The sequence below is a fragment of the Diadema antillarum genome, unplaced genomic scaffold, assembly GCF_040938485.1.
Source record: "Diadema antillarum isolate AM-2024a unplaced genomic scaffold, OU_Dant_1.0 scf00000029, whole genome shotgun sequence".
Lineage (NCBI taxonomy): Eukaryota > Metazoa > Echinodermata > Echinoidea > Diadematoida > Diadematidae > Diadema > Diadema antillarum.
Genome location: NW_027270918.1, coordinates 7,248,099 through 7,392,277, shown reverse-complemented (window position 1 = coordinate 7,392,277; position 144,179 = coordinate 7,248,099). Strand labels below are relative to the sequence as shown.

Here is a 144,179-nt window from a genome sequence, read left to right as displayed (position 1 = left end):
CATTAAACTGACAGAATACTGACAAACATGTTTTGCTGCAACCCCGTCTAATCTCCTCTAAACAAAATTATGTCATTAAACTGCCATGCATACACACCAGGGCAATAAAATGCTCCTGTGAATACTGTTAATCTGTCACGTTACAGGAACTCGCCATTTAAACCCACATTTATGACAAACATGGGAAAGTGTGCAACTGTGACTGGAAATGTGTAACCCTGCAGTCTGAGAAAAAAAGAAGAAGAAAAAAAGAGACCATCAGCAACTGAACAAGTAGTTTTGCTCCAGACCCAGATACTATGCGAGTCCTTTAGAAATGCTGTTTCTTACCTTGTTTGACATTTCTGTATAACATTAACAAAGTAGGCCTATACAGACTGTAGACCTATATTCCTCAAGACTATAAAGCTTCATTGTAAAAAGGACAGTAAGAAAAAAAAAACACCTGATATTCAGTACAGAAGTCAAAAGAGGATCAAACCTTTAAGAGAAAGACTCTGTCCTACTAAGCTTGAACTGAAGTGAGGTTTACATTGTCAGTGGATTCTCGGTAAGTGTACACTGTAGGTCAAAGACCATCAAACTTAGTACACTATAGGCCCATTCACATACAAGAGTTACAGTTTCATTGAATCGCAATGCAAAAATGACTTTTATTTGGCACTTTTCACACACATATGGCAAAAGGAAAGAAAAATACTTCAGCTGCAAGCAAAGCACTGTAAATCTCCAAGCAATGACCAGAATGTGAATGTGGGCATCTTACTGTGGAACACTGAGTGTGGCAAGTTGCATTATGGGATTAATTTTTTTTTTTTTTTTTTTTTAAATGTCATTCACCCCTCTTTTAGACGAGAGAGTTCTCGCATAGATAGGGCCTACATTGTATGACACATTATATGACGTATGAATATAGGATGTTTTCCCCCTTGGATCTGAATGCCTGCATACTGATACATAAGCAGGCATACGTCGTTTCAATAAAGGATGTTTTTCGTAACAATGTATTGAGCACTATTTCGAACCATCTTATGTCCATGACCTTTTTTTTTTTTCCATATCTAAAAGCTCTCATATCCGTACTCACATAAGTACAATGTAGGTGGGACAAATTCACAATGCATGCAGAGGGCCTGACTTCTACTCCAGATGAGTCCAGCACAAAGTATAAACACAAAGCGAAAAGCCCACATAAACTTCGTACTGTGCAATGGAGAGACTCATGTATTCATGAACTTCCCATGAAAGTTCAGCTGACAGCAAGGTCTGAATGCTCGAATATGATTATTGCATTACGAGGCACTGCGTCTGAATGGACCCATATCAATACGTCGTATATCCATACCCATACCTTAACGAATAGAGCCTACAGGCCTATCATAAGTCTGTACGTCTGAAAGCGTTAATACACACACTACGCGAGGCAAATTATATAGCAAGGGTCTTAAAAAGAAAGGTCAAGACAAACTGATTTTGTATCATGACAGTAATTAATTTTTTGGTGACCACGGAAGTTTTTGCATTGCATTGCAAATATCAATTTTTTAAACCTGTAATATCTGGTGGTGTGCAAACGAGCCTTACACTTACAGTACAAAAAATAGAGAAGGATGAGCAAGAAGGAAAGAAAAAATTACTTCTTGAAACTAAAACAACAAGAGGGAAAGATGGATGACAGGGAGATAGCCAGGAGCAAGAATGCAAATTTCCCACGGGATACAATTAGAAGCAATAAATCTGACATCTTAGCTTAGAGGTATGATAAGCCAGATGGCTATTTTTACAGGGCCAGGATAAAAATGAGTGCTCACGGGTTATAAATTTTTAACAGCCATTCTCGTATAAATCAAGCTTCATAGAAAACGGTAGGTCCTATAGCCTCTGTGTGCACCGGAGACAGAAAACAGTAACAAACCAATAGTGAAATTTAACCATTATACTGGGGGCATGGAAAACTTATCAACAGTGAATAAGCTTACAATGTATCAGTGCCATTCATACAGACACAAATTAACAGGATCCAATTTTGTAGATTTGCCTTGCAATCCATATCATGAGATTTTTGCCAGTATGGACATAATGATCTCACTAAAGTAAATAGCGCAGTCAGCATCAAGCTCCAATTTGCAAGAAATCGTGCAATTATCTCAGAATTTTATGGTGACTGCCATGTGAGATATATGTTGACTCATGAGATATTATATTGAGTGTGCAGACCTACAGTGTAGGCTTATGCAGTGAGATGCATTATAGGATTATAAAAATCATATGATTTTGTCATAAGCCATTCAAATAAAATCAAGCGGGACTAATTTCTGCATCATAATGAGTACAGTATTGTAAGAGTTAAAAAATGTTTGGTCCACACACAAATACTAACATCACATTGCAAAAATATTATTAGAAAAACAAACAAACATTATCTGATGTGTATGAAATGAGTCTACTATTTATCGGAAAAGCTGTCCTGATATGAACTCTGACCTATGACCTGATTTCACCTTGCCCTGGTCTGTAACAAGGCTCATACAGCCCTTATTGCAATTATCTCCCTCCCCCAGGGGCCAGTGGGTCAGTCAGCCCAGTCTCAACATTCAATCCCCTTGTCTGTGTTTACATACCCCAAGTCCTGGCCTTGGTCTGGGGGTTCCACCCCTCTGGCTCACCCCAGCTGATTGATAAGGCTGTGTGCACAATTCATACATCAGAGCACAGTCCACAGGACTGCATTATACTACCAAGGAGGCTCTCGAACCTCCTTGATTATACCAACAGGGAGATGGGGGGAAAACCAGGGAGGTACTTGCCTAGTACCTCCCTGGGAAAACTAGCTACTTGATATCCAGACCTTTGCCTTTATAACTTTACAATGCTAGTTGCCAGAAAGCAGTACAAGAGTTTATAAATCTCCTGAGATGCACTCCCTTCCTTGCTTCTTACTGCAGGCAAGCTTTGCCCTTCACTTAGGATGACAAAGTTTATGAGCGTTAGAGCGTTAAATTCTAAGGAATTTGACCAGAGATGCAATTGAAAACACACATCTTGATGCCAGACAACTTCTAAACCTGCATCAATTTAATATTCTCAATGACATCTGGCAGGGGGGTGGGGGGGGGGGGGGGGGGGGGGGAGGGGGACAAAACAACTTCCAGTGACTCCTGCTTCAAGCTCTGAGGGCTGAGCCCAGCTCAGAGCTTGAAGCAGCCCTCAGGGCTCATGTACATTTGTAATCACACTGCTTAATTAAGCCATCTACACTGTGTAGGTTTCATTCCATGGAACAGTATTGAGCAATGATTCTTCTTCTGCAACCCCTACAGCCAGTACAACTTGACTAATGCATGTTGGGCATACCATGTTCATCTGATGAACTATGTGTATGGTGGGAGTTCAAAACAAAAGGGGGAAAAAATCAGACCAATGTTAGAAATAAATGGCAGGTGTAGGAAATAACTGACCCTTCCATAAATTGCCACTCAGGTTACTTGAGGACAGTTGCAAAGGTCCACCAAAGACAGTGATCCCACTGTTCCTGTTTGAGCTTGGGCAACAGCTAGTTGTTTGTCCTTAGCAAATTCTTGAAGAATGAAAGAAACAGTGTCACAGTTTTACCAATACCATAGTCTTGCAAATATCAGAGCGTCTTGCCAGAATTTGCTTAATTCTAAACCACAGAATAACGATATGTGAACACAGACTGCAAATGCAATAAAAAGTAATATAACATTAAATGCACAGCTACAATGAAATTATAGGAAAAGATTGAAAAAAATTAATGTCCACTTGAACACTGATTTATGTTGCAGCAGGAATTCATTAACCACAGCTGATGGTCAAGTGAGGACACGCTGTACATGGAGCTGGTAAACTTTGCACTGAGAATGCCAGTGGCTGGTTCAATTTTGGTAAACAAGAACCGATCAAAATGTCCCTGCAATACATACATTGTACACTATACTGCGTGCCCTCAAACAAGATTCCACACAGCCATCACTGATAACAAATGATCGTGACTGAAATTTCCTGCTCACACCAAAAAATCAACAACAATTAGACCGATAGACAGTACTGTGACAAAGTTCATCTCTAACAAAGCCACATATTGAAAACATACTTTGATTATAAAAAACTAAATAATTCCTTGTACACTATTAACAATTACTAAAATGAATGTTAATAATGATGATGATAATAACTATAATAATATTAATAATAATAATAATAATAATAATAATAATAATAATAACAATAATAATAATAACAATGATAATAATAATAATAATAATAATAACAATAATAATAATAATAACGATAATAATAATAATAATAGCGCTAATACATGTGGGTAATGCAGAGTATGTATTTCATTCTTGAGAGACCAGTATTACAAATATGAACAGGTTGGAGAGTCAAATGATATCAAAATATCAACTCAGCAAATATATGCTCGCTCCACAACTTGGATCTGTCTGAGCATATTCAATGCAAATATTTACAATGACTACCACACTCTACTCAAAGTGAATCGGAAAGAGTTTGAATAGACATCTTGAATATACAATGGATACTCCTGATACCAGGATCAAATCACTATCATTAGTCATACAAGTTATCTGATATCTTATTGGACCCCCCCCCAAAAAAAAAAAAAAAAGAAAGAAAGAAAGAAAGAAAGAATTTAACAAAATGCCCATGAATTTCACACTAGAAATCATTATGAAGGCCATACAGTAAAATCCTATTACAATGATAGACTGTTAATCCAAATCTAGAAATATGCATGTATTTGCAACGACTATAGGAACTACAAATGTTTAGACTAGGCCTACTGTATTTAGGATCCATGCATAACATGAAGAAGCTGCTCCATTACAGAAGACAAAAAGATGAAATAGAAGTAGAGATAAAGAAGAGGAACTTCTCAGGAATACAAAAAAGGAAGTAGAGAGTAAGATTCATCTGCAAAAAGCGATAATGCAGAAACTTAGATAGACGTTGATGTTATCAATTTTTCAAATATGCAAAAATGATGCACTTTGAGCTTTTAAAATGTCAATGTGAAGGAAGCGAAACGAGCCACTCTCTATTAAAGGCAGTTTGAAGGAGACAAGTCAAAAATAGATTTATTTTGTCTGCCTGGCCACATCACTGCAGTTATGTAGCACCAGCTGACGACGTGTGCTGGGGTCTTGAAATGTGGCAACGCAGAGAACAAAACAAGGAGTTTGTTTCACGCTGGCAAGCATAGTGTATTCTTGGCTTCTCAGTCTTCTGCCACAAATGCGTTCTTCAGGACCAACTTTTTGTAATTAATATACAGCACGGCTTCAGAAATGCCCTCGAAACAGAACTGATGCAAGTTCACCGAAGGTAAAAACGTTTCCAATGCGGCAATGCATATATATACTGTATTTTCTCATTCACTGGTAAAAAAAACCAAAAACTTATTGGTTCATTAGAATAGCAGATAATTCTTACACGAAATGGATGCCACAACACTGCAGTAATTAATAGTGGAATAAAGAGAAGTGATCTGAAGTACCTATTGAGTTTACATGGTAAGAACCCTCACAGTGCAGAAGAAAAAGTGATTTTTGTGCTTTGAGTGCCGATAGACACAGAAAACCCCATAGCACTGTACACACTGTCCAAAGTACCTGGTACAGAAAGGATTAAGAATGCAAAGTGCCTTCCTTGTCTCTCACTAGCAAACCTACGAATTTGAATGATATCAAAAGGGGCTTTAAACAAACTCTCATTTGCCAATCTTCATGCATTTAATTGAAAAACTTCCCCAAAAATACTGCATAGATTTAGCGCAACATACTGATCACATATTGTCCAAATCATTTGCTACAGTCTGCAAAATATTACACCTTTGGTGCACTTAAAACAACTTACAGAGGAAAGTTTTCCCAGAAATGAAACTCGCTCTCTTGAAGAGACGCTTTGTATACATTCTAAACACTCCAACCTCCAGGGATGGATTAGAAGTTGGAGCAGGATCTTAGGTTTCGGAATCTCTCTTCTTAGGCTCCCAAAGCCCACAAACCTGATGAAGGAAACTGCAGTGCTGTAATGATGTTCACAGCACACATTCACATGGCATTACATGTACCATGTGTGGCCCTTCTTTGCACTTAGTGACAGCATGGACCATGAACACATGTCCTATGCTTCAAATGTAGGTATGAGAATCATAACAATTCTCTCCAGATGGAATAAACTCCGAATAAAGAATTGGCAAAATTTCTGTAGACAAAATCATATTGTACATAAATCTATGATGCAATGCCAACAATTTATATCCTACATGTACACATTGATATTTTAAGTGTGACTGCAGGTTCGGCCTATACATAATATGATTACCTCTCCACGAAATGAACACTACAGTACACATTTCTCTATCATATAGGGAAAACAGAAATTATATTCAAGACATTATAATGCATTGAGATGAAAAATTAACACTTTCAACAGTAAAATGTACATTTTTTTTTCATTATATTTGCCTCTCCTGCACAACATGAACAATCAGAAAGCTTTGTACAGACACTCTATTTAAAGGACAAGTTCACCTGAAGTCATAAACATAAGGATTGAGAGAATGCAACAATATTAGTAGAACACATCAGTGAAAGTTTGAGGAAAATTGGACAATCGATGCAAAAGTTATGAATTTTTAAAATTTTTGTTTTGGAACCGCTGGATGAGGAGACTACTACAGCTTGTGAGTCATATGCGTACAACAGTTTAAAGAAAATATAAAGAAAATTCAACATATTTTCACTTTTTTCGCATAATAAAAGAGCACCTGACTTGCCTCTTTCTAAAGGCAGGGGTAATAATATTACCCATAACATTTGTCGGTAACGAGTCGAGGGAATGTGTACTTTTTTCATAAGATGAAATTTTGTGAAATTCTCTTTATATTTTCCTTATATTGTTGTACGCATGTGACATCTAAGTTTTTCACACACTGCAGTAGTCTTCTCAACCAGCGGTTACTGTACAAAAACTTCAAAAATTCATAACTTTTGAACGGATTGTCCGATTTTCCTCAAACTTTCAATGATGTGTTCTACTAATATTGCTACATTCTCTCAATCCTTATGTTTATGAAGGTGAACTTGTCCTTTAAAACTTGAACATAGAAATATACATACAGTATGTATAATTGTATGTCTATCTATGACAATGAACCGCATGCTGTGCTCAGTATCTACTGTATGAGTCAACATAAAAATCCCCACTCAATTTCAAATCCATCGTCTCATTTTCATTTTTCTTTTTCTTTTTTCCTTAATGTCAGTGCCTCTTATTGCAAATACCGGAACAGGTACATTGTTGGAGAGGTTAAAAATCTATTGTACTCACTGATCTTTGAAACAGTGAGTCACCATTTTCATGTAAACAGTTCGATATAAATGTGATCAAAGTGTGATTTACATTGGTATACTTAAAATGTGTATACTAGGCCTAATGGCTGTATGCTTGCATGTGGTTGGATACTGAGTACATGTAGGTGCTCATCAAGTATTTCTTAGCTTCTTCATACTTTACAATGTGTATATGCATGTGGGGGGGGGGGATCGTCGCATATATTGCAATATGACTACGACATATTCTTGGAATTTGGTTGTTTGCCATTCCCAACAGATTTGATGAGCACATAGGCCTGTACACTGTACAATGTAGTGTACAAAAATGTACACACTAACTCTGATAATGGTTAGCTGTCCAATCAACATATGACAGACTGCCAAAATGTAATCACGCTGAATTTAACTCTGTCCCAGTTTTCTTGTATTAAAGTAAACTGTATAGTCACCTTATGATGACAGGTTTTCACTTCTTGACTTTTTTGTTTTGTTTGCTGAGGTTGTAATATGAATGACCATATGACAAATGACTAAGACTCTGGATTTATTCTTAGAAGATAATTATGATAGTAAAAAAGCTTCGATAATGACATTTATACAGTGTAGCTACATTCTGTATGTGAGAGAGATCGAGTGCCTATAGATTATAACTCATATGAAAAAAAAAATAATAACATCCCAAACTGGCTGGCTATAGGACCTACAGTGTACATGTATGATTTGGGTTAAGCCATGTTTTCCTAACCTATTTCCCCAAAAGATTTTTTAATCCAAGAAAAGTGTACACAGGATGCACCACATTCCTTTAGGCGACGAGTGAAATGCATTATTTACAAGGTCTCCTTTAAAACTGTGGTGAAATAAAAGGAGAAGGGTGGGCGAAGGAAATAGATCTGGGGGCTTTTACAAAATCCTTCCACGAGCCACATGAACCAAAAGAAACAGAAATGGATACTCCAATCTAAAGTCCAGTTTACGGTGGCACATCAAGAAGCAGATTAATTCAAACAATTACACCCAAATATACATGTCGTATCTTTCAAACTTCTCGTAGTACAGGGCAATTTACAGTAACCTGGGATGTAGTGAGGGTCACTCCCAATACACAATCTAACCCTTACAAGACCACTATCCTTGGAAGTATATGTGGTATAATTACTGGTGGTAAAAATAGAGTTAACAGGCTACATTTGTTGAGAGTATATCGTGTCTCTAAGCCATAAGGCACCCCACCGTGTAGAGTTACATCAACAAGCTGACACACCTACTTGCTAATCATAGGGATTTATACTGTGATCATTTGTCATCAACCAGGGGACTGTGTGGGATTTGATGCACACATAATTCCTCTCTAAAGTAAACTACACAGATGAAATACGACCCCTCTGTAGCACAACACCGACAGAATTGAACATTATCACCAGTATACCTACCCATGCACAGTACAACATCTCTCTATCGGTACAGGCTTCGACATTAAATTCAGCTACATGTGCACACAAGCATTCATAATGTAAATAATCTCACAATACTGTAAAAGTTGATATTTTCACGCGACTAATTCTTTGCACTTGGCCAGGTAAGAAGAGTTTCGTGTGTTTTTAATTCCGCGGGATCAAGACAACAACTAGTTGGAACATATGGCATGCAAAAATATTAATGTGCTTTTATTTTCACATTAATTTCTGGTCGTGCGAAATGCACGAAAATTTCAACACCACGAAATGCATGAAAATTTCAACACTGTGAAAATTCCCACTTTTACAGTATTGTATACTGTAAAAGGCAAATGTATATTTTCACAAGGGCTTACATACTTGTATATAATTTCAACAAATTTCGCAAAACGCTGTTGCACTGCGAATTTAGGAACAGATGAAAATATCGCGAATGGACAGGCATTAGTGCACTTACATACGCTGTATTAAGTGTTGTACATGTGTACACTGTACGATATTCTTGACGTCAAATCATGAAAGCAACCTCTCGCGAAAATGTCTGCAACCTACTCATGATCGCCAAATATATGGATGCAGAAATAAAGGCTTTTCAGTAGTACAAAAAAAAAATGTTTCTTCTTGTTTCACTTTGAAAGAGAAACAATAAACTTATAATAAGACTGGAAATCTTTTCTTATCTAAAATATCTTTCCCTATGCACAACATCATTGTGGTGCAAAAATCTTACAAGACATTAGTGACTAAACCTATGACATGTGTCTATTTTGAGACATTCAGTTACAGGCTGAGTGAGCAGCTGATGGTCTGGTACACAATTTCTTACATGAAAGGCAAAGGGGCCAAAGATTAGATGTAGACAGAGATTTATAACCAAGTCAGAGGCATAAGGTACTGTAGTTTTAGTGACCACTGGTGATTATCATATGCCAACTGTTCTCTTCTCTTGACTCACCTTCAACACCCACCCTCCAATGACAGCATGAGCTATGTGTGTATATTCCTGAATTTAACCTGGATGATGAGGCGGGTATTCCAAAGCCAGAGCAACTCTGTTGTCATCTACGATATCACACACCAAAAACCATGCAAATCTTCCTCCGATGTCGATACAGGCATAAGAAAGCCACACGAAAAGCAGATGAGTGTATCCTGATGTAGTTAATCTCCGGGTTCAGACCTTCTTACAGTATCCTATGACAGCTGTCTTGCCTTGTCGTGTAGTGTCCACACTCCCTGTTCTACGGTTACACACTAGCAAGGCAGGATTCACTGCTCTGTTATAAAGGGAGCTCCCCAAATGACAAATTCTGCATAAGCAAGCATATAGGCGTATTCCTCTCTCTCCCTGTCTCCCTCTGTCTTGCACTAACTGTGTGTGTGTATGCGTGTGCATTGACAGTCCCTTCAATAGGCTTGTATGCTCTTCCACGATTCAGTGCACACTGGCGACTCAACACTCGACACAGACGAGGCGAAGGAAGCGGTGTATTGTCAAAACTGAAAGGAGGCCCTCACTCACTGAGTGTATGAATAGTTTTCTAAAGTGTCAGTCCCCAGCTCTTTGGACTCACTGGACTGTGAGGGGAAAGACAGGGGCGGTAGTTTGTACCCACCTCACTTCACAAAAGCTCCCCTCCGTGATTGGTTGCAGAATCAAGCTTGAATGATGTCGCTGGCTTCCTGTCCTTACATCTTGGACAGGATTCACTCGGTAAATCCTATCCCTCTTTGTGTTTTGGGTTGGTCCGTTTCTCCATCCTGGGGAAAATGATAACAGGATCAGGGTGGGTCATCTTCCTATTGAAACTTTCCCTTTATTATCACCTCTGATTCACCCCCAGTGTTCTCTTCACAATATGCTATCACTTTACACTGGCAGGGGCCCTGTCACTTGCCATTCAACTTGACACTCCACAGCTCATCAGAGAAATTCTTACCCTTTGCATAGTAGTTTTGATTGGTCAAGCAATGGACTATTTTTACACACGTAGGTTGCTATTTGACATCTGACTATCATACAAAATACAAAATATTCAAACACAAATCTATTTCCATTGTTCCCTGGGATCACTTTGGTACAAACACAGAATCTTCCTATGAACAAACAGGACATTTAAAGCTTCAATATCCCAGAAAACAGCTGAAGAAATACTAGATTGCGGGCAAATTCGAGCTGACTGGAGCCAAAACTAATTAATGCAAATCACACTCCATCATTTGCTAATACTTTGCTATCACACAATAGCACAACTACACAGTGGCGATCAACTGGATGCAGTATTTGCACAAACCCTTGAGACCATTTGAATAGGTTGGGATGTAAATGCTTTGAGTATGTGTACATAAAGTTCCTCCAACAGTACCGGTATTCCATCAAAACCACTAACAGTAAACGAATATGGTACACAATGTAGTTTCTAAAAACTGCGCACAAGAGAATATTCAACTGAATATGCTTTTAAGCATCATGATTTATTGTGTACGTTCTCTTCAATTTAATTAAGCCTTTCAAGACCAACATCCAAAAATGCTATCGATCTTGGACACAGACATATTGCTTATGCCACTGTGAGAGTTAAAGCAACACCGTCACTTCCACATGTTAGAAAGAGAGAAAAGTGCGAGAAAATAGAAATTCTTGTGGGCTAGTGCACGTAATGACATTTTATTCATACTTTCATTAAAAGGTCTGACCCTGACATAGTATCAGCTAATATCTTACACTAGATTCCAAATATTAGAATAAAAGAAGTAGGTACACTGTCATGCTTGTCACTAGATCCTCAGGGGAAAATACACCTATAAGATATGATAAATTAGTAAACTAGCCAAATACTTGGTATATATTCTCCCATATCCTGCCATGTGTACAAGACAAATAATGGATTACGTACCACGAATCTTACAGGAAACCATGGAAACCGGCTGAAATCCAGGTCAACTGAGTTGCTACATCCTCACCTCCTTGACATACCTCAGTTCATCACATCTACAATGTAGCTGCAAAGCAATGACAGAAAGCAGAAACATTTTGCAATTTAGTTTCTATGAAATTCACTAATCCTGACAATGAAATGATAAATTCTGGACACAGATGGATGATGCATGTAAGTACAGTAGCTCTCAATATGCACATGGTTCAGTCTTTATACACTGAATTTTCAAATATTTGTTACTCTTCATAGCTCTGCAAATGTGTGTTACAAATGTAATTTAAATGAAATGAAATATGTCAAAGATCATCAAGATATCTGCTGTCACTATTCACGGTCATCAGGAGTACCCGGTATATGAAATAATAGAGTAAATAGTTCATCATATGGCACACACTTTGTACAAGTCTCATTTGGCAGTCGGCAATGACTCAGGAGGATATTCAAATATACCCAGAACACACACTGTGAAACAACAATAACATTACTCATAGCCACAGAGTAAACTGACTGGCTAGACAACTTCATGGTAGATAAATACGACAATCTCAAACTTGAGCTAGACGAGTGGGATATCCCTATCAATTGGTATTTGCACATCAAGTCCACTTAAGACAGTTCAAGGAATACAGTGGGCATGCAAATATTGACGAAAGCATCCATGGGGGGGGGGGGGGGGGGGCTTGGCCTCTCCCTTTTCCTGTGTAATAAATAGCAATATATAGGGTCCAACCACTTGCTGCCCCCCCTTTTTTTTACCTCAGAAGTGGCACCAGGAAAATGTGGTTAAGCTTCTTTTGTTTTGTTTTGTGTGGTTTTTATTATTTTTTTTTTTGCTTGTGCTGAAGCTCCCCTCCCCACCTTTTATACATTAATTTATTTATATATTTATCTTTTATTTCCGTTCATTCATTTTTATTATTTTTTTTTTGCTTGTCAGCTGATTAAACCTGAAGTGGCACCAAAAATCTAAACGGGGCTCCCACTTTTAAAGATGCAAACTTGCCTGCCCTGAAAATGGTCTGGCAATGGAAGCTGTCTAACCAAGAGACATTTGTTTTCATCTTGGTATCATTTGAACCCTTTCTTTAGCTTATGTGCAAGCTTGAATACATTGAAAAACCCTACTGACTGAATGAATACTGCCGATACATATTGTTCATATTCTTGTTTAACATGTGTATGTCAAAAGTGTCCTCTACATTCTTTTCTTTGTCAGTTGCTTTCTTATGACATTATGTGCAACAACAACAATTCTAAAATGAATAACATTCACTCCAGATGACTACATACACACATTTTATGGATATTTAGCATAGTTTGGTCACTATCTGATGATACATGTGCAGGTGGACAACAACTACAGAATGTGTATGATGCATATTGAAGGAAGCAATAATTATTTACCAAACAGATATATCTATCATTTCAGTATCATTCCAATCTACTCCTATACTCATTCAATCTGTCTGCATTAACAAGTTGCCGAGGACAAGTCCTGATGATACTCGGGCAAGTGTCCTGATTATACTCGGGCAAGTGTCTATGGGAGATGCGTGTTGCAGCAAAATCAGCCCGTCTTCTACGGGCTAATGCTACATGTAGGCCCTATAGGTCCTATAGCACTACTACAGGGGTCACCCATATTCTTTTCTGTCATAGTACACATACAATGTACAACAGACATACATGTAAGTGTGTACATGTATATTTAACTGGAGAATTAACATAAACTCTGTGTTATTTTCAGATCCTAGTAAATACCAGTGATCTGTGAACTATCTATTTAGGGCTGAGAACTCTTTGTGAATACACTTCTTCTTTTTTTTTCTCCCTCTCTCTCTCTCTCTTTTCTTTGTTTTTTTGTGATTTTGTTTTTGCTTTGTTTTTTTCAATGGTATGTGTGTAGAACACATTCAAGCAGAAAGATTTCAATCTGAGGGACGTGTTACAGACAAGTCACAAGATGTAGTCCTGAACAACAGGCTTTTGTTGACCTGCAGTAGAGTGTGATGTCAGGCTAATGACAGAATTCCTCCACTGACATTCCAAACCATTCATCCTTTTAAGCAGGGAGTAACATATGTGTGTTTACCAGGGCAGGAGAGAAATTGGTGATTGCCAGTAGATTGCTATATTTGTTGAGAGGAGCAAATGGTCAACTTACACCGAAATATGTGGCTCTAAACAATACAGTGAAACACTGATCCTTGAAAAGGGATTCACCTCAGAAAGATAAAGTTGTCTGAATTGTTCCTTTAATATTAGTGTAATTAAAGGAACAATTCAACAGCTGTCTGGGCAATATTAATTAAACATCAAGAAATCGCCATCCCAGTTTAGCTTCATGGACAAGCTGCCATCGGGATTATATAATATCTTCAAGGTTCAAGTTATGTTCTTTCAGTTTTACCATTTGATAATCTGACATGGATCAAAACGCAAAGTTGGCAGAGTTGATATTGTCATGCAAAAATCACTTTTTTTAAAAGGTTGCTGGCCGGAACCTTATCATTTAGTCTTCAAAGGTGTCTAATGATATAATATCCATGGATATTTTATTTTGTTTTGTTTTGTTTGTTTTTTTTTGTAAATACTGACAGTCAGGAATTTGACTTAAACTGGAGCTGACCTTTGTCAGAATTTGCCTCAATTTTTATCTGTTTATTGCCGTGTTACACTTCTAATGCATACAAAGCCTGATGACCCAACCTCAAATATTTTCTGGGTTAAGAGTTGATATTTTGTAGTTTGACCATGACCCATGAGCCGTCACCATCCAATGCATTCTTTCCTGTATCTATTTAACTGCCCTGTCATACTTCTCAGGAGTACTGCTTGTTTGATGAAAATTGATCCACTATTAATCTGATCATTGTTACTACAGCAGACAAATAAAGTGGGTAGACCGATGGACAGTGACAACATAGTAATGTGCTGAGACAGAAGGATGGTGGCTATTATTAAGTAGAAGATCTCAACAATTAGAATCATAATGCCTATGGCAGCCTTGGCGGCAACTCAAACAAAAACAAAGACACATTTTCAAATGTATCTTAAAGGGATGGTACAATATTGGTGGAGATGAGAATTGAGTTTTTAACTTTTTGCGAGATACCAAGAAAACACTTATGATATAGTACAGAGCATACCATTTTAAAAGGAATTAAAAGTTTATTTGATGAAAATCGGGTTTGGAATGACTGAGACATCCAAAAACAAAGTAAAACAAAGCGATAGTAATAAAGTGTGGGTCCCACACTTTATTGGAGTCGCTCTTTTTTGGATATCTCAGCTATCAAATAAACGTTTAATTCCTCATAGAATACATGATCTTTCATATTTCATAAGAGGTTTCTCATTATCTCACCAAAAAATGTTAGAAACCTGAAATTAGGTCTCAACCAAAACTATATGATCCCTTTAAGAGGTATCAGATCCCTTTAAGAGGTATCAATGACTGCATTCTCAGGTACTACATGTAGATTTGTGGAAAAATGTACTCTTGTGTAGTCTGGCTTCCAGACCATCTGCTTGCACTATTTTTGCTTTAAATACAGAATATTGACGCCCTCTAATGTCAAAAACAGTAGCAGGTTCTGGTTCAGGTGGATAGCCCTGCCTTCGACAAAGGTGCAACTTCATTGAAGGCGGCAACTTCGTCGCCACAGAGGGTGATTTATTGGGAGGGACTACATAGGGCAAAGGGTCTGGAAACCAGACTAACTCTGTGTGGAGCAGGAGGATGGATTTTTACAAGCCATTGAGGACTAACTGATTTTGCTATAACACACACTTCTAATAGACACCTGCCCGAGTACATTCGGGCTGGTCTTCAACTGGTTCAGAGGAGTGCCTGCAATCACAATTTTCATTTGTAATGGGACAAAAATGGAGTGGAAATTCTCAGTTACACCCACATCATAGTCTCTTCTCCACAGTATATTTGATAGAAAAAGTAATTGAGGTTTTGTGCCTTCTGGATTTTGTCAAATTTCTGAAATTTGTAACTTTGATCCACTTTTTTGGGGGGAATTATTCCAGACAGCTATTAAACATATGAAGTTCAGACTACCTTTTTTTTCCCCCTCACTTGCATTTCACCTTGCTTTCATAAATTTGTTTGATTTGGCAAAGATGTTTTTCTTCCAAATCCTTCATGCACAGAAGTGCAGACCAAGTTTGACACTTTGTGAAGACAGAAATTTGGTAGAAATGTTCTTGAATTTCAGCCACTCCTTTTCATCCATGGCATGACATCGTGTGAACATAACACACACATCCCTCCTGCTTCCGAAAAGGGAGTGAGTAAGGAGGAAAATATGCTGCGATCAACAGAGCTGAAATGATTTGTAAAGTATTAGCACCATCCAGTGAGGCAAAGCATATTTGCTATTAAAAGGGTTTTATTTGAACAGACTTGAAAGTGGAAGCACCGAGGTGGAATAAATTCACAGCAATGCCAACAAATTGGTGTACAACTGTTTACAACTCTTATTTGCCTGGTATACCTCAAGAGCAAACTAAAGTTTCATTTTTTGAGTAGAAAAAATATCCTCCTCTTTTATGATACCAAAAACTATTTCCTTCTCCACACCTCTTCTAATATGTTTTGTCTATAATATTTCCGAGTCCATACTTGCTGTTTACAATACGTAGGCCTGCAGAGCACAAAAAAAAAATTGTGACTATAAAGAGTGCTAGGTTCTCAAAACATGTCAGAACTTCACTGGATTGAAATGAGCTTGGCTAGTTTATCTTGCATGGCCACAAGGGAAGTAATTAAATGCATTTATGAGCGAAATCATGCCAAGACCTACACGTATGGCTCATTTACTGTATGTCAGAAGGATAAGGCAATGAGGATATAGAGTCAAACCAAGGACTGTAAGATTAAAGGACAAGTTCACCTTCATAAACATAAGGATTGAGAGAATGCAACAATATTAGTAGAACACATCAGTGAAAGTTTGAGGAAAATTGGACAATCGATGCAAAAGTTATGAATTTTTAAAATTTTTGTGTTGGAACCGCTGGATGAGGAGACTACTACAGCTTGTGAGTCATATGTGTACAACAGTATAAAGAAAATGTAAAGAAAATTCAACATATTTTCACTTTTTTCGCATAATAAAAGAGCACTTGACTTGACTCTTTCTAAAGGCAGGGGGAATAATATTACCCATAACATTTGTCGGTAACGAGTCGGGGGAATGTGTACTTTTTGCAAAAGATGAAATTTTGTGAAATTCTCTTTATATTTTCCTTATATTGTTGTACGCATGTGACATCTAAGTTATTCACACACTGCAGTAGTCTTCTCATCCAGCGGTTACTGCACAAAAACTTCAAAAATTCATAACTTTTGAACGGATTGTCCAATTTTCCTCAAACTTTCAATGATGTGTTGTACTAATATTGCTACATTCTCTCAATCCTTATGTTTATGAAGGTGAACTTGTCCTTTAAGAGTTTGTGATTTTTTCAACTGAGTCATAATAATCTCCTGCATTTCAAGTTAGCCCGTTGAAAACTAGTCCCGAATATACTCAAGCAGGTATCTATGGGAAGTGTGTGTCATTATAGCAAAATCAGCTCATCCTCAATGGGATTAAAAATGCCTTGAAGACATAACATCACAGCAAAATCAGAAAGAGGGTTGTTCAAAGACTAACTTTGCTCTGCACTAAACAATTGACCACTGAAGTTTCACAAGTTACAAATCAGACTTTCATGATTTGAATAGACACACACACACACACACACACACACACACACACGCTATTGTGTGCCATCTGTATCATCTGGCATGACTCTTCATTTCCCAGTTTTCTATTGCAAAAAAAAGAAAGAAAGAAAACGAAAAAAAAAAGGGGGAAAGCCAAGAGAGACAAATTTGCTTCATTAATAGAAATCTTGGATGGCAGATAATCCTACACACTTGAACGTAACAAAGCAAAATCTAAATATGGCAGTCATCACAATACAGGTACAATCATATTATTTCTATTGATTTTATCTCATGTATGGGCTTCATATATTTCTTATGTAAATTCATTCACTAAACTGACTATATCATAAAGTCAATTTGGAGTAAAGGAAAGTCCCTCAATTGCACTCAAAATGTTCTTTTAATGCCTGCGGAAAGCAACCAACTCCCAAGGGAAGCTCTGTAATAAACATTTATGGTGGTCTGAGATCTGGAATGCCAATGCCAGTTCACCGCCTGAAGAAAACAAACAAATTTTATCACCAATCGAATGAATGACACTCAGGGGAAAGATAATAAAAGGCCAGAAGTCAAGGTGATGATATGGCTGGAGGGGGGTGAAGGAAGGGCACTGAAGCCATATAAATACAATATTTGCTTTTTCATCTTTATGAATTCACAAGTTCACAAATCCAGTGATTTGTTGAAAACTCTATGAGCTGGAATTTTAGCTAAATTCAAAGTATACCCCCTCTGCCATTTCAAACATATTTGAATGGCTCTCGGCATATATTTGGTAAGTTCAAGAATATGTGAATTTTTGACCCAATTCAACTTAAGTGCCTCATATGGATTAATAGATATCATTGAAATACAATGTATGTGCTAAGTAGGGATCGGAGCTACCACAGAGTCATTATTTTAATGACTTTTGCACCATCAAATATTATTTCTTCTTTTATTCTCATGTGCCATGAAAAGCTATCACTCTTACTTTATATTTTGAAACAACCAAACTGATGAATGTCTGAGATAATTCATCATGCAAGGCACACTTTTCACAATTCATGTCAAAACGAGAGGTGTATGCCATGGCATACTGTACGGCTTCATGAAGGCAACTTTGTGGGACAATTTATCAAAACAAGCTCCATGTATACAGAAGTGAATTATTTCCTGTCTCAAGGATGGACAGAAAATTTCCTGTCTACCGTCATAAGCCATGTAATGTGCCTGCATTGACTTTTAAACCTGCACACTGCAAGGTCAACTTATGAAAACGTGCTCAAAGTACGGTGTACCACAATTAACCAAGTTTCACAGAATATGTTCAGTTTCTCAGAGAAAATAATTTGCTTCACATTGTTTGTTTGTTTTTGGTATTTCCTTGTTTTGGACTTGATTAAGCAAATTAGGATAGCAAAATTGAACTTCATGAATCAAAATGAAGTTCTGCCCTTATCTTTTATAATCAGCAAACCTAAGATCACATGGCACTGATTTTCATTTTTTGGCCACGGATACTATCAAAAAAGATCTCAAACCTTCAATATTTTATGCACATAACTGAACATAAATTCATTGATGTAAATGTGCATTGACTAGTTCCACTTACTCTGAAGCAAAGGAAAGACTGATTGAAGTAACTGGTCTTATGATTTTCAGTGTACCAAACTTTCTGAATGGAAGCTACATCATAACAATATCAGAATGTAACAATTCCAGCAAACTTGCCCTGATAACTTGTTCTAAATTTGACTGCAACCATCCAATCTTTGTGGCATTGTGTCAACAAGAGTTTGAATTGCACTTCAAATACTTCATCCATACAGCAAGTGAGATAAGACTTTTCAAACTACTTCTAAATTTATTTCTTGGAGCAGGCAGTTATGAGATATGACCTTGAGTTATTTCTGCTGACACTGATCATGACCAGAAAGTTTTTGCATGTCTCTCTATGAATTGCAGAGAAAAACCTGAACAATGCACTTGCTATGAAAACCAAGAGAAGATTTTTCTTGACTTTGGGTATAAACAGCAGAGTTGTAGGATTTGACTTCAACCTGTGCTCCTGATCTGTCTCATAAAGGCCAGATGAGCAAAGAAACATTTATCTTATTGCTTTAATGTACAAAAATCTTGTACACTCATAGTTCTAACTTTTGGCTGCATCCGTTTCATCTAACATCAAATATAAAAGTATACAGCTCCCAATATTTCATAAAAGATTTTTTTTTTCAATAATAGAGCAAGACTAATGCCATGTATACAAGCACTATGAGTTCTTTTTCTCCCAGACTGTATAACTAGTAAAACATCATACCATAACATTGATTACCAGTAGAGTACTTAGAAATGTCTATTGGCATTTATCATTTAACTTTTTGAATCATGCTCACTCTTGCAGGAATGGAAAAAAAACCCACCAGTTTTGGAGTACCCGGTCTGTTTTGTTCTTCTCCTACCAACTTAAATACAAAAATAGTGTAAATAGTGTTCCTTGCTCTAATTCATGTATATAAATTTGCAAGGTCAGAATGTGTATATATTGACCAGCCATTGAATATAAGGTGACACTGCTATTTGGAGGCAGCTACAGATAGTTGTTTTGTCAGAAGGCAGGAGCAGAACATATATATGTACACTATGTGAACTATTTCTTCTTGTTTTAGTGAGCTTGAGGTGTGAAGAACAGCAAAGCAGTATTTCATACAAATACCCAGCAGCATGATCTACCAACTTACCAGAAAACCAATTGGTAATTTTCTTCCACTGTGATTTCAAGTGACTCTGGTGTTGATCACAATTAGTTAACCCCTTGAGGATGGTCTGATTTTGCTACAACACGCTTATCCCATAGACACCTGCCCGAGTATACTCGGGACTCGTCCTCAACGGGTTAAGATATTAACAGCAAGCCACACATAATTGGACCATAGCAGCATCCAAAATTAGACTGCCGGCATGTTTTCACAAGCTAATTTGGCACAAGAGGTTGAACCTTGGTGCTGGGTTTTTTAAACCTACACTGTACAATACCTCCTGCTAAACACTTCCAATGCTTTACACTATCGCTGAACAGTTTAACCTGTTGAAGACGGACTGATTTTGCTACAACATACATTTCACATAGACACTTGCCCGAATATAATTGGGACTCATCCTAAACAGGTCATTTATTCTTCATCTACATAATGTACAATGTATATAGTATGGTATTACCAGACAGCATGGTCATTACGGACACGCACATCTCTGCATAATGACATTAAGTACATGTACCTGCAGAACTTCATAGAATAGCCTCACAGAGCATTGTATGGGCCGAAAATGCGACACAAAAATGTACAGATGTTAAAAAATTCACATTTTCACAAGATTTTATCGCATAAACTGTTTAGAATGTTCATGTTAGACCTTTTAGTTTACCATACAATACGAAATTTGAGCCTCATTGGCCGATTTTCTCTTTGTCGGCCGTATGCTACAAATGTGTACAGTGAATTGTGGGTACCCCATTCAGGATGTGAAAGACATTATTCCATTATGAAAATCATGTCCAGAGTTAATGCAATTTTACACCGCGCTAAAAGATAACTTTTAGTAGAGGAGTACGGTACACTTGAAGTCTATTGTCCAAAAATCGGAGTGAATATCAAATTTTCATAAGTTTGCTAAATTCGTAATTTTCAGGACTCTGGGAATAACTGGTGTTATTTTGGGCCGAAATTTCATCCTCTGAGTACCGAATTTACAGTCCATACCATACAGCATGACATTATCATTCAACAGTACGGGTACCAAACACTTTTGAAGTGGGGCAGACAAATCGCAAATAGCTCAAGCTTACGACAATGAAGAGGTCTTTACCACAAATTGCAGGATTAGAACTCTAGTACTGATACTTTTTTTACAATCCCTATGGTGAATTGTACTGTGTTTCATAAATAGTTGTCTAAATAGGGATTTGTATGGCATAATACACTTATGCTTAGGAAAGTACAAAATATGGTTAGTGAAGGGTTAGGTTAGAATTTATGGTAAAGGTTCAGGGGAGGATCCAGGATTTCCGTAAAGAGGGGGCGCCTTTACATAGTTTGTTTTTATTTCTTTTGTTTCGACAAAAAAAATATATAAAGGGGGGCGATGCGCTCCCCCTGGAGGCTGGATCCGCCATAACTATACACAGCCCAGTCACTGTACGTAGGTTGTATTCGCACAGCGTACTTACAGCGTCTGGTCGGGTTAGATCCGCCACCGAGTTAATAGAATAAAGTAGGGTTAGCCACCTAGTGTACTAGTATTAATACTAGATTAGGGCAAAAAGTCATTGATTTTTTGTTGTCTGATATCTATGGTTGTGCTGAAGTTAGAACTTTAGAAGCCTAAAATAATCTAGCCCCCTATAAAAGTAACCCAGGATTTCCCAGTTCTTCAACGGTTACCGTTTTTATACTCTAAATTTATAGCTTTGATAAACATAACCTAACCAGTTGAGTTAGTTAACTTATTTATACCAGATGTGCAGGGATGCCAAGTTCAAACAATTTTTATGAGTGAGATTTTCATGACTCGGTATCTCGGCACGCGAATGTGCGCGCGAGCGAGGGTGTGGGAGGGTTTTTCCCCCTGTGGCCTCCCACGGTAGGGAGCTTTTTCAATTTTTAGCTCTTAATGGTGCGATCAGGTGCACACTTCAGTGATTATTTTTTACTTATTTTGAAAGACAAAAGGGAAATATACCTTCAATTGCAACTATCACTTTAATCTTTTGAGCTATGCTCATTATTATAGGCCCAAGTTGCAGACTTCGCCCTATGCGTGAGAAAAATGGGTGTCATGCGTGAGATGGCCCCTAAATTCTTGAGTCTCACGCAGAATGCGTGAGACTTGGTAGCTCTGGATGTGGTCCATTCTCAGCTTGTTTGCCCATTTCTTTTTGATACTCCGCCCTTTATAGAGTGTCTACCGTTTGTTGCAGTTTACTGGAGATCGGATGCGAGTTTTGTAAATAGCACTAGCAGTATACCTCTAATGCAGCCGGTGAAGGCTTGAATTTATTGCAGACCTCGGTCGGTTTGTCCAGCTAGCACAAGCAAGGTAGGCCCACAACAGTTTGGTTATCGCGGTGCCTATCCGCCTGACCATCTAGCTCGTGTGCAGCGTCTTTGCTGTGCTGTGTGGCTTTGGATCAAGCAGACTACGAATGCTACAAGAGGGAGCACTCACTCGTATGTGAAAAACATCGACAGTAGTACACAGTACATAAACGTGTACTTAGTCAAGTACTTTGCATGCATGAAGGGCCAGGGGTGATGCGGATAACATAAACACCGAACGCAAGCAAGCAATAAAGACCGAGGGAGTGCAGATAATATAGCACAAGTTTTTAGAGTGCGTCCGCAAGGTTTACTCGCAGAGTCTCAGAAAGTTGTTGTTGTTGTTGAAGAAATGAGGACGTGCACATAAAGTGCGCTAGGACTTCATTATCGAAACTGACAGCAGCTGACGAATTGTCTTTTCACTGAGCTGCTGTTTCACTTCGCCCATGATCCATATTACGTATGTCTTGCTGGAATTACCGGAAATGACCTTTCATGTGATGGAATGGACGTGACTGATGGTGGATGTTTCATCTTAGTTGCTTCTTTAAAGTTACACGTATGAGAAAGTGATAATTATCCGAATGTTATCCATTGATATTTACCGATTACGGGAACAGTGTCATGTGAGTCCCATGTGTTAATTTTGATGTTAGTGTGGTGTCTTCACGCCGTCTGCACGTTGGACCTCTCTACTCTGCGGCCTGATTGGCTAGGCTTTTGGCTTGGTTGGGGAGTTAGTGTGGGCGCTAGTGTACTTTCGCACCTGTTTGTCAAATGATCTCCAAGCATGCACAAACTCACTCTAAATATCCAACACTAACAGCCTTGAATCGAATGAGACCCAAGTCCAGTAACTAGAGTAACTGCGTCTGCGGCAGTAAGCGGCCGTGCAGCCGTTCGCGGCAGGAACAACATACACGGTACCTAATAATAGAGTAACTGCGTTAGTAAGCGGCCGTGCAGCTGTTCGCGGCAGGTACAACATACACGGTAATATACAGCTAAACAAGGCATTGCACTGTCACATGCACACTACACAAATACTAACACACTACCACTAGCAATCAACAAAAACCAACCGATAAAATGGGCACGATCTCTGACGAAAGTGAAATTTTCTCACGTAAATGACAACATATCGCATCCAAAATGAAATTTTCGGTACTTCTTAACATAACAGTTAAGAAACAATGGTCCAAGAAACTGAATTTTTTGTCGTTTTTTCGATGTTTATGGATTTTGAAAACATATCCTCACGTAAAATAGAACTTTCGCGAGCCGATGTGGGCCGCCGTTTTTTTCGGAAAGTGGATGTTGCCATCGAAAAAAAATGAGAAAAACACGAGAAAGACATCAACAATACCGCCAGAATTGCGATCTTGTTTGCAGCCAATGCATGTGCGCACGCTATTTTCACGTGCTTTTGCAATGGGAATTGGCGCTTACGCAATGTTCGCGAGACATGTGAAGGCGTTCAGCTAAAGATCGCGGAGCACGCGCGTATTGCATAGGGATTGTACATCGTGCCGCAAGCAGAAATACTACGTCGCATATCGCCCTTATCGGCGAAAATTGTGCCGGGTTTTGCCCTGGTAAATCATGAAAACTGCGTTGGTCAATGGTAAATTTCTTTCATTAAAACAATTGCGTTAATGAATAATCTTGTCTATGATAAATGGTTGAAAATAATTTGCCTGATTTGTTTACAAGTTGGAAAAACCCTTAACAATGCTTAAACTGCCGCAAACGGGATATTTTACTCTATACCGCTAAACACAGCATTGCACTGTTACATGCACACTACACATATACTAACACACTAGCAATCAACAAAAACCAACCGATAAAATGGGCACGATCTCTGACGAAAGTGAAATTTTCTCGCCTAAATGACAACATATCGCATCCAAAATGAAATTTTCGGTACTTCTTAACATAACATTTTTGTTAGGAAAGTGGATGTTACCATGGAAAAAATTCAGAAAAACACGAGAAAGACATCAACAACACCGCCAGAATTGCGATATTGTTTGTGGCCAATGCATGTGCGCTCGCTATTTTCATGTGCTTTCGCAGTGGGAATGGACGCTTACGCAATGTTCACGAAACATGTGAAGGCGTTCAGCTAAAGATCGTGGAGCATGCGCGTATTGCATAGGGATTGTACATCATGCCGCAAGCAGAAATACTACGTTGCATATCGCCCTTATCGGCGAAAATTGTGCCGGGTTTTGCCCTGGTAAATCATGAAAACTGCGTTGGTCAATGGTAAATTTCTTTTATGAAAACAATTGCGTTAATGAATAATCTTGTCTATGATATATGAAATGGTTGAAAATAATTTGCCTGATTTGTTTACAAGTTGGAAAAACCCTTAAACTGCCGCAAACGGGATATTTTACTCTAGTGCCAGTAGGTAGAAAAGGAATTTTCATCGTTTTGGCTCTACTTGTTGGAATATGTTGATCGCAGCTAGTTCGTTCGCTCTGCGATAACTGCGTTGCACAGGAGCAGACAGCGCAGCACAGTGTACAAAACACGTTCACAGCAGAGCCGAGCGCCATGATTGATCTGAATGTAGCTATACCAGAACAAGGTCTTCTTCTATGGTATCTTTAAAAAGATAAAAAAATATTTCCGCCTTTCTCTCAGCTTGTACCGAGTCGCGGTACCGATTGATTGAGCTAGGATTGGGGTTGTTCGTGTTGTGTGTGTGTGCGTGTGCGCGTGGGCGTGCATATGTGTGAGGGTGTGTGGTTGTAGTTGTTTTCCTTTTTTACATACAAAATTTCCTTTTCATTCGTAATATTAACATTGTGGAATTAATGATATAATGAAATTTGTGTTACCTTGTTTCAAATTTGTATATTGTTATACATGAAAAAGGAAGAAAAATAAAAAATTGACAAAAACAAAAAAGTATGTGTGTGTACATGAAGGAAGCTTGTGAAAAATGTGGTTATAGAAATAACGTTAGGAAAGGAAAAGGGGGGAAAGGAAATGAAAGAAAAGATATTTAAAAAAATGGAAAAATAAAACAAAAGGTTTACAAAATAGTGAGTTCACTATAATGGAAGGAAAGAAAGAAGACAAACTTGCATTATAACCATGATATTGATAAAGGAAGGCAAGGAAGGCCGGAGGAAGCTACAACCGCTAACGCAAGACTTGGCCGAGGAAAAGAGAAAAGCAAATTTTAGCTTTTCAGTGACACCATAGAAAAGCCGCTGTGTTGCTACACTCAGACCAAATGATCGACCCTTCGCATGCGCTCAACGTATTCGTACTGTTCTTGTGTATAGAGGAGCATTTCAAGCGATCGAGATTTTCCAACAATTTTCTGATACTTGTACATACTAAAAGTGTTAAAACTTAACGTCTCTTTGACTTTGGAGACTCAGATGTAAGTATTTTTTAGGTTACTGAATAACAAGGGTGAGTTTGTGCGTGTTTGGAGGTCATTTGACAAACAGCGAAAGTACACAACTGCCGAAGTGTGTACTGTCATGTCATGCATGTGTATTGACCTGCTGTATTTGACATTGTAACTGGCTACATGTAGGCTAGGCTCGACTCAGGACAGGGTCCAGGGATGTCGTGTACGTAATCTACTAATGATGAATTGGAATGTGAGTAATGATGTAGCGACTAGCGTCTAGACACTATCCTGTCATCACTATTTGTTGCCGTTGGCTGCCTTCTTATTTTGCCTCAAGAGTTCACTCCTAATTGCTGATGGATGAAAAAGGGTGTGCCGCGGGTGTGTGTGTCACAACGGGAGTGAAGTGCTGAGTGTCCTATTTATAAAGTGTAAATAAAAATCTTCCCGCTCCAGTCTGATTCTACTACCTCTAGGTTTAAAATACAATATGTGGGTTTAGCCACGCCACTGGCACTGCATTTTGTCAGTCAGTGTTCAAGGAAATGCTTCTGGTATAGTTCTATCATTCGCCTTTAATACAAACATATTTGTTTTAGAAGAAAATGTTCTTTTTGTTTCCCCAAGATCTGTTTTTTATGTTTGTTTGTTTTGCTGCCTATATCCCAACATTATAAAAAGGAGACAACACTTCTGATTCGGGCAGAGTTTTATCTCTATCATATTATATTTTTATTTCTTATTTCTTTATTTTTTCACCTTGTGATAAGTTAAGTAACCTCTGTTCACAAACATTATTGAATTACAAAGAAATTAACCCAGGACAAACATGTTTACCTCATCAGTTAATGGATGTGACATCAATATTAGAATATGTTTTACAGTGGGATCAAAATGAAATGCATTTTACTGTACTTGTGTGAAATTTAACTCATGATGATGATGTACTATCAGCACAGCATAGACTGCTGTGTTGAGTTGGAATAAACTATAAGGAACGTTCAACTGATGAAAGCAAGATTTCATTTAAAGGACAAGTTCACCTTCATAAACATAAGGATTGAGAGAATGTAGCAATATTAGTAGAACACATCATTGAAAGTTTGAGGAAAATCAGACAATCCGTTCCAAAGTTATGAATTTTTGAAATTTTTGTGCAGCAACCGCTGGATGAGAAGACTACTGCAGTGTATGAATAACTTGCGTACAACAATATAAGGAAAATATAAAGAGAATTTCACAAAATTCCATCTTTTGAAAAAAGTACACATTCCCCTGACTCGTTACCGACAAATGTTATGGGCAATATTATTCCCCCTGCCTTTAGAAAGAGTCAAGTCAAGAGCTCTTTTATCATGCGAAAAAAGTGAAAATATGTTGAATTTTCTTTTACATTTTCTTTATACTGTTGTACGCATACAGAGACTCCAACCCCAAGCACCTTCTGATCTGGAGATTCTCCCGCCTGAAACCCCTAGCAAACTGGAGACTCCAAGTTTATGTGTGCGAAGCGCGAAGTTCCTAGGTTATAGGTGCTCTCTGGTGCTATCTAAGGCTTATTTTTGCAACATACGATAGCAATAAGTAAGAAATCCTTTCCAACGGGAGACATTGAGCCAGGGCGGGAGGAATTAAATCTCAAACGGGAGAACGGGAGATTTTGCAAAAATTGGTTTTCGGCGGGAGATCTCCCGTCGAAAACGGGAGAGTTGGAGTCTCTGCGCATATGACTCACAAGCTGTAGTAGTCTCCTCATCCAGCGGTTCCAACACAAAAATTTTAAAAATTCATAACTTTAGCATCGATTGTCCAATTTTCCTCAAACTTTCACTGATGTGTTCTACTAATATTGTTGCATTCTCTCAATCCTTATGTTTATGAAGGTGAACTTGTCCTTTAATTGCCTTACAAACCCACCAATGTAGAACAAACAAAGTCGAAGTAAAATTACTTTCACTCGATTGTACATTTTTTTTTCCAGGAATGACACTGGTAGATGTTGTGGCATATAATAATTACACTACAAACAGTGTTCACAAGATGACATATCTGTAGTAGATGGACATGTACAGTGTACTGTTCTTTTGCACCCTACTGTAGTACGATACCGTACTGACTGATTCTGCAGGAGGCTGCCTAAGAATTTTGTTTCTCTTTAAATGTGCCCCGATATGAAATTATGAAGGCCTCTGTGATTTAGAAAGTGTTTTTCTTTCAATGTTCTACCTCTCGGCAGTGGAACAGATGCCATGCAATACCCAACACCTGGAGATAACTTTCCAGATTATGCGTCCTCCGAATGGGATGACAAATCCACCGACCCTGCTGACACCAGTGGAGAGAGTGGTTTCAGCCTGGCCATGGACGAGTCCAGCTCCAGCGTGACATTCAAGTTCACAGCCGACAGTGGGGATGACGCTGATACCAACGAGAACAATTCAACCCCAAAGAGGTCCAAGCCACCAAGACCCCCACCTCCAAGGAAGCCCAAAGTGGATCCTCCCAGAGAAGAAAAAGTGGGAGACCTTGAGGTAGTCAGAGTGCGCTGGTTTTACCGCGAGGAGAAGAAGTGGCTGCCCTTCATTGGTTATGACTCCTGCCAGCTGGAGTGGAAGTATCGGCAGACTCTGGTCAAGTCCGATGGTGATGAAGAAGAGGAGATTGGGACAGTTGGAGTGAGAGGAGGACTCTATGAGGTGGACGTTATCACAAAGAAGTGCCATGCTATCTATTGGTCAGGTAGGTCTCACATTGACACCCTCTTGTCATTAATTCTCTGTGCTTCCATGATTTGGTGTCCAACATGAAACTGATGTCATGCACTTTAAACTTTCTTGTTACATCTAATGTTTTATTCTTTTCTAGATGAGAGGACTGTGTCGTGTAAGAGAATATTACTGGGAAGAAGAAGAAACTGCTGCATGTGAATATAACCAAAACATGTTTTGACTAATGATGGCTCATAGTAAAAGAGTTCTTTTACATCACTGAAGGTAGGGGTGGGTCTGAATGGCATTCAACCTGTCGGCTGCCACAAATATTTACCTTCAAGACTCTCTTGTGACAAGTATAGTAACTTTGTAACTGTGACTCCATTTTAGGGTGCGAGATGCATGTACCGCTGTGGGGGATCTTGATGTTTTGGTGCTCTCCAAGGAATAGATATTAATGTTGAAGATCAAAGACTGAGATCCAAGGTTATCTGCTTTATAGAGCAAAGGTCATTAGGTAACAATGCTTGTACTTGCAAAACTCTCCTGGTATTCATCTTTGGCCAATCTGGAGTAATAGGAGCATTGTCTACTTTACATGTACAGTATGATACTATAGTTTTGGTTTCTCTCCATTAGTGTGCCTGTGTGTGTCGCCCTCTTGGTGTCCACGAAACTTTCAATAGACACTTGAATTCTGTCATCGAATCCATACCTCCTCTCTGCAATTAACCAATTACACCCAAGCTCGAGTCATGGGTACATTGTGTCTAACCTCCATGTTCCTGGTATCTATAGGGTACATGTCTGCAAATAGTCAAAAAGGTCATGTGAGGTCAGCTTCTACATTTGGATTCCTGCCAAGTTGCCTGCCACATTATAACATGTCCTGACCTTTTTTAGCTCACCTGAGCCGAAGGCTCAAGTGAGCTATTGCGATCGTTCTTCGTCCGGCGTCCGGCGTCCGGTGTCCGTCGTCCTTCGTGCATCATGCGTCGTGCGTAAACTTTTTACATTTTTATCTTCTTCTTGAAAACCTTAGGACCGATTTTCACCAAACTTGGCAGGTAGCATCCCTAGGGGGTTAGGATCTCAATTTGTTAAAATGGGCACCATGCCGCACCCAGGGGGCCCCCAGGGGGCCCAAACCCCCCAAAATAAAGGAATCTTTAAAAATCTTCTTCTCTAGAACCAGAAGTGATAGAGCTAAGTTCACACTATGAGTTAGTACATTAATGACTGTAGTTCCAAGTTTGTTCATGGCAGATCCAGGGATGCCCCCCTTGGGATGGGGGTGGGGAGGTCCAAATGGGGCCTAAATTGTATATTTTCATCTTCTTCTTGAAAACCCCACAATGGATTTTCACCAAACTTGGCAGGTAGCATCCCTAGAGGGTTAGGAGCTCAATTTATTAAAATGGGCACCATGCCCCGCCCAGGGGGCCCCAGGGCCCCCCCCCCCAAATTAAGATATCTTTAAAAATCTGCTTCTCTAGAACCAGAAGTGGTAGAGCTAAGTTAATACTATGAGTTAGTACATTGATGACTGTAGTTTCATGTTTGTTCATGGTGGAATCAGGGGTGCCCCCCCCCCCCCTTGGGACCCAGGGGAGGGGGTTGGGAGGGGTCCTAATAGGGCCTAAATTGTACATTTTCATCTTCTTCTTGAGAACCCCATGACCCATTTCCACCAAACTTGGCAGGTAGCATCCTTAGGGGCATAGGATTTCAATTTGTTGAAATGGGCGCTGTCTCCAACCTGGAGCGCCCCAAGGGACCCAAGCCACCCAAAATTAAGGAATCTTTAAAAATCTTCTCTAGAATCAGAAGTGATTTAGTACATTAATGACTGTAGTTTCAAGTCTGTTCATAACAGATCCAGGGGTGCCCCCCTTGCGGGCAAGGGAGAGGGGTGGGGAGGTCCAAACTGGGGCCTAAATTGTACATTTTCATCTTCTATTTGAAATCCGCAAGATGGATGTTCACAAAACTTGACAGGTAGCATCCCTAGGGGGTTAGGCTCTCAATTTGTTAAAATGGGCACTGTGCTTCACCCAGGGGGGCCCAAGGCACCCCCATCCCCCCAAATTAAGGAATCCTTAAAAAAAAAAGTTTTCTTCTCTAGAACCAGAAGTGATAGAGTTAAAATTGATACTATGAGTGGGGGGGGGGGGGGGGGGGGGGGGGCGAATTTGGACCCTAATTGCACATTTTCATCTTCTACTTGAGAATGCCTGTTCAAATTTTGGTAGAGCTGTGTGTGATTTAGATTAGTGACTGCATGAAAGGTGAACTTGCAATTCTCAGGTGAGCGCTAGACCCTCGGGTCTCTTATTTATCTCATCAATTTACTGAATTAAATATGGTGGTGAAAACTTGCACACTTACTTGTACATTGTATTCTTGTCTTCTCATTTTCATTTTCCACAGATGGCTTTTTAAATTTCTCCACTGCTTCTACTTGTTGTTCCATTCGTCTATTTTACAATTAGAATCTACATTCCACATTGTCCCAAGAGGAGAAGCAGTCTGGCCATTGCTCCATGTGACCCTGCATCACAAAACCAACAATAAGTTGCCAGACATGGATTTTTAGTTAAGGAAAAAATTCTGGAAGAGCAGATTTTAAGCTTTAAAATGATGTATAAATCAATTCAGCTGGACTCTCCTAACCTGTCTAAATATTAGAAAGAAAGCACAAACTCTGAAAAAGTGTGTACTGACAAAGAGGCTCTGAAGTATAGGGTGCACGGGATATAATCTTACCAAGACGTGCTGTGTGCAATGAATGGGACAAAAAACAGGATGTACAACACTGTAGTGATAACAATGGAGGGATTATCAGGTTAAGCTGATATTGAGCATGCTCTTTTAACACAGTCTGTATGGATGGCTAATGCCAACTTTCAAAGCAGTAGCATCATCCTTTCAGAAGTTGTTAGACTTGAAAGTGAAGAGTGTGTAAAGGGTTTTTAACAAAGAAATGACAAGAGGCCTTTAACCCGTTGAGGACGAGTCCCGAGTATACTCGGGCAGGTGTCTATGGGAATGCGTGTTATAGCAAAATCAGTCTGTCCTCAACGGGTTAAGACATGCCTAACCACACTATTCTACAAAAAAGTGTCCTAGAAAAACTGCTGAAGACATGATTTCCCACTCGTTTTATGATCCCAATTGTGAGAATAATCTAGACGAAGAATTGCTCTTTCAGAAAATATGAAAAACTCAGCTTTCACTAGGTTGACCTGTTTTATGTATCATTGTGAGTTCTCACGTAAAACCAGTGTGCGTGAATTTTGGCTGGTTTTGTGATGCATATCATGGTCACATTTGTAATGTGTGAGTTGAGTATAGTGTCAAAACAATATATTCCTGCCCTTCTCCTTACATACATGTATATACAAAATGTATTTGTGTCATAAGATTTTTTAATTTGGTTTCTGCAGAAGACACAGTGGATGTCATGAGGGGAACCTGGTTCTATGCCAGCAGCTCAGAACCCGTGGAGGAATGTATGGCGATGGACATAGAGAAGGAGCACCTGGAGCTGTTCTCTAAAGGCCAAGCACAGGAACCACCTGTCCAGCAGGGTAAAGGGGCACAAAAAGGTACCCCTCATTTGACCCTTTGCCATCACTAATCCTTTAGATTGGTGATCTCATAGTTTCTGTCAATCCTATCTATAGCAATGCTCAATGTACCTCCAGTAGACAAGAAAAGTTTAAAAGCAACTCCCCTAATTCTCAGAAGTAGCGAGACATTTATTCCAAATCATTTGTCACTATATAGAGATGTCATGTTATATAGAGATGTCATGGTATATATATCAGCTATTTCATATTATAGTAGGAGCTGCATATTTTATGCAAAACACTTTCTCGTCATGTTTGTCTTCATTGCTAAAGAAAATGGAGCTTATGTTTCAAACATATTTTGTTTCTTGTTATGGGGGAGATGTATTCCCTTTTTCTTTTGGCTTGTGCATTTGTAAAAATAGTGAATATAGCATTAATTTCCTATCTGCATTCTATGTTCAGCAGAAATGATACAGAAAGCAACATAAGTACGCTGTAGTTCATTTATTCTGTGTTACAAATTGTTGTAGTTCCTTGTTACTCATTAAGGAACATTTAAGTTGAAACCAATAATATATCTGTTCATTGTACATAATATCAAAATGAAAAATGTAAATCTTGATGGATGCCTTTGTCCTGAAAGGAAAAAGCATGTCATTAGTGAGAAACAGATAAGCGCAAGTAAGCGCATTGTACAGATTCATCTCTTTATTCCACATTCCTTTTCAACAGCAATGCATGAGCTTAGCTTCAGGGATTGTCATGTTGACTGGTACTCTTGCGAGGCTGTGTACTTCTACAGCAACTCTACCAGCTCCAGGATTGCGAGGTCCATTGGAAACACGTTTGGATTTTCAAAAGGTAAACTTAGAAACCAACAAGTTTTTAGAATACAATGACTGATAATTTCTTCAAAAATTGTTGCTACCATCCCCCAGAGATTAGCTACAAAGTGAATATAAAGAGAGAGAGGGAGAGAGAGAGAAGGATACATCTTGGTTTTGATGCTCATCGATGTCTCACACGGTATCCTCACACAGCATCCACCAGTGGCTACAAGTTGGTACGGGGCTACCCGACTCCAGCCAGCCTGGATGACAAGCCACCACCCATCTCTCACCTTGTCTTCGTTGTTCATGGAGTTGGGCATGTCATGGACAAGAAGGCAATCATCAAGAATTGCTCAGAGTGAGTCAACTTTAGATAGATCACTTTCCAATACATCAGTCTGTGTCACTTTGAAACAGAATATTGGGCACCCCTTAAGTTATTATGAAAAAATAAAAAAAGTAATCATAAAGAAGTTTTCTTTGTTCTTATGCAATGTGCAGTTTATAACAAGCTACCATAGTGCTGTCATGGTACAAGCATTTATTACCTCCGCCAAGGGAGGAGGTTATGTTTTCTTTACCGTTGGTTTGTGTGTTTTTTCGTTAGTTAGTTAGTTAGTTTGTCCGTGTGCAAAATAACTCAAAAAGTAGTTAACGGATTGGGATGAAACTTGCAGGAAAGGTTGAGAATGACACAAATAACAAACGATTAACTTTTGGTAGTGATCCGAGAATTTTGGGGGAATTTATGAAGGATATTTGATATTTTGGCAGGTAGGGTCAATGAACTTGGGAGTTCAGGCTGCACGTATTTGAGGTTTGCATGCGCGCACTAAAGTGCGTGCTCTAGTTTCTGCTGGGGAGAGGTGCGCCGCGCATCTGAGGGTTTATGATGTAATAAAGGCTTCTATATGGGGAAATCAGGCGATTTTTCAGTGGGTGAAAATCACTTATCTCTATGGAAGAGCAAGTGATTATCAGTGGAAAGTAACTGCTTGGCGGAGGTCTGCGCTCTCGGAGTGTTTTTCTAGTTCTACATGGGAGCAGTTCGTCTGCACTGGGAAGATCCAGAGTTTAGAAGATCTTATTTGATATCGTCAAGTACAATGTATCTATGATAGAGCTGTTCACTGTAAGGGGCTTGTGTATTTCATATATTCACATATTAAATACATCTTTAAAGCAAGTTTTTCTCGATTACCAGAAACTTTATACAGCTTTCCTAAATATGCAGCTAATGATGCATGGAAACTGAACTCACTTGAACTGAAGTATCAAAATGTGTTTTAAAGGAGTAGATAAATTGAATTGCTCATTAGTACCCTCAAGAAAGAAATTTCCATTAGTTTGAATATATAAGTGAGCAGGCCTATTCACCCACTAACTGTTTCTCTTGACCAAGTCTAAGGAAAGGAGCAGCTAAGGCCATCTTGAAACACCTCCCAGACCTGGTCTCCAGCGCCTCCACCCAGCGGGTGGAGTTCCTACCGGTGGAGTGGAGGTCGTCTCTCAAACTCGACAACGGGATGGTCTCAGCCGTCACGCCTCAGAAGCTCAAGGGACTCCGCTACGTCCTCAACAGTACCGGCATGGATGTACTCTACTACACCAGCCCCCTCTACAGATCAGAGGTAAAAAACTCAAATCCCAGGCCTCTCTTTATTAACAGGAGGCCTACTCCTTAGATGCTGGAAATTGCTAGACTTCAATGTTGTTATTATTTTTAAGCTTCCCCTGCCAAAAATGTGTAGGATATTGAATAAGTCATAGCAATTAACTGCACAATCCAGAAAGAGCTGTCATTTTTTTTTATGCCTCCGCCACGAAGTGGTGCCGGAGGCATTATGTTTTCGGGTTGTCCGTCCGTCCGTCCGTCCGTCCGTCCGTCCTTCCGTCCGTCCGTCCGTCCGTCCGTCCGTCCTTCCGTCCGTCCGTAATGAATTTTGTGGACAAGGTAACTATCAAAACCTGTTGAGGTATCCTAATGAAACTTGGCATGTATGTGTATTAGGGGGTGAAGTTGTGCCTATCAACTTTTGGGTGCACATGCTCAAGGTCAAAGGTCAAAAGGTCAAGGTCAAATACATAAAATTTCACTATTTCCACCATATCTATTGAATGCCTGAAGATATTTTCTTGAAACTTAGTGTATACATGTATTACCCAATTAAGATTCTCTGGTGAAAGTTTGGGTCATGAGGTCAAAGGTCAAAGGTCAAAAGGTCAGGGTCAAATACATAAAATTTCACTATTTCCACCATATCTATTGAATACCTGAAGATATTTTCTTGAAACTTAGTGTATACATGTACTACCCAATTAAGATTCTCTGGTGAAAGTTTGAGTCATGTGGTCAAAGGTCAAAGGTCAAAAGGTCAGGGTCAAATACATAAAATTTCACTATTTCCACCATATCTATTGAACGCCTGAAGATATTTTCTTGAAACTTAGTGTATACATGTATTACCCAATTAAGATTCTCTGGTGAAAGTTTGGGTCATGGGGTCAAAGGTCAAAGGTCAAGTAAAAATATTAAAACTTCTTTTTTTTCTCCGTACCTTGGAAAATTGTTCAAGGTATCTTCATGGAACATACATACAATGTACTGACTGGAATTGATTATCTAGAGAATGTAGGGTTCATGGGGTCAAAGGTCAAGTGCAACACTTCAAAATTTTACTATTTCCCTCATATTTATGCAATGCCAGCAGGGTTATTATTTTTTTTTTTTACACTTGGTGTATGCATGTGTAACCTGATAGAAATTCTCTGGAAAGTTTTTTTTTTCTTTTTTTGCTTCAAAGGTCAAAGGGTCAAAGATCAAGTGAAAGTGCTGAACTAACTTTTTCCTCCATATCTCGGTAGTGGCTCAAGTTATCTTGAAACTTAGTACATATTATGCATGTTCTACCTGAAAGTGATTATCTTATGAATTTTAGGGTCAAGGGCCAGATGAAAATGGTAACAATTTACTATTCAATTCAGAAATTCACACCAATTCTCCACACCTGTACCTTGAAAATTACTCAATGCCTAAATGTATGAATGGGTCAAAGTCAAGTTAAAGTCCTTAAATCCCTAGATACATGCTCTCCTATTCATCCAATTAAACCTAGGTCAAGGAAGGTGAACATTCAACACATTTGTGACAAATTTGTTATTTCAATATTTTGCCAATTTTGTGAAAATGTAATTACACATTGTCCACATGTACTATCTAGACGTATTGGGAAAATCATGCATTATGGCGGAGGCATACCAGTCACCAAAGCGACATTTCTAGTTTTCAATTTATATTGTAACCCCCCCCCCAAAAAAAAAAAAAAAAACATTTGTGATGGAAGTATAATAAAGTTCATATATGTATATAATAAGAGTGTATATAATTCAACTGTATATACATGATGAATAATGCTTTATGTTTATGCATGTGTGTGTATTCTAGATCATAAAATGTGTGCAATCTGAGGTGAACGACCTGTATGAAGAATTCCGCCAGCGCAACGAGGGGTTCGAGCCCAACGGCGGGAAAATTTCCGTTTTCTCCCACTCGCTGGGGAGCGTCATCATGTATGACATCATCACTGGCTGGAACCCCATCCACCTCTATGATCAGTACTTGTCCCACGAACAGTGCCACCATCCCGACCTTAACTCGGTGACGCCGGATCACCACGACCTTGCCTCTGAACTCCACAAGGCCAGGATGAGGTAAGCACAGAACTTCCACATGTTCATCAGATTTTCTTTTAATGGAGTAATTTCTCTCTTTTAAACATTATTTGATTTTGAAGAGTGGAAATTTGACAATACAAAATTATCCTGCAGTCTATGATAAGAATTGATATTTTACAGAGTGAAAATGAGGACCCGACCATGATGACTTTGATATATCTTTCCTTCTCCCCTTCCATTGTCATTTTTTTCCCCAGCCTTGATGTGCACTCATGACAACTTTGTAAGACCCCATCATGAAAATCTGTTATTCAGTCTAGATTTTGTTCTCGTGGTCAGTGTCAGTCATGATGACAGTAAGTTTCGCTCTTTTTCATGACTTACTGATATTCTAATTGATCAGAAAGGAGGTATTTCTTGATTGACTTATTTGGATTCTAACTCCATGTATAATATAGTAAATCACTGGCTAATATTAGATCATACACCAGAATCACATGGAATAATTATTCTAGTTATAGAGCCTGTTTATTGTACGTTCTCCTAATAAAAAGGAGAATGGGCGTTGCCATGAAATATATGTTGACTTGTTTCCTTCCGATTAGGGTGTCAGAACTTGAAAAACAACTCTTGGCAACTAACCAGATTGCTGCGGCTCTCCATAGACCAAAGCTCAATTTCAAGGTATGTGACATAATGTAGTCACATGATGACCTATACAGACTTTCACCTTCTTCATGCATTTTGCATTTTAATTCAACTTTGATATATCATGATGATCACTTCTATAAAATGACATAGATACATCTTTCTCATTCTTCTGCCAATGCTGTTTAACGTTTGAGACCTCTGCACAATGTCTGTAAGCTTTGTTTTGTTTTTTGTTCCGTTTTCTTCATATGTCATTTCTTTTAACCAACCTTTGTTCTTGTTACTTGTTTGAGTAGGTCTATTGTTACTGCATAACCAATGCAAGAACTTCCAAGTCAGTGTAATTTTCTGGCTGAGTGATCCTAGTCATGCATTGCAAGCTTCCTGTTTGGCTGCCTCTGTGTTGTAAAAAAGTGGAGATTTGAAGTGAAAGAAATGCAATGCCATCAAATGTCTGCATTTTATTTTGCATAGAGTCAAAAGGGGCCTGGGCTTTTGATCCTAGCAGAATCTTCGTCAGAGGCAAAATGACAAGCAGGCAGGGAAAGCAATCACATATACAGACTTCATGGAACAAGAACAGTCAGGGACAGGCTAGGGACACAGAACAAAGAAAACAAAAGGAGAGGGTGGGAGGTCATGGACAAGGAGCCCAACTGGTAAAGGGAGGGGGATTAGGGCAGGGTGGGCAGACAATAGGCAGAGGAGGGTCAGTAATGATCCTGAGGACCATGGGGGCAACCATTGAAGGAGAAGGATGAATGGGGAGGCAACATCAAATAAGATAATGAACAACAGAGGAATAAAGAAAGGAAAGGAGTGAAATAGCAACAGCAAGGGGGGGGGGGGGGGCTGAGCAAACAGCGAGCCCTAATAAGGTGTACCAAGAAGAGGCAACAAAACGAAAGTGAGAGTCAACCAGCAAATGCAAGTAATCAAACATATCAAAGTATATATACACAAAGATGATAATAATAAAATGATATTGATAAAAGAAATTAATTTTATTTTGCAGTAGGAAAACATTACAGTCACAAAAGGAATGGAGAAAAGCTCCATGTCTATCACAGAGCCCTTGCCAAAGTTCATTTTCAATCTTGGTTGTGCAGGAGTCATGCTTTTTGACAAAATAATTTTTTTTTTAACGGAAATAATTTTGTGTTATTCCTAATTGTGCTAGTCTCAAAGAAACAGTACTTCAGGGCAAACACATCGTCTTCTCATTCAGAACTTTGGACGATGACGAGGCACACCTGAAAATGAAATGATTTATAAGATTTGTGTACAAATGTAAGAATGGCGTCGTATGAGCAATTTAACCTTGGCTGTAGCTCACACTCATTTGATGCAAAATGTTTATAGGATTTTCACACTGTAATATGGACCTAGATTGTGAATTTTATCATTCACAAACAAGATTTACATACCGGTAGTCACATGACACTGTTAACACAAGGATTGGTACATACAACATTAAATGGTTATTAACATTTGACAAGAGTTTACTGTACTTAAAAGACATATGACTGAAATTGAAATTCTACAAGAATTGTCATGTATTTCATAGTATCTTTTATCTGATGCTGTATTTTTTAGATATTCTTGCTCTTGTAAGTATTTGATGACACTGAGCAAAGAATAATCATACTAAGCAGGGCAGACCTTTCCTTTGTCGTAGGTTGAGAATTTCTTCTGCGCTGGTTCACCGCTGGCCGTCTTTTTAGCACTGAGGGGAGTGCGCCCTCAGGGGAATGGATCCATCTCGCATATCATCCCCAAGGCTGTGTGCAATAGGCTGTTTAACATCTACTACCCAACAGACCCTGTGGTGAGTCAAGTTACATGTATATATCACACTTTTGAAGGTTCCAAGGCATTACTGTACATTTACATAGCTTATATACATTGTATGATTGAGATGACTTGCATTTATGCATGTATTTACTTCTGTTGAAGAATTTTTGCTTTTGCAAGTACCGTATTCACTGGCGATTAATAAGGCTGCACTATTTAAAAAACCAATAAAGCAGTAAAGTCGGGGTGAGGCCTATACACCAGCACAAGCAAAATCCCTACTGTAGGTCTATTGTCTTTCCAACTCAAGAGACGCACCTACCTAACCGACACACATAATCATGTACGGGACTATGCAATGTGCCGACTGTTATTGTTATAGGAAACATTTAGAAACACATAGAAATAATTAAGTTTCTTATCAAAGAAAATAACATAGAAAAGTAGAATCTGAGGAAGTTTTGATCAGAACAAAATTCCTCTGATTTTGTTTTTTTCTGTTTTTCATCTCCAATGTCGGGATGCTGCTTATCCAGCAGTGCGGCCTTATCGCTGGCGAATACGGTATGCTAATGAGGGAAGGGGATACGAGGTTTGATGTAACACAACCCTGTTCCCTGATGAACGTCCCAAATCCTGAGCTACAAAATAAGCAGGTTGGTTGTCCAGAGACCACAAAATCATTGCTCTTACTACATCAAAGCAGAAAAACTTGTTTGTTAAGCACACATTTTAAGTCTGGGGGCTCCGATCCTCCCAAGAGAGAAAATCTTTGTTTACTGATGAAATAATAGTCTGGTTTTATGATCCTCTGTGAAGAAATGTGTCATCTTGTCATTGGTTGCCAGGCCTACCGCATTGAGCCCCTCATCCTGCGCCACTACAGCACCATCTGCCCCCTACAGGTGCACAGGATGGAGGGGCGGCAGGTGCCCTACCACACCATGAAGACCACCGCCCTCCCCAAGGCCCTCAAGACCAGCGAGGAGATGAAGGGCTTATCCGAAGGACTGCAGGAGGCGGAGCTGATGGTGGGAGGAGCGGAAGAGAAAACATCCCCCGGGTCGTCCAATGCATCCTCACCACAGCATGTTCCCAAAACACAGTCGCCAGGTGAGGGCCTAGCAGCCTCAGAATGCTCTGATGTCAGAACCTGAATCTTAGAAAATGATGATTTCTTTCAACTTAATTTTAGATAACTGAAATTCTTCTCCTTTCCAAAGATGGTTTGAACAATTGTAGATCTAGCAATAATTTCATCCCATGCTGCAAGGATTAGGGATTGTTTGAAACAATAAGCCAGTTCGGGGTTAGCTCATGGGCACATGGGTACAAATGACCTTTCTTCTTTCTCAGTTGATTAGGCACTCCCTATAGTATCAAGCAACAGAAGGCATAAGCTTGCCCAACGTAACAATTTCTGGAATTTATCAGCCATGTTCAAACAAAGGATGAACTTGCGTAGACCAGGTAACCAGAATGATCCTTCCATTGGCATTTTGGAAAGCATCCATTTCATTATTTTGCACTGAATGTATTGACAATCTCTTTCTATTGATGTTGCCAAATGCCGCTTTTGCTGTCAGGTGGATGTGCTGGCAAACACCACTTATAAGGATCACTTGAATAATCATTATATCACAGATGCATATCTCAGTGAATTTAAAAGCCAACATGCTCTGCTGGTACAGATGACCTTTTTCTGCTCATGCTCAAAGTGGAACCCTGAACTGGCTTATTGCAAACCTTTTGACATCTCCACTCCTCACCACACTGAATGATGCGCTGCCGTCTATTCCGTACCTACATAACATAATGAATTATTGTCTTATGAGGCAAGGACCAACGAGTGCATCTGTATACATGTTACAGGTGGTGGTGGTGTCATGAAGGCATGGTTCTCCAGACCGGTAGAAAAGACTCCGGAGCTGGAGGCCCTGGAAGACATGGAGAGGGCCATCCTGCGGATAGAGAACATGGCCGCCAGCAATGAGAAGGAGGAGGCGGATGAGATGGAGAGTGTGGGTGAGTTTTAGTAGTGAAAACTTGGATTAAAGTTTTAGGTTGGATTCAGGTGAGGGAGTTCATTGCTTAGCTGGGTCTTTTTTAAATTAAATTTTCAAAAAGTGTAAAACATAATGTATGCTTGTCACAAAGTATGTCACTTTCGTTCAATTAACATGGTGAATGCATGTTTTTCTTTCTTAGCACACCACTATTGTAGGATCCAAGTCAGACTACATGTTATTTTACTGTGCATGCATGATCGCTGTCTCAGGGTTCATTATATGCATATCTTTTCTGTATTGACTTTTTATGTTTTTGTGGTGAGAGGTGTACGATATAGGTCAAGTTATGTTGTTTTCATTGCTTCAAGATCAACTATAAACCAGTTATTACAAACCATTTTTGCTCACCAAAGTTTTCAAAAAGCAAAGCATTCTGTCAGGTTTTTCAGTCTGTGGCAATGTGTTTCCAAATCGTGGTTTCTCAATTCTAAACAATATTATCCTCTGGACATGCCATTTTTCAGTTTCTTTTGCTTGAAGATGCTCAGCTTTTGTGATATGAATTTATCGAACTAGTCTTTTAGAATGCCTTAAGGTGTGATGTGGCGTTTTCTGTTTTGATTTCCATTCAGAACTTGAGCATCGCATAGACTATGCTTTACAAGAGAGCACACTGAGCCCAGCTTTCTACAATGCTGTTATTTCCCATGTCTCGTACTGGAAGTCCCCTGATGTAGCCCTCTTTGTGGTCACCCAAAGTTTCCCCGGGTATCCCATTTCAAAGCACATGTCAAAACTCTGAGGCGTTTTTCCTTTGCTTTAAAGGTGGGTTTTACTCAGTGATGAGTGTCAAAACTTCTGTGCTATGGCAAAGTAATACTCCCTCCTCTCCTTTTTTGCATATTTTCTAATTCTCCCAGACATGCCAATATACAGAATGCCTGTGCTATGCTGTAACCCTACCAAGCAAACTAAAACTAATACAAACTGCTTGAAATGTAACATGAACTGTGAACAAAATGCTGATTTTACACTTCATTTGAAAAACAAACTAAGGTATGTAAAGGCAAATGAACAGTCATCATTCCGCTTTCTCAGTTTGATGGGGTATGTTGTATCATTCAATTGAAAACCCCTCATCCAGTCCCTCACTCTTCAGCCACAGTTTGTCTACATCTCCAGGGCCCTGTTGCATAAAAGTTGAGACAAATTTTTAGGGCCCATTGTTAAGTTTTTATGGCTCATAACTTTTGATCCCTTCGTCTGTTTGTGACCAAACTTGGATGGTAAATGTCCCTTGGGGAGTTGAAGGTCACCACAAGGTCAAAGGTCATAGGCGGGTCAATGAACTTCTGGGAGTTAGAAAAATATTAATTTCTTGTACGCGAATGGGCGAGACACAATTTGGCACTTGCCTTGTTTATGCAACAGGGCCCTAAGATGGTCACGGCACCTTCAGCACACACAACTATTTCGTTTTTCCAAAACCACGCCTTAACCCTTTTCCCTGTCATCAATGTTGACAGTTAAAAAGCACTGCCCCCACTCTTATATGATTGGAACAAGTCAATGAGCATAATCCCCACATACAAGAAGATTCAACCAATCAGAACAAAACTGTACAATGCATTTTGGACTTGCAACTATGGCAAAAAGAGAATTATTATCAAAATCATGACTGGCAGAATTTGTTTCCTTCAGTTGCTCTCCTCATTGTTAGAATCACTAGTCACTTGAATCAATATAATTATGAACTTGCTACATTAAAGACACTTAAAGGCATAATTTACCATTTGCAAATGAAACAAAAACCCAGCATTAGTGCCTTAAAATAGTTCTAAAATGTGATTTTGGGATAGAAACAACCACTGTCAAAATTTGAATTGGTAAAATCAATGTTAAGTATTGTTAAATACATGTATACAAAATGTGAACAATAGTTATAATAAAAATGTTTCCAGACTAAACCGTATACAGTTACGGTTTATTGAGAAAAATGCATATATCTCTATTTTTTTTGCTTTATCGCAAAAATTTTATATGATAGGATGTTATGTGGTACAACAGAATGTACACATATGCATTAAATGTCAGATCTTGAATTTTTTTTTTTTTTTAGATCACTGTTCCCAAAGGTGAACAGGACCTTTAAGAAAAACTCTCAGTGTGACAGAGTATTCTTGCATGGAGTGATTAAAGCAAGGATCCTAGGTGGCTCTAGCATAACACGGCACAATTTTCCATCTTTGCCACCTGTACAACTAACACATTATGTTATCTGAAATCTTAGCACCCCCACCATTTGCAAATTGTAATATGACATGAAATTGTGCTTTGTATCATGAATTGTCTAACGTGTCTTCAAAAGTGTATTGAAATTACAATTCATCAATGTTACAAGATTATTGTGTGGTAGGAGAGTGCATGTATTTTTTTGTGTGTTTAGTCTGTGACTTAGCCAAACCATGTATTGTTTTATGAACAGCAAGTCATACTTACAGTGTGAATCAATCAATTCAGCTCTACAGTATTCTTTCCATTTCAGTGGTTGATTACTAAAATGTTGTAACCACTGTGGCATCACATCTGTACTGATCTATTTTTGTCAAGTGAATATGAGAAAATGTACAAAATATTTGCTGTTTAGAATTCAAGGAATCAATTGTATAAGCATATATTTGAAATCATCATTAATCTACATGTACATTGTATAATACACAAGAGCAGATACAATTCAGATGTTATGCACTGTGATTGGTTGTTCAATTTACCCGTTAACTCCAATCCCAATGTTAATTGTACTCCACCAAACAGTGATTGTGTTTGATATTGTTACATGGTTTTTCTGTTGTAACACTTCTTAGTATTTTGAATGATGCTTGAAGGGAATTCCCGATTACCCACTCTGTCTCTCTTTCTCTCTCTTGTGTGTCTGCAGCTTAAAGCAGTAGTAGTAAAGGGAGCATTGTGGAAGATATGTCTTCACGTTAATTGTGAAACCGGTAAATCAAATGAGTATTCAGGATCTGTCTTAATATTCTCCTTCTCTTTCTCTCAAGGGTTTGTCGTGTAACTTTCCATCATTCTTGCTAATGCATTGAATGTTTCTCAAAATTTTTCAAGTTTCTCCACTGATGACGTCACCAAAGACTATTTTTGCCCCCTCCCTCCCCCCCTTCCTTGCAGAGCTGGAGAATCGAGTTGACTTTGAGCTGAGAGAGAGCAACATTGGGAGCTCCTACCTGTCGGCGCTGACATCCCACACGTCGTACTGGGCCTCGGGAGATGTGGCACTCTTCATCCTTTCCCAGCTGTTCCCAGATTATCTCATCACCCAGTGAGGTAGACTCACTGAAAGTTCGTGTGTCCCTTTTGCGACCCCTGAAAAATTGAATTCCTTTCATAAGCGGGTATATTTTAGAGGTAGGTAATTCAGACCTATGGTCAGAATAATAAGACTGGAAACTTCTTTATGATGAAAGGGGAAACAATAATTTATAGATTTCCAGTGAATTTATTTAGACCGTGACAAAATTGCATTGGATATTTTCTGTACAAAATGGAAGTGCATTCTTGAGTGACCTGGGTTAGATTTTTCATTTTTTCTTTTAACAACTCTATTGTTATGCTAAAGATTTCATGCATGATGTGGGGAGACATTATTCTTCAACCATGCGCAATTTTGCAATGTTTGCAAAAGGGATGTACGACCTTTAATGTCCTGAGGAGATATTCAGTGGATACCACCTGATGGTCATGACACACCCTTCACTCCTGGTCTCCTGGTACATGTAGATTACAGGTAGATTAGTCTCCCACTCTGTCTTGTATGTTCTGCCCACTGTCTTGTTAATGTGCAGGTCATACTGATTTCCTTGTCATAGGAGATGTTTCGAATTCAGCTTACTTATATCACTTACAGAATGGTAACAGAAACAGTGGATCGTTTGTTCTGTGGAATGGTAATCCAATATGTTGGATCGTGTATTTAAAAAAGAAAAAAGAAAGCAACATGGAGGAAATAGATGTGGAAGGGATGAAAAGGAGGTCTTTGATTTTGGCAGTCTGAGGATGTGTGTGTACAAATGTAACCAAACCCCAAGCATTTCATTGATTAAATGTGTGTGTGTGTGTGTGTGTGTAGATGTCATTTATATGTACGTATATCACTTTGATGAAGAAATATTTATTGATTTAGAGTCCTGGCAACCGTACTAATTTCAAAGGTCTGTCAGATAAAGCAACTTCGGTGTGAGGTTGCCTTTGTGGTAGTTGTCGATCCAACAGTATTGTAGATTGTAATTTTCAAAGCAGTGTACAAATACACCATCTTCATGATGCACCTTGTTTGGAAAGTTTGGGTTGTGTAGAATTTCCTCTCACCTTTCAGGTAAAGTGTGTTAACAGCCAATTTGTCACAAAATTTCAAGTATAAGTAGTGCAAATTGCATCAGTAATTTTTAGGGAGGTTACTTCCGATATGTCTTTGTAGATGAGAAGTGTTATTGATAACAGCCGTTATTGTAAAATCATTATTTTGACCCCTTCTTTTACTTTGTGAGAATGAGAAAGATATTTCATAATAACTGACTGTTTGTACTGATTCTGTGAAGTTTCAGGATCGGAAAATGTATTTTATGAAATAATATTGGTGGTTGTAATGCCAGGATTTGCTTGCCTTATTTATGTTGTGTACTCACTCTGAGGGAGCTCACAGGTATATAAAGCATGGTAATGTAAATGGTAGGATTTTATGTTGAGGTTGCAGTTCAGGAGGGAGATGAATGCATTGATGACATTGAATGACATGCATCATTCAGTTGAAATAGAAATCTACTCAACATTAATTGAATTTTAAGTAATGTGTACAACTTATGTTTCCCTTGTTTTAAATGAAATACTTTGTAGATGTTCTACTACTTTCTTGAAAAATTTGTCTTGAAACTTTTCAATGAATGTCATCTTTTGTACTGAAAATGAAACATAGTCTTTTGTTTTAAACTGATTTGTTGATGTACTCGTGGATGTTATAATTCCTCTTTATGTATGATCTTTTCAGAAACTCATCAAATTTGCAAAAAATACTTGATATGATACTCATTATGTTTTGTTTTTTGTTTTTTTAGAGGGGGGATCAAAACAAGATAAAATTTGGCGTGTACTGCAAATGTCTAAAATCAAACAAATTTTAATTTATTATGAAGTAGATTTATGTAGCTGTAAAACTGTGTGGTTAGGCTTTAATGGGGGGGGGGGGGGGAGGGGCAAGGGGGAAATACTTCATTAATGATAACGAGACCTTTTTTTTTTTTTTTCTTACAATAACTATCTGCACCACGCATTGAAAGTAAAATACTGTCCAAATTCAAGTGCATTGGTCAACAAACATGCTGTCATGGACTGCGAAAAGAAATAGGAGGAAATTTTGCTGAAAATGTGTTTTTGTGTACAGTTTATTTAGAACTGTAACAGGCACTCTGATTTGGCTTTGTGATGGAAATATGAGGAACAGATTGAAATATTAATGGTTTTTTGTGTGTAATTCTCTTTCTGCAAAGAGTTCAGTTCAATGTATGTGAGATGATAACACTTTGGCAGAAAGAAATATGACTACTTCATAGCTTTTTTGATTGTTTAACGTACATTGTACAAAATATGTGTGATCTTATCAAAGACTTGTAAATGGATACTGTATGAGCCATTTCACATTTGTAATACTTTGTGAATCGGGGATTGTAAGACAATATCTTGAGTACCGTAGTTGATTTCATGATGGTGAACCACTTTGACAGATTGAGAAAAAAAAGTATTATCCTTTTCCAAGAGAAAAAGTTATCGATTTCCCACCTGTTTAGACAATAGGCAAGGCAGTATATGTGTCATAGGAGGCAGTATTTGTGCAAGTTGGTAATTTCACACCCATTAGTTGACTATAGAAAAAAAAGTAAAACACTGTGAAATTTACAATATGCACAATATATGTTTATGCTGAAAATGTGATATTTATATAATGCAACTGAAAAGCTGCAATATGTTGTAAAAAAATACTGTTGTTGTGATTGTATGAGTTTTTCTGATGGAAATGTGTTTTAATCTCTGCATCTTCCTCACAATTATATTTTTGGAATGGCTGTATACACTTTCTTTTTTGTGTGACATAATTGTGCAATCTGCAACTCGACTCCTCGCAGCAAAATTGACATTTGAGACACTCCTAGTGATGTCATTGTTCATAACTGTACTTCTTGTTGAGTGTACAATCTGAAGAGTTTGTTCGCAAAAACCGATAAGACCATACTTGCCAAATGGAGATATTTGCGATTAAAGGTCAAGAAAAATAGAGAGAATAAGAAGAACATTTGTGCTTCTTTTGACCATAACTTCAAAAATGTACCTTTATATGTAGTGACCAATATATCATTCAAAAGGTATTATTTTTGTACTTTATGACATGTACTGACTTCAAAATCTTCAAAAATGGACTTACCGGTTTTTGCGAACAAACTCTTTATCTGTTTTTAGACAACCAAATCACAAGACTTAGAATAATTACTACCTTAACCAGAAAAGATACTTTTAGGGAAGCCAAAAAACGTAGGGCATGGTACATGTGTAGGTCACTGGAATTATATGCATTTGGAAATACTGTAGTTGCAAGTACTTTTGATGTAAGCATCATTGCTTTCTGACATCAGAATGTGTGGTCGTTTGATTTAAATACAGGTGGTTCCGGAAGAGGAGTGTATTTTAGTTTAGGCCGCATCCGACTAGATGAAATTGTGTGAACATTGAACAGTATCACTAGGAATTTGTGTCAAAGAAGGAAAGGAGAGAAATGATACTAAAAACCGCGAGTGCCATTCTATGTCTGAATTCAAATATTTGTGTGTAAACTTTGTGGAATGAGACAATTTGTGTATATATTGGATATGTTGTCTATATTGCAAATGATTTTCTGCAATGCCAGTGACAGGCAGCTGATAAATGTTACAGTTTACTAAAATGAAATACTGTCTGATTGTCAATTGTGATTGCACTAAATTGTTTTCACACACTAGCTGTTACATGAGTATTTATCTCATGTAAGGACATACCAGTATTTTTGTTAGTATCACCAACGAGTACCAAGTACATAAAGAAAAAGCAATGAAGATCTGTATCTCATGATATATATCTGTCAGTGTTACTCGACAAACATCCTCCTCACACTCAGCACCGTAAAGTGAAGTGCTGTAGAAGACATCTTTTTCAAACATCAGTCAAACCTGGTACATGTATAACTTCAAGCAAGTGCCATTTGCAATTTTTTTTTTCAATTGTGCATGGTTTGAAGTTGAAAACTTTTTTTGTCGCGAAGAGAAATAGGTACACTGCACTGCATAGACTGTTATGCTGTTTGCCCAGTGATGTAGGCCTGACATAAACATGAGAAGTTTGGATACTTGGCAGTTTCTCTGTTGAGGAGGACAAATTAAGTGCTCTGACACATGGTATTGCGGAATTTCCTTGGCATTGCTTCTTTTTCTGTCAAATATCAGACACCTATGTGGTGATCAAGATTGGGCAATCGCCAGCATTTCTGTCGTACATGATATCCCCCTGATCAAGACTGTTGAAAACTCTCAAATGCACACTCTGTTTTCCTTTCTCTGTATGTATACATCATAAGCACAGAGGTAACTTGTTTTTGTAAGATGTGGTAATCTCTGTATTGAAAAACCAAGTTGTAAAGAGGTGTGTAGCTCTTGTAAATGTTTACTCTTTGTATGCAAAGCCTATAAATGTGAACAATGACACGTTATGCATGTATTCATACATTCCTTGCAGGCATAGCAGGGTATCAAGACCCCTTGTTCATAATGCCAAAGTCTTGTCAAATTGCACTCCCAAACAAGATGCGCCAGCACAGTATCATTTCACAGACTGTGTGATATACCTTCTGCTAGCTGTACACATCCGTAACACTGACAGAAACAAAGCTCTGCAACTTATTCTGTCTTGGGTATTGCAGTATGCAATGATGATACATTCAAAACGTCTTGCATGTGTGGTTAAATGGCACTAAAAATGGAAACAATAGACAACAGTGAACATTTCAACAAAATTAGAAAAAATGTTGCAAAAAGAGTTGTGTCCAGTGTATTTTCAGCGTGTCCTACTCGCAACACATCTTTTGGAGGAACCAGCTTGATCATGTGACTCTAACATTTATTACACAAGGTATTTGGTACATGTACTTTTCATTTTGTACACGGCAAAAGATGGAAATATGATTTTCCTTTTAGTTATTTTCAAGGGAATTGACTTCCTCTGTTTGTTTGAATGTGTAATGAATTACTGTCCTCAATATTACTCGAGCATTCATTTTATTGTGTGAAATGAGTGAAGAGCCCTTACCAGCTCCTGACAGAGTCACATGATCAAGTCACATGATCAAGGTGACGGATGTGTCCAGTGTTGTCGTGATGGGTAACTTGCAGAATTTGCATTGGTCGGAAAATGTTGTTGCTCAACAATTTCGCCTAAAGGCTCAATAATCTGTGTGCTTTCCAAATTGTTGTCATGTGAAATGTCTTTCTCAATTGAGGTATATCTGTCTAACTGTATTGTTTTGATTGCCAGCTGTTCAATGCTCCAAGATCTATTCAATGTCTTGCCATAGTCAGAAGTCACTGTGTGTAGGTGAAGTTATTGTATCTATCTGACCTGTGTTCGTGCATGTACTATTGTGATTTCAATTGATGAAGATGTTGACTAATACCTGTTGCAGTATGAAGTAACGTTAAATGGCCATGTGTTTACCACAAGCCTACTATATTGCAAATACCTTTAATACAAGTACATGTATATTGCTTTAATCCTGCAGTATGAAGTAGCATAGTGTCCATGTTACAAGTTTTACAAGTTATCTATTTTCATGTTATCATCTATTCAAACTTACCCACCAGCCTTGCTATTATTTAAGATGATTCAATTGCAATGCATCTGTCAGGCTACAAAAATGCTTTTGTAGTTCAAATTTCAAAGAGCAGGTTGGCTCAAAAGGTATTAGCGAGGTATTATTATTTTGATACTTACTGTTACTCCCTAGCTACCACTTTGTACTACTGCTTCTTAGTTAGATACGTAGTCACTTTGCATCTAGTATTGCAAGTACACTGTACATGTATTACTTGAATTCCTCTTCAGTTTTATCATTTGGACTTCTTAATTAAAGATTGTGCCAAGTGAGTGTACTTGAGAACTTTGAACCAGTCTATATACAAACATCTACTCACCATTACATTTCAAACATTGCACACACAAAGAAACAGACACCAGCGGAAAGACATGAATACATGCATTGCCAACATCGTGAATATTCAATATTCGATGTTGCCATTAGCGCGATGGCATACCTCACCTTTCTTTTTCTTCCTCTTTTCTCCCAAGAGAGCTAGCGTTATCAAATTAGTTCCACTGACATTATCACTGCGCAGTTATACTCTATGCATTGGCATATTTAAAGTATGTCACGTCTGGTTCTTTGTTTCTAGTAATGATTTTTTTTTTTTTCAGTGCATCGTAATTTGAACTATTGAACTACGTGTACTTTCCACTTTCTGCGTGAGCATGTACGTACATGTAGGGCAATGGAGATCAGCTGTGCTCTAAACAAGCTTGCATCAGAGCTACCAAGTCTCACGCATTCTGCGTGAGACTCAAGCATTTAGGGTCCGTCTCACGATCTCACGCATGGCACCCATTTTTCTCACGCATTGGGTGAAATCTGCAACTTGGGCCTATTAACAATGAGCATAGCTCAAAGGATTTAAGTGATAGTTGCAACTGAAGGTATATTTCCCTTTTGTCTTTCAAAATAAGTAAAAAATAGTCACTTAAGTTGCTCCTGATCGCACCATTAAGAGCTAAAAATTTAAAAAGCTCCGTACTAACCCCTCCCACACCTTAGCTCGCGAGCACATGCGCGCGCCGAGACGTTGAGTCGTGAAAATCTCACTCATACACATTTTTCGAACTTGGCATCCCTGTTGCATGCATGTTCTTGGAAGTGTGTAGTATCTGTAGCTTATCATGCCACATCATTCCATGTCCGACACTTTGTCTTGGACATTCGTAATTTACCAAAGATTAGGGACTGATTAATTAGAGCTGAAGCTGTGCAAGTTCAGTGTATTCATTGAATGATTGCTCCACCGATTTTAGAAAAACATTTTCTGGCTTGTTCGATAAATGAAGCCATCTCAGCACATATCTATATACAAAGATTGTAAGAGGACTGCAGGTGAACAAATAATTACACGGCACTACAGCATACTGTTTGTGGGCCAAATCAAAGTACATGTGTATTTCAAAACTATAACTACTGTATTATTATCTTGTATGTGGCATTGGGGGATGGCATCAACATGAATAAAAAAAATTTCATTAGGGTTTCGCATTTCCCAAGTCTGCACTATGTATACAAATCAGTCTTATTCATTGGCCCAGTTCACATGATCTACTATGAAGTGTATTTCAAAAGACATACATCTAACTTCATTCATGTCATACATTCATGTGCATCCTGTACTACATTGTATGTGGTTAAAGTTATATGTGCACACATTCAATGTGTAACCTGATTGTGTTAATCTTAAAACAAATAATAAAATGCCTAATCTCTGCAAATAATGTGCTGAACAGAGTATTCCATAAGTGGAAATGTGTGTGTGTGTGTCTGTCTGTCTGTCCAAATGAAGAATACTTGAGTGGATGTTTGCACACTTTATGGTGGATTATTTAGTTACTGTCCTCATATTATCCATGAAGTTTTATAGCAGAGGACTCGCTCGGGGGGGGGGGGGGGGGGGGGGGGGGGGGGGGGTGTCAACCTCTACTACTGTCTAGCTGAAGAAAGCAGACAAGACTAGATTCATAATCTGATACATTGGGAGACATTTTAGTTGCAATCATCTCTTTTAAATAAATGAGCAGGGGGTTTGCCCATAGGTACTGAAGTGATGTGAATTGCATCTGGCCCTGATATAAAGTTCACATGAAATACTGTACGTATACGACATCTGAGTGTCTTACATTCAGGCTAGAACACAGCACCTGAGCAATCCAGCAAACTTCATTTCACACTCGAAAGCACAGCAAAACAGTCACAGTTCATGTCAAATATCTGTTCAGCTAATTTATTACTGCCATGTCATTGTGATACGAACAATAATCAGTTCGTTCTTATAAAGGTGAAGAAACTGTATGTACTTTTTAATCTTCTTGAGAATAGCAGTGTTGATGACCTGATTCATCAGAAAATGCCACACACAGCCTTTGACCAATCTTAAGAGGATACACACCAAGCCACATGCAACTGTCCACTCTTCACTGTGACATGCCAAACTTTACAATGTGTTGCATCGCTATAGAAATTCCATATATCTGCTTCATTAAATTCATGTTCATTGTTCATCTCCATTTTGAAGAGTCTCATGGTTTGCCCGGCGTGGGCTGTGGTAGTCTGCTTTTGCGCATGTCTGACTCCAAATCATAAAAGGACATCTCGTTGTAGCCATAGTACTCCTGTGTCTGGTAGGAATCTCCCTTGCTGGCAGGAGTGGCTTGGGCTGCAGGCTCAGCAGGCTTGGCAGGCTTGGTTCCCTTGGGAGCAGCTGCTGGCTTTTCACCTGAGAGATAGAGAAACAGGCAAGTCTGATTGTTTCACATGTTGTGGGGGCATTTGAATTCTGTAACATGTAATTTGCAGACAATACAGTGGTGGATCCAGAGGGGGTGCACCAGGTGCACTACCCTTTTTTTTTGGAAAATGAAATAAATTACAAATGGGGCACATGTGTAATTTTTAAAAGAAAACATGTCAGCCAATTGTAGTGGCACCAGAAACTTGCGCTGAAGCCTTTCTTTTTTTCTGCTTGTCAGCCGATGAAACCTGGAAGTGGCACGAGAAACAGAAAAAATTTAGCATGGGAGCCTTTTTTTTTGTCAGCTGATTAAACCTGGAAATGGCACCAGAAATATTTTAGCACCCCCCCCCCCCCCCCCCCCCGTTACAGAATTTCTGGATCCTCAAAAGCTGCAATATTTTGAGTAACTGCTAAAATCACTACTGAAACATCTTGAACAGTGATCCTCTTCAATCTTCACACAATAAAATATGTCTTAATCCTAAACAACATCACTTTGTAGACATACGTTTTCAAACTGAGCATGAAATTTCAAACAACTTTATGCTTTCTCTTAAACGTTAACTTTAATAGATTAATGACATAGCATCCCCATTTCACATTGCTTTTCAATGAATGATGAGTAGAGTCCCTGTATGCATGGTTTGTGTGTTTTCATCTTTAAACCGTGTTTGTTTGCTTGTCTGCTTATAACGAAATTTCAATATACCGGTAATGAAAAAAAAAACCGAACGAACAAACTGCTGGTCCTGAGGACTTCATTGTAATTAATATACATTGTACCATACGGAAAATAATGAGAAATATCAAACTTTACTTGCCTGAATCTCCTGATGTTTTGTTTGCTTGGTGCATAAGGCCAACAGACAAGGACCTTTGGGAAGTTATCCAAGCTGCTGGTCGAACCTTTGCAATGAAAACAAACAAACAAACAAAACAATGAGGGAAAAGAAAAATGAACAAGCAGTAGGCCCTACATCCTAAAAAAAATATGAATCCACCCCCCCCCCCCACCACGTGAATTAAATATTTCCTTTGATTTTCAAAATTCAAGATATCTGCATGTACCCTACATGATGTACATCGATCTATCTACACTGATACAATAGGTACATTTACTTTTGACCGAAGATCGGTCTGTATCTGGTCGTAGGGAATATGTTCCGCGGAGTCTACGTCTGGCTTCATGGATCCCCCCTAGAGTGTCTATAGGAGAGCGATAACGTCAAAAAAATAAAACACTCCTCCAGACAGATGGATCTTTCTGTCTACTTTTAGACAATTTAATTTTCAGGTCCCTCGCACCCACTGCACTGTTCAACTTCAACAAAGCAAGCAAGGACGCATGCATGGTTTCGCAAATGCAATTTGATTGCAATTGATTGGTTTTAATGAATGTTTTTCAATACAACGTGATAAAATGAAAGGTGCTTATACAATGCGGGTAATTAATCATGCAACGTAGGTAGGTAGGACATTAAAAATCAGAATCGCTTTACCTTTAATATTAGACTTTGCCCCGCCCCGCATAGATCTGGGCCCCGTTGCTAGAAACTTTGCGTTTAAATGCAACTTGCAACTGATTGTCACTGGCCAATCAAAATCATTGTTGCATGCATGTCTTCTTAATAGGGCAGACGGTACCCTTAGCCAATCAGAATGGTTGTTTCAAAATTAGCAATTATTTGCAATTGATTGTAACTTTCTTGCAACGGGGCCTATGTCTAGATCTAGTAACACACTGTAGTGTAACGTTAGTATACTATAGCATAGCATCTATCTTGTACCACTCGGTTACGATGATGAACATTACATACAACTAAACGCATGGGACCACGCAGTACATCCTTTCTAATAAGATTATTCACTGTCTCTGCACAAATGCATCTTTGAGAGCCACAAAATGGGCATATTTGACTCACCAGATGGACAATATTTGATCTGAAGACACAACTTATCAAGGGCTCCATCTTATTGATGCTAGTGCTGATGTGCAGGTCACTATTCGTACTTTTCGCTACGTCGTCTGGTAGTTCTTCAGCGTCTCATATACATGTCCGGTACTGGAAAATCCTTCACGCAACAAGCCCGTCCGTGCGTGACTGACAGGGCCTAAACTGGGCTGCGGGTAAATACATCAATTTGCGTGCCTGCGCCTCCGGGCAACTACGGGCGAAATACGCGCTATATAGGTACAATAATATTATATGTGTACATTGTACTGTCATGTGCGGGCCATCTGTTTCCCGCAAGTCACACGGAAGGCTCGTCCGGAATGGTGTGGCAGGGCCAAACATGCAGATTCACAATTTTTTACATTTTGGGCCCTACCCCTTGGTTTAACACAGCTTTTGGACCCTTCTCCTGGTACAATGTCCGTATAATCTACAAAAGACCTGTGCTTTTCCAATCTTTGAGTGGCGCCAGTGGCCTAGGCCTAACGTTACTTCTTCTTCTTCTTCTTGGCTACTGGCCAAACACCCTTTATAGTCAGGTCGCTTAGTGAAATTACCGTTACACGGCGGATAAAAGCATCAAATTTGGCATATGGATTCCTTTAGGATTATTAAACAATATTAGAGTTGGAGCCCTCTGGAATTTTTCGATTTTTAGGGTGAAAATGCTGAATTTTGATATTTCCTTATATGAGATTTATACTGTATTGCGTAAGTAATAGTCAGGTCGCTTAGTGAAATTACCATTACACGGCTGATAAAAGCATCATTTTTTTTTCACACGGATTCCTTTAGGACTATTAAACAATATTAGAGTAGGAGCTCTCCGGGATTTTTTTAAAGAAAAACACTAAAAAGATCAAATTTCAAAATGGAAGACACTTAATTGGCAAAACCTTCACTTTTCATGTCATATGGGTGATACCATGACAATATATTACATTTGTTTTTGTATTTTGGGTTTGCTTTAGAACCTTGGCCTGAACATTGCGTTAGGAGCATTATATTCTTACGTGATGTAAAGTCTCTGAACTACTGGGGGAGAGGTATAAGTATGAGGGCAAAAGGGGCGGGACCCCCCCCCCCCCCCTCCTTAAAAAATAGTTGTTCGCTTGTTCTTTTGCGTGCTTCCCCCCCCCCCCTTTTTTTGCTCCATACACTCACCGCGGGGGATGAAAACATAAAATTTGGCGCAAGTATTCCTTGAGGACTAGGAAACAATATTAGACTAACCATACACACACACACAAACACACACAAACACACACACACACACACACACACACACACACACGATCAAATTTCAGAATGGCCGACACTAATGGCAAACCCATCACTTTTCGTGTGATATTACTGATAGAATGGTTGATACGATGACAATATTAGTATATATCTTTAATTTTGAATTTGGACATTGCGGTAGGAGCATTGTTTATATGTAAAGTCTCTGAATGGTTGGGGGAGGGGGTAGGGCAAAGGGGGCGGCCCTCAACTTAAAAAGTGGTGGTTCGCTTGTTCTGTTGCGTACTTTTTTTCCGTCTTGCTTTACACACGGCGGAAAAAAGCATCAAATTTGGCACACGGATTCCTCATTAGAGTAAGAGTCCTCCTACAATTTTTAAGGAAAACACACACACACACACACACACACACACACGAAATCAAATTCCAAAATAAATCAATTCACAACAGATCTGAACTTATATGTTATCACATTCCCTTAGTCAGGTCGCGTAATGTCAACAATTGGGCTTACCGTTAGTTAGAGCGTATAAAAGCACCAAATTTGGAGAGGTGATCCTCTAGGACCTACTCATTGATATTAGAGTAGGAGCCCTCTGGAATTTTTTGATTTTTAGGGCGAAAATGCTGAATTTTTAATATTTCTTTATAATATGATACTGTATTGCGTAACTAAGGGAATGTGATAACATATAAGTTCAGATCTGTTGTGAATTGATTTATTTGTCATGGAACTGAAAATATAAACCCAAACTTGAGACCATGATCAACATCAAAGTATCTGAAACATGGAGTTGGTAGAATCAATTACTGATCAACAAATATAATGTGTATACAGTTTAAACAGACAGAAGATTCTAAAGAATTATTTTCTAAAATAAACAGTTTTCCTACTCAGTGGCGGATCTGGGTGCATGGAGGCGCACCGGGTGCGCCCCTTCTATTCTTTCTTAAAACAAAGAAATAAAATGAAAAAATGGAGGGGGAGGGCAAGCGCCCTCCCCCTCCATTGTAAAGGCGCCCCTCCCCCTCATGGAATTCCTGGATCCACCCCTGCTACTCCCATGTTCTGAGACTCTAAGAATCATTTTACACTGAAATAATTTTTTCAGTGCAGTAAGATTTATTTGTGGATACAGTGCACTCCCGTTATGACGTACGCGGTAAGAATTTTCGTAACAACTAAGTAAAAATCAGGTCCCAATACTCTCATCTGTCTTTCTATACATTACTGTTCTATTCATGATAAATCGAATTGTCGATATAATAGGGGAAAAAGCTGCCGGTCCCGACGCCGTTTGCTATTACGGGGGTGCATTCTACTGCTATACTATACTTTCTTCTTGTGCCACTGATATGTGTCTCACTCTCTAAAAAAATCGAGTGGAAATTTTCACTCTAAAAAGAGTGAATACAAAAAAGAGTGAATTTCGAGTGAAATTGGAGTGAATTTTGAGTGAAAATGCTCATTTTCACTCATTTTGGAGTGACGTCAGGGATCACTCCAAAATCTTCGAGTGATCCCTGACGTCACTCCAAAATGAGTGAAAATGAGCATTTTCACTCAAAATTCACTCCAATTTCACTCGAAATTCACTCTTTTTTGTATTCACTCTTTTTAGAGTGAAAATTTTCACTCGATTTTTTTAGAGAGCAGTATACCAGAAAATTTCCCTTCTGAGATTATGGGTGAGCTTTTTATCTTTTACCAGGAATTTTACTGATAATTGTGCCAAATGAGGACAGAAAGATAGACACGATGTCTTGTCATATAGTTGTGCTGGCCATAATATATATTTGGGTAAAAGATGATTAAAGTTGCGTTTGCACGCTGAGGGAGGTTTATTTTGCAGGAAAGGAACTAACTGACTATCATAGTCGCTTTACAAGAAACTGTATAATATCCTTCTTTCCCCCAGAAGATTACCTTTGTCATGTACATGTGCTTTCTGCTGTAACATTCCAAGGCAATATTATAAAGAGTACATACTTAGAGATCAATTTTTACCAGAAATGTCTTCTCTAACAAATGCATGACAACATTATTCCAATCCACCGTAAGTGAAATGACGCGATGGATATCAAAGTTTTTACAATAATTGGATTAAATTCCAATACTTTTGCTTTTAAGAATGTCATCCAGTGCATGGGATCGTTGTGTGATTTGCCAGCAAGACACTACTCAACCCTTAAAGTGTCTCTTGAAGAGTTCAAGGGCAAGTGTTGACAAGACAGATGCCTACAAGTCATTAATGCTGTTCCAGTTAAACTCTTCTTTGGGAGTGAAGAAACTGTTGAAAGCTTTGTTATACACTCAGCTCAATGGCACAAATCAAGGTTCTAATCGCACCCATTATGGCATGAAAAGCGGGGAGTTTGCCATATAAGTGCTTGCCATTTTGGAATTTGATTTCGTGTGTGTGTGTGTGTGTGTGTGTTTTCCTTGAAAATTGCAGGACTCTTACTCTAATGAGGAAGCTGTGCGCCAAATTTGATGCTTTTATCCGCCGTGTATAAGCAAGACGCCGGATAAAAAAGTACGCAACAGAACAAGCGAACAACCATTTTTTTTTTTAAAGGAGGGCCGGGGGGGGGGGGGGGGCGCCCCTTTTGCCCTACCCCTCCCCCAGCAGTTCAGAGACTTTACATTACACAAGTAACACAATATAAACAATGCTCCTACCGCAATTTCTAAATTCAGGTTTTAAGCCAAACCAAAATAAAGATATATACTAATATTGTCATCGTATCACCTATCTTTAAGTAATATCACATGAAAAGTGAGGGGTTTGCCATAAGTGTCGGCAATTTTTAAATTTGATCTTATGTGTGTATGTGTGTGTGTGTGTGTGTGTGTGTGTGTGTGTGTGTGGTTAGTCTAATATTGTTTCCTAGTCCTCAAGGAATCCGTGCGCCAACTTTTATGTTTTTACCCCCCGCGTATAGAGCAAAACGAGAAAAAAAGCACGCAAAAGAACAAGCGAACAACCATTTTTTTTAAAGGGGGGGGGGGTCCCGCCCCTTTTGCCCTACCCCTCCCCCAGCAGTTCAGAGAATTTACATTACACAAGAATATAATGCTCCTAACGCAAGGAGCCAAGGTTCTAAAGCAAACCAAAAATACAAAATCAAATGTAATAATGTCATCGTATCACCCATATGACATGAAAAGTGAAGGTTTTGCCAATTAAGTGTCTTCCATTTTGAAATTTGATATTTTTAGTGTTTTTCTCAAAAAATCCCGGAGGGCTCCTACTCTAATATTGTTTGATAGTCCTCAAAGAATCCGTGTGAAAAAAATTTGACGCTTTTATCTGCCGTGTAATGGTAATTTCGCTAAGCGACTTGACTATTACTTACGCAATACAGTATATTATATCATATTGTAAAGAAATATCAAAATTCAGCATTTTCACCCTAAAAATCGAAAAGTTCCGGAGGGCTCCTACTCTAATATCAATGAATAGGTCACCAAATTTGGTGCTTTTATCCGCTCTGTAACGGTAAGCCCAAATTTTGACATTAAGCGACCTGACTATTAACCCTTATAGTATAGGGGCCAACCGTAGACAGTCTTGCTTGTCAAGCCTGTGCCTTATAGCCAACCTATAACTAAAGTAGCTCTGTCCGCATTCGAGATACAATGTATTACAATGTATTCTTGTATTTTCGCTCTTCGAGCTCGTGTATAAACATTATAAAATCCAATAATGAATAAAATGAGGTTGTGGTCAATGGCAGTAGCATAAAATACCTCGGAGGTACGCTAACCTAGTAGGCCTACCTCTTTGCAAGGTTATGCGAGCTGAACTACTTTGACGAAGGTTTGTCAGAGTAATGAGTCAGTGTTGGGCATAGATCCCATTCAATTTTAAGGTACGTTTGGTTTGCATGATTTACTAGTATTCAAAAAGATTGAGAAGCTACATATCTCAGGCTTGGGGACTGGGAGGCGACCTGGTTACGACTGGAGTTTCGTTGCGAAGACATCTCCGCGATGTCTCTTGGAGACTAATCTGGTCTCCGAGGAGTCGTGAAAGAATCGAATACTAGTATGTTTTGGTTCCGGAGACGTTTTCCAGTCTCCAGTTGGTCTCTGAGACGTTTCCGCGACGCCTAGAAATTAATCTTGTCCGCGAAGTCTCCGAGACGTCTACGTGACCTCGGGGAGACGATCTCGACCCGTATAGGGCATATAGGCCTATACGGTGAACGACCGGAGACGTCTCGGCGATTCATGAGAAGATGACGGGCCTATCATAAATTAAGGTCGAGGCGACGTCGAGGCAAAGTCTCCTCGACTTGCTGGCGACTTAGTTGTCACCTTGAGTGGAGTCGTCTTATATAAAAGGTGAGAGCGCAAGCCATTTCTTGGTCTTCCAAACCATGAGTTACTGCGACGCAACGCCCGTGCAATCGTTTTTGTTTTTGTTTTTGTTTTTGTTTTTGTTTTTTTTAAACCCTGCCTGTTTAAACGGTTCTCGCAAAATTTTGCTCGGACATTGTCGCAGTAACTTTTACCCCGATATTACCCCGGACAGCCCTTCTGTCAAAAAGCTATTGCCGTAACATTCCTTCGATACACACGCATGCGCAATTAGTCCAAACAGAATGACACACCACTTGTCAATCACGCATGGATTGTTTAAACCACACCCCTTCGCGTATGAAGGGGAAGGTTACATATAGAAACCTATATCCGCAGGTTTTTGATGTGTGTGATCTGTTTAAAAAAAGGTACCCCTGGCTCTCTTTTGCAGTTGTATTCCCTGAGGTGAGGACTTTAGTTCTCTGGCGGACGTTGTCCCGTCGTTGTCGGGGGTTGGGGGGGGGGGGGGGGTAAGGTCTGTTAAAACAGGGTTTTAAGCCCTTTTTACACTTGTGTTTCTTAACCCCGTACTTTCTCTGACCCAGGACTGTCGTTAGTCCCGTACCAATTTTTTCAGCTTTTTACACTCGCCAATAAATCCCGTACTAAGCTCTTGTCCTGGGCTAAGGAGAAAACTGACCTTTTTACACTCGTATTTCATAGCCCCGTACTTTCCAAACCACATGAATATTCATGATTACGCTGTGCACTGTACAAGTACACGCACGCACCGGCAGCACTGATTTCTGATTGGTCAGTGGGGGTCGGACTTCGTCTCCGTCGCTTAGCCCCGGATGATTTTTTCGTTCTGTTTACACTCACTTGCTTGGCACCGCAATTGCGGTGCTAACCCTGCTATTTTGCAGGGCCAGATAGTACGGGATTATCGGTGGGGCTAGCCCACTTTGGCAAAAACAAGTGTAAACAGAAAGTGGGCTAAGGAAAGTCCGGTACCAACGGTGGAGCTAAGGCCCCCCCCCCCCCCCCCCTTAGCCCCACCGTTGGTACGGGACTAAGCAAAAATTTACAAGTGTAAAAAGCCCTTTAAGGGCTTTTTACACTTGTGTTTCTTAACCCCGGACTTTCTCTGACCCAGGACTATCGTTAGTCCCGTACCAATTTTTCAGCTTTTTACACTCGCCAATTAGTCCCGTACTATCTCTTGTCCGGGGCTAAGGAGAAAACTGACCTTTTTACACTCGTATTTCGTAGCCCCGGACTTTCCAAACCACGTGAATATTCATAATTACGCTGTGTACTGTACACGTACACGCACGCACCGGCAGCACTTGATTACCTCGTTTCTGATTGGTCAGTGAGGGTCGGACTTCGTCTCCGTCGCTTAGCCCAGGATTATTTTTTCGTTCTGTTTACACTCACTTGCTTGGCACCGCAATTGCGGTGGGTTAACCCCTGCTATTTTGCAGGGCCAGATAGTACCGTACTATCGGTGGGGCTAGCCCACTTTGGCAAAAACGAGTGTAAACAGAAAGTGGGCTAAGGATAGTCCCGTACCAACGGTGGGGCTAAGGCCCCCCCCCCCCCCTTAGCCCCACCGTTGGTCCGGGGCTAAGCAAAATTTTACAAGTGTAAAAAGCCCTTTAGAGTCGCCACGAGTTCCAATGACTGAATCAGTCGCCGCGAAGTCTCCTCACCAAGGAGATCAGTGATCGAGATCAGTGAGCTCCCTATATCACCGCCAAATACTGTAAATGTAATTCCTATTGCTATTGTCGTCCTTTCGCTTTCCTGCTCTTAATAATAATAGTGATGATGATGATAATAATAATAATAATAATAACAATATCAATAACGATAATGATAATAATAATAATAATAATAATAATAATAATAATAATAATAATGATACATATATACATACATAGGCTTACAATTTCTATAGCGCCATTCTCCACTCTGATCAAATGCTCAAGGCCCTTTACATCAAAGCAAAAAGACCGAGAATACATACACCATAATAGAAGAAGATGAAAAGAAGACATGAAAGTCTGTCTTCAAAACGCACTGCTAAACAAATAGGATTTTAGATTACTCCTAAAAGATGTTATGGAGCTTGAGTCTTTCAGCTCACGTACCGGAAGTGAATTCCACAGTGTTTGTCCAGCGTGAGCGAAAGCTCGTTCCCCCCAAGATTTCCTAGAAAACGGAATATGTAAGAGACCAGAAGTTGAGGATCGAAGAGTTCGTGTAGGTTGGTATTGACAAAACAAACAACAAGGCAAAAAATCAAGGAACCCGGGAAATGTGTTGTTTGAAAGTTTGCGTGGTAATGTAAATGAGGATGAGAGGTTGGCGATAGTGCGCAATGTGTTTGCAGTCTTTGAAAGGACTATTATGTGACGACAGAAGACCCACACTAAGGCCATGGAAACTTGTTCTTGTCAAAACTTTCCAAGATTCGTGGTAACACCTTGCATAACTACTTATGGTGTTACCGCGAACATAGTTTTTGTTGCTTATATATAGTTCCATGTGTCATTCCTACGTAAACAAGGAAGTGCCAGATCACATATCAAGGTTTAATGTTCAGCGACACCATTGCAAGGAATCTGTGACATCAGAGTTACCATACAGGAGTAAAGATTTCAACAGGTGATGATCATCATGTCAGCGATGTGGGGATGCCGATGCGATTTTGGTCTTTGCAGACTGCTGGAATATCTTGCTGTTTTCATCACGTTGTGCCCTATGTACCTCCAAGGTTTGTAAAAATACGTAAATGTTAAAGGGATGGTACAGTATTGGTGGAGATGAAAATTGGGCTTTAACTTTTTTTGTGAGATACCAAGAAAACACTTATGAAATAGTACAGAATATACCATTTTAAGAGGAATTCAAAATTTTAAGAAAATTGGGTTTGGAATAGCTGAAACATTCAAAAACAAAGTAAAACAAAATGATGGTGATAAAATGTGGGCCCCACACTTTATTAGGATCGCTTTGTCTTGGATTATCTCAGCCATTTTAAAATCAATTTTCATCAAATAAACGTTGAAATCCTCATGGAATTACATGCTCTTTTATATCTCATAGGAGGTTTCTCACTATCTCTCCAAAAATGATAAAAGCCTGAAGTTAAGTCTCAACCAAAACTATACGATCCCTTTAAATTGTGCTGTTTTATGAGGGTACACAAACATGTAGAATTCATAAAAGTCCTTTACTCTGAAGATGTAATGATTAGGATGGTAGAGTTAATGTTTTGATGAATACATATCAAAGTAGAAGCAGCTCAACCAGAAATAAAAAAGAACACAGAAAAACCAAAGGGATACTCTTTAAAGTCTAGAATTTTGCAACGGGGGCGGGGGATCGGATTTTCACCAAACTTACAAACTGTGTCCATAATGAAGTAAGACATGGCGTTATGATTTCAAAGGTCAAAGGTCATTCGGGTCATAAAGAACATAAAATAGGCTTAATCTCCCAATAACTCAACAACGGATGATCAGATTTTCAATAAATGTATTGTGCAGATAACCCTAGCTCTACCTCTATGTTTGTGTTGAAAATACTGCCAAAGAAATGGCGATATTATGATTATGGCTGCTTGGTGGAGGTCTGCCAGCTAGTGGAACGAGGGATATAAAGTGTTTCAATCTACACTTGTACGATGTATAGAGGATACAAATCAGTGGAGGATTGTCAATTCCGAAGTAATATTATTGCATCACATGTAGGAAAGACGCGATATTGCAAAGTTTGAAAATGAGTTCAATGAGTTCAAAATGAGTTCATGCAGTGGCGGATCCAGTCGGGGCGAACCGGGCGCCCTCTCTTTATTTATTTATTTATTTATTTATTTATTCATTGTGTTAAAACAAAAAAAAAATAGACAAATGGGGGCGCCCCTTTAATTTTGAATAGGCACCCCCCCCCCTTTATGGAATTCCTGGATCCGCCCCTGCCATGTGCACAGCTGAAGACTTGGATGGGGCTCATCTTATAGAGTAATTACTCTTCCGTTACTGAAACATTTACACTACTATGACGTATAGGAAAACAATCGATGTTCTAGGAATGACGTGGGCTGGTAGGCCTATATGTGATGATTTACTAATTTATATGTTGTGTGTGTGCAGGTGGATGTTGGTTGTGTATACGCTTAAACCGAAGTCGCTTTATCATTGAATTTTAGTGAAAATGAATATGACTGTACAAGTCTGACAGTGCAAGGCAACATCTGTAAATTCTGAATGCGCATGACGTGTTTGGTGTAAAGCTTCCGTGTGTATCGAAAGGCTACCTGAAAAAGATTATGAGAAATCTTTATATGAGTGAGGTTGTTTAAAATTTCCATTGCTATCACTATACAGTGCGCTTCGACGACCAATGTGATCCTTTACAGTTTGTTTATTCGAAAATATGTTAAATCGAAACAATAAAGGTTTGCTAATCCAAATGTGTTCATTCATATAGAAAATGAAATTAGACTCTTCCATCTGAATATGAAATGGAAGGCGCCATTCAAAGTAGATTACAAACAAGGAACCTCGGAAATGTATCGTTTAAAAAGTTTGTATGGTGATGTTTGCGTCAACTCCGTATATATGTGTCTGTTGTCTTTGAAATGACTTTTATTTGGCGAAAGAAGACCCACAAAGAGTATGGAAACCGTCACTTGTAAAAACTTTGCAATGTGAAAAACCACAAGTATACTTACACATTGTGTTATACCGTGAACCTGGCATAGTTTTCTCTGAGCTTCCATAGTCTTTGTTGCTAGGCCTATGGCACTCCTACGAAAACAAGGAAGTGATTGATAACGAGATTTAGTGTTCAGCGACACCATTGCAAGGAAACTGACATCAGAGTCGAGTCAGTAAACTACCAAACATTGAGAGTAGATTTCAACAGGTAATGATCATCATGTGGGCAATGTGGAGAGGCGGATGCGATTTTGGTCTTTGCAGACTGCTGGAATATCTTGCTGTTTTCATCACGTTATGGCCTATGTGTCTCCAAGGTTTGTAAAATACGAAAAGTTTAAATTGTGCTATAAATGCAACAATGTAGAATACACTGTAATACCACAGTGATCTTTTATCTTGAAGATGTAATGATAAGGATGGTGTCTTTGACGTTTTGATCTCCATTGATTTTTTTTTTTAAATTGAATATAAATTATTCTGTAAAAACCAATCTCTATGTAAAGAAAGTTCGGCATATTTTTTTCAATGTTTGGATACGTAGTAGAAAAATGTAAGCACACGTGGTCTGCATAAAAGCACTATATTATTCAACAGCCTCGCTGTTCCATTTACCGTTGTGACTTGCTTCCGCATTTTGAAATAGGCTCTATTGTCTTAACCTCTCAGTTGCCACATCATCAAGACTCAGGTATTTCAACTTTTCAATAAGATTATTTGCGGCGTTAAATGAAAAGCTTCTTCCAAGTCTAGGGTAACCGCCGCAACAACTTCCCCATTGTCAACTGAGACCTGAAAATCCTCCACAACATTTTTGTCAATACAGTGGATGTAGAATTTTTAAGACGAAACCATGTTGGTATTTTATTTAGCAGTTAAATTAACAGTTCAAAAGGTCGTTGACCCACAGAATGTGTAGACTTGTTTAAATGACAAAACTAGGAGCACACCAATTGGTGTATAGTTTGATGGATCTGTTTGACTACCTCCTTTGTGAAGGGGTGTGGCTCGCACAATTTCCCATTGTTGATGTACTTTGCCTGTAGTTAAAGAAAGATTTGTTAGGAGTGGAGTTAGGATATCATATGCTGAATCTTTTATGATACCTGCAGGAATTTGAATATGAATGCATGAATTTAGCCCAGTTTGATGATGTTGACATAACACAACTTGATATATCTATCCGAGATACTCTTAAATTAAAAAAGAAAGATGTCGAGCCCGTCAAATATTTTTTCATGTCATTCTCAAATCGTGCAATCTCTTTTCTGCGAGGAGATACATTTGCAAAAAAAGAAAATTAATACATATCCTTTGAGCTGAAGGCAATGCCTTTATCACTGCCAACGTCATCACCTGATTTGAGAGGTTGATTTTTTCCCTACCTGGAAATTTATCATATTGAAGTGTTGTCCACATTGTGGCAGAATCACCGGAATTTTCAACAATACTTTTAGTAACGTATAATGACCATTTTGAAGCCATTCCCGTACCTTTTTAAAAACAATATATTGTTCCCACTGAGCTTCACATGTTATCTCTTTCACTCATTTTGTGTATTTTGAATGAATTCAACCACGGTGTCTCTTTGTTTAGCGGGCATATTTATCAAGTACATTTGATATGCATTTATAAACATCTCTTTGAGAAACAACATCATCCCATGACACCAAACATTGCTGATATCTTTCGCAATCCATTAATGTCGATACTTTTTTTAGGTTAAGACTAATAATCTATCTATAATTTACCGGAGGTGGTCGGGATTTACTCCATGCAGCTATAATCATGTATAGTGAAGGCTGAGACCAATAGGAACAACAACGCAAAATGGTATCTTGTCATGGGTGGAAGAAAATAGTACATCAATCAATGTCGATGTAGACGACGTAACTCGGGTTGGCTCTGAAACAAGTTTCAAATCAACATCTTCAACTGCGCGATTTAAGTCTGGCTAGAGATGGCGGTGTTTTGAGCGGATCACAAATGGAATCACCAATTGATACATAATCTATCGACATTTATTCTATATAAACATTTCAGCTGTTAAATCTGTCAAAGAGATTACAGGGCGAATCTGAACGTCGAAAATGAAATGGTTGTTCATTCATTCAAAAGTGATATAAAATTTTTGATTCGAAAATGAAAAAGATTCCAAACATGAAACAATTGCTGTAATAAGTTAAATATAGACCATATGAAAAGTACTCATTTAAAATGTGATTAAAAAAAAAAAAAAACAGCAAAATCCATCTAACAGCAATTGTAAAACTCTTCAATAATATCTCTTCAACAAGCTATACCTTATGTTCAACACAACCAACTTGATCATTTTTTTTCGGATGATTAAATCCTGTTTGTTTTTCAAATGAATAAAATCTATTTTCATTCTCGGAATAACAAGCTGCCGAATAACGAACCGCTGGGATGAAGAGCCTTTAAAACGAGCGCTCGGATAATTACAACAAATAATACGATACAAACTTTTTTTTTTTTTCAATTTCGGATTAATGAGCCGCAAGTATATAATAACTATACTAATTTTTTCTTTGTCGGAAAAATGAGCATTCGGAATAACGATCATCAACCCATTGATCAAGGCGCCTATATGGGGCGCCTACACAAATTTTAAAGTCGCCCTTCCGCTTTCCCGTCCTAAGCATGATTGTATTGAACCTTGGAAATGTGTCGTTTGAAAGTTTGCATGGTGATTCAAGTGAGAAAGAGATGTTTACATTAACACCATGTTTGCGTTGTCTTTTAAAGGATTGTTGGTTGGCGAACGAATACCTACAAAGACAATAGAAACTGACACTTGTGAAAATATTACACGACTACTTACTCATGTCGAATTGTTACCGAGACCTTGGAAAGTGTTCTCAAGTACAATAAGTTTCTATGATTCAAGTCTTGTTGGTTATTGGCTTATGAAACTTCTACGAAAACAAGAAAGTGCCTGATCACAAGATTTAGTGTCAAGATAACTGTGAAATAAGACTCGAGATGGTAAATTTACTAAACATTGAGTGTCGATTTTAATGGGAATGATCATCATCATAATTATGTGGAGAGGCAGATGATCTTTGCAGACTGTTGAAATATCTTGCTGTTTTCACCATTATGTCCTATGGACACGTAAAGGTTAGATCATGCTTAATGGCACATATAGAACAGAGCCCTGTTTTATGAAGAGCTAGATTGATTATACATTTGATTTCTATCGTAAGTCTATGGCATCCTGTGCGTAAGGAAATTTATTATCGATTATATCTTTTGATAAAACGGGGTCCAGGGGTCGCGGAACGTTACTGGCCATAATTTATATCAGGGCCAATGTTACCCCATTCTCTCTCCCCATTTAGAAGGGAAGACGGAACCTTTGGAAGTTTGTAGGTATCTTTTCAAATTTCTGTTCAATTCATTTATTTTCTTTTCTTCTTTTTTTGACAAGTCAAAATAAGTGTGTGTGTGTGTGTGGGGGGGGGGATTGTAGCCCTCGGTTTCGCGGCCCTGTTAGAAGTCAAGAGGATGGTGCTTTTGGTGTTTTGATTTCCATTTACATTCCCCCTGAACTGGAAAAAAGAATCTAATCTATCTTTATTTGTATTTGCTTATAATCTACTACATATGTCTTATGTAAAATCATAACTGGCAGTCTGGCTATGAAGAAATTGGTGTAAAAATCGAGCTATTTCAACTGGAGGGGACCATTCTATGGCACAGAAATATATTACTTAGTACAATCCAGTGAGGTGGAAATTTTTTATTCCTACTCTCTAGGATAGTACAATCCATGGTATTGATCACTGGAAGACACCTGGTAGTGCCCGCCAGATGCTTCTGTTGCACCCCCCCCCCGACACACACACACACACACACACACACACACACACACACACACACACACACACATTGCACAGACACCCCATTTATAAGCGTCGGGTCTCATGGGAGCAATCCTGAAGCGCTTCGACTTGTACTAGTATGCTTCTCTGTGTTTGTTAATACAGAAAATCGCTGATCAATGAGACCACACGAAAAGTGGCTGAGAGGGGGATAACTGTCATGGCGACATTCGAGTGCACAGGAACTTCTGACACACAAACTGTATGCACTACTTCCCACGGCATTTTACTTCTAGAGTGCTATATATAGGCTACAGAGATTAGAACCCTTCAGGAGCGCTCCTGAGCCTTGGCTCACAAGGGGCATAACTTTAGAGCGCTCCAATTAATTTCCTATTGTCTTGTCATGCAGAGATCAGAGTGCTCCGGATGCCCCGTTTGGTATGAACTGGGAAAGAAACCTCGTAAGTACCCACGGGGAAATGAGTATGGTCGTCTTGTATCGTGCAGCTGGCTATCACCAGACGTTGAAAATGGTACAAAACCCCCTCCAGGTCCTCCTCCTCCTTCTCCCACCAAATCCAAATACATAGGGAAATTAATACCATTTGTCATTGAAAAAATTAGCAGTTCAACCGAGTAAAAAGAGTAAAGTAAAGCCAAAGGGATGTAGTCCTTGACAGGACTGCGTTTGGCAAAAGAAGACCCTACAAAGATCAGAATGTAGGAGTGAATTGAAGCGGCATTACATAGGGAGAGTGTCGGGAGGCATATAGTGACAGTCGAAAGGCACAGGTGAGCTGACGAAGGATAGTCAATCTGCCCGAAACGGCAAGTACTTCAGATATATTAGTTAGAGGCGTTCTCTGTTTCGGTCGTCGAGAATATTAGAAGCTCAGATCTGCTGTGGAGATCGGAGGAACTTGAGTTTCGAAGTGTTCCATAATTATGAAAATGGTTGCGATGATTTATAGGTGAGGCCATGGCTGTTTCTTGGACTTGCTTTTAGATTTTTTCATTTCATTTCAATTTATTTTCATATTTCTCACATAATATCACAATAAAGTATATAAATACGAAAATTATACAAAACATAATTTAGATGAGACTTCATCAGAATGTACAGAAGTTTGATTTGGTATAAACACGAGGTCTGTATGCATGCGAATTAAACTGTGGTCATAATGCGAAAAAATATGATGGGGCCTGCGTAAAAGCATTAGCTTGTACAGCCGCAGGTCCCGTGAGTAATCAGATTAGGGGAAGTTTAAAGTACGGATATTTTTTAAGACCAACTATATCTGGGGAAACCGATTAAAACAAACAAAACAAAAAATCCAATTAAATATATGTCACTAAATAAAAATACAGAAAACAGAAAGGTCACATGTTGCAGCAGTGAACAACAACTGCAGAGATTCAAGGGGTGTGTTGCAGAGTATAGAAAATGGCGTAACTGTATGTCATAAATACATAAGTAGAAGGTATTGATTTGTATTGATTAATTATATGCAATCTGTATATATGTTAAGTTCGTTCTATAAGTTATAACTTACAATGTTTATTTTATGTATTTTGTATATTGTATTGCGTTTCATCATATCTCAATTTTTATATGTTCCATGATTTAATCTATTTTTCCTAATTTTTCTTCAGCGCTTAGAAACATCGTAATAAGCGCTTTATAAATGATATTTATTATTATTATTATTATAAGTAGAAGGTGGAATAATGAGATTTGTCGTGAATGTAAACAATACCGAAAGCTCAGGAGTAACATTCCAGCATGGGTCCTAGAACCAAGCATTGCGTGTGACCATAGTAACCGACAGCTGTCACGCGCGAGAATTTCGATAACCGAGTGGAACAATAGGTGCATGAACAGCGCAACAGGCAGACTGTTCAAAAATAGTGTTCATGGTTAGGATCCCGCCGGACTAAGGTGGGATAGACAAGGGGTAACATGTAAAGAGCAACAAGAACTATACACTATGCATGCCGTACAATGTAGCTGCTAAGAAGATATTGCTTCAGTTTTCGTTTGAATGAGGTTACAGAGGTACAACTTACAAGTTCCATAGGGAGTTCGTTCCAATATTTGGGCCCAGCGAACATAATAGTTTTTTTCGCGAAAATTGTTCGGGTACGTGGAAGGTGATATGCGTAACGTTGACGAGTTGGATAATCATGAACTGTATAATTTCTTGTAAACATTTGGGAAAATACGTCTGGTAATTGGCCAGTTGAAAATTGAAACATAAACAGGCCGACGTTGTAATAAAATAACTCGGGAAGTTTCAAAATTTTATTACTAACAAAAAGTTCGTTCGTGTGGGATAAATATCCAGTGTGGTTAACAATTCTAACAGCGCGTTTTTGTACAAGAAATAACGAATCAATAAGGTTTTTAGAAGCATTTCCCCACGCCAGAATCCCATAGTTGAGATAGGGAGATATCAAAGTTGAATATATGCTCTGTAGAATATTACTTGGAAAATAATAGCTAAGTTTGTTAAGAACCCCGGTATTTCTAGCAATAATTCTGCTTACATAATTAACATGGGTTCTCCAAGATAAATCACTATCGATATGAAGACCCAAAAATTTTGTACTGTTGACCTGTGACAGATCAATGTTGTTTATCTTGACAGAGAGAGGTAACACAGGTAGCGAATTACTGAATAACATATACTGAGTTTTATCAATGTTTAAGGATAATTTGTTCGCAAAAATCCAAGATTGGACAGAAACAAGTTCACTTGGTGGTACAAAACTTCAAAATTGCGTTAAACAAATACATACTGCTACTGAACGTTTTCGACGTGCACTCTTCGGAGTAGAAACCGCACGTATGAAACAAGTTCTTTATTTATTATGTTTATAAGCGCATCAGGATTTTGATGAGAGAAGAACAAATTTGTATCATCTGCAAAACAAACGAAGGAGAGAATCTTAGAGGAGTTCTGGATATCATTAATATATAAAATAAAGAGAAGTGGGCCTAACAAGGAACCCTGTGAAACACCACAAGAAATCAGTTTTGGTTGGGAATCGTGACCGTGAATACTTACAAATTGTTTTCTATTCGTTAAATAATCAGTGAACCATTCTAGCGCCCTTCCCCGAATTCCGTAATGATTTAACTTATAAAGTAAAATGTCATGGTCTATTGTATCAAACGCCTTGGAGAAGTAAAGGAAAACACCGACAGTGTGAGAAACATCATCTATAGCATGAGCTATCTTATCAATAAACTTGAGTAATGCGTGAGTTGTACTATGTTTTTTCCGAAATCCAAATTGAGATTCAGTAAATATTTTTGCCTGAAGAAAAAAATTAAGGGTGCGTTTATACACAAGCCTTTCGAGTATCTTTGAAAAAGAAGTTAAAAGAGAAATTTTTTATTCGGGCCACTACGTGAAAGGAGTTGGAGGCACGTGATGAGGATCAGGTCGTGGATTTAAGTAGGAGTTAGTTTGGTTCTGGATTGTAGGTTCGGGTCAGAAGATGTGCTGTTTGATGATGTATGCTTCCGTAACAGAACGTTGGTGAAGAGGGAGAACTGCGTCGAAACTAACTATGTTGGAGGGTTGGATTTTGTTGTTGGAGATGGTGCCGATTGTGAGATGGTGATGTGGTGTTTGGTGAGTTCTACGAGAGGTTCGAAATGGTGGCGAGATGACTGTTGTGCTTTAGCTCGGGGAACCATAGGTGTATCTTGCGTTGACCAATGGATCTTGATGCGGTAGACTACTTGACTGTCCATGACTACGGTGGAGTTGCCCTTTAGAATTGTCGGCTTGGTTCTCACAAAGATCTTTTGACTTCTTCTTTGATGTTGGATTTTGGCGAAATAGCGTCGGACAGAGCGTTGACAACTTTAAATCGGATGTCAGCTGCGGTTTTGGTGAGAGAGCGAAGGTTTGGTTCTGTCCGGTGGATGATACTGGAAAAGGGACTTTCTTGGCAGAAACAGCAAAGTTGAGGCCTAGTGAGAGGACTTTGTGTTCTGAGTCAGTTAGTTGGTGCTGGCTGAGGTTGATTATTGTTTCCTTGGTTGGTGGTTGGGCGCATCATGTTGCTTTAGTGGGTATCTTATTGGGCTGGAGACTCGAGACTCTCTAGTCGCGGAGACGTCTCTACGACGTTTCTGCGACGTCTCCTGGAATCTAGACGAGTCTTTCTGGAGTCGAGGGAGAATCGATCAATTTCGATTTGGTTTTTCAGAGACTTTTTCGAGTCTCCAACTGGTCTCGGAGACGTCTTGGAGGCGTCTCGGAGACTTACGAAATCCCTGCTTTGAAGTTTGGCATGCATTAAACAGTGACATGAGTAGGATGTGCATATGGTTATTTCATGAGAGTCCCTTGACCTATAAAATTATGAATGTTTACTAATTTTTTTGTAAGTCAAAAAAGTAAAGAAGATCTTGTATCCTCCACACAGATGCAATGATGTAGTGATTTTGACTTTAAAGAAAGAAAGCTTTTATTTTGTTGCTAAATAACTGGCCAAAAGCAAATTTTTCTTTATTATAATATTTATGCAACCAATGAGACGTCAATTTGGTAGATGATGATGTCTACTCATCACAGCTGATACGCACATTGCCCTTTGGGTGTCAAGATCTCCTTGCTCAATCAGCATATTCCTAGAGCAAAAAAAAATTTCCTAACTCATTTTTAAAAAACTAATCTTTTGAATTCTAAAATAGTGTTAGCAATGTCATCCAAGACAAATATTCTACACTATATTTGACGTAAAAAAGACCTTTGTGTTCCTGAAAAGTCATGATCTTTGACATACGAGGTCTTGTCTCCCCATTGTATATATTATGTAATCGCAACAGTTACTGTTCAGTGAAAACATGAATTTTGACGCCGCTTCCAACATTTAGTTTGTCTTATTTTAGTCCTTTTTTTTCATCTAGGACAACTTAAATGATGTGTGAAATGAGAAAATTTTGGCATGCAGAAAGTGAGGAAATTTACACAAGTACCTGCGTATCTAAGAGACAAGGCAGCTACTTTCAGACATGAGGCTTTTGGATGTCATGTCACCTGAACAATCAATTTTTCACACAGTTTTCCAATATCCTGTTTCATTATTCGTTTTAATGAAATCACTCATATTACCCAAGAGAATCTGCTACATAAAATTGATTCATGTATTCGTCAAGTATGAATATTTTACAGCGTGTAAATCTTATTAGTCTGCAACAACAAATGAAATGCAAATTATCCAATTCTTCGAAAATGCAATGCTATCTTCTCTTAAATGCTTACATCTTATCATTAGACTTGTAGGAGATGAAATTAAAGAATACTACTACTTGATATATTTAACAATGTGGAAATGTGAAGAGGACATCATGATGTACAAGGGCCTAGTAGAACGCTGTAATGTTAATGTGGGAATAACAAAGCTGTAATCTGTGATACTTTTCAATTTAAATCTAAACGACTGAAATCATCCTATGTATAATTTGACTACATCCAGGTGAACGGGTCAATATCACAGTTCTTTCAGCTGGATTTTCAAACATTGAGGCAACAAATGATACCCAGTTGCAGTGCTATCGGAGCTCTCCATCCTCGGCTGCCTCTCGTGTCTTTGGCTGGACAGCACCAATCCCCAGTGACACTTCACCTGATCTACCTGAAGCTGAATCTTATGGAAGTGGTATCAGACGTGTACGATTTCCAAACATTTCTGAGTGGGATGAGCAGGGATTCGGAGCATTTTACTGTCGTGGTTCACAAGAAGGATTTGACGACCAAACAATATCATCATTCTTCAAAAGGAGTGACGGTATGAATAAATGATTGCTACATACAGTATGTAGGCTTACAGTTGGCAATATTGTCAAATTTCTGATACTATAGGGCATCCTAAACTTCTTCTTCAGTTGAATAGAGCCTCATGGCCAATGACTGTACAGCTACCATAAAAAAGCAAATTTAATATTGATTTAAGCTTACGATCAGTAAGCATTATGATGCCATTCCGTCCCCTATGCAAGCGCAAAGCCCTGGCAGAAGGAACATGCAAAAGGAAATGCTATGAACACAATCATATTGGACGTTGTCAAAGGGATTCAATATCATATTTTAGTGGAGGTGTATTTTCCCAGTTAAATTGGGATGGAATCAGAAAGTTCAAAAAGTTCATTCCTCACTGGTCCCGTCATAAGCCTTGTATGGTTGATACAAATGGTTTTTGTGTATGAATGACGTTATTGGCTTTTAATCTATGTGACCGGTTAAAAAAAGTAACAATATGGTAATTTACTGATGAGTAGCATGATGCCCACATATTTTGTAGCCTGGTTGAAGTCATTTAAGGATGCTAGTTTTTGTTTTTGTTTTTGTTTTTGTTTTCAAATTAAGATGATGTGTTTCGAGGACAAGTAGTTCTCTAATGTGAATAAGAGAAACAGTCTCATGCAAAACGATTTATTTCTTATACTCGAAATAAGCATAGTTACAAGGGGTTACAAGTCATACAGCTCACAAGTCATGCAACCCACTAGTTATACAGCCCACGAGTTCGACACTTAGTAAATAAAGCCCATGAGTTCGACATCAAGTAAAATAAGCTCACGAGTTATACAGACCATGAGTTCGACACTACACACAAAAGGCTCACGAGACCGACACTACGCTTAAAAGGCTCAGGAGAACGCACTAGGCAAACAAAGTTCACGAGACCGACACTAGGCAAAAGAGGCTCACGAGACTGACACTAGGCAAAGAAGGCCCACGAGACCGACAGGATGAACATCGCCACCTATAGACCAATTAATTGTATAGGGTGTCCAGATAATGGCATAAGAAAGATATGAGAGATGGAAAAGGAGAGTTGCTAGGGGATTACCCCTTTATTAGCTCTCCCTCGCCCTCTGAACTGCTCAAGATTTTTGATTGTGTTTGCGCGTTTGAGTGTTTGTGGAAAAATAAACAAACTTCAGTAAAAGTGCATGAAATGTTTCAACTTTAATTTCGAAAATGCCAAAACACCTTCGTTTCCCTTTCCGCAAAACATATACTGGTATACACCTGCTTAGAAAGAAAATGAAATAAAATGTCGTTGACATTCAGATCAACCAACTAGAATAATGCCTAGGTGTGAGATGAAGTTTACAACAAAATATTTCACAAAATGGTCAATGTTGCAGTGCACACTTTCTTTACATAACATGGAAGGGGAGTAGTCATCTGCAAAGGTGCTGATTTAGTACAAATTCACAGAAAATGATATAATCGTTTGTTAAGGTAGCTTCAAGGATTCGGAAAAAGAGGATTCATCCATGAAAACAGCCATTCTATTTCATGAAAATGTACCGTTTTGAGGAGAATAATTTTACAAGTGCAAGCCACAAATCGAGCTGAATCGCTGCGATATAAAACGTTTTCATTCGTTGAAATTTCATGCATTATAGTTACAGAAAAATTACAAACTGAACTCTAAGCAGGCGGGTATAAGCAGTAGGAGAGGATATCTAATAAGGAATATTTAACTAGTGAAACGAGAAAGAAAAAGGCGAAAAAAACCCCCATCCTGTCCACCGTCTATCTAGACATTTGGAAAGCCTTTTAAAGATAGCACGATGGCATCTAAAATCAAACCATACATCGTTCTTATCCTCTATTATTTTTCATACATTTTCTTTTTTTTTTGGGGGGGGGGGTCCCCATGAAGAGGACAATTTTATCTTAGAAAATGAAATAAATTGGTAGCATTTTTATTTAAATAAAAAGAGATTAATTGGTGACAACGTCGCTCCCGTAGCTTGATAGAACTGCCCTCTAAAAGCCGTATACGTGTAGAAAGACGTAGTTACTTTATAACGTTGATACGTAGAAGGTGCTGTACAATAAGTTACAATCTCTCGCTCGATAGCGTGACGAAATTGCACCCGTCAATATGTAATTTTCCCCTTCATGCAACACCCTGTACAGGTAATGGCGCTGTTCATCCTGTCGGTCTCGTGAGCCTTCTTGGCCTATATAGTGTCGGTCTCGTGGGCTTTCTTTGCCTAGTGTCGGTCTCGTGAGCCCTTTGTGCGTCGAACTCATGGACTGTGTGACTCGTGAGCCGTATGACTCATGGACTGTATGACTCATGCACCTATATTTGATGTCGGTCTCGCGGACCGTATGACTTGTGGGTGTCGGTCTCGTGGGATGACCCCGTTAGAAGCCGTATCCTACATGCTCAGAGTGACTGCTTTATCTTTTATGTATATATACTAGGTGTTTCAAAAAACATTTTCCACTTTTGATTCTTGATAATTCAAAAACTATATATCAGATAACACTGTCATTGATATGAGTGATAGCTGAATAGTGTACAATTTGGTTGAAGGTGGTTTAAATATGAAAGCATAAATAAGTTTAATGAAATCCATGATTAATTTCACAGTTAGGTTCCAGACTTTGCTCTATTTTCAACCCTCTGTACAAAATTTCACTTTGCACAGGGGTCAATGGGTGTGTATGGGAGTGTGTGGTTAACACCCTGACAATGGTCCTGAACAATGGCCGGGGTTTGAATGCTTCATTATTCATTCATGAGAAATTCCACTATCACAGCTAGTCTTTATTCAGCCTCTGGCAGTATCTGTGTAAAGTCAAACGCCATGTCGATACTGTCGTTGAGTCGCGTCAGTGCTCTCCCTACTTCTGAAAAACAAAATTACAATGAATACCTTCTGTTCTATCGTAAACGTGGTGACAGGAAGTAAAGAAAATCAATTAGAGTATATATACACTTGTGTATATGGAGCCTTAGATATATCTACTGTGAAACAAATCGCCCCAATGATAAATGCTGCCGAACTCTTTACCAAAAATGATCCTTTTATCGAAAAAGCGAAAAATTTGTCAGACTATTTGATTAGTAGACAGTTGTATTAAAATGAGGAACTTTAGATCATTTATGCTTATTTATATCCCAAATTATAAAAGCAAAATTTGAAAATGATTGCCAGGTGGAATGAAATGTGGTGTTTGCAAGCACTTTACCGTGCATGAATTCAGACTAGCAGTGCCCAGGGCAATCCACATGAATTATTGATTAAGCATTCATGTGACAGGGAGCGCCAGACTGACGCCTAGTCAACAGGTGGTTCAGGCATGTCCATTGTTCAGGGCCATTGTCAGCACACACTCACATACACATCATTGGTTCCTGTGCGAAGTTAAATTTTTGTACAGAGGGTTAAAATTTGACCAAAATCTGAAACCTTACTTCAAAATCAATCTTAGATTTAATGAAACTGATTTATGCTTTCACGTGCAAATTACCCCCAACCAAATTGTACACTATCCAGCTATTACTCATATCAATGACAGTTTTATCGAATGAATAGTTTTTGAAATATTTATGATCAAAAGTGGGAAATGTTTTTTGAAACACCTAGTATATATATAGTGCGAGAGATAGTTCCTTTCCCAAACGTGCGCGGTGCCTCATTGTGGGTATGTATATTGAAAGAAATTAGACTGAGGCTATGTGAATATGTATACGTGTGTGTGTGTATGTATGTGGATGTGTGTGTATGTGTGTATGCATACATATTCGCAATGAAAATAGACTTATGAACGTAATATATATGTACATGATTTTGTTTATAATCATTATGCTTAGAATTATGAGAAAATATGGTTATATGTCAGCAGCTTGATATAAGAATCTATTCATATATATTTTTTGGATATATGATGTTATTTTGATGATGAGATGAGGCTAGATTGGATATTTGTATTGAATTGAATGATTGATTTGTGTATACAAAGGAAATAATTCAGAAGATTGGTAATATATGAAATTGCATTACATATTATATGACACATCAGGTTATTTAGATAATAACTATTCTGTTGGTAGATCCTGAGGAAGGCCTGACTGATGACTGGCCGAAAGCTTGACTGAATAAAAGGGAGACTCAAGATCGAGAGCAACGTCCGCCTCAATCTAATTTCTTTCAGTATATATATAAACATATATACATAAATAGATAGATATCAGTCTAGTATGAAGTTATTTTGCAGCTCTCTAGTTGGACAGAAACGTAATCAACTATTCTTACCACTCTCAGAGAAGTGGTTAGTTTTGAAAATGACTTAAGCATCGCAACTGATTCGGGCCTACCCAGAAGCATCCTTGAATTGACTGAAGGCACAGCTGATTAAGATTTATATTATTCATTTGTATGAATGATGAAATCTGGCTATCACTGAGCACTTGTGTTCTTAGAATAATATGTTTCCAATGATCTATTATGTTTTCAGTGTGCGTGATGCACGTACGCAATATCAGTCCAGCTGGGAACACTTTTGTATAGTTCTCCGTAGGGCTCTTCTAAGGCAAGAATAATCTTAATGATAAAAATCGAAGCAACTAGATCAGTCAATTTTTAATTTGCACTCTCAGAGAAGCGATTACTTTCAAAATGAATCAATCATAGCCGCTGCCCCGGACCTGTACAAGAAGAATCCTTGAATTAAAAGAAGACACGGCTGATTAAGGTTTAGAGTGCTCCACTCAAGAGGAGTCTCGTGAGAGCTAATGGGAAACTTGTGATATCTAAAATGTTAATCTGGGGTTTTCCGCCCAATATCATCAGATTAACATTTGAACTCGTGAATACGAGTTCAAGTATAACGATTTTCCTCCGCACTCTTTCATATGCACTCTCTGGTCCTTCGAGCATTCAATTTTTTTTCATATCATTGATCATTTTAGATTGTATTTCATTCAATTTTGAGAGAAATTCATTTAACTAAAAACGACTCGAAGTTGTCTGTCAGTTTCGCGCCAGCCGGACAGATGTTCGATTTTTCCCAAATAACACTTTCAATTTCAGTCGTAGGCACACAATTTTGGCGTTCTATGTAAATCTTTCTGCATTTTTCTCTGATGTCATATCCCCTCTTTTGCACTCTTTTGAATGATATGATTTCATTTTTCGCAGTCTTATTTTCAAATTATATATACGTTTACCTAAATTGTATTTTATATATTTCTTTCATTCGACTTTTCCTTCTTCCATTATGCTGTTTCATTAAATCCCGCTTAATAGTATGCATGTAACAGTTAAAGAATTGTCATTACTCCTTTTTTTTTTTTTTTTTTTTTTTTTTTTTACATATCCACCTGCATGCATTATTGCGTTTTATGCAGCGCATGAAGGCAGGTCACATGACACTGCCACTATCATTGCCACAATTGACCCAACCGGAAACCTGTGTTTAAGAGTGACGCAAGTAATCTAGGTAGGCCTATAGTCTTGCTGGTTGTCAAATGCTTTAACGAAAGCCAAACTTTGTCCGTATCGAGATCCAAATCCCGAATACATGATTGCATTCATGTAGGGGAGACCGGGTATAGTTGGTACACAGGTAAGTTGTTACATGATCATTTTCTCAAACTCTAAACAACAGACGGCATAATAAGCATTAATATCAAAACATATCCAATGATCTCAGAGTGCGAAAGTTCATTATGTAACTATCCCAGGAAAGAGTTAGTTAGAAAAAATGCTTTTTCATATTTCTGAGTAAAATGTTCAAATATTCGATATTGTTTTATTTCATCAACACCAATGTTTGAATGTCTTTTGCAGTCGGTATACACCAAACAGTAGTGAGAAATTACATCCAATATCTTATTCATTATTTTCATTTAAAAAAAATAGTAATTAATTTTTGGTTATATCCATATTTGTCAGTTGTTTTATATCTATATTTCAGAGTTTTCAGTGAGTAATTTTGTGAAATTCAACTCAGTATAAACAACAATTCAGCCTGTTGGCTGCTATTTTGTAGTGTGTAGGAGAATCATACCTTATGGCGGAGGCATACCAGTAACCATAGCGACATTTCAAGTTGTTTTTGTTTTTCACATGAAGATGACGTGTTTCGAGGACAAGTAGTCCTCTAACGTGAATGTCTCATGCAAAACGATTCATATCTTGTACTCGAAATAAACATAGTTAGAAGACGTATCGTACATGCTAGAGTGACTGCTTTATCTAATATAAGGAGTCTAGCATAAAATTATTTTGCAGCTGTCTAGTTGGGCTCTTCCAAGACAAGAATATGAAAGAAACGTAAACAACTAAGCTTTTTTTTTTACCACTCTCAGAGGAGTGGTTAGTTTTGAAAAATGAATTGAGCATCGCAACTGGTTCGGACCTACCCAGAAGCTTCCTTGAATTGATTGAAGGCACAGTTGATTAAGGTTCATATTGTTCCTTTGTATCATGAATGATGAAATCTGGTTATCACCGAGCACTTGTGTCCTTAGAATAAAATGTGAGTTTCCAATGATGTTGTTGTGTTTTCAGTGTGCGTGATGCACTCAATCTCAGTCCAGTTGTGAACACTTTTGTATAATTCTATAGTAGGGCTCTTCTAAGACAAGAATAATCTTAATGATGAATATCGAAGCAACTACTCGTATAGTACACTGTAAAAAATGCGACATGCGACATGTTTATGAACTAAACACAGTGTTAAAAATCTAAACACTTTGTTTAACATCTAAACACCCGTTGTGTATAGCACGTGTAAAGTATTGAGAGTTAAAGTGTTTAGCTTGGAGTGTTTAGTTGGAGTGTTTATTCTGGCTATGTCCATATAAATGAAGAAGTGTTGGAAATGGTGTTTAAATTGCAATTTCTAGTTTCCTTTTATCACGAGAAAGTGGAAACAGTTACGACATCAAGATGTACTATGAAATAATTCATGTTTTAGGCCTTTCATGGAAATGCCTGATCAACAAGGAAAAAGGATAACCTAAAAATATGTAATACAACTGTAATAAATTTATATTTTGGTTTCGCATGTACAGTTCTATATTTTAACTGCTAGAAAAAAATGGGAGTTGCCTTTGTTAATAATTTCGTTCATGGTTTAGGGCATTACCCAAATGTTTGTTGGTTAGGCCTAAACACTTCTATTGTCAGGGTAAACAGACGCGTTTACATTTAGAACGCCTCGTAAACACGTTCTGAACACCGCACATGTTTAACATAAACACTGTGCTACTCGTACTCTACAAGTCAGCAGCGCATGCGACATGACGGCCGCGGCCACAACGCACGCAGTGGTGCCCTGTGCGTGCGCTTTACACTCGTGCTATGCATAATTATGACCATAATCAATGCACAATTGGCGGGAAAGGAGATGTGCGCGTACGTCCTGTACGGATGGATCTGTCTGATTGGCTGGCTGGCGCTGCCCTAGCAGCGTGATGTGCGTAGGCCTAGGGCCTACAGTGCAGTACGTGCGCATTCGTTAGAGGCGCAGGCTTGGTATCGTCCACTACACTGTCCTTACGACTCGATCGACTGCTGCACTGACTGTACTGACTGTTGATCGTACTATACTGCATGCATAAAGCTAGAGGAGCGGATCTAGCTAAGATGGCGTCGAAGCGATAAAGTTCTAGCCTGGCCGGCCTCCATGAAAGCGGTAAGTCTGCTAAGTCTGCTAAGTCGGTGAATAACAAGATTTATTGCAAAATTGCCCTCGTTTAATGTAAAACTGTAGTAGGCGTAGAAATAGGCTACGCCCTGAAAGATTTTGCTCGTTTGTTTTAGTTTTCTATTTCTAAATCTATAAACGTTACTGGAACGGGGAACGCTCTAACTGTAACGTGTTAGTGTTAACGTTACAATATTCCTACACTCTACAGATTACCGGTACCGTAGTTATGGGTAAACTCGGCCTAGCGGGTTTGTTTGTTTGTTTGTTTTTATTTCATATGCATTGCATATACGTACAGAAGAAACGGGGGATTGCCTGTTCAGTCATATTATCAAAATATTATTATTATTGTCCCCGCCGAACGAGTTCGAGCAGGGGACTTCAGAAGTGGCTGAGATGGGTATTATAGTCCCTAGAAACCTGAAACACTAATCGGGCTGCCCAATTTTGAAGTCGCTGCACACGATCCAGTTGAGTTGAAGGAATGGAAGAGAGAAGCCCGTTACAATAATCTATACGGGATAGAACTAAAGAACGCACAAAATATGTCTGTTCTTCCACAGGGTCCCTAAACTCACGGGTAAACTCACTGTATCTTTAAAGGACAAGTTTACCTTCATAAACATAAGGATTGAGAAAATGCAACAATATTAGTAGAACACATCAGTGAAAGTTTGAGGAAAATTGGAAAATTGATGCAAAAGTTATGAATTTTTTAATTTTTTGTGTTGGAACCACTGGTTGAGGAGACTACTACAGCTTGTGAGTCATATGCGTACAACAGTATAAAGAAAATGTAAAAGAAAATTCAACATATTTTCACTTTTTTCGCATAATAAAAGAGCACTTGACTTGCTTCTTTCTAAAGGCAGGGGGAATAATATTACCCATAACATTTGTCGGTAACGAGTCAGGGGAATGTGTACTTTTTTCAAAAGATGGAATTTTGTGAAATTCTCTTTATATTTTCCTTATATCGTTGTACGCAAGTTATTCATACACTGCAGTAGTCTTCTCATCCAGCGGGTACTGCACAAAAACTTCAAAAATTCATAACTTTTGAACGGATTGTCTGATTTTCCTCAAACTTTAAATGATGTGTTCTACTAATATTGCTACATTCTCTCAATCCTTATGTTTATGAAGGTGAACTTGCCCTTTAATTTTACGAAGTTATGAAGTATCTTTCATGTGAATGACGATGGGTTAGTGACTATATTTTGAGTGAAATTCAGTTTTATTCCCTGTAAATTCTTCATATCTCAACAGGTGGTGAAATTTGAATGTAAAGCCCATTAGGATGTCTTGGAAAGGGATGCCGATGGCACCAAAGTGGGTGACGATGATGTCCTGACAACTGTTTAAATTCTGCAAGACATTACCTCAGCTGGCAGAGAACGAGGAATGGTGCAGTCAGCAGAGTAAATCAACTGGGGATAGTACATCACTGTATACTACCCATGTGGAAAGTGGAAATCAAGTAAGTATATGTACTCAAAATTGCAGAGCCAAATCAATGAATATTATGAACTTAATGGGCATGTAAATGAGTTTCTATAAAATGCAGATTTTAGATGCTTTAAGTTCTTTTGTTTGTTTGTTTGTTGTTTTGTTTTTTGTTGGGGTGGGGGGGATTACCTACTCCCGACTGCCGAATCCAATCCATTAGCTAAAATAAATATGAAAAATTGATTTATTGCAAATATTGTTGAAAGTGTAAATTACAGATGTGAAAATCTTCACCCAAGAGACAAAGGATACAGTAATGGTCGTAACTCTGCTTGATAATGATGATGAATAAGAAAGAAGCAACAACAACAAAAAAGACTTGAATTATTTCCAGAAAATTCATCAAAGTAAGTAAAAACTGACGCAAGACACTAAGTGCTATTGTGATGAAGGGATTCTGTCATTCCTTTTAGTTTGAACTTGCTTATGGATTCAGTCAACTTCTTTGCTATCCATTCATTTTCAGAATCTATGGGAGCAGTTAAGTCCATTGTATTGGAAAGCCAACTGATTTGTTTTCCTTGTGTAATCATTTCTTTTTACCAGCACCAGTACGTCATGGAAGAAGATTGATCAGGGATCACGCCAAACCTGTCCGGATTAGAATGAAAGGAGATGCATGCGCTTACTTCTATACAACCCGTCTAAAAGTGCAAACATCTGAGGATTGCAAGGACATCGCAAGATATACTGATATACAGTATATCTATAGGCCTACATGCCATATGAAGGCAATGAACCATGGATAATAATTTTGAATGTTACTAATCTTTTTCCCGCTAGCCATGTGATGTCTCACATCGTCATGATGCACTACAGACCTATGCGATAGGAGGCATCCCACCTGTTAGAGCAACCTTTCTATTGTTTTTTTTGTCTTCACTGACAATGTGCATCTAAACTTGTATACTAGAATAAAGTAAATCATATGGGGGATGATAGGGTTTTGTATGCGATGGGGCTTCAGTTCTCCGTGTGTGTGTATGCGTGTGTGTATTACATAATGACGAACCTCTAAAGAAATATGAAGGTAGGGGGCCTGGATATAATTCGAAGAGGAATTCAATGCTTATTTGATGAAAATTGGTTTTGAAATGGCAGGGATATCCAAAACAAAGCGATTCTATTGTCCTCTGTGCAAACGATAATGGTCACCTGCATTCTTATTGCTCATAGATATGTGTAATTGTCTTTTTTAATAGCTGGTACGTAAAATTGTAATTCTATCTAACATGTAAAGACACTTGCTCGAAATCGTTTTGCACTATTAAGAAAAACAATTTTATTAACTTCATTGTATTCATCAGCCAATGTCCTTGTAATTCACTGTTGAGGTATTACTCAAGAACTTTGCTCGATTGGCGTTCTGTTATATTCTTGTGCAAAAAGGAATATAGAAATCAAAACAAATCAAATCAAAATATCAGCCATTTCATTTTTTCCCTCAGGTGCTTCCAATACAATCAGCAGGATTGGACGCAAATAAGAGGCCAGTAGTTGCATTTGTTTGAAATTCTTTGCAATTTTCTTGTAGACCTGATAGAAAATGCAGTATTCGGTAGTTAATATTTTCTTTCTGAGATATTCTTGAAATCGGTCACATGGAGAGAGGTATAAGAAATGTAGTACAACATGTATGGAGAATAGGGAGGAGTCTTGCAACTGACTGACAAATTGACAAGGGAGGAGTCTTGCTGATCACATCGCGGGTTCATGACAGTCTTGCATACCCTCCCGCCTCCAGTTGCAATGCATTATTTTACCCAAAACTCTGCTGTGTCGAGATTGAAAGTAGCCCTCCATACCATGATTATGTGGAGTATGATGAGACTGATTAGACTCTAATAGACTATTCATGTATACCCATTGAGTTTGACTTCTTTCTCCAACGTTCTAGCAAGGTAGAAGTTTTTTCTCACTCACCCCTTGAAATCCACTAACATTCTAATATTTCTCTCAAAATAGCAAAAGTGAAAAATCCATACAGTACTGTTAGCCTACATGACTTTCAGTGATCGTCGCAGTGAAAACAATTATCATGTATGTATTTAAGTTCCATTATTGGTACTGATCAGGGAGTGCAGATGTTCACCACAGGCTAAATACAGTGAAAACATTTTTTTTTTTTTGTCTTCTTATGATGGAGTGCATCATCTACACTCCCTGATCAGTACCAATACGACCATTGTGCATGGTATAATTTGCCGTGAGCTAATCTGGTTCGGGTACACCCCAAAGCACTTTGCCAATAATTGATGCAATCGTCAAGGTCGGCATGGATTTGTTCACAGACTGCAGTTATGTTCCTGGAGGTGTTACATACATGTCAAGCTTCTTAAGCGTTGAGTTGCAATTCACAATCAACAAGTTTATTAGTTTGTTTTACAATACTAAGAATTAGTTCTGAATATAGTAGAAAGACGGCAATTCTTGAAAGTAGGCCAAGAATTACATGTGACTGAAAAGTAATTGTTAAATGCAATATTTTTTTTTCTCCAAAATGAGTTGTGTGCCATTTCCTGCATATACAAACTTTACTGTGTGTATAGGAGAGAATTTCATTTACGTCTTCGTGTACAGGCCAGTGACTCCCAGGTATCTTGCATTTAACTCAGTATTGTGTCGTATAGCAAAACATGGCAATATTTAAAGGGGAAATCCAGTCCAAATACAAGTTAGTCTGATAAGAAAGAGTAAAATATTGAGAGTTCGTTGGTAAAATCTTGATCGAAATCGGATGTAAAATAAGGAAGTTATGACATTTCGAAGTTTCGCTAATTTTTGAGGAAACAGTTCTTGAATGGTTGATATGAATATGCAAATGGCAACGTGGGCATGTCATTCCCTCACAACTTACTTAATTTCAAGTTTTTCATTCAAACGCAATTATTCCCGAAGCTCAAGTCCTGATATATCTAACTGATCACTTTTCTGAAGTTATTCAACCAGCAATACCATGTTTCACATTTCATTAACATAAACATTGAATTTCATCATTTTTTTTTTTTACCCGATCAACGAAAAATTGTGAGGTTATGGCATGGTCGACTCACTCATTTGCATATTCATATCCACTTTTAACTGCTTTGCAGAAATTAGCAAAACTTCAACATTTTATAACTTCCTTATTTTTCATCCGATTTCATTAAAATTTTTACTGTTAAACTTGTAAGATTTTACTCTATTTTATCAGACTTTCTTATTTATTGGACTCGATTTCCCCTTTAAAGGATTTTAACGTATTATTCATCAGATATTGCCCAAGCTTTGACTGATGTTTTGATAACTTGCATTCAGAGAATTGCCTTTGACTCTTGTAGCCAAAATGTTTGTGAAAGCTAATCCAGGTCTTCCCTGGTATTTTGCGATGTAAGTGTGCTGATGATTTGGTACATACTGGGTAAATTTAATTCTATATAATGTTATGCGTTTATCTCATTCCATGCAAAAAAAAAAAGTGGAAACAATCCACTTTATATTAATAAATACATGGGAATTAACATACATGATGATAATTATGTCTCATTTAAACACGTAGAAATTAGCATGTATGAATGTATGATGTGTAAACATGTCTCATATAAACACGTGGAAATTACCATGTATGATGTGTAAACATGTCTCATATAAACACTCAGCATGTATAAGGTGTAAACATGTATCATATAAACACTGAGAAATTGCGATGTTTAATATGTAAACATGTCACATGTTTAGTGTATGCAATTTTGTGATCGATCTAAAAATCAGACATGTGTTCTGAGAATAAACACTAAAATGGCAAATAAACATGTCGCAGTGTTTTTAATCTGTCACAGCGAATAAACATGTCGCAGTGTTTACATTGTAAACAGTGCGTCATGTTTATTTTTTGGTTCAGTGTTTAGATCTTAAACATTGTGGGTGATTATGTGACCGTGCAGTGTTTAGTATTTAAACACTGTGAGTGATTATGGTGTAAACGTTTGGTGTTTAGGCTTTAAACAGAGCAGGTGTTTAGTTTTTAAACATCAGAACCGTTTAAAACATAAACATGTGTGTGTGATAAACACCTGTGGGTGTGCTGAAAATAAACACAGCATGTGTTTAGTTCGTAAACATGTTTAATAAATAAACGCGTCGCAGTGTTTTTAAACTGTCACAGAAAAGTGTTTAGTTAGGTGTTTAGAAACTAAACAAATTTTTTACAGTGTAGATCTGTCAACTTTTAATTTGTACTCTCAGAGAAGCGATTACTTTCAAAATGAATTAATCATAGCCGCTGCCCCGGACCTGTACAAGAAGAATCCTTGAATTAAAAGAAGACACGGCTGATTAAGGTGTAGAGTGCTCCACACAAGAGGAGTCTCGTGAGAGCTAATGGGAAACTTGTGATTTTTAACATGTTTAATATGGGGTTTTCCGCCTAACTTCATGAGATTTGCATTTGAACTCATTAATACGCGTTCAAGTATAACGATTTTTGTCAGCACTCTTTCATATACACTCTCTGGTCCTTCGAGCATTCAATTTTGTTTCATATTCAGTTTCGCGCCAGCTGGATAGATGTTCGATTTTCCCAAATAACAATTTCAATTTCATTCATAGGCACACAATTTTGGTGTTTTATGTAAATTTTCCACACTTTTTTTTTCTAAAGTCAGATCTTCTCTTTTGCACTGTTTTGTATGATAAAATTTCATTTTTTCGCAGTTTTATTTTCAAATTGTATAACTGAATCGTATTTTTGTATAAATATTTCTTTTAGTCGACTTTTTTTTTCGTTATGCAGTTTGTACTTTATCCCCCTTAATAGTATGGATGTAACAATTACAGAATTGTCATAATTCATTTTCTTACATATCCACCGGCATGCAATATTACATTATATAACGCATGTGTAGATCCTTGAAATCTGACTGGATGAATGCAGGTCACATGACTCTGCCACCATCATTGCCACAATCGACCCAGCCGAACACCTTTGTTTGTTTGTTTGTTTGTTTTTTCCAAGAGTGGCGCCAGTTCGAGGTATAGTCTTGCTGGTTGTCAAATGTTTTAACGAAAGCCAAACATTGTCCGTATTCGAGATCTAAATGTCGAATACAATCCCCTGTCATGCATTCATGTAGGGGAGATCGGGTCAAGTTGTTACACGGGTAAGTTGTTACATGATCATGTTCTCAAAGTCTAAACAATAGACGGTACTATAAGCGTCAAGATATCAAAACATATCAAAAGATTTGTGAGTGCTAAAGTTCATCATGTAATCATTCTATGAAGAAGTTAGTTGAAAAAAAAAACGCTTTTTCATTTTTGTGAGTAAAATTTTGAAATATGCGATATTGTTTTATTTCATCAACGTCATTCAATATTTTAGTATTTTTTCTGCTGTTGCTATAGGCCCTTCACCAAAAGGTAGTTAGAAAGTAGATCCGATATCTTTTTTTTTTTAACACAGTAGTTAAATTTTTTATAGCTTGTGCATACATCAGTGTACATGGCTATTTCCATGTTTATTTTTTTTTGCTATATTTCGGAGTTTTCAGTGTGTAATTCAGTGAAATTTTAACTCATTGTGAAGTACAAACAGCAATTCAGGCTTTTCTAAGAATTTGGTAGCTATGTTCTACTGTGTATTTTTTTAATCAATAAACCACTTCAATTCAATTCACCTCAAGATAGTGATAGGTATGTGGCTGAAAGTAGTATCTTTTGGATATCTTTTGGTGGGAGTATAATACCATCTGATGCTTGAGTGATTGAGCAGACATAAAGTTACGGAAATACGGACCGGGTCAGTTGTTACACTGTAACAACTTACCCGATCTGTTGAACGTTATTGAGGTGCACTGATCAATTGATCAAGGGTGATATTCAGAGGTTAAACGATACATTCTTCAATAATTATATCGGTGACTTGCATGTGAACAATAACATTAACTTGGTGAAAAAATTGTTCGTTTCATGATTGGCCTACTATATGCATTACTGTTCAGTACTTAATTTAATTTACTTTGATAAGAAGTCAGCTGGCATAGAAGTGAAGAGCATAGACTTAATTTATCCCGTTATTTCCATGATGAATGTTCTTAAGGTGAAAGTACGTCATATTAACTTATGTTTTAATGTAAAGATTGCATCCTATCAGAGTAGATACAAATGCACAGTCGTGCACGCACACTCTCACAGACACACACAAACACACACATGTACGCATGCACACACACGCACACACACACATAGACAGGTACACAATTATTCATTAACATATATTCGTTATCAGATCTGCTTTTATCAGATTTACGTATACTTTTTGAATTGCAACAAAGTACCCCAATGTATACTGTTACAACATACCCCAGCAGAAGTTTTTACAAATTTGTGTTATTAATTCAGTAATATATTATTCATGTTTAATTGGCTGACAGAGTTTTTAGTGTATTAATGTCCATTATATTATGTCCGGGCACTAGCATTGATATTCTATATTTTTTTCCCAACCGGTGTATCTCAAAATAATTACATGTATATTGTTATAGAATAGTATATCATTTACTCATTATTTATCTAGCGATCCACGTCCGACAAGCTTTGCTTTTTAGTGGATCACTATTTTCCATAATCGAATTTATTTTCCGCTCGCCCACGAAGTATTTATACAGTGTTTTTCCTAAATATTGTACATGTTAGGCCTATATGTTGTTCTATAATTTGTCTCGTATATATATTACATGAACCTTTTGCAAACGTTTGAACAATATTATTTCATCACATGTATACTTTGTACTATGTTTTTCGATTTTAGATGATTGGAAATAAACTATGATTGAATTGAATTGAATTGAATTGAATTAAGTTAATAGATCGAACAGGGAAAAAGAAATAGATTTCTCTGTTTGGTTAATAGACGAACATAAAAATCATAACCACTAGGCCCGGTCTCCCCTACTCTCTTGGAGTCGCTGCAGTGGTCGTGTTAGACTTATGTAATAAATGTATAAATTTGTATGACAGTGGCATTATACATGTTATAAGAGCTGTTGATGACAGTTTTCAGAGGAATAAGAAGGTCAAGGCCTCATTTTAATGTCTATTAGGTGTTCAAAATTTATTTTCAAACACATAAAGAGCAACGAAGATGATAGGCAGTAAGGAAAAACACTCATTCTGTAAATGATCGCCTATTCGTGAATTTATTTTGAATTCCCCAAGTTTCGTTACAGCATTGCTCGTGCCCAATTTGATTATATTTTATACGCCTTCTTGATTTGGACGCGAGTTCGTGTACAAGAGCACCATGAAATTGCACAACGATAGAATCAATTCATTTGAAATAGTTGGCTTTTTGAATGTTGATCTTGGTTATTATTTACCTTGTTTTTAGGTATCCCAGTCATTTAAAAACCAATTTTCATCAAATAAACTTTTGATTCCCCTTAGAATTGTATGCTCTTTAACATCTCATAGAGTGGTTTCTAAATATCTCACAAAACGTTACAAGCTGAATCCTCACCTCAACCAGTATACTGTACAGTCACTTTAAATCGAATGCAACTGTGACGAAATCTGGCAGGAAATCCTTGATATAATCATATCAAAAATGCATGTCTTCATAGTGATCCTAAGACTAACTGGAGGACTAAGGGCATAAGGTAAAAAGAGTAATACTATATACCTAAATCAACACGTGTATTGTGTAATAGATATTTTCATTATATTGATGCATTCTTCACAATGTCTGTGCATTAGCTTACTTTGAGCCTGTGGATGGGAAATTCACCCGTACAGTGAATGTAGGTGACACAGGAGTGATGATTAAAACGAGAGAAACCAGTAATAGCTCTCTTGAAAACCCTGTGTGGAGAAAGGATGGAGGAGACCCCGTGACAGGACAGACAACCAACACGTTCATGTTTCCTGATCCAATCGTGGCTGAGGATGAAGGCATCTATGAGATTTACTACAGTGGCATGCGAAGTCAAGGAAGAGGAGCCTTGTACAGATTGATTGTCCGAGGTTAGTCATTGAAGCCAGGATAGGTTTTGATGTACATATAAAAGAAATTTCTCAATAAAAATAAATTTGAACTGTTAAGGCCGTGTCACACCTTTCCGGGCCAGCCTTGCGTGCGACTTGCGAAGAACAATTTTTACTACCCGGAGGTCCTCGCAGATGACCGGCACATGACAGTATCTATACGTATCTCACCCGTATAGTCGCCTCTATATAGCAGTAAGACGCAAGTACGGAACTCGCCAGCATCCTTGTTCGCCGCAAAAAAAAAAAAAAAAAAAAAAAAAAAAAAAATTATCCCGCGTGCTGTAAAATCCCTACTCGCAACAAGCCCGCGTAGCTTACCAGGAAAGGTGTGACAGGGCCTTTAGATTTTCAATGTTTCTTGCTCTGTCTGCTTGTGTCGGAACTTAACCTGGGGTCACTGTTTGATTAAGATCATATATATGGTATCGGTATGGTCAAAAATGCAGATTTACGTACATCGATTATTACAAAGTAACACTTCATCTCCAGTTCCATGCACATCTGAAGAACAGAAAAACTCAATTTGTACTAGGAGTATGTATATGAATTTCTTTACACATGCTGACAAACGCATTTGAATGGACACTGACTTCTAAATGTAATCTGTAAAATAGCAAATCGAAAAGTCTCCAGTTTGAGCCTTGTTCTGTGTGATTGAAGTGATGAATACTTGAATAACGAAATACAATGTTAACTTTAGACGAAATTACAAATAATCCATACCGTTCTATCAAAAATGTACAGGTACTTATTTGTCATGTTGCCAATCAGTCTACTATATCCATACGTTTGTCGTCCATGTACTAGGTGTTACAAAAAAACATTTCCCACTTTTGATGCTTAATGCTATATATCAGATAAAACTGTCATTGATATGAGTAAAAACTGAATAGTGTACATTTTAGTTGGAGGCGATTTGAATATGATAACCTATATCAGTTTCATGAAATCCATGATTAATTTCAAAGTTAGGTTCCAGATTTTGGTCAAATTTTAAAAACGACTAGCTGTGATAGTGGAATTCCTCATGAATAGATAATAAACATTCCAATCCTGGCCATTGTTCAGGACCATTGTCTGGGCATCAACTACACACTCCCATACACACCAATTGACTTCTGTGCAAAGTGAAAGTTTTGTACAGAGGGTTGAAAATAGAGCAAAATCAGAAACCTAACTGAATTATGAAACTGAATTATGCTGTCATTGTAAAATTGCCCCCAACAAAATTGTACACTATTCAGCTATTGCTCATAAATCAATGTCATTGTTATCTGATAGTTTTTGAACTACTAAGGATCAAAAGTGGGAAATGTTTTGTTTGTAACACCTAGTATAATTACTTGTGTTTTGTTACCCCATTATAGACCGAAACCAATAACATTTCAAACATTTTCAGACTTTGGCATAATATTATGTTTGCATATGAGTTCTGTTGCCTTGCAGGCCACTTGAGGCTTGTAATTTAACCATGTTGAATTACGTTATAACAATAATCATCTCCGATTCCAAGATCAGTTTCATCTCAATGAACATTGACAATCCCTATGCATGCATCAAATTCCAGTAAAATGAAATACAGTACGTTCATTTCGTTAGCCAAAAAGAAACCGAGTGTCATATTGTGGTGTAACACAATGGACTTACCGAATTTATCTGACTACTTTTCTAACATCGACTACAACAACAACAACAACATTAGAAAAAACAAAGAACAAAGATGCACCAGGATATAGGGAAATCCACCCGTTTAATTTTGGAATGGTTTAACGATGAACAGGTGAAAAATGATAATGAATTTATAGCATTTCGTGACATTTAACTTATGACGTCGTATACTGCAGTAAGGACATTCTTTAGAACAAAGTCATATAATATGTTGATGCGACATGCATAATCGGTTTTTTTTTCTCTCTCTTTCTTCTATGTAGATTGTCCAGCTGGTAAATGGGGCCCCCCTAACTGCGTCAGAATCTGTGACAAATGCTACAATGGTGGAGTTTGTGATGACCATACTGGCAGATGTGTATGTCCAAACAATTTTAAAGGACCAAATTGCTTAGAGAGTAAGTGTATGGTATACACCTAATCAAGATAAAATATATACACTGTATGGAAGATATGACTTAAGTCTGGACCTAGACGTAAATGGACAATGCTGATGATATCTTAAGAATAAATATTGTGTCTAGATTGAAGCAACTTCTTTTACCAAATGACCTTTTTAATGATAGAATCGGATAAAGAAACGAGTAATTACTGGCATTCTATGTGGACAAAGGAAATTTACTATAATGGAATCGTATAAGGAATTAAGCTTACGCCTAGCATTGATATTTATATAAGTGATGAACAAGACATTGGTTATTTGCTTGCACAAAGCTGATTTTTCACTGAATTTTCTTTTTGAAGTGATTATAATTGAAAAGATTTCATGCATCACATAAAACATAATTAGAGTTATAATACACCAATGACAACAATTAGAAGGATATGAAGGGCTGTATTTAGTGAATACAAATGAATAACGAGTTTAGAATGTTATAGGCCTATCAATTATAATAAGAGAAAAGGAGATGATAGCATCTTTACTATGTTCCATTTGAAATTATAGTTGGACTGACATAGTTTTTCACAAAAAACATGTTAAACTTAAATGGCAAAGATTTTTGTAACTATAAGTGTTCTTTTCGTTGGACAATACCCTCCTTGTAAAGTCTATTCAAATACAGATTTCCTTTTTAAAATGCTTCTCAACTAATAAACCTTAAGCGTAGGTTACATATAGAATAGTTGGCTTGTAAAGTATTTTTCTGGTTACAATAAATGATAAGGTATCACAAAATTGCACATTTTACTTGATAAGGAAGGTTTACCTTCACAGTTTCTATGAGGTCTGGGCTCAAATTTGACAAACAAGGTCTATAATCAGAATGCATTTGCAATGTACTCGAACCAGGAATGTACGATCAGATTTTGGACTTATAGGCTTGCTAGTGTTCCACTAAAAGCAACGCTTCTAGGATCGCTTAGAAAGAAAACAAATAACAACAACAATTATGTCAATAAAACGTGTTTATGCTAAGTTGAACTATTATTATGTACTATATATATATATATATAGTCCATGATAATACAAAACATGATATTAACAGAAGGTCCTACTTGTTTTTAACCCTAACTTACCTGGAGGGGGGGGGGGGGGGCATAATGGCTCCCCCCCCCCCCCCCCTCGATGAATTCCGTGACTATTCCGGCGCGCAAAATTTTTTGACTGCGCCGTTCGCTGACTTTTTACTTTCAAGTCTCGCGCAACTTTTGAGACCAAATTTGTCGCGCCCGGGCATACCGTTCCGAAGCCACGCCCCTTCAAAAAATTTTCGTCAACCCCAAAATTGCTCAAAAACGTGATTTTGTGTACAAAGTCAATACAAATTGTGTTTTTTCAATTAATTCATATGAAAATTGATATTTTTGATTTTAATGGCTGAAATCAATTCATTTTAGTATAATTATGCCTCAAAAAAAGTGTGTGACAAATTCTACTGGAAAAACAACAGAACCAAAAGTTCGAAAAAACAAAGAAATACACAAAAAATTGATAAAACAATATAAAAAAAAGAAGATATTGATTTTGATACTGAATTTTTTTTACGCACAAATGTTTGGAACGTCACTAGGAATATTTACACCAAAAATCAGCATTCCATAAGCTTTTATAAGCCAATTACAGACGAAAATGAGGTTTTTTGCATATATTTGCATAATCACTTGATTTAAAATAGAAAATGCAATTTTTTAAAATATAACTTAACAGTCTTGTAGATTACAGCCGGCTTTATGTTCATGCAAAATTTTGTGGCGATCGCGCGATCAACGGCGGAGATCTGAAGGGGGGCCATAATGCCCCCCCAGGAATTCAAGCTCGCTAAATAGCCCAGCCGGTAAGTTAGGGTTAAAATACAAACGAAATACTCAAAGTAACATAACACTATTCATTTGGCCGTGTGTATGGTGACCAAAACAGAATACACACAGGTGGTCACGAAAAACCACACACACACACACACAAACAAAACAACAACACCCAGATAAATAACAGAAATGCACGCATGAACAAAATACGCAATACGCAAGTACTGCACAAAAGAAGAACAACTGCTGTTAGCAGCATTTGATAGCAGGATAAAACTCAAGTAAAGAAGAGTATGCCCTTCAGGGTGCATTTTATATAGTGCACTGACAGTTCCAAAATCGCTTGCTGGCAAGTGTTCACATATAGGGAGGGATTCCTACTTATGAAGATTATTCCTTATATTCCTGTTATGCATTCCTATTCAGACAGAGAGCTGAAACCAGCTGGAATAATTACTCTTGGGATTTCAAAAGTAATTTTGAAGGTGAATGGATACACAGATAGTTTGCCATTCATTTGCAAGTTCATCAGCTCACGGGGTGAAATAGGTGTTTTGCAACATGATTTGCAATCTGATGTGATGCGCCCTTGATGTACCAACAATTGCCAGCAAAGGCAGTCTAAAACTTCAAAGAAATCTAGGCATGATGACAGCATACTAGTACATAAATGAACTTTCAATATATATCCTCTCAGACTCACACAGCCACAGCAGTTGAATAAAATCAGACTAATCAGTTAATCGTATCGCTGCTTGACAAATAAAGAGTTTACTCTATTTATTATGTCACAGGTTAGTACAACAATCAATCTCTCCGTACAACATGAGCCCATCCAAAATGAAACCTTGTGTGGGACAAGGGTGACGTTGTTTCATTCGTGTAATAACTGTATGTCCAACACGAAACTAGTGTGGTATACATGAGTGATTGTTGGATCTTTCAGACAAGTGTCACTGGGTTGAAAAGTATCCTCTGAAATCAAGGATTCCTTCAAAAGTCAATCCAGAGCTTCCGCTTTCCTTATCATAGTCATGACAAAACAGGTTCTGACAAATATCTTCAAAATCCCTAGTTTAAAAAAAAATGGAGGATATTGCGCAAGCACAGACACATGGTATCACTGTCATTACACATTTCAATTGGCATGTGCATAGAGTAGATTTTATTTTGCATTATCCATTGCTTTATTTCTTTCCTGTTTATCCACTGTATTCATTCATGTAATGTGCACAGATGCAATGAACATAAATCTATCCTCCAATATGAGGCAGGTCACATATGGCTGAAAGCATACAACCTACAAGGCCCCTGTGATGTAAAGACTATACTTGAAAATGTGTAACATTTAAGCGCACTACCACATGACGTCGAACCCCGGTCACACGGCGTTTTACGGCTTAATCACGGCCAAAACACGTCAAAAAGTGGTCTTCCCTTGTCAGTCTAGATGGATTGTACAGATTAATCAAATTCTGCGTAGACTGATGTACTACACTGTAATTTGGCAGTACAAGTACGTCGGGCATATGGCTGATTCTGAAGTACACATCTTTGCAGACACTTGCTGACTTTACCACACTTAGGTGAATGCATACAAACATAGGCCACAGAGTGGACATTAGTGGTTCTATATTGGTTTTGCGATAGTTGTTTCAACTAATTATTTACTGAATCATGAACTTTGGAAAAGTGTTGAAAATAGCTATAAACTGTATTGGTGCGTTGCTGATTTCTTTTTAGTCTGCAGAACCGATGGCGGAAATCGATTTGGACCAAACTGTGAGTTCAGATGTACATACGTTGGGGATCCACCTGCAGAGTGTAGTCCTCATCAGTTCTGCCTGCCTGATCCATTCGGATGTTCATGTGATACAGGAAGACAAGGAATCAATTGTAATACAGGTAGGAACCATTCTCCTGTGAGTCTATTAAGGCTGCAATCATGTAGCACGCCTGTATTTATTAGTATTGGTCTCCCCACTGTACATTTATACGCTAAGTATACGTGTTACAACTTATGCTGCTTGTTTACTGTAAAATATTTTATGATGGAAGGTAATTTGATTGATGAATATCAAGGACTATATAAGAATGAGATATTATAGGGTATACCTGAAACCAACTGGTTGATGTGACATATCTTATGATAGAAAGCACATGTTGAATAGAGCACTAACAGCTCATTATAACAGCTTCATATTCCATTCAAGGCAATTGTGCACTTCAAGGCAATGCAATTCATTTCAATCGTCCAACAGAATTTTTTTTTCAGGAAATTCAGTGCGGGTTTTTTTACATACATGAATGATTGTTACAAACGTCGAGAATAGTGCATTATAAATGAATACCTGTACATGCAAAAAACAACAAAACACAGAAACAAACAAGCAAATTTGAAGAAAAATATCGCATACAAGCAGGACAAAAAAAAATCGACTCAGTTGACGATATAATTAGAACATAAACTTCCCAGTCTCAGCCCCCTCCCCTCAACTCACGATAGAATAGCGAGGTTTTGGTGAAACAAAGTATACTGCCGTCTTTCGGACTTCTCTCGGAACTCGACCTACCACGGCGTCTGTTTCTATGCTTATCCGGTGGCTTCGTTTAGGAGTCATTTCTCGTTGGTACCAATGTAGACAAATCTATGAGGGTGGCACGCGACGCCACGGCTCCAGCGAGTCCATGTAGTACACATTGGTCATATGTAATTGGATTGTAGGATTGAGCGGGAGATAAAACAACCAGAAGTACTGTAATACCAAACAGACTGACACGACGTTTAAAAATTTGTTAAACATATATTCACCACTATACAATAATCACACTGACGCAGATGAGAAGTTGAAATCAGTCTCCGAAGATGAAAAATAACATAATAAAGGTTGACAAAAAAGGCGAGAAGTAAAAATTCGTAGTCCCAGAAGAGCAGCGCCCTATATTTGATTTTTTTCTGATGAATCCTTCATTTCTCTAAATGTTAATTCACGATTTTTGTTCTAACATCTTTCCTGCCAATTATTGATAAAGATTGTGCCAACGGAACCTATGGAGCTGGATGCAGTCAAACATGTCACTGTCACTCAGGCCTTTGTAACAGATATTCTGGAGTCTGTACAGAATCTTCTGACTGTGAGACAGGCTGGTCCGGTGACAATTGTCAGAGTGAGTACTGAAAGTTCCTTCGCCTTTCATTTGTATAGTCTTATTAGAATCTACAACCTACTGTTAAAGAGATAATCCACCCCCGCAAAAAAAAAAAATACTCCGAAAGAAAGAGAAAAAACCCCTACAGAACGTTCCAAAAATGACAAAAATCGGGGTTAAGAAAATATGGAAGACTTGACATTTTGAACTTTGACATTTTTTTCGGAAACTGTTTCTTGATGGGTCTTTATGAATATTCCAATAAGGGGAGTTGATGAGGTAACGCCCTCATAATTTTTCATGTATGTTATATATGAAATTCCGAAATCTGTTATTTTTATTATAGCTAATACCGGTAAAAACATATTCCCATACTAAAATATATCAGATTGAACGTTTTGTTCTATATTATTTTGAGTATAATTTGAGTATTTTTTAGGCAAGATTGCTGATCATCTTGGTGATTTGACTATTCACCACGTATTTTCCGAAAAATTTTGAAATTTCAGAATGTCAGAACTTCCATATTTCTTATCTGATTTTGATCATATTTACACTGTTCTAGGGGAATTTCTTTTACTTTCTTATGAAATTGATAAAATTTTGGAATGGATTTATTCTTTAATGAAAGTTTCGACAAACAAACAAGAATCCAAAAGCAAGTTATTGCTCAGTTTGCTGTTCCTATATGTCATGTGTGATTTGCACTAGTGCTGGGAGAACCAATTGAATAAACTAAACAACCATCTCATTAAAAATGAAAAAAAAAATACTGCAATTCATGGCAAGTTTAAACACAAGATCCTAATAAAGTGGAGGCTACTTTGATACAAATATTGTTCACCTTGAAGATAGAGTAAATAATATAAGGTGGCATAGCTTCAGAACAGGAAAGATCTGAACTTACAATGAGTCCACAATCACTAGTGTCTTCAATTCAATTCAATTCAAGTCAATTCAATTCAAAGTCTTCCAATGTAACTGTCAACAAGTGTGTATCTAGAGCCAGGATGGTTGTGATATTTGTCAGATAGATTTAATTATATGTTCGTATTCCATTTTGTCCATTCTTTCATCAGTCCCAGATATCTGTGATGATGGTTACTATGGAACTAACTGCACATATAAATGCCACTGTTTAAACGATGTACCATGTGACAAGATAACAGGAGAGTGTTCAAATCGGAAGTGTGCTCCTTTCTTCAACATCTATGATGGAGTGAACTGCCGAGGTGATTACATAATGCGGTTTCATGGCTTTCTGATATTTTTCCCCGTGGCTTTTACTGAACGCACGACAAGAGACATTCATAAACATTATATACCTGTGCAGAAGCGATACATTTTTCTGTATTACAGCAAACTGCATCATATCCTGTGGTTAAACAATCAATTAGATATACTACAAAGGGTGCAAAATGCATGGGATGTGCTAGATTATAGTTTGCAGTTTTCCTCATTGTAGTCCATTATTATGTGAGTTACATTGGTTGCCTGTAAAGCCGAGAGTCATATTGAAAACTTTGTTGATTGTAGGCCTATATAATTTATATAGAGGTATTCATGGTACAGCACCAGTGTACATACAGTCATTTGTAGAGTAAAAATAATCATTTCAAACATTATTCACCATCTCCGAAGTTCATGGGATCAAACACTATTGAAATATCCATCTGGGAAATTAAACTCTACTGTTGGTGACAGGGCATTCTTGTATGCAGCACCGAAATAACGGAATTATCTCCCTCTGTTTGTAAGGCAAGCAGCCGCAGTTAATGAGTTTAAAACAAGGTTAAAAATTGATCTTTTGAACAATGTTATGTTTGTTTGAATTATGCATGTTATGTTAGTACTTTTAATGCGCAGTAGAGTATAACATTATAGTAGCTGCGCAAATAATATAGGCCTAAATGTCCTTTATTGTTATCATTAAACTGAGCAAATTGATGACATCCTTACTTCTGGCTTCTGCAAGTTAATAATGACAGTTATGTTTCCCATCGGCCCCTTCTTGAAAATGGCTATATATAGAAATCAATGCATTTTGTATAGGCAAAGATATTTGGAATATTGTCACTGCATAATGTGACACGGGTATATATTTGATCTGTGCCAAATCTATTTGAAAATATCGGGAAAGTTATCAATCCGTCGTCCTTGTGATATTAGGGAGCTTTAGATTTGCAGCGCGAACGTTTCAGACGACGAGTGCGCTGGACGTTCTCCTCTCCCCTGCGTCGTATAGAAAAGTATAGCCTTAGACTACGCTGGGACGCAACGTATGAAAATAAAAGCCGCCCCCATATGATAGGCGCATGAAGTACCTCTCTACGTCGTAAATTGAGCGGACGTAAAAATAAAACACCCAGAACGCGTAGTGAAAAACTCAGACGACGCAAGCCATAGATAGATCTCCTTGACGCGCGATTTTGCGCTTACTCAGAACATTTTTTTCCCTCTGAACGTCCGCGAAAATCTAAAGCTCCCTATTGACTGATAATGCAAGTACATGTATCCTTTCTTTCATTGTTCTAAGTTTGTGATCAATGAATTAAACAGACTTTGGTGGTTCCATTGTCTTCTCTTTGCATTTAATGCAACAGAATGCCCTGGAGCATTCTACGGCCTTAATTGTACAGAACCATGCCACTGTGATGAAAGCACCTGTGACAAAGTGTCAGGAGTCTGTAGAGGACAGTGTCTACCAAACTGGGTGGAGAGGGACTGTCAAACAGGTAGCGTGGAGAATGCAACTTCAGTTAGATTCTACGTCGTTTTGATGATAACAGTTTGGTGTTTAGACACAATTCTAGACTTTGAACGTATGGTGCGTGGTTTAAATAGCCTAGTGCATTTAACCCTTTATACCAAGGACTTTGTTTTCTTCACAATGTTGCTCTTGACCATGTTGATTGATGTTTTAAATGGGTACCCAGCAGTTTCAGATACTGTCGTTTCGCGTTCTGTTCGAGCTGAGGATTCCCTTGACCGGTAAATAAGAACATAATCATTATCTTTAGCTTAATCATTGCTTTTAGGAGAACTATTACTAGGTCTATGTTTGATAATTATGCCATTATTATTGTCATCATTATCATCAGCATTTCAAATAGTGACACAATTGCAATGGGATTTTTCATCAGAATCGTTTTGCGCCAGTGCATCAGTAGCTATCACAAAATATAACATTGGACTTTTATTGATAAAAAATATTGTCAAAGAATGGAAAAAAAATCAACTTGGTCTTGATGCTAAATTCTAATTTGAATGTTGTGGAAAAGAAGAAACCCGTTCAATTAAGTCCATGGTGGTCCGTTCAGCTAAAAATTGTTCATATTTTTGCAGTGGGAAGTAACTGAGAAACTTTTGAATAGTGACTGTGTAAAAATGTTCTTAAATAAATTTTGAAATATATCATAGTGACACCAGGGTATGAAAAAAACTATTTAAATAATTATTACAGGAAGGGACAGCGAGTTGTAGTCATGTGAATGTAGCACCTGTTATTTTCTTCCCTTTTAGGAATTACTAATGTCTCCATGGATGTCACAGTGAATCCAAACCAGCCTTCATCCTTCACCTGTGTTGTTGAAGGAAACCCACCACCTAATGCAGGAAATGTCAGCCTCTACAGGCTCAGGGATGGTGTGCGTGATGATTCTGGCATTAGTCAAAATCAGAGTTCTTTGGATGCATCTGGAGTAAAGCGTTCGATAGTCTTCATAATGGATCAGGTGACGTCCAGACAATATGAATGTGTCTTATATGGAAACCGATCTAGCCTCACTGTTGATGTAGTGACTTATGGTAAGACAAATGTTCTGAAATATATGAAGTACTATAAGTATGGTTGGATGTGCGTTGTGTTAACTGTTAACTGTGAAAGAGCGTTCTCCGTAGCCTGTCTTGATGTGAGGTCTGTACAGCAGTCGCCATAGCAGGAACATGGGAACGTGTAGACATCGAGATGCAGAAGAAGTTCCAACATTTATTTTCATAATATTATTTCATTTGATAGATATACATATCCTAAATAAAAAACAAAACGAAACAAATCAAAAAGCAAAAACCAGCAAACAAACAAACGAGATAAAAAAATTTAATACAAATTTGGTCATGACTAGAAAGTGTGTCAGCCGATGTAAATAAATGGCAATTCTCTTTAGCATATGAAATATGAAGGAACTGCAAAAAAGCAAACCGTGTTACCACGGACCTCAGGAAAAAGAAAATTACCATTGTATACTTACAGTGTGTATTCGTTTTGCAATAAAGATAAGACACAAAGTACTGATAACAAAACTATAGAGCTAAAATAGCAAGGTACAAAGGGCAGAAGAAGTGAAAGAAAAGAGACAGAAAAGATAAAAACAAAAGAACTGAGAGAAAAATAGCATATAAATATACAAGTATACGAGCATATATCTACAGTCAAGTTCATAACGAATTCAAAGTATGAGTACTATAGTTTAATGATTATACGGGAGTATGAACGCTGAAACCAGGGGTACAATATTTCAAAAGGAAGCGTACGCTTCAAATTGATCTGCCATGCATTGTAAGAGGATAATGTAAAATAACAGGTCAAATGATTCTAATCAGGCAGGTTATACTCATTAAGTAGCATTGATTTGAGTTTTTGTTTGAAAATAAACAGAGAATAACATTTGATTAAATTTCCGGGGATATCATTTCAGAATTTGGGTCCGGTGAATTTTTTTTTGAGCAAAGAGTGTGCGATACGTATAAGGTAAAATAAATCTCTTTGTCTTGGTGATGAGGATAGGAGGGGGATTCCGTGTAGCTTCTGTGGGTTTGAGCCCGAGGGGGCTCGGTTGTGACTAGCTTTGTAGACAAGGAAGATGATTTTGAAGTCGGTGCTTTCCTGTATTAGTAGCTAATGATGCCAAAGGTTCTCTATTTCTAGTTTTGAGACAATTTCACTGTTTTTGTGATGGTTGCATTTCGTGTAACCAGACCTCACCAAAATTGTCAGAGAAATTGCATTGACTGCAATTGTACAATTGTATCAATTAAACCAGAGATTTCTCAGGCACCTACAAACCTTCTTGAGTCTGTCAAATGTTCTGTTCTTTACTTATACTTACAATCATGCGATGTGCATATTGCAACTTTGCGGTGGCGACCGGCGGATTTAATGACCGCAAATCATTCATTTTGAGGAAGTGTTAACTGTTTCTATACTAAATTCAAACCGACGAAAGTTAGCAACGAACAAAATGCCCATGCATGGCATGTATACATACATATAGACATGCTCTAGGCAACCAGAAGTGACATATCCCCCAAGCTACCCCACAGTGCATCTGTGACAGGGCTCTACAATGGTGTTTCCTGCTTTGATGATACCAGGAGATGTACATGTAGAATTTAATGCTCAGGTTTTGGGGTATGTATCATAATAGCGGTTGTATTTTATTTATCTTATATATCAAGCATTGTATAGGTGTTCATATAGATAGGAGGTCTTCAAAATTTGATGATAATTTAGACACCCTTCTATGAATAAAATTGTCATACACTCCCGCGTGTTATTAGATTTGCTAACATTGTTAAATTTCTGGCAAAAACGACCTGTTAATGTGACATTTTTTTTTTGTCCCTGTTATACACATAATTGTTTTGTTGCAAGGAAGCATTCATAGCTGAGGTAGTTTGTGGATCAGCTCAAGTCTGAATTGATTAAAGTCGTTTGTTTCGTAGACAGATGATGACCTATTTACACCTTTTATATATGTGGTTTATATGATAGCATCCAAGTTGGAAGTATGACATGGATTTATCATTCATACCAAAATTGTGTTTTTTTGGGTGAATATATTGATTATTTAAGAGCGATTTGCAAAGACATATTAGCATGACAGGTTGCGTTTTACTGTGTTAAGCGGAGGATTAAAGAAGCAATGATGTCATTTCATAAACAGCTCAATTATTTGACCATAGGAACAAATGTTAGTTGAAGCTTATGTACCACTGCTGTTTTCATGTCAATGAAATCTTTACAACATTGCTTTACTTTAAATTGCTGCTGATTTTTTTTCCATAATCAAATGATGGAAGCATTAAAGCAACTTTCATAAAATTATGCATAATCCTTTATGAACTCGTAATGTGGAAATGTCCCCATTTCACAAAGACACCTTCACACAGTGTGGTCTATGCGGAAATGTCCAATTTTCAAGGTAGTTACTATGTAAAATTGGGACATTTCTACATAAACCACACTGTGTGACCGTGTGTTTGTTCCATAAGGGCAGAGATGCAGCAGGCTTTGTCTTAATTCATGTTTCAGTAAAAAAAAAAAAAAAAAATCCAGTTTGCAGCCTCGTGTACAGGCCTATCATTAATTATGCCAATTTGCATTTGTAATTACACACAAGATAATGCACATCTTAGCATATGAAGTTCATCAGATTAATATTTTGTTTGATTCCTTTCCTATTTTTTTTGTGACACATCTTTCAACACATCTTTCATAGTTTTGCCGGTAATAGAAGCTGCCCCAAACGTGACTGCATCAACATCCAGCTCTCTTACCATTGAGTGGATAGCTTGGAATGAGCAGAGTGATATTGGAGACCCACCTGTAACAGACTATATCATCTACTACAGGATTCCTGATGAAAAGTGGATTGAAGGACCAAAAGTAGCAGCCTCAATGACATCTGATGTATTAAGTGGTCTAGATCAATGCACTAAGTACGAGGTCAGTGTAGCAGCGGTCAGGAAAGGCCCAGGAGGGACCGGACCGAAGTCTAACTCATCGGTAAAGGAGACCGAGTGTCCAAGTAAGATATTGTTGTAAGAAATGGTATGCTTGGTAGGCCTAAAGTAGATACTACCAGGATTGTAGAATAACAGTTTTTTTTTTTACAATGCAGACTATTCCCCCATATTATTCTTGCTGCTATGAAGTGCTAACAATATGAAATGATGAATTAACAAGAATGATGCTGCATCGATACTCACTGACAACTAGGGCGTATCGTTTGACATAGTAATCCGTAAAATCCATGTACTGACAACTAGCAATGTAATTTTCATTCTTTTGCTCATGTTCATTTCCACCCTATGAAGATTATTTGACCTTAGTTATCTCTTCTTCCAAAGACACCTGAAACTACAGCTGTATTTTGCAAACCACCTAACTCTGATAAGACAGACAATATTGCCATTAACCCTAATCCCACCGGGTTTTTTTTTAGGGACTTGAAACTACGGGGGAGGGGGGGGGGGCTTTTTAGCGCCCCCTTCAGATCTCAGTCGTGGATCGCGCAATCCTCTAGAAAATTTGCACTAAGGTAGAGGCCGATGTAATCTACAAGATTGTATAGTTAGATTTGTCAAATTTTAATTTATGTATTTTATATCAATTAATTTATGCTAATTTATGTAATTTTTTTTGCCTATAAATAAAAAAATAAAGCTCCAAGCCTTCTAATTTCTGGTGAACATATTCTTTTCAATATCTTCAACAATTATATTGAAGCAGAAATTCGCCTCCATAATCATTTCTTTTGTATTTTATTGTTTATAGAATTTCTCATGTATTTCTTTGATTTTTACTTTTTGTTTTTGCTATTTTTTTCGTCAAAAATTGTCGCAGAAACTTTTCAAAGCATAATCAGGCTAAAATAAATCATTATCAGCGATTGAAAGTAAAAATATTTCGTTTTATATGAATTGATTGCAAAAACACAATTTACATTTGATTTGTACACAAAATCATGTTTTTGAGCAATTTTCTGGTCGACGAATATCTTTCAAAGGGGCGTGGCTTCAAAACGGTATGCCCGGGAGCGACAAATTTGGTCTCGGGATACTTGAAAGAAAAAAGTCGTAAAATGTCGCGGCGAGAGCATCACGCGTTACGGAATAATCACGCGAAACGTCGGGGGGGGGGGGGGGGGGGGGGGGGGGGCAAAATGCCCTCCCCCCCCCCCCCCCCCAGTTGGAAATGGGTTAAGAAGAAACTAACTGTCAACCAATTAGAAATCAAATTCAGCAACATGTTATTATATATATAAACATGCCTGTGAGCAAAAATTCCTCATAATGTAATGCAGTAATTTTGCATGTTTTGTTGCTTTTTTAACGCTGTTAAAAATATTGAGAATTGGGATTCAACTTTAAATAGACTGTTTAAAAAAGAATGTTTATTAAAACGGTGATGCCGCAAGAGATCGTGAGTTAACGTCATGTTAATGAAGCACCTGATATTTTCTTTCCTTCTAGGAATTACTAATGTCTCCATGAATGTCACAGTGAATCCAAACCAGCCTTCATCCTTCACCTGTGTTGTTGAAGGAGACCCACCACCCAATGCAACAGATGTCAGCCTCTACCGGCTCAGGGATGGTGTGCGTGATGATTCTGGCATCAGTCAAACCCAGACTTCCTTGGATGCATCTGGAGCAAACCGTTCCATCATCTTCAGAGTGGATCAGATGACGTCCGGACAATATGTATGTGCCTTATATGGTAACCGACATAACAACCTCACTGTTGATGCAGTGACTTATGGTAAGACAAAGCATGTTCCGAAATAATATAGTGAAATATGGTTGGATGTGCATCATATCTTTGACCACATGTTCGTGTTATGCTGGCATTTGGAGTTCACTTGAGCCAAAAGCCTGGAAGGCAAATCAGTTGTTCTTCTAAACTTTGAAGGAATTAACCATAGGACAATGGGAAGCCAAGTTCCAAGAATGGGTGCTATCGTGGCCCAGGCCTGTAACTAAAAATACACATGTGCTAGATCCTACCCACCTCGGCCCCTTCACTCAATCAGAAATAATTTGATTTGATTTGATTTATTTACAAAATGCATGATTCACAAAAATGCGCATAGTTTGTACACGAAATACGTTATTATACTCAACTGGGACGTCCAGCAGGGATAACTTCCCCACAATGAATTATGTACATAAACATAAAAAAAAACAACGTATTATGCACGTTCAATTGATTCATAGATAGGCAAATTAATGAGGGAGAGATAAAGAAAGAAAGATGGGAAAAATACGAAGAGGGGTACTTTACATCATGGTGGTTAAAGGTATAGGCTCCTACTAGATTAAGACAATTCTGTAAAGACTCACTGCTATTATGTACGTGATGTACGTATGACAAAATAGACCTGTGAACCTGGCGGTGCAGGCAAGAACCATGCAAATGCTATTGCTTAAATGAAAAAAAGAATGATTGTAACGCACCCAATACAATGCTTCTCAAGGGAGAAGAGAAGAAAAAAGAGGAAAAGAAAATGATAGATACCAAAGAAAGATGTCAAATTACTGAAGTACATGTTGCTGTATGATGAAGAAGGTAACATTCATTATAATGTTTGGATAGACGACCAAATAAAGTATAGTATGATTAGGCCTACGCTAAATGCATTAGCTTGCAAATTTGCTTGGGTAGGGATAAGCAGTTATGGGAAAAGGTGGGTATTCAGAATGCTAAGAAATGACTTGGATGGTTCTGCTGATGGGGCTTTTCGTATAAATGGGGAAACCATTCCGTAACTTGGGTAGAATAACTGTGAAAGAACGTTCTCCGTAGCGTGTCTTGGTCTGAGGTCTGTGCAGAAGTCGCCGGAGAAGGAGCATGGGAACGTAGACGTCAAGATGCAGAAGAAGTCCCAACACGTTTATTTTCCTATTTCACTTGACAGATGTACATATACTAAGCAATAGAAAATGATAAAAACAGAATCAAAACAAAACAAATCAAAAACAAACAAACAAACAAAAACAAGCGAGATACAAAATATGATATAAAGTGGGTAATGACTAGAAAGTGTGTCAGCATTAAATTATGTACATAAAAGACAACTCTCTATAAAGTGAAATATGAAGGAACCGCAGAAACAAAGCTTGTTAACTTGGTTTCCTGGGAAAATAAATACAGATGTATAAATTCGTTTTACCGTGGAGATAGGACACAAAGTACTAATGGCAAAACTATATGAAAGCTAAAACAAGGTACAAAAGAAAGAAGAAGTAAAAGAACAGAGAAAGAAAATGAAAAAAGGAAAAAGAATTCGAATTAACGATCAAAATGCTTACACTGATCACATTGCATGGCATGTAGGCCTATACATACATATAGACATGCTGTAGGCAACCAGAAGTGACATATCAACCGAGCTATCCCACAGTCCATCTGTGCCAGGGCTCTACAATGCTGTTTTCTGCTTTGGTGACACCAAGAGATGTACATTTAGGATTTAAAGCTCAGGTTTTGGGGTATGTATCATAATAGTGGTTGGATTTTATTTCCTTTAAATATCAAGCATTGTATAGGTGTTCATACAGACAAGAGGTCTTCAAAATTTGATAATAATTTAGACACCCTTCTATGAAAAAAAGATTGTCATATTTTCCTGCCTGTTGTTAGATTTGCTAACATTGTTAAATTTTTGGCGAAAAGGAACAGTTTAGTGTGACAGTTTCTTTTTGTTTAAGTTATACATGTATTTGTTTTGTTGCTAGATAGCATTAGCTGACGTAGTTTGTGGATCAGCTGTGGTCTGAATAAGTTGAAATTCTTTGTTACTTAGACAGCTGGTGACGTATTTGCACCGTTCATATAAGTGGTCCCTTAATAATAGCATCCAAGTTGGAAGTATGACATGGATCTACCATTCATACCAAACATGGTTTTGGGTGAGTGTATCAATAATGTAAAAGAGATTTGCAAATAGGCCCTACATAGGAGAATGATAGCTTGTGTTTTACAGGGGTCTAGTGCTATTGCCCCCTGGGCAATTACCCCGGACCCTTCTTTTGACCCTAACCCTAAGCCTTTTCCTTAACCTAATCCTAACCCTAACCCAAACTCGATGTAACCCTAAAGCTAACACTAACCCTAATTTCTATACTCTAACATTGTCACTAACAGTAATTAGCCGTGGGGTAATTGTCCTGGGGATAATTGCCCTGATTTGGTTTTACAGTGTCAAGTGGAGGAATGAAAAAAAATCATTGTCATCTCATAAACAGCGTAATTATTTGACCAGGAATAGCAACATTTATGCCACTAATGCTAATTGAAGGTTTTGTATCACTGCTGTTTTCATGCAAATAAAATCTTCTCAATATCGCTTTAAATTAAGTGCTGCTGAATTTTCCTCTAACATGTCAAATAATGACATTATTAATGCAACTTTCATAAGAGTATACATACCCCTTCATGAACTCATTTATAGGCCTAATTTTGCAAAAGAATACAAATTCATTCGTGTCAGTTTTGAGTAGGTTTCAATTTCATTTTTTTTTAAAATAGGAGCAAGCGATGCTGGTGATAGTGTAACTGGTTAATGTTTCATGAATTTTTTTGGACACCAGAGTTGCAGCAGGAATTTCTCAATTCCTTTCACTCAGAACCTTTAGTCGAAAGCACTTAATAAATGATATTCATCTATTTCTATTAAATTTCCTAGTAAAAACTACAAGATCCGGTTAGTAGCCTCGTGTATAATATCAATATGCAAACTTACAGTGTCATAATCGCTCACAAGATGAATGCAGATCAATGCACAACGTGGCATAAAACGTTTATTAGACTGGTATTTTGGTTGATTCCTTTTCTTGTTTTTATGATATGTCTTTCGTAGTTTTGCCTGTAATAGAAGCTGCCCCAACAGTGACTGCATCAACATTCACCTCTCTTACTATTGAGTGGACAGCTTGGAATGAGCAGAGTGATATTGGAGATCCACCCTTAGCAGAATACATCGTCTACTATAGGATTCTTAATGGAATCTGGATTGATGGACAAAAAGTAGCAGCCTCAATGACATCTGATGTATTAAGTGGCCTAGATCAATGCACTATGTACGAGGTCAGTGTAGCAGCGGTCAGGGAAGGTCCAGGAGGGACAGGACCGAAATCTAACTCATCTGCAAAGGAGACCGAGTGTCCAAGTAAGATATTGTTGTCATAAATCATATGCTTGGTAGGCCTATAGTAGATACTACCAGGATTGTAGAATAACAGTTTTTTACAATGCAGACTATTCTCGCAGATTATTCTTGCAGCTTTGTAGACAGTGCTAACGATATGAAATGATAAGATGACAAGAATGATGCTGCATCGATACTCATGACACTAAGGTATATCGTTTGGCAGATTAATCCGTAAACCCATGTATACAGTACAACTTGCAATGTAATTTTCATTTCTTTGCTCATGCTCATTTCCACCCTCTGAAGATTGTTTGACCTCAGTAATCTCTTTTTCCAAAGACACGTGAGACTAAAGCTGTATTTGGCAAACCACCTAACTCCGATAAGACAGACAATATTGGCATTTAGAAGAACTTGTCAACCAATTAGAAATCAAATTCACCAACATGTTATTATATAAACATGCCTGTGAGCAAAAATTAATGTAATACAGTAATGTTGCATTTTTTTAACGCTGTTAAAAGCATTGAGAATTGGGATTCAAATTTAACACAGTGCAAAAACTTCAGGAGTCATTGAACATTTTATTCAACTTTAATAGGACATGAATGTGCGATGAAGGCCCATATAACATAATTATCACTCCTAGGATTTGTTAAAAAATGTAATTGAATCAGTCTTGAAGACACGTGTCTGTGTAAAAATACACGTTTGTACTCTCTAAAAGCTTTTGAAATAGAACATATGACAGCAGGTTATGATAGAAACTGTTTATCAAAAGCGGTGATACTACAAAAGATCGTGAGTTATCTTCATGTTAATGAAGCACCTGATATTTTCTTCCCTTTCAGGAATTACTAATGTCTCCATGAATGTCACAGTGAATCCAAACCAGCCTTCGTCCTTCAGCTGTGTTGTTGAAGGAGACCCACCACCTAATGCAACAGATGTCAGCCTCTACAGGCTCAGGGATGGTGTGCGCGACGATACTGGCATCAGTCAAAATCAGAGTTCTTTGGATGCATCTGGAGCAAACCGTTCCATCATCTTCAAAGTTGATCAGATGATTTCTGGAAAATATGAATGCTCTTTATATGGAAACCGATCTAGCCTCGCTGTTGATGCAGTGACTTATAGTAAGACAAACGTTTTTAGATATGTCAAGTATGGTTGGATGTACATCATATTTTTAAGTTAATGTTTGTTCAGGGTTCAACAATGACGTTTTGTGCATTGGTTATACCAAAAGATGTATGTTTTGTGGATTTTGCTCAGAGTTTTTTTTTGTACATTATTGCGGTTGCAAAAATAATCTGACAGATTGGATTTGGTGTGAAGTACCATTTACTTGGTTGTACGTTATTGGTATCAGTATCGAGCATCGTAAAGGTGTTCATAGATAGGTCTTCACGATTTAGACATCCTTGTATGAGTAAACATGATTCATACCCCCGCAGGTTAGTTTACCAAACATTGTAATATTTCTGCAAAACGACCTGTAAGTCTGACATTTTTTTCTTATTTTCTCTTAAGCTATACAAGTACACATTGTTTTGTTGCTATAGGTAGCATCATTTTGTAGATGAGGTCTGAATTTCGTAGAAAGATGGTGGCATATTTACACCTTCCGTATAAGTGGTCCCTAAATGATACAGGCTACGATCCAATTTGAAGTATGATACAGACTTAAAAAACATATATGGTTGTAAGTGGGTGTATCTTTTTTATGTAAGAGCAATTTGCAAGTAAGTAAGGCAGTTTGTGTTTGTAGAGTTTAGTTAAGGAGGAAAGAAACAATGCCATTTCATAAACAGCTCCATTATTAATTGATACGAAATATATAGCACCATCTATGGTAAATACTGATTGAAGGTTGTTATGTACGACTGGTTTGTTTGTGAATAAAAGCTTCACAAACGTGTATAACTACAACTATCACAAAATGATGTATAACTCTTCATGAACACATCTAAAATGACCGCGCATAACTTTGAATATGAATACAAATTTAGTAAATTTAGGTATCCATGTCACTAGGAACAAGTGATACTGGTAATTGTGTGACTGGTCAGTGTTTTATGAAGTTGCCAGATTTCTTTCGGACAATAGAGCTGCAGCAGATTTTGTCTACTTCAGATTTCAGTAATAGCCATAAAATCTAGTTTGCAGCCCGTGAGTCATTTATGCCAACTTACATTTAGAACTAATAATTTAATATACATGCACGTATGCACATCGTTGCATACGAAGTTTATTACTGGTATTTTGGTTAATTCCTTTTCTTATTTTGACGATATGTCTTTCATAGTTTTGCCTGTAATGGAAGTTGTCCCAAAAGTGAATGCATCAACATCCACTTCCCTTACCATTGAGTGGATAGCTTGGAATGAGCAGAGTGATATTGGAGACCCACCTGTAACAGAATACAGCACCTACTACAGGATTCCTGATGGAGATTGGATTGATGGACCAAAAGTAGCAGCCCCAAGGACATCTGCTGTATTACGTGGTCTAGATCCAGACACCAAGTACGAAGTCAGTGTAGCAGCGGTCAGGGAAGGTCCAGGAGGGACGGGACCCAAATCTGACTCGCTGACAACAGTGACGAACTGTGCAAGTAAGATCTTGAGATCAGAAACCGTAAGCTTCATCTAGTAAATACTACCAGAATTGTACATAGAATAACACGGTCTGTACAATGCCGTTTTGTGCTGCTGTGTATATTTCTAACAATAGGGAGCTTTATAAATTTGCGGCGCGGATGTTTGAGATGACGCTTGAGCTGGACGTTCTCTTCTTTCCTGCGTCGTGTTGAAAAGAAAATTTAGATTACGCCGAGACGCAACCTATAAAAAAATAAAATGGCGCCCCCATAATACAATGATCGGTGCATGAAGTACCTCTCTACGTCGTGAATTGACCGGACGTAAAAATAGCACAAAAAGCGAAATGAAAACTCAGACGACCAGAGCTATAAATAAATCGACTTTGATAAGCGATTCTGCGCATGCACAGAACAGATTTTTTCCCCTCTGAACGTCCCCGTCGCGAAAATCTAAAGCTCCCTAATATCGAGTGATAAGATAACAAAGATGGTGCTGAACTCAGACTATTGATATTTAGACATACGTCGTAGATGCATGCACAGTGCATCTAGCTATAAGCGATTATCATCCGTGTGCTCATACTCATTTCAACCCTGTCAAGATTGTTTGACCTCATTAATCTCTTCCCAAATGACACCAGAGATTGTAGCTTTATTTGTTTGTGTGTGTGTGTGTGTGTGAGAGAGAGATTTTTTTTTTTTTTTGGGGGGGGGGTTTAAAGACCTAATGCTGATAAGACAGACATTATTGCTAATAAAAAGAACTTGTCAAACTAAAATGTATGTTGCATGCTTGTGAGCAACAATTCCTTAAAATGTATAATATAGGAATTTTTGCATTTTTTGTTGCTTTTTTTCACTGATTGTAGTTATAACGTTGAGAATTGTGATTCACAAGTTGATTCTTCTCTCATCATCTATGTTCAGATCTCAGCGCCCCAATCCTTGTCTCTGCAACAACAAATGTACCCAGACAAATCACTGTGAAATGGCAGGTATGTGATTTATACTGTGCCTTGATATACTTAATAAAAGGCAAACAATGCTATGATAAAGATAATTCTCATCTCGTTATGTTATGTATAGATGGTAGTTGAAGAGTACATTCCACACCATGTAAGCTAATTGTATACATGTCATTACATCATGTAGATATGGATTCTGCTGTATGGGGACTATACATGTATTCAAACCCCATGTAGATTACTGAAACAAGCAATTTTAAACTTTGAATAAAAATCAAGGTCTTACGCAGCTTCTAAGTCTGTTCGTTGCCTCTCGTAACATTGACTCCAAACTATATCAATTGTGTCTCTAAGCATGTGTATTTCGATTCTGAAGAGTTCCTCTACGTTTTTTACTTATTTTTAAAACTTTATGTTGAAGTGTTTTTTTTTTGCACTAATTACATTATTATAGCAATGTACTGAATAAGATCTGACTAATTCAAGCATATTATTGCATCGACATAATAGGCAAATGGGACATTTGAAGATAATACAGTACTATTATAAAAAAATATATCATCAATCCAGAACAGAGTTCTCCGTGTTTGTCGATATTATCGAATGATTATCAACTTGCCTGTCAAAAGTATTCCTGAGCTGTCAGTTTTGTCATTTACAGAGTTGTCATTTACTTAAACCACAGTGAATCATCCTTGCAGCCATGAGCCCCCCCCCCCCCCCGCACTAAGTACGGTTAACCTGATTATGACAATCTGCAAGCCCTTTGATGGTTGTTACAAAGTATGTACTGTGCACTCCCGTCATAACGAACACAGCTGTATTGAAATTCCTGTTACAACAAAGTAAAAATTCACCCGCAGAATCATCCGTTCTTTGTTTTTTCATTGTTTATTTGTTCGGTTATAATGAAATTTCGATATAACATAAGAAAACTGCCGGTCCCGAGGACTTCGTTATAACGAGAGTCCACTGTACATATCAAGTGACTTTACATATTTGTTGACTTGTGCCGAATGAAGGAAGGTTCTATCCAGTATCTACGTTTTAGCATGAGGCTGACACAAGTTGTTAACTGCTGGACTTTGATTGACTGAATGGCAAGGTTCCATGTGCTTTTGCGACAAGTGCTCCCATGAAGTATCTGCGCGCTAAGCCAAACGTAAATTCTACCAACAAACATAACTCTAACCCTAATCCTAATCCTCACATCAAACTAAACCTAAAACCCTATCACAACCCTAACCCTAACCCCAAGTCCTTAGAGAAGACCGGAGCAAATGTTGCAGGAGCAAATGTCGTGTCACCGAGAAGCAATACTTTGAGATCTCTAGGGCAGTGGCTAGTGTAAAGAAAGAAAGAAGTTTGATATTGCTTACTCAAGCCTTTGATAAAAAGATAATTGCGTACCTCAGAAGCCTTTTTAAACCATAATATAGAATAATGAAAGTGATATTGTGTTTCAAATGTTCTCAGACAAATTTCTGAATGAAATTGCCACCATGTACATGATACTTCATGTTCACATTTAGTACATAATCCAAATTAAAAAAAAAATAGAATGTCTGATAACTACGTTTATGAGTTGTAACCTTGCGTATCTTTTTTATGCCTCCGCCACGGAGTGGTGCCGGAGGCATTATGCTTTCGGGTTGTCCGTCCGTCCTTCCGTCCGTCCGTCCGTAATTAATTTTGTGGACAGCATAACTAAAAAACCTTTTGAGGTATCGTAATGAAACTTGGCATGTATGTGTACTAGGGGGTGAAGTTGTGCCCATCAACTTTTGGGTGCACATGCTGAAGGTCAAAGGTCAAAAGATCAAGGTCAAATGCTTAAAATTTCACTGTTTCCCCCATATCTATGTAATGCCAGAAGATATTTCCTTGAAACTTAGTGTATATATGTATTACCTAATTAATATTCTCTGGTTAAAGTTTGGGGTCATGAGGTCAAAGGTCAAAGGTCAAAAGGTCATGTAAAATGTTAAAATTTCACTTTTTTCTCCGTTTCTTGGAAATTGTTCAGGGTATCTTCATGGAACATAGTATATGCATGTACTGACTGGCAGTGATTATCTAGGGATTTTGGTGTTCATGGGGTCAAAGGTCAGGGGTCAAAGGTCAAGGGCAACACTCCAAAATTTTACTATTTCCCTCATATTTATGCAATGCCAGCAGGATTATTATTTTTTTTTTCAACTTGATGTTTGCATGTATAACCCAATAGAGATTCTCTGGGAAGCTTTTTTTTTTGCCAAAAAAGGTCAAAGGTCAAAGGTCAAAGAGTCAAAGATCAAGTGAAAGTGCTGAACTTACTTCTTCCTCCATTTCTCGGAAGTGGCTCAGTTATCTTGAAAATTAGTACATATTTATGCATGTTCTGCCTGACAGTGATTCTCTTATGAATTTTAGGGTCAAAGGCCAGATGAAAATGGCAACAATTTACTATTCAATACAGAAATTGCACTTTTTCTCCATATCTTGAAAATTATGCATAAACTTATGAAAGGGTCAAAGTCAAGTTAAAGTCCTTAAATCCCCAAATACATGCTCTCCTATTCATCCAATTAAACCTAGATCAAGGAAGGTGAACATTCAACACATTTGTGACAAACATGTCATTGTAATATTTTGCCGATTTTGTGAAAATGTAATCACACGTTGTCCACATGTACTATGGACCTATTAGGAGAATCATGCATTACGGCGGAGGCATACCAGTCGCCATAGCGACATTTCTAGTTTTTCATGCAAGTTCATTGTCATGCGTACATGCAAATTCTTAATGATTTGATCCCTTCAATAATTTTCCAGGCACGCCCCAGTGGAACAAAAAAGTGTAGCACTGGCTTTACCATCTACACATTCCACTACACAACAGAAAACACACACTTCTCTGGATCAGAAACGTTGAATAATTTTGAGGTCATCCAGAGAGACCTAAAACCATATCTACGGTACACCTTGACAGACCTAGAACCGTATCTACAATACACCATCACAGTGACTGCTGTCAGAAACGATTCAGAAAGTGCAGCAAGCAGTGAGGTCACTGTGAGGACACTAGAAGAAGGTAAGATATGTTTATAGTGTTGTCTGTGATAAATTGCCTTAATTGCTAACAACAGCCGGGTGCAAGTCACGAGACCGACACCCATGAGTCGTACAGTCCAAGAGTTATACAGCTCACTAATCATACAGCCCATGAGTTATACAGCTCACAAGTCATACAGCCCATTAGTTCGACACTAAGCTAACAAGGCCCACGAGACTAACAAATTAACTAATCTGTCGAACTCGTGGGCTGTTTGTACCTATAGTGTCGAACTCATGGGCTTTATTTGCCTAGTGTCGAACTCATGGGCTGTATGACTCATGAGCCGCATGACTCATATGGACCCGTTTTAAATGTCGAACTCGTGGGCTGTATGACTCGTGGGTGTCGGTCTAGTGGGATGACCCCCAACAGCCATGTATTCTAGATATGTATATTTACCAAACGTATATCTATGTGCATGCTCTAGTATGATTTCGCACCGAGTGTAGCATGTATTACAAGGGGCCCTTTAATCATACAGGTATTGATATAAAATCTAAAGTGCTCTGTATTCTTTTACAGCAACCATCCACCTGACTTCTCTACTTCTCTACAGCTATCCTCCTTGCCAAATCGACGCGTTTCACCTCAGACGTTCTCGAACAATCTTCACCCCCCAAAAACAAAAACAAAAACAAAAAACAAACACTGATGTATACAGGGCCCAGATAATGGAATAATCTTTCCCGTCACATAACACGCTGTTCCTATTTAGATGCCCAACGTAAATTGAAAGAGTTCTTATTGAATTCTTATCTCGTACACAATGAATAGATTTACAAAGTATTCTATATCATTACATATAACATTGTTCTATATTCATTACTAATACAGTGTATGTCTTGTCAACACGCTGATGAGCGCAATCTATGTCTTGTTGTTGCGCTCTCTGAAAGCACTCTGACGTTGTTTCTTTCTTTCTCTCTGAATTTAACGCCTGATGCATAATTGCGCATTCAACTTGTGTGTGTGTGTGTGTGTGTGTGTGTGTGTGTTTTAATGCTGAATACTTGTAGGTCCAATAACAGTCCTGTGCATGCCAAAGTACATATATATATCTATATATATATTTCAAAAATCACATGTTATTCTGTATGCAAATGAAAATTTGGCCACAGTCATTGTTCACCTTGAGTTTGTATGATTATGATATAAGTCATTCTCATTATCTGGTACTAATAATATTTGCTCTGACCTGAGCTTTCTTATAAATGCTCTGTTTTATTTACAACCACTGATAAAGGCAGGGCTTACAGCCGAACAAACTTGCACCCCTCAACATTCTCTAATTATATTTGTAAAATTTGAACTGTAATTTAGATATTGACCCATTATCAAAACTATTTCAATTTGTGTATACACGCACCGCGCGCACACACACACGTATACACTTTTTATACACACACATTCACACATATATATATATATATATATATAAATGTATATAAAAGTTATGTTTGTTAACTATATATTGACAAATAGTTCTCACATTATTTTCAACGTATAACCTGATATGAGAAATATGAAATAAATAGAAAATGAACTTGAATTATTGACACGCTATGTACGTTCACATCGAGACCACGACATACTCTTCACCCTGACCTTGCTTTGAAATATTTATTTTGTACCTGTATGTACTATACATATTTCTTAAAAGGCACTCCTGAATTTCTATACCTGTTCTTTTTATCAGCTCCACCCGTACCAGTTAATATAGCAGTATCAAACAGTACCCAGGATTCTCTCACTGTGACGTGGTCTGCAGCCACTCCTATACACCGTAATGGAGAAATTCGGGCCTACAAGTTGCGGTATAGCCGTATATCACCAGTGATAGATGATCATTACATTATCAGGACAGTCAATGAAGTGCAGCATGAGATGAAATACCAGATTCTTGAACTCTCACCTGGAAGTATGTATTCAATACAGGTATGTTTCTTCCCTAATTATTTGATTTTACTTGTCATAAACTCAAACAGAAAGTGCCTTAGTCCATTGTTTCACTTGATCACAACAATCACAGATACAACCATGAATTTGTAAAATTGTCAAATGACCCTTTCTGAAAGTGCATTTAATATTGTAAGAGCTAATCTGGAATGATACACTGTGAATACACACAGTCATGTATCGGGGTGCCATTGGTTGATTTAAGGCATGAAAATATGTATTTTGGATCATCCCTCGATATTTTGTGTTTGAGTGTTTTCTGACAGTGTTCACTATATTTCTAACTTCAGAGTTTTCGTAAGTGTTAGGTTCACATGAATCAAGACAAGTACTCCATGAGTCTTTGTGTATTGTGCCTGTTAGTTTCAATCACTCCAACATGGCATTCCGAGATAGTCTCGATATATTTGGTAAAAACGGAATTGATCCCACTATTGAATTATTATAGGATTTCGAACACAACTGAAGCCACAATTCTGATTACATTCATTTTTAAGACCTTTTTTTCGCCATGAGATACTCGACAATGGTAAATAAAAACCGCCATCAAAGTTAAAGCTGTTGTCGACTTCCATTTGATTTCGTGGGATAGGAACATTCGATTTTGATGAGTTAAATTCTTATTGGCCTTCTCGTTCTGAGGTATGGAACTAAATAATTCATTTTAATGCTTGTTCACACATGCTTAAAAATGTGCATTGATTTCATCCCATTGCAACGAATTAAAACCTCTAGATTTGTAGGAGTGAAACCTAAAGAGCATTCGAATCTCAGGGACTCAGTGTTTGAAGTCCGTAAGACCGTAAGGCAGATGTTGGCCAAGGAGACCAAGAAAAAAAATCAAAGTCCCACAGGACTGTACTGGTTCACTGCAAGTAAGAATTGTGAAAATGATTATGACGTAATAAAAGAAGTTTTCACTTAATATCAGTACATACAAGGAAATGGAAAGAATGGACCACTTATCAAGGCCTGTATGTCTATTATAGACATGTATATTTCATCTTTATAACTTTCTATCCCACAGGTTCGCACCGTCAATTGTGCCGGTGAAAGCGACTGGTCACCTTTAACCACTGGTGAAACAAAAAGTACGTTGTTAACGAACTTGCAGTTGGATTGATTTACTCTACTTACATAATACAATGGATGTTTTTGTGCTGATTCTCACCGGATGCAGATGATAAATCTGACTTACACTTTATGAAGGCAGTCGATTATTTCTTGGAATATACACCCTGGTTGGGATGCTGCAAATGCTGCAATGCTGCCCTTCACCATAATGGCAATGAATTGTACGTGCCTGAAATGTTTGTAACCTCGCATCACTTAGGTAGATTGCCATGAATACAGAGGTGTACAGTAGAAAGTTGGCCTATCTGTAGCAACACGTCAAGAAGATTTGTACGGGATGTCTATTTTATGTGTGTTCGTATCCATCTGCTTCTTGCAATTATTTGCACAAAAATTAGATTCCTGCATGCATATGCATGCAAAACTGTTCATACTGTCATGTGAATGTGTGCTTGACACCCCGTGTACAAGCTTTCTGCCACTTTGCAGTTGTGTATGATTATGTGTGTTATTGGTTCCACGTACGTCACATCTCACTGTCATCTCTGTTTCACAGGCGAACCTGATGCAAATGGTGCTTTAGCTGGTGGTATTGTAGGTGGTGTTTTCATCTTCTTCATTATTGTGGGTCTGGTGGTGGGCTTCATTTCCAGGAGAAGGTATGTTTTATTAGGAGCCAAAACAATCGACGCATTTTGCGTATTGCCGTGTGTTCTCTACATTTCAACAGAGTCACTTCTGAGAAAAAGGTTTGGTAGCATAAAACTGCCTCTTACTGCTCTCTTACATCCGGTCGTGCGTGGTGCTACGAGTGGTTTGCGTGCCAAAAATGGGCCAACTAGTGAGATGCACGCAAGTGGAAAGTACTTTTTTTGGTGGTCGCAAACATGACGCATAGCACGCAGCCTGAAAACTGGCCGGCCAGTTTTTTGCTACGACCTGGCTGCGACAATTAGCACGCGTGGGGCACGCTGGGAGTACGCAAGACAAAAGTACTAAGTAAGTTCGATAGGCGTGCGTGTAACGCAGGTAAAAAGATGCAACAATTTCGGGGGTATTTTCCCACGAAGGCGTACTTACCACGCAAGAGGCTCTTACTTTCCACTTGTTTTCCATGTACGTGTTAACAAAAGGGGGTGAGCGCACTTCCTCCGTGCATGTTACCTACTTCCAAAATGCGTGGTGCGTACTACTACCGTACTTGTGAAGTACGTCACACTCAGACGACGAAAGTGATCAGCACGATAAAAAGTGCGTCAGAAGTACGTATGTTGAAACATGCTCAGGTGCATCGTGCTCCTATATAGAACATTTTCTGCAGTGAGTCCACATGAATAATGTAGAGACTCAGTGCACCCTATTGTGATTATCCGTGCGTTCTTCCAATTTGACGCACGACTGTCTAGCTTAAAGGGGCATAGTCCCGGTAGTGTAGATGGCGCTGCTGATGCTACTGCCGATCACCGTTAGCATTGATACGAAGATTGCCGAAATTGAGCTGTCATCAAGAGTAAAGCGCGTAGGTGTTGCTAAGTAACGTTGCCTTCGTTGTCTTCTCTGCGCATCACGCAGTCTGAAGTAATGCCAGGGTGCGTGCATATGTGCTTCTTATTATGACATCACAAAAGATATTTGCTAAAGCTGTCACCCCCCTGAGCCGAATCATGAGCCGAACTGTGATCGGACCACTGACACAGTGGATCGGACTTCTTCGGACTCGGGGAAAGTGGGCCAAAGCGTAAGCGCCCAGGAGAAGTCGATAGCATAGGTCTCTATAGGAAACTTGCGCCGTGCGCCCGCGTACGCATTTGACTAAAACACCGGGACCATGCACCTTTAACCAAAGAGATTATACCTATAGAGTAAGTAGTCGCCATACGCGTGCGTACAAATAGTGCGTCCAAAATTGAAGAGGGAGCGCACACTCAGCTCCTGGCACTGGATCTAAGTCTACGTTCAAGTCATATCTTCTCATATCATATCAGGAGTGATATGTTATTCTTCATTACACATTTTCATTTTCAGAATCACAATGTGGTTAATTGTTTAGATATTAGTTTCTACGATGATATCATATCATTTGAACCATTTGGTAGAGTCCAGACCTTTTTGTTGTTCGCAAAATAAACAGTGGGAACTTGGGTGTAGACTAGACAGTAGATAGTTGAGCATTATGACGTTTGTTTCGCGTACATTCCCAATCACGCCATAAAATCAAACAACATCAGCACCATTATGACGCTTTAACATGACCATTGTGACGTCACAATAAAACAACGCAAGGTCACTGCGCCGAATATTCAAGTCGAGCGCATTAAACAGTGCGCTGCCATCTACTGATTAATAACTGTACAGGATCCGTGCAATGGCGGCTCCCACAGCGCGAAATGGCAGCTCCCACAGCGCGAAATGGCAGCTCCCTCGCGCGGCTGCCTCCCCACTGGACTACGCCCTCTTGTGTTATAATCTCTTTGAGCTTAACACTTCCGTGCTCCTGCAGTGAGTCCACATGAATAATGTAGAGACTCAGTGCACCCTATTGTGATTATCCGTGCGTTCTTCCAATTTGACGCACGATTGTCTAGCTTAACACTTCCGTGCTCCTTACGCTTCACTTGCAATTCACGTACAATTATCCCACTCATTGTGTGCGACAGAAGTAGAGATCTTACGCGCTCCTTACTTCTTCCTACTTCCAAAAAGGCGTACAGACCACTTGCGGGTCTCACTTTTCGAGCAAGACACACCCACTCATTAAGTACTTGCTACATACTTCCCCTCCGATTTAATTTTAAACCCTGCGACATCTCCACGCCTGACAGGAACTCCGAGTCCGCACGATCTCTAAACACGCTCGACGGGATGTAAAGGCCGTGTCACACCAGCCTTGCGTGCGACTTGCAAAGAATAATTTTGACTACCCGGAGGTCCCCGTAGATGATCCGCACATGACAGTACCTACCATGTATCTCAAAAGTAGTCGCCCGGAGGTGCGCACGCATATTTTTTTACCCGCAACCGTGTTTAGGCCCTGTCACACCTTTCCGGGCAAGCTACTCGGGCTTGTTACGTGTAGGGATTTTCTAGCATACCGGACATTCCTGAGGGCGGAAAAGGATTTGTGCGAGTCAGCGCGTGTGTCTTACTTGCTGGACGCGTTATACTTGCGAGTATACTGTGTGACGTTTGTACCAGTTGCGTGGGGACTGACAACTCAGTGAAGGAATTCCTCTAATGGAATGGCTGAAATCTCACAGAATTTCATTATCTTGGCTGCATACGGGACTGCGAAGTACCTGCGTGGGAACTGCCTGGGAAGTACTACCGCTAAGGGTCTCCTACTGGCGTTCTGCGTGGACCTCTACGGGCATTCCCGCGACTCACCCGGAAAAAGTTTTGGTCATGCTCAAAACTTGGCTGCGGTTAAATCGGACTTGCGTGAGCACCTCCGGGCAACTACGCGCTAGATACTGTCAGGTGCGGACCAACTGCGGAGAGCTCCGGGGAGTAAATTTGTTTCCCCGCAAGTCAAGCCGCAGAAGTTCCCCCATACGGTATGACAAGGCATGAATGAAAATTGCAAACATTCTTGTTCGCCCGCTGAAAATCTTCTACGTGCTGGAAACTACCTCCTCGCCACAAGCCCGCGTAGCTTGCCCGGAATGGTGTGACACCGCCTTTAGAGAGGCTTTATAGCAACCAATATAGAAAAGTAGGCAAATTGTCACCATTTAACTATTGAATAAGTTCACAAACTTTCAGACCATGTGGGTGTTGTTTATTTTTGAATGGTGTGTATTTGTAAAGACCTATAAGATTATTATGTCACATAACTGTTATACACAAATTGATTTAATCGACTAGCCAGCACGCTGTTGCCAGTTCTTTTTTGCCAAACTATTTTTCAACCATTCATTGTTGTGACTTTGTTGACGATGTTTTTTGTTTGGTAAATAAATTTCATTTCATTTCATTTCATTATTGCGCTGCATATGATCCCTTCCCAGCCAAAGGCTAAATTACATCACATTGTGTTAGTGTACATTGATTAATAACAAAAAATAATCACTAGGATATCTCGTAATATGAGTAGGCAATGAGTTAGTAATAAGGAATTATAAATTTGCCTTGAATTGTATTGCATTTTATTGAATTTTATTTTCCGTCATATACAGATATACAAAAAGAAAGATATGCAGTGTATTAGATGAAAATGGATACTTTAACGGAGGGATGTCCCTAATCAGTGCTGGTACCATAACAGCGGTGTTTTAAAAAGGGGTCCATTAGATGAGAAATATAAACAAACAGAATATCCACTAACATGATAAAAAGTATATACATTCAGATTATTTGATTTTGAAGAATTTGCAATTGTTTGATATATTTCTTATCACTTGAATCAAGTTTGATATGAGCAAAATGATAAAGTAGCAAGGTAATGCACTGATAAATCACCTTCAGATTAGTTTCATTGATAAAATGTCGAAGTCTGCCTAAATACTTTACTAATCTCCCAGCTCTCTTGCACAGATTTCCGATATATATATAAATATATATTTATCCCATTTTATTTTTTAAATTGCAACAAAACCGAGGTATTAAATATTATACACTTGTTGTTTAGTGGTATACTCTATATAAAAAACACCTAATCTGTTTGTTACATCTATTCAACATGTGCCTTGATCCATCAGTAACTAAAGACAGAGTCTTTTCAAAATGGATAGTTTATTTGCTCACATCCACTTGTAGACAAAAAACAGATCATTTACCAAGATTTCTATGTACACTATCAATATTGTTATCAGAAAAAAATACTGAACTGAAGAATGAGGGAAAAAATCTGAATAAATCACTGATAAAAACGATGAACAGAAGCGGACCAACAATCGATTAATGTAGGACCTCAAAAGATATTGGTAGTAGAGCTGAAACCTTGAATTAAGTGAAGTGCAAATGGATCACCCCTTCAGATAATCGGTAAACCATGGCAGACACTCATCTGATACACCAACATTGCATAATTTAATTAGAAGCTAATCGTGATCAATGGAATCCAAACGGGTTTTTTTTTTCAAGTCTATGAACAATAGTGAATACGCTCCCTGTGTGTTTCCTTTCTGTGGCTTTCATCCATTCATTGGTAACTTTGACTAGGATGTGACGATTTAATAATGCTTTCACATAAATTTAACTTGTTTGGAAAACAAAAAATATTTTCATTAAGGAAGACCATCTCGTTTTTGTACAAATCTTTCTAGCGGTTTAGATCAGTGGGTAATGCTGAAATAGAACCAAACTTATTTCGAGAATTAATAATACCAGATTTATGAATAGGAATAACCTTTGACATTGGGGGAGCTTATTCTCAAACAAAGATCTTTGAATGATATAAGTTAAACAAGGCACAATGTTGGGGGCGCTCAAAAATCCCATCAAGACTAACCAAAATACTTTCTCTCAAATTTCTCAATTCTCTAAGCATATCATCTTCAAAAAAGGAAACCAAAAAAAAAAAGTAAACACTTTTTCCAGTTGTTATATTTCATAGAAGATGTTGATAAGAATAATTTTGTCAACTACCATATTAAAGATTTGGCTATCAATCTGGTAGCTTTAAACAAAGTGAACTTCAGCATGAGTGAACACAATCGTTTTTGTCCTGCAAGGCAGAAAAGTAAAAATGGCAAAAATTTACATATTGAAATCAATTTTTCAGATGCCTTTAAAGATAACAATGTGAACAAAAGACCAAGTTAACGCAATGAGAGACATGGATGAAAAAGCAGAAATAAGTTTCCGTTCCCTTGTTTGTCTTTACATTCTAAAAAAAATAAAAATAAAGGTGAAACTGAAGGGGGAACATAAGAATCTTCTATCAATTCATATGTTAAATGACAGAGAGTAAGCCGAACAAGGTGATGCAATCGACAACATTTTTTCATTTCACTTTTTAATTGAGGAATTTAAGAATTCGTGAGGAATTTAAGAATTCGTGAGAAATTTCAAGAATTGAATATTATTTCATTTTTTTAAAATTTGGAATGATGATTCATGATTTTGGGGGTTTTTTGTGGCAAACTTATATGCATTTCTATTGTGTTGAATTTGTCTTTTTAACATTGTTATGTGGAAGAGCACATTCGCCTGAATAACAACTTGTCCATTTTTGCAATTTTTACTTTCGTGCCTTTGAAGAAAAAAAAACCCGAATGTGTTCACTCATGTGTAAAGTTTCCCTTTTTATTGGCCTACTCGGTTGCTAACCAATTAAATTAACTTTAACATGGTATATAAAACATAATTACTAGCCAAATACTAGTAGTCTATGAGGAAGATGAACTTGAAAAAGTGTTTACGGTCTTTTTTGTTGTGTGTATATACAATGTATCATTTTTAAATTGTGACACAGTGGTTTGGACAAACAAACAAACAGTCGCAGAAAACTATCAAGTGTAAGGTCTACACAATACTTACTATAGACTGAAATTTCTCAAGACTGACAAGTTTGGTGATCTGTTCAATTCATGATTTTATATATAGGGGCAATTTACCATTTCATTTTTGAGATGTCCATGTTCATCAAAGAACAGTTACAACAAGTTTTGATAGAACAGACTGGCAAAAAGACTATCATAACTATTGGCGGGCATTAAAGGCTCAGTTTAGTTTGTCTAAGAACACACAAACATTACTAGGAAAAGGTTGCACAAAAAAAAAAAGAAATATGACAGGAACTCCACATCAATTTTTTCATTCAGATTTCTTCAGATTTACACATATTAATGTAATTTGCTCTGTACAATTCATGTCTCGATGTACAGGAACAAGGACCAAAAACAGCTTAATATCATAGATGGTGAGTAATATCTTTAACACAACTCTTCGTAGATGTATAATACTTATTTTGTTGTGCCGAAATGAAAGCGCCTGTAAAGAGTTATATATAAATTTATCCTTGTATTGGTAAATTACTTATACAAAAACAAAATGATACAAAACAAAACAAAATATAAGTCTTGTCAAGAGTTCTGAAAAAGGAGAATATTGTAGTTGATATGTAACAAATTCGTTACAAAAAAGAAATGAATGAATAAAAACTATCAAACCTCAGATTAGAAAAGGATGATAATACACCCAACACCAAATCGAAATACTACCTTTTAGATTGAACGACGCAATCTTGATGCAGATGAATATCAAATAAGTAATCAACTTCTAGTATACGAATCGAAAATTCACTAACCAAATCCTATATGGTGCATTCCAATCTTTGTGATGACAATAATGGCAATTCTTTGGAAAAATATGTGTGACATGTTATATCACTCCTCCGAAATGAAACAAGTCAGTCCGAGAGAAAACGTGCAAACGTTTCTCACTAAAATGTGTGCGACATAAAGTTACACAAACGGCAGCTGATGGGTGAAATCCACATGTACAAATTCTATTGTTTATCATTTATTAGAAACATAATTCATTTTTAACTGTAATTCTGTTATCACGTGGATATCATATTAAAGTTAGGTAATAGTATTTGATTGTGAATTTGTTTAATTGTATCAGGAAGGCAATCATTTTGCACCTGATGAATTCCTTATTCTACTTTTGATTTTACTAAAACATATTTTCTTGTGATACGTTTTTTTCTTAAATGTAAGGTCAAAATTGTGATGCACATCCTCTTCGTTTGTATTTGTTGATCCTACTGTTCTCATCTTTTTATCCTTGAATCACAGGTTCCGCTCCAGAGCAAGGCCGTGATACCGTTGTGTGTGAAAATGCTTATGCTGTTGCACCAGAAAATAACCTGTATGAAGGTTTAAAAAATGTTCCAGTCATAGAACTGGCTGCATCCTCCTGTAACCCAGAACGCAAATCAGAATCAATGAATCCAAGGTGCTACCGCAAATACGAGCTGATTCTTCAGGATGACAGTAGGAATATAGAGATGACTACTTTCAAGGGGTGTGGCTCCCCCAGTTGTAGCAAGAAATGGAGTGGTAGTCATGACAACCTAGATGAACCAGAGATGGAGGAGAGTAACAGGAATAACATGTACCAGAATCTTGCAGCTCCTGGTCCTATACCTGTTCATGAGCTCCAGGCGTACATTGAGCACAAGAAGGCAGAGAAAGGCAATGGACTCATCCAGGAATACCAGGTAAATGTTGCTATTGTATGGACATAAATTATTATTTTCTCAACTGATGAACGATGTGATTTTATATGCCCTTCTGTACAGAAGTCAATAGGCACCGTACTAGCAGCTGCATACAGATTCAAGAAACCAGCCAACTATGGAAAATTCAATGTACAAAACAGATTATGAGCTGAATTCAATTCACCAAGATCGCTGAATAAAATGCCTGTGGGGACGCAGTATTATGAAATATATATATCACTGACTTCCATTATTAAATGTGATCCAAAATTCCTTAACTACCATATATATATATATATATAAAGTCGCGACCGTGGAATGATTTGTGAATAAAAGATATTTGTGACTCCTTGTGGACTTCCAATTCTTTTAAACATATTTTGCTGTCCTATGTGTCTTTTTTTTTGTGTTTCCAACTAATTGTTGTTGCTTTGATGCTGATCTTTTACCACCATTTTCATCGATTTTTTGTTTTGAAGGGTCCACACTCTACAAGCACTGTCTTTTCAGTGGGTCTCTCCGTTTTTCGAAAGTCTATATTGATATCTCAATTTATTTCACTTTATACTTCAGTCCCATTACAAGTAAGTTTACAATTATTTTTGTTTACTCTGTTAGATCCACATTGTTTTGTTTACATGATTTCTGTTACTAAAGAAAATGAGATGTATAAATTATTATGTTATCTTTAGTGTCACCCCCCGGAAATTTCAATTAGAATTTGAAATTGAATATACATAGACAGAGTGTGTGTTCATAAAATGCCTATTGGCATATCCCTCATAAAGGAACGGAGTGTACATGTGTTATTGTTGAAAAGTCATGAAGCATAGTCATTTGTGCATTTCAATTTGGCCATTTGTACACATTGCACATATCTGAGTCAGGGTTGGGTGTAGAAAGCTTATTTAACAGGTGAATGCAAATACAACGACGTATATTGGTGACACACTAAGTTTTGACGCCATAAAGTTAGACACTATCCCTGTCTTGTTCATGAGTTTGCCACTACGTATATATCGTATATATATATTTACATAACAAATATTATATACTTATAACTTAGTATACATTTATGTATAATGTATACATATATTTATATATATATATCTCTTCAATGGGAACACTAATGGATTATGCATTGTATCAAAAATTGTTTTCTATTTCTCAGATGCTGAAGAGCAGCCAGCTTCACCCATGGAATGTGGCATCAAAGGAACAGAACAAGCCCAAGAATCGCTTCCAGAACATTATAGCATGTGAGCCTCTCAAACAATTGACTATTGAATGTTTCTGTCTTTGCTAGAAAGTATGCCTATTCATAAAGGAATGTATTGGCCTATCGTACTAGCTTTTTGTGTCTTGTTTCAATTGTCCATTTTGATGCTAATTTGCCTGGACCCTGTTTTGACTCAAGTGTTCAGATCTGGCAGTTGAGCATAGACTGATTTCATGTGCTTCACATGCATGTCTCATCATGGTTACTGAAAGTGTCAAGGTGTTAGTTACGAGTCTAGTTTGATCAATGCAGTGTCTATGTCTAAAGTGCCGCTAACTCCGGTACGGTTGAAAATGATATCAATATTCAGAATGTTCACTTCTGCATACACTTGCTGTTGTTTCGCAGTTGTGTTTTAAGTTCCGAGATGTTATAACTTGTTCAAGATTGTGCCAAAACTTTTTGGAAATGTTTAGCAGATTTATGTGAAATTATATGACAGAAAACATTAAGATTTTGACTTGTTTGTTGTGCTGTTGCATAAGTATGATTGCTATGTTTTATTTGTAATCAGTGCCATAGCAAACTGTCTGTCTTTGTCACCGTGCAAAACTACTTCGAACAAAAATTGTCCTGTTTATGTGTTTGTTTTTTCTGTTCTCTGTTACTATGTTTATAAATACTCTTATGAGTGTTGTGGCTTCATGATTTGTGTATAGATCTCAGTGTACCAACTCACTATAAATGACACTCAGTAATTACAATGCAGATGCTACATATTCCATCAATGTTACAGCAGTCACAAATATGGCATTAGCTGGACACCACTATTGACAGTATAAATTTGTGAAGATTTACTAATAGAACTGTTTTTTTTTCGCACACATTCGTTTTAAATGATGAAGCTTTTTAGTGGTAACCTATCTTACAGAGTCATGTATTTTATGCAAAAGAAATCTTGCATTTGTCAGAGGAGATATTTTACGTTACTTGTTGCAAACATGACAGCCTACAATGGCGGTGTGGTATAAAATAAATGAGTTTTTACACATTGCCAACAACGTACATCTATATCTGTTTATCTCGTGGTTCTTAAATTGGACAGACGATCATTCCCGAGTCGTTCTGGAGACTGTGGATGGTGATCCCCACTCAGATTATTACAATGCAAACTACATCCGTGTGAGTATCATTAGTCATTCCATGACTACAATTTTTTTCAGAGGTGTAACATAGGGGTTGGTATCAAGCAAACATTATAAGATATTCTCCATGAAAGAGGAGAATGTTTGGGTCACAATTATAAGTTATTTCAGGACATATTTACAAAAGCCAGTTCTAGACCAGTAAGTGCATTTCTTTTTTATTTGTGGTGCTTCCAGTTGTAACTCTGTAGCTCACTGCAATCTCTCCAGTATGGCATATGAAATCAGTGATGTGAGAAAAATAAAATCAGAAGTCTTTCTGATAACATTTCCCCTGGTAAGTTCAAGACATTTTACTCATTCTTAATGTTTAAAGCGAACATTAAAGTCCTTCTGACTGAAACACAAAGTCTCTTATATTATGATCACGGACAGGCCACCACTTAAAATTCATATTTCTTTGCAACAGAATTTCAGAGGAGAAAAGGTGATAATTGCATCACAAGGTAAGAAACTACAAAATATACAGGATGCAATCATATATGCTGTGTGCAATTTTGTTTGTAGATTTGTTACTATTCCTTTATTTTATACTGAGTTGAGTGCATATGAAATTATGTGACTGTGACATGCATTGTTAAAGAAGGTTAATTGAAAAATGAGGTAAATATTAAAGTATCGACATTAGAATATGAGTGCTACCAATGTGCATATTTACATTTCTTTTTGATTTGTAGTGTTCTTCGTCCTGAAACTGATGTTGAGAATTATGACAGATGGATTCGACATATTGCTTGAAGTACTGTATGACAATTTCAAACGGGTGCACATCACGAGACCGACACCCACGAGTAATACAGCCCACAACTCATGCAGCCCATGAGTCATACAGCCCGCGAGTTATACAGCTCATGAGACATACAGCCCATGAGTTCGACACTAAGTTAACAAGGCCCACGAGACTGACACATAAAGCCCCGTGTTACCTAGTGTCGAACTCATGGTCTGTATGACTCGTGAGCTGTATGACTCATTTCATTATAGCCCTGTTTTCAATGTTTGAACTTGTGGGCTGTATGACTCGTGGGTGTCGGTCTCGCGGGGTGGCCCCTTTCAAATAACTACAAATCTCTTCCCTTTACAACTGCTGGGATCTCAAAAGCAGACCACTTTTCATTTTACTATAATAAAAAAAATATATTGTTCTCATGTCATTATCTACCAAATTGAAAACATTAGAATCCTACAGAAAAGGACAAACCAGTTGTCATGTGTGTGTTCCACATAAGTAAAGAGAAGTACTTAAAATGACTGGTATTGAACAAAGCATTGTTTTGAAAAGAAAAGCAAGAAGTAGGAGAAAATACAAGATTTTCAATGAATATCTATCAGTCATGATTTATCAATCTTGTTTAATTGCTGATGCAATACACGACTAATGATAGTACTGCTAACCTCCAGTATTTTTGTTGATGAGAAACCGATTACAGTTGATATGCGAGAACTTCAATTGCCATCTCAAAATGTCATGTTAATGGTGGAACACCTATCATGGAGCTTACTGATACCATTTGATATTTATACCAATCTTGCCATGGTGCCGAAATCAATTCTAAAAGTTACAATCCCTATCAATTGTGTCTAATATCATACTAATTCACGATGTTTGTGTTCTATAGGCAAGGAAATCTTAATGCTATAAGATTTCAAACATTATCATCTAATGATCTGTTAGAACTTTGCATTCTGTAGATTTTATTGTAAAACTGTAAAATTGGATGTGGATTTATTTTTTTTTTGTCTCATGATTTGCATTTATTGCCTCTTTACTACAGATTGATCATACTGAAGCAAGATATGTATAGGGAAAGACTGATAGGATACTTATGCTTGATTTGTTCTCATAAGCACATTAAGTTAAACACCCGTTCTGTATAAATCTTATTTCCATGAGAGTTACTGGTATGCAATAAATGTCTTCCCTCATGCACACCCCTCAATAAAATGTGTCTCTGACAACAGCACTTCATTCACTTTCTGCGTGGTATAATGTAACATTACTGTGTGATAATATTTGTTATTGCTTTCAATTACTTTGCTGTGTAGCTCCAAACGAGGCATCACTGACTGATTTCTGGAGGATGATATGGCAGGAAAATGTTGAGACCGTTGTCATGGTGACAGCTTTGACTCAAAATGGAAAGGTCAGTATCACTTTCTTTTGAACAATGTTCATAGAATGGATAATGAAATGAGTGTGTCGTTTGATCGTTGATTGTCACCGTGCATTAAAAGACATGACCACAAAACTGCTTACAAATCAAATTCGAAGCAATTAAAAAAATCAAACTGTTACACCCCCTTTGCCTCTGCCACAGAGTAATGTTTTATGATACTTTTATTGTCACTTTGCAAGTCTTGAATACTTTATTTGCATTGTTAATGATAACTAATCAATTATATGGACTATTCCTCTTGATACCTGCTTTGACAAAACTGTCCCTATAGGAACTGAAATGTAGAGTATCTCTTTTTATTAAGGACGAATGCACGCAATATTGGCCAGAGGAGACACGATCCATCAACATTGGAAACTTCTCCATTTTCTTGTTTGAGGAACACACATTCTCTGATCATGTCATCAGGGAGTTGGACGTTAAGATGGTAAGATGTATTCTCTTGAACTTGAAATCTGCACGTGAGAAATGGATCTTCAATTAGATATAAATGAAGCTACGGTCACAAAGATTCATACGAACGATGCTTTCGTACGAATGTCACTGTTCGTACGAATTCTGAAGTTCGTACGACCACCTTACGAAGAGAGGGTTTCGTACGAGGTTAAAAACAAAATCTTGGACAAGACCATTGACCAGGCTACAAACTTACGTATGGTTTACGAACGTTCTACGAACGCTGGTTTGGTAAGGCCTTCTTAAGAAGATCTTACGAAATTGTCTAAAAATTGTTTGTATGGCGTTCGCAGCAGTTCTTAATGGTATTTGTGACCGAGCCATTAGCAAGAATGTTACATCATCTTAAAGAAAACCGACCCTCCTAAAAAAAAAAAAATAACAGAGGACAGTCACTGGGTTAGAAATTTATTTTGCTGCACAGTAGATACTTAGGCTTTTGGGACAATCTGCAGTGTGCCCCTCCTCCCTCCCTCCCCCCCCCCCCTCCAAAAAAAAAAAAGATGCTGAAGTTTGCTTTGTATTGCTTTGTTTTGAATGAATTCATAGCATAGAAGAAAATCAACAACATCTCAGAGTTATTGCGACTACAATCACTTGAAAATTGCAAATTGCCATGACCCGCTATGTTTTTAAAGGCTTGTTTCAATTTCAGGTTTCATTACACCTGCTGAAATGCAAACTGTGAAGTCCACTTTCACTACTCTATTCAATTTGCAGGGAAGAAGTGAAGAGAAAAGAACAGTCACCCAGTTCCACTACGTGTCCTGGTCTAAGAAGGAAGTCCCCGAGGACTACACAACTCTCCTTGACTTTGTTGAAGTTGTGCTTCGTCACCACACCACAATGCCTCTATCTAACAGGAACAGACCAATGCTTGTACACTGCAGGTTAGTATGCATCAGCCTGTGCTCTGTCGTCTTCACGAGTTACTTGTAATTGACTTTCTGACTTTTTGACTTCTAATTGACTGTAATCTGACTTTAGTCACTGTTTAATGGTGAATACAGGAGATGTCTTGAGCATGAGAATAATTGGACAGAAATATATTATTTCAAAGAAAGTGTATTTCTTTTGTTTTGCTCGTGCAAAAAAAAAGAAGAAGAAAAGAATCTGGTAAGAATATTTCCTGAGCAATGAATTACAAGGGGTTTTTGTTTTTATTCTTTATTTCATAATGCATCCTATAACTGTATTTTGACATTTTTAAAATCAAATGCTGCTGTAGACTTAGGCGTTTGGAACAGATACATGTAATAGGGGTTTGTAATGGATTAATCTTCCAAACACTCAATCCATTCAGTTTGAGATCTTTAAAACTTTGTTGTAATGTCCTACAATTCACAAGTGGCTCATATTCTATGGTATTGACATAATTATTGCATAGTTCTTGTAAATGCTCCATTTCATATGCTTGAAAATTCTGTCTTCTTTTGCTTGGTTTGGAAAACTGCTAGTTTGTTGTGATGGCCTACACATTTGTCATTTGCTGCATATACCAGTGGCTGAATATGACATCATTTGCTTTCTGATGTTGCTTATCTGTCTCCTTCAGTGCTGGAGCAGGAAGAACAGGTACCTTCCTCACCCTCTATAACATGCTGTTTATGATGCGAGAGACTGGAAAGGTGGACATCTTTGGCTTTGTTAACCAGATGAGAGAAAACCGTATCAAGATGGTAGACACACAGGCAAGAACATGCGATTCATTTTGACTTCTCCTATTTAACCCTGACCTTGAAAAATACTTGTGCAGATTTCAAGCCTGTCTTGATATTCTCTGGTCATGTTTTAAAAACACTCTTGCAAAGACAGTTAATCAGAATCTAAATCATCCTCCTCTTTCAGGATCAGTATCTGTTCATCTACAATGCTCTTCTTGAGGTCTACTTCCTGGGCCAGACCCACATTCCTGTGGCACAGTTCAAGAAGAAGCTATCTACTCTGAACAGAGTGGACCCAAAGACAAAAAAAATCAACATTCAGCTTGAATATGAGGTAAGAAAAATTGAGCAACACCAATGCCACGACACACAGCTAGACTTTTGTTCATGACTGGCTGAATGAAATTTTGAAAAAGTATACATTCTCTTTTACCTTGGGGGAAAAATGAGGAAACAGGGAAATGAAACAACATTCCTGCAAGATCTACCTCAATGCAAATATGTTGTGGTGGAATGTTGCATAAACATATGCAGAGATAGGCTGACGTGACAAAAGGCATCTATTGTCACAGTGATCACTTATCACTGCACTCATAAATGCTGAGGTTATTATAGAATCACTCATTGCTTTTCTTCTGAGGACAATTTAGAGAGAGCTCTTTTAACTTGACAGAATAATTTATCTCTTACAGTTGCTCGACTCACTGGCACCGGTTCCTCCAAGGAACGCCTTCAGAGGAGGAAAGATGCCTCAGAACAAGAACAAGAACAGATTCCCAGACATCTTGCCCTGTGAGTCAATGCATCCAACTGATGGAACTTGCACTTCTAAATAAGAAAATAATTTAAATCATTTCTCCACTTTTATTTTTTTTTCAGTATTGTTAGGAGAAAATAAATTCCTTTTTGAAGAGATGATGTCTAAGAGATGATGTCAATATGATAGGGGTAAGAACAGGGCTGGTGCTGCATTTTTAAAAAAGGGGGGAGGGAAGTTTATATTTCCTGTGCCACTAACAGTTTCATCAGCTGACAAGTAAAAAAAAGTCTTACCCACACTTTTCTCCTGCCACTTTTTTGTTTCATCAGTTGACAAACAAACAAACAGACAAACAGACAGACATAGGCCTTTGGCTGCAATTTTATTGATGGTACAACTTCTGGGGGTTAATCGGCAAAAAGGCTTAACCACAATTTCTGGTGCCACTTCCAGGGGAAAAAAAGTAAGTGGATCCCAAAGTGGTTATACCCTATGCATTGTGAAAAAAAAAAAGTGGAGGAAGGGGGTCTGAGCCTCCCCCTTGCACCTGCCCTACTTGAGTGGGGGGAGTACCTTGTACTCTGCTCATTTGTGCATTATTATAATACATATCACCGTGATTTATTCTTTGCACCTCAAGTGGAGAGAAAGAGACCATGTCTTATCTCAGAGGGACTTGAAGATTCCACCGATTACATCAATGCATCGCTAATGAATGTGAGTATTGATGATTACCACACCTTTTTCTAGGAGTTTATTCAAGGCCATAGGTTCCCATGACATGTTGAAAACACAAAATCAAATAGATATGACAGAAATGAGTTTAGAGAAACTATACATGACTTATATCTAATGCTTTAAAACCTCAAATTCAGCTTTAAAAATGGTAATGGCCATCAAAAAAAAAAACAAAACAAAACAAAACAAAACATTGCAGTGGACATTGTGTCCATAATCATGATTAAATAGGTTTACTGGAAGATTTCAACTTCTTGAATGCTTCTACAGAGCAGACAGAAACAAGAAGGAGACTGCTTTTACTACTACCTACTGCTGTCACTTTTGTTTCTACTACTTCTGTCGGCACTACCTGGTGCGATAGGTTACACTGTTATGAGCTTTCTATTTTATATTTCACCACTGCAGCCATCACTCTGCTTCAATAATTGTTGATTTCTTTTTTTTTTCTTTTCAGACCTTCACAGAAGAGGGTGCCTTTGTAGTTACCCAGGCTCCCTTGCCCAATACAGTAGTGGACATATGGCGGCTTGTCTTTGACTGGAAGTGTCCTGTCATCGTCATGCTTAATGAGCTTGACCCGTCTGATTGGGTAAGTGGCAGCTCCAAAGAACCAGCATATACAACCCGGCAACAACGCCCCATTTGGTACATCTTGTCTTGTAAACAATTGTTGACAAGATAGGGAGTTTGTACGATATTCCTTTTATTTTTGCACTAACTTTCAACTGTATACGTTCTGAGTAATTTCTTAATATACCTTATGACTTTTTAGCTCACTTTAGGCAAAAGGCCAAAGTAAGCTATTGCAATTATTGATCATCCGATGTCGTGTCTGGTGTGTATCATGAGCTGTACTTCATGTGTAAACTCTTGAAATTATCAGCTTCTCTTGAAAACCCCTGGATTTTCACTTCACTCAGCAAGTAGCATCCCTAAAGTTATGGGATCCTGCCCGACCTTGCCTCACCCAACCCCCTTTCCCCTGAAAGGTGGAGTATATAATTATATTCCGACAATGTCCTCACGACAATGCACTTGATTGAGCGCTGAAAGTGTCGGAATATTTGATCACTTCCATGTCAGAAGTTTTGTCACGTTGAAAATTTCAATGAGAAAATGTAGCTCTCTCCCGGACGTATAGAAAAACCAAGAAGTATTTAGGAATGAAATGGAAAAAGACAGTGAACAGAATCTTTCAAGAACATGTGCAGAGGTTGCAAATGAATATGGGTGTACCATTTTTTTTTCTGCATTGTGAACGCTAGGTTTTAGAGATAATCTGAAAATGTTACAGTTATTATAAAGGATTCACCATGTTCCCCGAGGCATTATGTTAACAGTTAACATAGCCCACGTTTAATTACTATCACTTCATTTTACTCCTCCACCATTTCAGACATGTCCTCAGTACTGGCCCAGTGCAGGCACCTTTCAGATGGGATCTCTAAAAATTACACGAGTAGGATCTTCGAGTGACCCGCACTTTGTTCGCGATACCTTCACTGTCTCAAGCAAGGGAGAGGTTTGTGTAAACTTTGAAAGCAAAACTAGATTTCGGGATTATCGTACTTTCTCTTTTCTTATACATAGCAGCTCTATACTCTTTGGGGGATGTCTGTGTCTATATATATATATATATGTGTGTGTGTGTGTGTGTGTGTGTGTGCGTGTTTTCATTATTTCCTTTTAATGCACTGTGGGAGAGCTTAGAATGGCATGGGATTTACGTGTATAATTAGAATTTTGTCAGTATCATATCAAAGAAACAAAACCACAAGTCCATTAATGCTCTAAATAGTGAGTGAGTGGATGGGAAAACGTATGGATGAACCAAGAGACTGAATTAAGAACCACAGTGGCTTTATTATTGCTCGATTACTGCATTTTTGCATAAAATCATTACAAGGTGATTGACAGATGTTAACATGATACAGCCATCATACCAACATATGAAATCAAAACTACCGGTACTCACTCTTGGCATGAACTACTAAGCAATTGTTGCACAAGGCAAGTCTTATCATCTTCTAAGAGTACTGTAATACACAATGAACGGAAATTAGATAGTCTTGATTAATAAGATATGAAAACCAGTTACAGCAACATCAGCTTAGATTGCTAAGATGGGGATGGTAGTAACAATGTTGAAGTTTAACATTATACTGATAAGGATTCCTCTGTTCGCCATTTTTTTGTCACAACCAGAGTGTGACTGTGACCCAATTCAGACTGCTTGGATGGAGTGCTGCAAGCACATACCTGAGATCTCGAATGTCACTCATCCACCTTGTGAGGGCAGCACAAAAGGCAGTCAAGACTGCCCACACCTCAGGTCCAGTCATCGTCCACTGCATGTGAGTATTACCCCTACTCTAACTTCTGACTAGGTATAACATTGATGGTTCCAATAGAAAACTCTTTACTAATATGGGAAAGCTTTCGCGTTTAACCAGCAACAAACTTTTCAGTTCAATTTCAATTTAATTCATTTCACATCTTTCAAAAAAAAAACCCACAATGATAGACATACATGTACGTATAAAATGTACAGAACAGAACACAGAAATATACACAAAACAAAGCATAAGCAGTACAAGGACAGTTACAATGAAGTATAAACGCAGTAAAAACAGTAAGATCTGTAGCAGATGTGTGGGAATGACAAAAGGCCATTGGCCTGTCAAAGGTCAAACCCTTGATGGACTGCATCTTACAAGTTTGCATTTTAAAAATTATGCTTTTCTTTTCTTTCTCTCTTTTTTTTTAATCAAAAGGTCATATTTCTGCCTAATATCTAAGTAACAATATTTAATGTATGATCAAAGAAAAAATATTCATTAATGATTTAACTTTTCATTGAATATTATCTATCTCAGAGCACAAATACTACAAACCAAATACTCTACATAGGTAGGATGGATTGTTTGGAATTACCCTCTGTCTTACAAAGCTGTATAGATGTTGTTGAAGTTATCTTTAAAACATTTTTTTTTAATGATGCAGAGAATACAGCAGACCCTGCTGTTGGTACCCATGTATTAAGTTATGCTAATTTCAAACAAATGCTGGAAGATTCTGCAAAGGAGAAAATTATTAGGACTCTCTAATATTATGTCATATAAGTAGATAAGACCCCTTTTTATGCTATCCCCCCTCCCCCTTTTTTTTTTACTGCATACACAGGTCTTTTGAGCAATGTGGCTAACTTTTGATGTGATTGCATGGTTTTAAAGGGGAAGGCTAGTAACTGATCAGTGGGAATCAGTGGAAATGCTGGGAGATGATTGTTCCAATCCTTATGGGATTCATTCAAGAGTTCATTGTATATCTATTGTTGTGTGAAAATGATTTGCTTCAGAATGGTCTCATATTCAAGTAATGTGCAGTTTAATGCTTCCAGGTTAGCGTCCCTGGTCAGTGACGGAGCATTAATCTGCACATTACTTGAATATGAGACCGTTCTGAAGCAAATCATTTTCACACAACAATAGATATACAATGAACTCTTGAATGAATCCCATAAGGATTGGAACAATCATCTTCCAGCATTTCCACTGATTCCCACTGATCAGTTACTAGCCTTCCCCTTTAAGTCTAGTGGCTGAGTAGTATTATGTTGGTTTCATAAACAGATGTGTGAAGTGCAAATAGGCACTTCCTACCTTCACATTATCCGTCTGGATTCGATCATGAAATTCATTTCACTTTCGGTACAATGGTCTGTTTGATATGAGCAAACATAACTAATGAAAGATAATGACCATCACACTTACTCGACTGAAAAAAAATAATATAAATCGATGTAATTGATCACACATCATCGCTCACATTTTGCATGAATTGAATTATGGGTGTGGTTTTACAAGGTGATGACCTTTCATCCTCCACAGAAATGGAACAGGTTGGAGTGGAGTGTTCTGTGCTTTGTGGTCTGTAATTGACAAGTTCGAGAGAAAGAACACAGTAGACATCTTCCATGCAGTGAAGAATCTGCGTACCAACAGACCCAACATGGTGGAATCCCTTGTAAGTGTCTCATCAAGGATGCATGTAGGCCTATATATCTTATTATAAGATGCGAATATGACATTCTCTATACAATTTGTCGTATGTGATGTGGCAAGTCTTGTAGCGCTGAAAAACTGTGATGGTTTGAAAGGTCTCCCTCTTACATAAATCTTAGGCTCGTAATTCCAGTATAATGTACATGGTTTGAAATAATATTTGCAACTCTGCTTTTTTTTTGACATCATAGAGCATTGTCAATCCAATTCTTTCTGTCTTAGAAAACATTGCTACCAAGAAATAATTGAAGAGATTGCAGGAGTTGCGAAGCTGAAATTGTACGCAGTTAAACTTCAAAACAATTCAAGCATATCCGATATTCTTGATAATATCCCATATCCCTCTGACACAAACAACTCGCACTCACCCTGATATTACATGTAGGTACCAGTGTAGGAATTTTGTGCCTAACATTTATGTATATGGAATGATTTAGTTTAATTTTTTTTCTCAATATTGTGCTATCTGCAGGACCAGTACAAACTGTGCTACGATGTCATGAGCAAATATCTATATGGGGAGTCAGCAGGAGAATGTGTACGTGGATATGCATACTTTTTACTACGAGAGTTGGAAGGGGAGTGAGGAAACTTACTATGTTTGTTAATTTTCCATCTGCTCACGAGAAGATGGCTGAATAGCCCATATTCAGCTACGCAAAGCTGGTCTTTCATGGGGTCCAGTTAGATTTGAGGTGGGACCACTTCACCGGGTTATACACCCTGCTCTTTGCGATGAATGAATGAAGCGGGATCTTTTACGTGCATGAGCTGTTACTCTCTCATACACGGGACCTCCATTTAATGTCCTATCCGAGGGACAGAGTGTTTTGCCTTTTGCTAGAGGGGACGGTATGCTTACACACAACATTGCTCAGTCCAGACTCGGGTTCGAACCCGGGCCGCGTAATCGTGAGGCCGACGCGCTACCGACTGAGCCAACTCACCGCCCAAAAATAACAAGTCACAGTACAAGTTGAATATTAATGTATTATTATCCTAACATTGCATCATTTCCTTAAAAGTAAGTTTTCTTTAAAAAGATAGTACAGAATTATCATGGATAATGAAATTGTTATGAGAATGATGTAGGAATATTCAAATTTAGTAATTCTTTATTTGTAGATAGGGATCAGTAAATTGTGATTCTGCTCAGTTTAAGTGTGTATGTGTCATGTATGTGTCGTGTGTAAGCGCTTGTTTGATTGAATAAATGTTGCATATGAAGTATATGGCAGCACTCTTCAAATTCAGCTTACAGCTTTGACAACGAAGAGGAAGTGAGCTTTTCTTGGTTACAACCATTCTTCTACCCCGATACTTGTTAGCGGCAGAGTGATGCCCACCAACTCAAAGCTAGCAATCATTGCTTGCTAAGGATTTTGGTGTTCTCAATAGAACATGCTTGAATGATTATAGCTGATGCCCACGGAAACCTCCTTGATTCTAAACTTTATAATGTACATGTGCAACTCATAAGAAATTAGATATAAGAAATTAAATAAAAATAGTGAGGGAGAACTCAATCTCCTTAAAAAAAAACAACAAACGAATTTCTGAGAAATATACAGTTGTGAAGTCAAGGTTCTATTGCTGTCTGTCTTCCTCGTTACTTTGCCTAGACTATGGCTTATTTAGACCTCAAGAGCAGCCATTATGAAAAGATTGCCAGATTATCGTGAAGCTGGCCATGACCATTAGGCACATTCTATCCATAACTGACTCAAAGTATCTATTCTACCTTTGACGGTTTTTATGGTTTTTCATATGCCCTTGTTGATGCTTTTTTTTTTGCAGAAAATGGACAAACTATCAAAATCTCCGAAGGTATTTTCAATTTGATTAATGCCCTGTATCCAAACTTTATCTCACGAAAGATTATTTTTCACAAAATATTGCAAAGCTGAAATTGATATTTATGACCCATAATTCTCAATAATGTATACCACAAAATTGACCTGTGCTGTCTATTGCGGGTTTGTAAGGTTTGTGAAGCCAAGTCCTAAGATTCTGTTGTACTAAAAGTGCCATGGCAAAACAATGTCTTAATATCTCAGTAAGGTTTTATGGTACTATAATAGTGACTGTTGGTGGACATTTATTGGTTGCAAGACAAAGTGCTTAATATTGAAGTTCAGTAAAGGAAAGAGTTTAGCTTTCCTGGCCTGAAATGGGAATACTGACAACTTATGGGATTAGAATTGTGTGAGAGACGGAGGGAAATGATCACCACTTGCTGGAGAATTTATGTGTAAGATAAATACAATTAGCCATGTATAGATATTACAATGCTTATCGTATATTACCTAAGATATACAAGAGTAATTTGATGATGTACATAATTATCGTCTAGATACCTTCGCTAGAGCTTTGTATGTGTTCATATGTATTCATCCTTTACTTGGTCCTCAGCTCTTGCATTGTAAAAGTAGTGCTTGTGTATAATATGCGTGAATGTACTCACAAATCAATTTTTCTGTGAAATATTGATACAATCAGGATTAAATCGGCCCTAGTGATCTAAGAAAGGTGGATAGTGGATGATTTTAGAAATGATGCTGATTGTGGATAGATTCATATTATATCCTAATTGTTTCCAGGTTTCTTTGTAATGGATAAAAGTGGATATCAGGCTGGAACACACACTGTCCACAGAATGAAGCAATAGCAGAGTGTTTATATATCATGTGGATCCTCGTTTGCAGTCACGAACTACTGTGGACTGCACAAGAACCAACAGGACTTCACTGAATCTTGTATCCCCAACCAAAATCATTTATAAATGTCTTGAAGTTATCAGAATCAACACAATTACACAAATAGATAAAGATTAAATGTAGGTGATTACTCAATTTGTGAGGTAGACAAAAATTAATACTGATGCATTTTCAGTTTGTGAGATAGACAATAAGATGTAATGTGATGCAATTCCATTGTGTGAAGTAGACATGAGAGACCAAACATATACAATGCTTACAACTGCTTTTAGATGACATGATTATGAAGCAGTTCAC

The 144,179-nt window shown here is 37.9% G+C and overlaps 3 protein-coding genes and 1 long non-coding RNA gene across 4 annotated transcripts in view; 3 read left to right on the top strand and 1 right to left on the bottom strand.

The window, feature by feature from the left end:
- The window catches only part of LOC139739201 (disheveled-associated activator of morphogenesis 2-like), a 123,263-nt gene extending 113,002 nt beyond the window's left edge, over positions 1–10,261 (bottom strand). Inside the window, exon 1 of the mRNA XM_071649818.1 lies at positions 9,798–10,261. The gene's annotated coding sequence lies outside the window, so the exon portion shown is untranslated. The remainder of the gene's footprint in view (positions 1–9,797) is intronic.
- Positions 10,262–28,221: 17,960 nt separating this feature from the next.
- LOC139738696 (phospholipase DDHD1-like) lies at positions 28,222–44,558 on the top strand. Its single transcript, XM_071649334.1, has 11 exons — positions 28,222–28,711; positions 32,130–32,291; positions 32,991–33,119; positions 33,299–33,446; positions 34,491–34,719; positions 36,534–36,799; positions 37,369–37,447; positions 39,093–39,242; positions 40,057–40,321; positions 41,081–41,233; positions 44,404–44,558. The coding sequence occupies exons 1-11, from the start codon at positions 28,222–28,224 to the stop codon at positions 44,556–44,558; spliced, it is 2,226 nt and encodes a 741-aa protein (XP_071505435.1).
- An 18,432-nt stretch (positions 44,559–62,990) lies between these two features.
- LOC139737460 (uncharacterized) lies at positions 62,991–142,129 on the top strand. The gene is made up of 30 exons (XM_071648139.1): positions 62,991–63,195; positions 74,488–74,799; positions 91,725–91,991; positions 93,947–94,081; positions 97,674–97,835; positions 98,964–99,098; positions 100,160–100,372; positions 101,684–101,815; positions 102,603–102,725; positions 105,581–105,889; positions 107,337–107,624; positions 110,725–111,033; positions 111,867–111,989; positions 113,324–113,632; positions 128,455–128,879; positions 130,051–130,138; positions 131,204–131,280; positions 131,713–131,749; positions 133,350–133,447; positions 133,785–133,907; positions 134,657–134,826; positions 135,492–135,627; positions 135,785–135,934; positions 136,293–136,392; positions 137,001–137,077; positions 137,556–137,690; positions 138,498–138,623; positions 139,307–139,455; positions 140,992–141,127; positions 141,638–142,129. The coding sequence occupies exons 1-30, from the start codon at positions 63,090–63,092 to the stop codon at positions 141,749–141,751; spliced, it is 5,064 nt and encodes a 1,687-aa protein (XP_071504240.1). The 5' UTR covers positions 62,991–63,089; the 3' UTR covers positions 141,752–142,129.
- On the top strand, positions 117,027–121,388 carry LOC139739193 (uncharacterized). The gene is made up of 4 exons (XR_011711499.1): positions 117,027–117,658; positions 119,379–119,617; positions 120,666–120,729; positions 121,269–121,388. It is a non-coding gene; the product is annotated as an uncharacterized lncRNA (long non-coding RNA).
- Positions 142,130–144,179: the final 2,050 nt, after the last annotated feature.

Coding starts and splice junctions, on each gene's coding strand:
- LOC139738696 (XM_071649334.1), top strand. CDS start 28,222: ATGCAATACCCAACACCTGGAGATAACTTTCCAGATTATGCGTCCTCC. Junction 32,292..32,990: donor GGGTAAAGGGGCACAAAAAG/GTACCCCTCATT, acceptor CCTTTTCAACAG/CAATGCATGAGCTTAGCTTC. Junction 33,447..34,490: donor ATCATCAAGAATTGCTCAGA/GTGAGTCAACTT, acceptor CTCTTGACCAAG/TCTAAGGAAAGGAGCAGCTA.
- LOC139737460 (XM_071648139.1), top strand. CDS start 63,090: ATGATCATCATGTCAGCGATGTGGGGATGCCGATGCGATTTTGGTCTT. Junction 133,908..134,656: donor GGGAGTTGGACGTTAAGATG/GTAAGATGTATT, acceptor TTCAATTTGCAG/GGAAGAAGTGAAGAGAAAAG. Junction 134,827..135,491: donor CCAATGCTTGTACACTGCAG/GTTAGTATGCAT, acceptor TGTCTCCTTCAG/TGCTGGAGCAGGAAGAACAG.